At 41.2% G+C, this 144,179-nt stretch overlaps 2 protein-coding genes and 1 pseudogene across 2 annotated transcripts; 2 read left to right on the plus strand and 1 right to left on the minus strand.

Annotated features, from left to right (window-relative positions):
- The first annotated feature begins 15,602 nt into the window (after positions 1-15,602).
- LOC131418208 (pantothenate kinase 2, mitochondrial-like) lies at positions 15,603-32,443 on the plus strand (annotated as a pseudogene).
- Positions 16,561-43,035, plus strand: LOC131418637 (pantothenate kinase 2, mitochondrial). Its single transcript, XM_058563139.1, has 6 exons — positions 16,561-16,616; positions 32,398-32,651; positions 33,730-33,906; positions 36,961-37,084; positions 38,656-38,781; positions 41,948-43,035. The coding sequence occupies exons 3-6, from the start codon at positions 33,803-33,805 to the stop codon at positions 41,996-41,998; spliced, it is 405 nt and encodes a 134-aa protein (XP_058419122.1). The 5' UTR covers positions 16,561-16,616; positions 32,398-32,651; positions 33,730-33,802; the 3' UTR covers positions 41,999-43,035.
- Positions 43,036-45,460: 2,425 nt separating this feature from the next.
- RNF24 (ring finger protein 24) lies at positions 45,461-120,559 on the minus strand. Its single transcript, XM_058563138.1, has 6 exons — positions 120,476-120,559; positions 82,198-82,347; positions 67,625-67,667; positions 65,707-65,748; positions 52,532-52,611; positions 45,461-51,765 (listed from the first exon to the last, which is right to left on the minus strand). Exons 2-6 carry the CDS (start codon positions 82,338-82,340, stop codon positions 51,627-51,629), a joined length of 447 nt encoding a protein of 148 aa, XP_058419121.1. The 5' UTR covers positions 82,341-82,347; positions 120,476-120,559; the 3' UTR covers positions 45,461-51,626.
- Between the last annotated feature and the right edge of the window lie 23,620 nt (positions 120,560-144,179).

A 144,179-nucleotide genomic window follows, 5' to 3' on the forward strand; every position in this document is an offset into this window, starting at 1 on the left:
GTCTGATTGTAGCGAGGCTACTGCAGTGACGTAAACAGAGCTTGCAATCTGGGGGCTTGTTGGGGACCTCTCCCCCTTTCCCTCCTGCCTTCACTCTCAGGGGTTTACTCAGAGAGAAGCTCCTCAGCTCTCAGAGCATGGAGCGGGCTGTCACTTTCTGGGCTGGCTCCGTGGACTCCTTCCTTCCCACCCAGTCCAGGGGTGTCCATCTCCCCTCTGAATTTTCAACTTCCTTATAGTTTAGTCTCTTTAAAACATCTTTTAATTACACAGGTAATACATGAATACGTGCTCGCTATAAAAATTAAAATTCCAGGGGGGCCGGCCCGGTGGCGCAAGCCGTTAAGTGCGCGCGCTCTGCTGCAGCGGCCCGGGGTTCACTTGTTTGGATCCCAGGCACGCACCGATGCACTGCTTGTCAAGCCATGCTGTGGTGGCATCCCATATAAAGTAGAGGAAGATGGGCATGGATGTTAGCCCAGGGCCAGTCTTCCTCAGGAAAAAAAAAAAAAAGGAGGAGGATTGGCAGATGTTAGCTCAGGGCCGATCTTCTCACAAAAAAAATAAATAAATAAAAACAATTTTAAAAAAAGTTAAAATTCCAAACTATACAGAGTTATATAGGCCAGGGTTTCTCAAACTGCAGGATAGTTATAGATTCTCAGGAGATCTTGTTAAAGGCTTGTGCTGACTCACTGAGTCACTGCATTTCTAAGGAGCCCTTTTGAGTTAAGACGGAGCAACAATTGAAAATGCCCATCCCTCCCCTGCAATCCTGTTTTCTTTTTAGGGTTTTGATAGACATTATTCCTTGCTTTTCTCTATGTTCTTCTGTGCCATTTGATAGCCCTGACTTAATCCCATCCTTGGCTTTGTGGCTGGGGACACTCTCTGAGGTCCTGTTCATAGCAATGAGAGCAGGGCCTTCTGGCCTCCAGCCTTCTCTACAGCTCCCTGTGGCGCCCCACAGAGTATTCTTGCCAAGCTTAATAGGTCTTTGTTGAATTGAATTTAGTTCATACAACAATCCAAACAATTTGGTCATTGTTTCAGTTGGTTGAGGACCTTCTGGTTCTGGATTTTTCCCACTATGTGCAGGATGAGCCATCCAAATCACTGATGAAATGGAGAACAGGGCAAAGCCAGAGCCCCACACAATGCTACTCAAGACCATTGGCCAACTGAGCTCGTCATTAATCGATTAATCAGCACTCTACTCTCCCTACAGTCATCTAACAGTTAAGAGTATACACAACACAACCTCCATGGAGGTGTATCTGTTAACTAACGCCACATGAGAAATTATGTCAAAACTTAATAGCTTAAAACAACACATTTAGTATCTTAGTTTCTGTGGATTAAGATTTCAGGCGCAGGTTCACTGGGTCCTCTGGCTCAGGGTCTCTCTCAAGGCTGTAATCAAGGTGTTGGCCAAGGCTGCAGCCATCTCAAGGCTCAATTTGGGGAGGATTCACTTTCAAGCTCACTCACATAGTTGTTGTGGGATTCAGTTCCTCACTGAATTGTTGCTCTAAGGGCCTCACTTCCTTGATGGCTGTTGGGCAGAGGTTGCCCTCAGTTCCTTGCCACATGGACCTCTCTACAGGGCAGCACACAACATGGTTGCTTGTTTCATTAGAGTAAGTAAGAGAAAAGAACTAGAGAGAGAGTGAGAGCAAAACAGAAGTCACAGTCTTTTGTCACTTACGTTGGAAGTGACATCCCATCATTTTTGTAAATTGCACTCAAGGGGCAATTTACTAGGAAGTGGGGGATCATTGGGAGCATCATTTTAGAAATGCTCTACCACAAGAGGTGAATTTGGCTCTGTCCTGCAAAATGACATACGTATTTATTCTTTGAGCCAGCAATCCCATTTCTAGAAATCTAAGCCAAAGACACTTTGGCAAACTAAACAAAGGTGCACGGCTATTCATTGTGGTGCACTTAGTAAATAGCAAAAGGCTGGAAATAAGCCAGGTGTCCATCAACAGGGCACTATTTGACAAACCATGGTATCTCCCCATTGGAGTGCTACGCAGCTGTAAACAGGAATGAGGAATATCCATATACTGCTATGGAGTGAACTCCATGATGTTTTGATAAATGAATAAAAACAAAATGGAAAAATGTATATAGTATATAAAAATTTTTTATTTTAAGAAAGAACACATAGGGGCTGGCCCTGTGGCTTAGTGGTTAAGTGCGCGCGCTCCGCTATTAGCGGCCCGGGTTTGGATCTTGGGCGTGCACCGAAGCACAGCTTGTCTGGCCATGCTGAGGCCACGTCCCACATACAGCAACTAGAAGGATGTGCAACTATGACATACAACTATCTACTGGGGCTTTGGGGAAAAAAAGGAGGAGGACTGTCAATAGATGTTAGCTCAGAGCCGGTCTTCCTCAGCAAAAAGAAGAGGATTGGCATGGATGTTAGCTCAGGGCTCATGTTCCTCACACACACACAAAAGAAGAAAGAACACATAAAGTTTTTATTTAAGAGTTGAGGCTTGGTATCCTGTGACTCTACTGGGAGAGGAAGCTTGGGTCTGGTCCCCTCTGGACTTGGCCCCATGCAGCTTTCCCCTTGGCTGATTTTGCTTTGTGTTCTTTCCCTGTAATAAATCTTAGCCATGAGTACTACTAAACCAAAAAAATTATGACTAAAACAAAAAAAAGAGTTGCGACGGGAATCTCGTCTATTTTCGTGGAAAGGTAAACCAAAAACCAAGTTAAAAAATACCATAGAGAGAGGGAGGGAGGAGGGAACAGAGTGGTGGGTTCAAGGTTAGAACCTAGACTTCTCTGACTATACTTTGTTTTGTAGGTTTGACTTTGGAACCATGTTACTATTTTACATAATTATATAACAAAATTAAATTAAAAAATTATAAATCTCTAAAAATTGAATCAAAATGGAAAAAAAAATGGACACAGTGGGTATCGAGTTGATGGCTGAACTACACAGAGAGGAATTACTTTTCAAATGACTTTAAAGCTCAACAATTTTATTTTTCATCCCTAGTACAATGCATCCTAAGGATGAAAAGAACTGCAAAGAAATCTTAAACAGTATTTAGTAATTTCATTATTGGTAATAATATTGATATTTTTAGTCTGAAACTATTATCTATACATTTAATGATGATTGATATATGAAAAGCAATAAGATATTGAGGTATGAGGAAGCCATTTGGTTTAAAACTAATTTGGCCTGACCTTCTTTTTCCAGAAAGGTCTGACGTGGCCTGTCGAGCATGCATTGTACATCTGCTTTAAACATTTACAATGTCCTGAAGCCAAGAATGATGTCCTTAAAGACAGGGATGTATGCCTCCCCCCATATCATATCTCTAAGATAAGCATTTCTTCCCAGAAACTAAGGATTAATTACTGACCTACTGTGCTCATCCTGTGACCACTGACCTGCTGTGCTAGCAAAACATCTTGTGACTGTAGTAAAAGAGATATTCCTGTCATATTTGATGTATTTTCCTTGTTCCAAGACGATATATAACCACGCTGTACACGCTCCTTCTTTGGAGAGCCTCCTTCCTTGGCATTCTCCTGGGCTATAGTCCTCAAAACTGGCTCATATAATAAACTCACCTCAATTTTGATTTATAGATTGATTATGGATTATTTGTGTCGACAATGATAAAGCAAATAAGTTGTGAATGTTGTTAAGAACTTAGATTTTCAGGGTAAGATAAAAGAAATATAAAACCAAAGAACTTAAGTTAAAATTCTATAACCTAGGGCCGGTCCTGTAGCGTAGTGGTTGGGTTTGGTGCACTCTGCTTTGGTGGCCTGGGTTCGGATCCCTAGTGCAGACCTACACCACTCATCAGCCAATGCTGTGGCGGCAACCCACACACAAAATAGAGGAAGATGGGCACAGATGTTAGCTCAGGGCTAATCTTCCTCAAGCAGAAAAAAGAGGAAGATTGGCAACGGATATTAGCTCAGGGTGAGTCTTCCTCAGCAAAAAAACCTTTATAACCTTAAAAATGAATGGAAAATATTAGTCTAAATTCATATTTTTTTCTTTTTCTTTCTTTCTTTCTTTTTTTTTTTTGTGAGGAAGATCAGCCCTGAGCTAACATCCATACTAATCCTCCTCTTTTTGCTGAGGAAGACTGGCTCTGAGCTAACATCTATTGCCAATCCTCCTCCTTTTTTTCCCCCCCAAAGCCCCAGTAGATAGTTGTATGTCATAGTTGCATATCCTTCTAGTTGCTTTATGTGGGACACGGCCTCAGCATGGCTGGAGAAGCAGTGCCTCGGTGCGCGCCCGGGATCCGAACCCGGGCCGCCAGTAGCGGAGCGCGCGCACCCAACTGCTAAGCCACGGGGCCGGCCCCATATTTTTTTCTTTAAAAATGTATTTTCTAGCTCTACCCACCAAAAGGGCCTACAAATGATGAAAAACCCAGTAGCAATGAGTGCTCCTAGTGTCCAAATTTTAGCTTTTAAATACCATTTCCCACTGAAAGAACAATTACTCCTTGGAGAAATGGCTGATTCCAGATCTGGGCAGGAAATTTACGGAGTTGAGGCTGGAACCTCTCCTCATACGAGAGAACAAAGAAGGTTTTTAAGACTGCTAGAGTCATGTTTAAATTATTAAGCAGTAGATCTGAAAGACTTCCATGTGCCGAATGTGGGATAATTTGAACATCAAAAAGAAGAGTGACTCCAATGGATTGAAATTCATCAAATACGTTTTAAAAATGCATGAGTCCATAATAATACTAAAAAGAAAATAAATCATTAGTTTCCTCTAGAAGATGCTAGGAAACCAATTCATTCTGAAAACTGGTCAACAAAGAAAATCAATCCTGCCTTCTCTATACAAGTTGTACTTCAGGATACCAAAGAGTGATGACGGAAGGTTCTTCTTTATGAGAGAATCCCAGTTAATTAAGTGCAGAAGAGACAATAGAATTAGAATATCACAATTTTATAGCCCCTAATGAAATAATTTATATATCACCATTAGGCAATATCACCAATAGTTGCTAAAACCAGTAAGTAAAAAGCTGATGGAGAACTTTATAATAGATGGACCAGTCTGACGATTCCTGAACCGACTGACCAATCTTAATATCTCAAAAAGAGATAATAATGCAAATAAGTAGTTAATGTTATGAACTAGGATATTCTTGTTCTCCTGATAAGATGAATAGGAAGTAAATAGCACCACCTATGAAGAATTCTTTTAAAGAAAGCAACCTGAGTCTAATCAAGTCTTTAGCTCTATCAGTTTACAACAACTATAGGGTTCAGAAGAACAAGTTAAACTCAAGGGTGCAGTCATCACATCCTGAATGTGGGAAATTCTTCAGGACAAACAACCTGGTTTCTTCAATAAATAAATTGCAAGAAAAAATAAATGGAGGACAAATCTTTGGTTAAAAAAGATTTAAGAGATAAAGCAATCAAATGCAATATGTTGACTTTGTTTGGAAACTAATTTGAGCAAAACTATTGTAAAAAAACATTGATAATCAGGAAAATTTAAACACTGACAAGTAGTTAATGATACTTAGGAAATTACTACTAATTTTTTAAACTGTTATAATGATTCTGTGAGAGTGTTAAAAAAAAGAGTCCTTATCTTTTAGAGGTACGTACTAAAGTATTTATGATGAAGTGATATGTCTGGGATTTACTTCAGAATAATCCACTGAGGCATGGAAGGGGTGGGGGAAAAGATGAAACAAGAAAGACTGTGAATTGAATATTGTTGGAGTTGAGTGACCAGAACATGAGGGTTCATGATACTTGATTTTTGTACATTTTTGAAGTTTTCCATAATAAAAGGTTAAGAAGCCCACATTTTTCTTTTGTGTCCTGAGACTTCCCTAAGTGCCTTGCTGAAACCACAGAGCCATGGCACCCCCATCATTTCTCTGAGCTACCAGCTAGTAACTGCATCAACAAAGGAACAATAGCTGATATTTGTTAAGCACTTACTATGTGCCAGAAACAATGCTAATGGTCCACATAATTATTTAATTTTTCCCCAAAGCCCATTTTTTAAGTTTTATCTTTCTATTAAAACAGACAATGTATATGTTTATATTTTTGTTTTTCAGTTAAAATATTGTGGGAATCACTCCATAATATATGAAGATATTACAAATCCCTTTTGATGACTGCATAGTGTTCCATTGTGTGGACCTGTCATAGTCTATTCAACTGAGGTTTAGCTAGGTTAAGCAGCTTGCCCCAAATCACTCATCTGGTGCAGCCAGGATTAGAAGCAAGGTTTGGTTGACTCCAAGCCTATATTCTAAACTAGTGCTTCCCAAACTTTAATGCGTGTATGCATCACCTGGGTCTCTTGCTAAAAATGCAGATAAAGCAGGTCTGGGGTGGAGCCTGAGATTCTCCATTTCTTATAAACTGCTAATCATGCCAAAGCAAGGCCAGCCTAGAACACTGGATCTCAATCATGACTGCACATTGGAATCACCTGGGGAGTGTTAAGTGCTTCTGATGCCTGGGTCCCACGCCCAGGGATGCCAACTTCATTTGTCTGAGATGTAGCCTGGCTATCTTCCCCCCTCCCCCCAAATCTCCCCAGGTGGTTCCCGGGTGCAGCCTGAGTTGAGAAGTACTGTTCCAGAAGCCTGCTTGTTCTGAAGAATTCTTCCACCATCACTAACCTGCCCCTTATCAAGCTGGCTCCTGGTATCAGGTGACTTCAAATTTAGAGCAGCCTGGTGCCGTGTTACAGCTCGGGCTCCAATTACCTTATCTGGAGTTAGTTCTGCTTTTACATCTGATGGCCCACTGTGTGCCAACCACATGTCTATTGGGCTGGATGAGAGTATATAAAGATGATAAAGCCACGGCTCCTCCTCTCAAGTTGTTTACAACCCAGCTGTTTTTCTCCTTGAGGTTAAGCTCCAGAAACAGTAAGAAGAGAGTGTTGAGGTTTATGGGCCTAAAGCATCACACCCCTTTCTGAGAGACAGGAGTTAGATAGTGATCAAAATACCATCTTTTTAAACTTCTGAAGCTGGTTGGAGAATGTGGTTTTAGGTCTATGGCTGAGTGCTCAAGTCTTGAATTTGACAGTCTTGTCCACCTGTTCACAGTCGTTCTGTATATTTCAGGCCTCCCCCTGATTCCTACGGGGGTGGGCCTCTTACCAGGTGGCAGCTAGCAGACCAGAAAGCACACACCCCACAAGCCCCTGACACCCACAGGGGAGGGAGTTAGGGCCGGGCCAAGCATGCCCAGTTCCTTCTTTCAAATTTACCAATCAGATAGTACATTCCTCCTCCTATGGAGAGGGAAGTATCCATGCCTTGTACCACAGAGGCAGCTGTCTTCTCTGGCCATGCTTTGGGCCATCCCCAGTGCCATACGATAGTTGTGCATGTGACAGGAGCTCAGTGGCTCCATGGATCTGTCAGGTTGATTCGTTAGCTTCCTAGAACCCCAGCTGCTCCAACTTTTGCAGTCTCCAGGAGGGTTAGGTCACTCTGCATACCTCGTCCTTCAGTACTGATTGGTGTTTTGGAAGATATTTTTACAAATTATTAGATTCCTTGGGGTTTATAGTTAAGGCCTCATTCATTTGGAGAACTTTGATTTCAAATTCAAGATATTTCAGGCAGAGGCCAATTTGATTTTTCTTCTATTCAGACAATCAAAAAAATTCATTAAGAGCACTGTGCTAGGCTCTCTGGGCACAGTGACAAACTAGTGATGCAGGGTCTCTGTATCATGGAATTGCAATTAGTGGAGAGAGGGGTGTGAAATGAGAAAATAAACAAGTATACGATGAAAAAGCGTTTTAAGTTTCTTGAAGGGAGCTATGATAAAGAATAAATGAGAGGAAGTTTCTCATAAATACTTACCATATGACCCATTCCTAGGGATGAAATCACGTGTCCACAAATAGATTCGTACACAAATTTAATGGCAGTTCTGTTCACAATAGCCAACAACTAGAAACAACCCCCATGTCCACCAGCTGGTGAATGGATAAACAAAGTAAGGTATTTTCCTATAATGGAGTAACACTCAGCAATAAAAACGCACAAACTACCAATACACCAAAAACATGGATGAATCTCAGAAACATGATGCAGGGGGCTGGCCCCGTGGCATAGCGGTTAAGTGCGTGCGCTCTGCTGTTGGCAGCCTGGGTTCGGATCCTGGGCGTGCACCGACGCACCGCCTGTCAGGCCATGCTGTGGCAGCATCCCACATAAAGTGGAGGAAGATGGGCATGGATGTTAGCTCAGGGCTGATCTTCCTCACACACACACAAAAAAAGAAACACGATGCAGAGAAAAAGAAGCCAGACTCCAAAGAGTATATACTGAATGATTCCATGTATATGAAACACTGGAAAAGGCAAATATAACCTATAGAGGTAGAAATGAGATCAGTGGTTGCCTGGGACCAGGGGTGGGGAATGCTCCAGAAGGGTAACAAGGGAAACTTTGGGGTGATGGAAAAGTTTTTGATTGTGGTGATGGTGGTTACACTTATCAAAACTCATCAAACTGTGTACTTAAATAATGTGTTTTATTATATAAAGTAGATTATACCTCAATAAAGTTGATTAAAAGCAATTGGAGTAGAGGGGAAAGAAATGGGGAATGGGCAGAAGCCACGTGTACTTAGAGAGGGCAGTGTTGAGGGATTCTCTGAGGGAGAGCATTTAAGCTGAGAAGGGCCAGAAGAATGAAGAGTGAAGGTGGGTGGGCTGGGGTGGGGGAAGGAGTTCTTCAGGCAGGAAGAAGGAATAGCAGATACAAAGGCCTTGAGGTAGAGAAGAGTTAAGAAAACTGCTTTTGCTGTGATAATTAATTGGATGAAGAAGATTGGCTGGGGAGATGTCTGGCCTACTTAAAGTAACATAATATCTTTGAAGAATTTGAGTAGCACCCCTCTAACCTGCAAACATTGGTGACTAATAACTAAGCATCCTCATTTATTCATTGGTACAGGTCCCATAACGACCTCTTGATGACACCTCATAAGCCATTCATTTAAGTCACTGTGCAACGGGACTTGAGAGTAATACAAACAGTATTTCATTAAAACAACAAATTTCACTCTTTCATTAATGTAGACTGGTGTTCTCTTTCAGTGAATATGACCGGTGACAGGGATTCTGAAAGGGGAGCACAATAGAGAAAGTTCTGCAGAAGCCTCCATCTGCCAAAATAAGGTAGACAATTTTTCCTTTGTGCATGTTAGTCTCTTTAGTTGCCTGAAATTTGAGGATCCTTGAGAAATGGGCTCTGAGCCCTTATGGTAGGAAAGTTATAATTCAGGATATTGGATCATGGGAGAGGATAGGATAAGTGGCCTTGATGATGAGGGCTTGGCCTCCATCTTTATTGTCTTAAGACTCTGGTTCCAAGTAGCAGAAAACAATGTAAGCTACATTAGGAAAAAAAGAAGGGATGAGGAGACTTAAGAAATGTATTTTAATGTTACAGGAAGGAACCCAAAGACAAGAATGTTTACCCCAGCGAAGAATGGAAACAGGCAGGACTGGGAGGGCTGGAAAAGCACTGTTTTTCTGCTTGGCTCTGTGCATTTGTTCATTCTTGGGTCTTTCTGCAGACCAGCTTTCTCTGTTCCTTTGCCTGCATGGGAGACGTGGCATCTCACTTTGAGAAGTGAGTCCCATTCCAAGGTGGTGGGATTACAAAGTACAAACATGGCTGTTGGGGCCTAATCTACAGATGGGTGGGGGATTTCTTGGAGAAGAGGGAATGGTTGTGAGCTGGGCAGATACCAAACATTGTCTACTACAAAGATGTTAGTATTTAAAGGATCCCAAAGTTGCTATTGCCATTGTAATCATTTGTTAACACATTTTGTGTGTGTGTGTTACTCTGTGAAAGGCACTGTGGGGGAATATGAAGATGCAAACTCATTCTAATAGCTCTCATCTAGTTGGGATTATAAAGCACGTACACCAAGAATTTTAAGACAGGGAAGTATGTGATAAATGCCATTAAGAGTGACATATTATAAAAGATCAGAAAGTTCATAGCTAACTGTGGTAATTAATGAAGACTTTAAGGAGGAGGTATCATTTGGGCTAAGCCGTGCAAGTTGGGTTGGATTTTGATATGCAGAAATGTGGTGGGAAGGAATTTCATGTAGAAACAAAGGATGAGCCAAGGCTTAGAGTTGGATAAGAGTAAAGTCTGTCTGGAGAACTGTGAAATTTATTTTGCTAGAACATGTTATACAAGCATATGGGAAGTAATGAGGAAAAGGGGAAAGATGCCAAAGGGTGGTGCTCCTTCAATGTTAAGTTGTTTGGACTTTGTTCTGTAGGTAAAGAAACCACCAAAATCTTTTAAACAGAGATTATAAACACAACAATGGTTTAGTAAGACTAAGCTGGGAGCAGTGGGCCTGGAGACTAAAGAAGCTAGAGGCAGAACAAACATTTAGGAGGCAATTGAAATAAATTACTGATTAGAGCTTCTTTGTCTAATGTGAAAGCCACTAGACACTTGTGGCTACTGACCACTTAAAAAAAATTTTTTTGTGTGTGTGAGGAAGATTAGCCCTGAGCTAACATCCGATGCTAATCCTCCTGTTTTTTGCTGAGGAAGACTGGCCCTGGGCTAACATCCATGCCCATCTTCCACTACTTTATATGGGATGCTGCCACAGCATGGCTTGATAAGCCGTGTGTCGGTGTGCGCCTGGGATTCAAACCTGTGAACCCTGGGCCGCTGAAGTGGAGCATGTGCACTTAACCGCTATGCCACCGGGCCGGCCCGCCATTGATCACTTTTTTTTTTTTTTTTAAATTTTATTTATTTATTTTTTTCCCCCCAAAGCCCCAGTACATAGTTGTATGTCATAGCTGCACATCCTTCTAGTTGCTGTATGTGGGACGCGGCCTCAGCATGGCCGGAGAAGTGGTGTGTCGGTGCGCGCCCGGGATCTGAACCCGGGCTGCCAGCAGCGGAGCGCGCGCACTTAACCGCTAAGCCATGGGGCCGGCCCCATTGATCACTTTTAATGTGACTTGTGCCATATGTTGAAATAATAATATTTGGGATATATTGGATTAAATAACATATAATATTAAAATAAATTTAACCTGTTTCTTTTTATTTTTTAAAATGTGGCTACTAGAAATTTTAAATTACACACATTGTTTGCATTATATTTCTATTGAACACTGCTGGATTCAAGGAAAGAGGCAAATGAGAAGGAAGAATCAAGCTACTCAGGGCAACAGAAATGGCAGTACCATTAAGAGAACTAAGGAAAGTGGAGCCGTTTAAGAGAAGAGGACAAACTTGTTTTTAGAAAACAGATGTTTTTACGAATAGGTTTATTTGGGAGTGAAAATAATACTAGCCATCAAGCTTTCAAGATGGAAAGAACTAGATCTTCATTGTCTTTAACATAACAGAGATGCAAGTGATTTTTACACCCAGAGATGAATTTCTCAACGTGTGTCTGGGGAAGAAATTCCGTGAAAAAACTGTTCTATCGTCAATTACATTTGGAAGATAGCTACATACTCCAGCCTCCTCTTGGAGATTCATCACGCCCTTCAGCATATTAAAAGCTTTAAGGTGCACTTAACTATACTGCATATTTCCCAAACTTATTTGAGCACAGATTGCTTTTCTAACAACTACTAAAGTGCTAAACTATTACTGGTTATCTAGTAATAGTATCAAAATTAGGGATATTTAGTCAAAGATAAGATAGGACTTGAGCTTGAAAGCTAAGAGAAACTTTCAACCCTTTCAATACTTGGGAAGGGATAGATCTTCATATCTAGGAAACTCTTTGTTCTAAACTCATTATATATATATATATATAATTTTTTTTTTTTTTTTTTTTGGTGAGGAGCGTCAGCTCTGAGCTAACATCCATGCCAGTCCTCCTCTTTTTTTTTTTTTTTTGCCAAGGAACACTGGCCCTGAGCTAACATCCCTGCCCATCTTCTTCCACTTTATGTGGGACACCGCCACAGCATGGCCTGACAAGCGGTGCGTCGGTGTGCGCCTGGGATCCGAACCCAGGCCGCCAGCAGTGGAGTGCGCGCACTTAACCGCTACGCCACGGGGCTGGCCCTAAACTCATTATATTTTGTCTTGAATTTTCTTTTTCTATTCTCCTGAGCCAAGTTGAGCCTTATTTGTGAAAACAGGCAATCCTTGCATATTCATTGTGAGCTCTGGTGAGGCCACCAGAATGCCACATGCTAGTTATACTGTGTGTGTGCACACCACATGTAACACACATCTCTATCCGTCTTCAGTAGTGGACTCTGGGCCAGGGGCTAGGCCTTTGAAGAATGTCTAGGGGCTTAAGAATTTCATGCTCTTCACATCTTCGTCTTTTGGGAGAGACAGTAGGCAGAGTTTTCCCAAATTCCCCATACCCTTATAAGGGTAAGGGTCTCTGGAAGAAAGCCCTTGTGCTTGAAAGGGGCCTGCTCTATACCTTTCATTTCCCTGGCACGAATGGAGCCCAATGAGAGGAGAGAGAACTTGGTCTATATAACCCTCTGCAGCCTGGCACTGTTGTGATCATACTTTTAATTTTTACTCCTCAGTGATGCTCTACTTTGCAGGAAAACTCAATGGAAACTCAGAGAGGGTCTGTCCCTTGCTCTTAGAAAGTAGTAAGAGATGAGGATGTGAATCACTGGGGGCCAGAGGGCAGACTGTGGGCTCCAAGCTGGCCTCCAGTGATTTTCTCACCCCTGGTATTCTCCTCCTTGTATAGTACCAGCCCAACTGAACAGTGCTGATCTGTGTAATAATAGGATATTGCAGAAATGATGGAGTATGACTTTTCAGGCTAGATCTTAAAAGATATTGCAACTTCTGCCTTTTCTCTTGGATCACTAGCTCTGGGAGAAGCCAGGTGCCATGTCACGACGACCCTCAAGCAACCTTATGAAGGAAGCCTGTGTTGTGGGAGCTGAGGGCTCCTGCCAACAGCCAGCACCCACTTGCCAGCCTTGTGAATAAGCCATCTTGGAAGTGGATCCTCCAGCCCACTATGTCCTCAAATGACAGCAACTTCATGAACGACCGTGAGCCAGAACCACCCAGTTAAGTCACTCTCACATTCTTGACCCATAGAACCTGAGATAATGCATACTATTTGTTACTGTTTTAAGCTACTAAGTTTTGGAGTTTTTACCTAGCAATAGGCAACTAATATGGTAGATGTATGTTTTGTATGTTTTGTCACCGAAATAGCTCTAGATTTGCAATTCATTACTTCAGAATTTGGTTAGTTCCTCTGAAGCACTATGCTTACCATGATCCCTGTGCTTCTTATCTGGTGTGCACACCAGAAAATGGGCTTCTCCCCAAGGGTAAATAACTGAGAGAAGTGATAAAGAACTTAATAATATTTTCTCTATAGAATAAACTATTATAACAAACACAGAGAAAGGCAACCTTTTAATTGCTACTTTCATTTCGCTTTTTGAAAAAAAATCTAAGCTTAATCATGGGTTTACTTTGCTCCAAGGCACATCTTCAATTTCTCTTTGTTTTTTTGTGAGGAAGATTAGCCCTGAGCTAACATCTGTTGCCAATCCTCCTCTTTTTGCTGAGGAAGACTGGCCCTGGGCTAACATCCGTGCCCATCTTCCTCCACTTTATATGGGATGCCGCCACAGCATGGCTTGACAAGCGGTGCATAGGTGTGCACCCGGAATCCAAACCCCAGGCCACCATGGTGGAGCGCGTGCACTTAACCGCTCCGGCACCAAGCCGGCCCCTCAATTTCTCTTTTCTAAAAAAAATTAAGTTTTATTTAAATATAATACACATACAGAAGAGTGCGTAAATCAAGTGAACATCTTGATGAACTATTACAAAGTGAACACACCCATGTAACCACCACCCAAAGAAACCAAACATTATCAGCCTTCTAGAAGCCCATCTAGCAGTCTCATCACTACTCTCTCCGCCTTCCCTAAAAGTAACCAGCATCCTGACTTCTAGCATCATTTATTAATGTTAAATTTCATATAAATGGAATCATACAATATGTATTCTTTTGTGTCTGGTTTCTTTTGCTCAATTTACTTGCATTTTTGACTTAGGATTATAAACATCTTGCCTAATTGCCATTAGTATATGTTTCACCTGTTATTTTGGATAAACTTTAATGATAGCCAGACTGTCAACAAGTTCACACTAGAGTGAAGACACATATATGTATTTAAAAGGAGAAAAAGCCTTCCAGTAATTTATTGGAATTTCACTGAATCTGTGCCTTTTGGTTATCAGAAAGTAGTCGAACTTCTCAGGAATCCAGGCTCTGTCATTTTTCAAGCCGTGTGCCTCTGGATTGTTGCCTCACCGTCCAAATGCTTTTGGGAGAAGTAAGTGACATGTAAAGGCACTCTGTACATTGTGAAAGAAAAAAAGATGCTACACAATTTCAGGTGTTGTTTTGATGTTGAGGTTCATTCATCTTGGCAGCCTCAGATGATGATGATTATTGTTTTTTTTTTTGTGAGTAAGATCAGCCCTCAGCTAACATCTGTGCTAATCCTCCTCTTTTTTTGCTTAGGAAGACTGGCTCTGAGCTAACATCTATTGCCAATCCTCCTCCGTTCCCCCCCACCCCCAAAGCCCCAGTAGATAGTTGTATGTCATAGTCGCACATCCTTCTAGTTGCTGTATGCCGCCTCAGCATGGCCAGAGAAGCGGTGCATCGGTGCGCGCCCAGGGTTCCGAACCCCGGCTGCCAGTAGCGGAGCGCGCGCACCTAACCGCTAAGCCACCGGGCCGGCCCTGATTCTTTATTCTTCAGGACGATTGATCAGAGCTCAGAGACTTGGATGAAAAGTCCCTCAGCCAAGGAGGATAATATATATTTTTGGGGAGGAGGAGGCAGAAAGGCAGGCAATGCTGGGCACTGAGATTTAGAAGAGTAGCTATGTGTTCTTGGTTCTTGTAGGATCCATCTGGGGTGGCTTCCCGCAGAAGCTAGAATTTCCAGTTAGGAATCAGGGTTTCCAGAGTATTCCTAGTGAGGGGAGCTAGTTTGGAGTGAGTATGGTAATTCTCTTCAACAAGCAAGAGAGAAGCTCATCATTCTTGTTCGGCTGCTACTAGCAATCGTTACAGAAAAGGTGAAGAAAACAAGGGCTATCACCCAACGGACATTACAGTCTCCCAGGGGAGGCACTTATGAAATAATTAGCGAGCAAGATAAACTCACCGTCCCATTAAACCTCATGGAGTAAGGGAATGCCCTGGGGGTAGAGAGTGGGGCGGGATCATTCCAGGCTTGGGTAACCTCTGGGAGAAGGGATGCTTGGAAGGGCCTTCGGTAGGTGTGAGAGGTCAGTAATCTCAGGGCTAGAGGTGACCATGTTCTCACCCTAAAAAAAAAGAGAATAAGATGACTTAAAAAACCCCCAACAACCCAGGCTCCAAGGCAGCCACAGAATCCCTCTATGTCCCCCAGTGCACCACACAGAAAGGGGGTCCAGACTCTCCTACAAAAGACAACCCTACTTCCCGACTCCCACACCCCCTCCTTCTCCACAGGAGGGTGGCGAAGGATTTATAACCCACCTCTTTCTTCCAGTTGCCATGGAGACCAACCTCAGGCCTTTTATTCCTTCTGGTACCGGGAACATTTCTCCAACGCAGGCAGAATGGAGGGGGCTTAGCCCAAACACGCCAGTGGCAGTGCCAGGGGAGGGGGCGGTGGTCAAAAATAGCGCGGAGGGGCTGGCGGCCTTGACGGCAGCGGAGGAACCAGGCCGTCAAAGGCTAAGGTCACCCGCTGTTCAAGCCCATCCGTCTGCCAAAGACTGGCGGCCAGACGCTGCGAGGGCACTGCTGGCCTGGACGAGGGCGCGAGTTGGGGGAGGACCGGTCGCAGCAGCGGCACGGCACTCGAGGGCGCGCGGCGGCGTCCCAGGAGAGTTCTGGGACTCGGGGGGCCGACCTGTCCATCCGGGCAGGCAGGTGCGGTGGGAGGAGTGGCGCGGGCCCCTCCACCCACGCGTCCATTAGGCGGCACCGCCATCACTCTCTCCTCAGCACCACCGCCTTCTCTTTCTCGGCCGAGCCAGGATCCCCTCCCCCCTCCGCCCCGCCCCGGGGGCCTCTCATTGGACCTAGGCGCGGTCGCTCCATCTCGATTCAGGGAGCTGATTGGGCACGAGGCCTTCGGGCCGCCCCCAGCCTGCTTGGATTGGCTTGCTGCGCGTTGGCGCAACGGAAGAGGCGGCCGGCCGAGGGTGCGCTTCTGCTCCGGCTGGACGGCCGCGGAGGAGGCGACGAGGGGTCCGGCGCTGGGGGCCTGGCTCGGGCGGCAGCGGTGGCTGCTGCGGATGGGAGCCGGACGGCTCGGCGCGCCCATGGAGTACCACGGCAGGGCCGCCGCCACCTCCGACTCGCCGGCCGGGGAGCCGGCGCCCGGGGGGCCCGATGGGCGGCGGCAGGAGCCGCTGCGGCGCCGAGCGAGCAGCGCGTCGGCGCCCGCCGTCGGGGCCTCGGCCTCGGCGGACGGCGTAAGGCGGGAGCGGCCCGGCTCATACGGCGGCGCTACCTCAGTCTCCCGCCAGCGCGTCGAAAGCCTCAAGAAGAAGCGGCCTCGTAAGTGCCCAGCGGGGCGCCCGAGCGGGTCGCCCTGCCCCCTTCCGGCTGGGCCGCCGTTTTTCCCGCGCGCCCGCGCAGGGACAGTGCCCTCGCACGGTGGTCCCAGGTTGGTGCGTGGGCTGACACCCAGCTGGAGGCCTCGGGTCCAAAAGCGGGGGCCCCCCGCCCGGCCCCCTCGCGCAGTGGTCCCCGCTTGCGGGTTGTCGGAGTGGAGGGCCTTTCCCCCGGACCCTTCCTCCCTCTTCTTAGCTCCTTGGGCATTCTTTGCCCGAGAGCCACAGGATTTTATCTTTGAGAGGCCTTCTTTTGACTCATTTCCATCGCCCCTCCTTCCCTCTTCCCAAATCCTTTGAATCCCCAGTGTCTGTTTCCCGTGGGTTTCCAAAGAGCTGCTCTCCAAGACGTTAAATCCATTCTCTCTGCAGATTTCGGGCTTGCTGGAAGATGGTTAACTGCCCCCTGAGTTGCTGCAGGCCTAAAACTGGATTCCGTGTTGTGTGCACTAAGCCTTGGCTGCTTTTCTTCTCGTGAGAATGCGGGTCATCTCTCACCCAGATATCTCCTCTGTTTTCTTTCCATCTATTTGCTGATACTCACGATTCAGAACTGTAGCATTCTGGGCATTAAGGCGTTTTCTTTTGAGGGAACCTCGCCTAGGGAGTTGCATACGCTCTTTCCAGAGATTCGGTTTCCCCATTTTATCATCAGGTTTCTTTTTCTGCGTTGTGTTCTAGTCCAAATAGTTGCTCCCCTTTACAGGTCTTCAGTACATGTCTTCAGTTCACGTCCTCTGTCTAGCAGCCATTGCTGCCGTTGCGAGTGTCGATTCGCGATACTCTAATGGGAGCTTTACAATATCGTGACATTTTACATATGGTTAGACTTTGTTTTCTTGTTGCCAAATTCCTATTTCAGGAAATCAGCTTGTTTTAAATGCAGATCGTGAGAGGGAGAGAGAGTGTGTGAGGTCTTTATTGGATAGTTTTGTATCTTAGCCCAACCACCTAGTTGCTGTAGCCTTACCTTCTGTGATTTGGATGATTAAATATTAAATGTAGCCCTGTTTTGCTATGAAAAGTTTGGGAGTTTTCAATTCTTTTGTTTTTTCCTGTCTTCTTGAAAGAGATTTGGAAAACAGATTATCCGCTCTCCACCTATACCATTTTTAGAACCAGTTATCTGATTTGTGTTTCATTTGAGAAGCATCTGATGTTTAAGCAGTGCAAAACATTTGTTCCTTTGTGGTTTTGTACTCCATTAGAGGTGGATGTAAATTTCAGAGATTCGGCAAATAAGAATTGCAGCCATATAGTCAGCTGTTTGTGGCCATTGGCCACAAAGATTCTAAATAAGTATTGTAGTTTGGGTGTTTGCACCAGACAGGCACTCTTTAAAAATTTTTTTTTTAATTTTTAAATTGTTTTTTTCAGCTAGTCTTTTAAGAGCTTTAATAACTCATTAGCCCTCACAACTCTGAGGTAGGTGGTGGTATTCCATTTTACAGGTGGGAAAATTGGGGCGCAGTTGCCCAGTGTCAAATGGCTAGTGAGCGATGGAATAGAAATGTAAGCTCAGGAGTTCTAGCTTCACAGCCTCTGCTCTTAAGCACTATGCCTTATTGGGTTGTTTATGTTCTATTAGCTATTTCTTCCTTGCTCTAAGACCAAGCATAGTCATTATCTTTTGTGTTCAAGGCTCTCTTGAGGTGAAAATTTCTAGCTAATGAGGAAGTACTTCCAAATTTTGAGCATAAAAATGACCTTGAGAGTTAAAAATGCAGATTCTCTGGGTCCAATTCTCTATTTTTTGAATCGGAATCTGGAGAGGGTTCTAAGCAGCTGCATTTTTAACAAGCTCCTCATATCATTCAGATACAGATGACTCCGAGACCACTCGGAAAAACACTGGTTTAGACTATATGGGAGGTGATAGTGGCATATAAGGTGGTTTTGAAACGTCTTTTAAGGAACTAAGACAAATATTCATGTTGTAGGATTTATTTTTTTTTTGTTTTGGTGTCTGATATTTGTCATGGTCCCCTTCGTTGCTTTCTCTGACTGACTGATAAATCATGAAAAGCCATTTCTCAGGTATTGAGACCTGCTAAAGAAATAAACAAGGTATTGTTCTTCCTTTCATTTGCTTTTCTGTACTATCCAGGGCGCACCTGTTAGATGGAGAGGCAGCATCTTGACTGCTAAACCCTCTAAGAATATACTTTGGTTTTAACTTTGAGAGGATTCAATAAAGACTAAATCTCTTGATACTTACTGTGGGGAGAGTTGGGTATGGGGTGGTGCCACTTTTCTTTTGAGGTTAGAAAACCTTATTCTGACATTATGACACTACTTGTCTAAAGGTAGGAGACTAGTTGTCATTTGAAACTAGAAGGAAATATTCAGTTTATCTTAGGAATTCTTGTGGGCCCTGGTTATAGTCGTCTTCTGCCACATGTTCGCTAGAGCAGTGTGATTCTCAAACCTGTCCCCATGTCAGACTTAATGCATCACGGTCATTAGGGATGAAGCTAGGCATGTGTGTGTCTGAGAAGTTCTTCAAAAGTTTTAGATTAGGTGGAGTATGCCTCATAGGACTAGAGAAATACCAAAGATTGGTTTTTTTTTTAACGTAAATTTTTTTTTTTTTTTGTGAGGAAGATCAGCCCTGAGCTAACATCCATGCTAATCCTCCTCTTTTTGCTGAGGAAGACCAGCTCTGAGCTAACATCTATTGCCAATCCTCCTCCTCTTTTTTTTTTTTTTCCCTTTTTCTCCCCAAAGCCCCAGTAGATAGCTGTATGTCATAGTTGCACATCCTTCTAGTTGTTGTATGTGGGACGCGGCCTCAGCATGGCCAGAGAAGCAGTGTGTCGGTGCGCGCCCGGGATCCAAACCCGGGCCGCCAGGAGCAGAGTGCGCACTTAACCGCTAAGCCACTGGGCCGGCCCCCGAAGATTGGTTTAAATGATGGAAACAAAGATGCTAATGATGGTAACATAGTGCTTACTTCTTTGTGTTAGCCACTATGCCAAATATTTTATAAACATCTCATTTAAGTCTCACAATTACCCTGTGAGGCAGGTGTTTTTTACCCCCAGTTTCCAGATGAGGAAGCAGACTCAGTGAAATTGTCCCTTTGTCCAAGGGCGTATAGTAAGTTTGTAATGGAGCTGTGTTTTGATTCTAGGTGTCTGACTTTAGACCCCGTGTTCTTGACTTTCCCCATTCTACAGTGGGGGAAGGTACGTGCAGTGTAATCCAGAGTACTGGTTCTCACATGGAATCACTTAGAAGCTTAAAAAAAAAACCCTCAGGTCTGCACAGTGGTCTTAGGAACATGCATCTTTTAATTTTTTTTTTGGTGAGGCAGATTGTTCCTGAGCTAATATCTGTTGCCAATCCTCCTCTTTTTGCTTGAGGAAGAGTGGCCCTGAGCTAATGTCTGTGCCAATCTTCCTCTATTTTGTATGTGGGACGCTGCCACAGCATGGGTTGATGAGCGGTGTGTACGTCCACGCCCGGGATCTGAACCTGTGAACCCCGGGCTGCTGAAGCAGAGCACGTGAACTTAGCCTCTATGCCACTGGGCTGGCCCCAGCATCTTTTAACGTTTAAAAATTTTTTGAAGCATAATTACATGCAGTAAAATGTATATTTTTGACAAATGAATACATGCATGTAACAAGAGAACATACATTTTAATCAAGGGCCCCAGATGTGCAGCAGTTGCGCAGGAGATGTGGGAACCCTGGGGTCAGAGTGCTCCATGGCATGTGGAGGACAAGCTGGATCTTTGAAGGTGACTCCCAGGCGTATTGTAGCATGTGAGGGAGATCTTCAGGACAAGCTGATTTTGGACTCATGCCAATCATGGAATACCCTTAACCTCCTTTAGTCTAGAAAATAAATTGTAGCTTGACAGTCCTAACCTAGAAAATGGATTGCTTTTCCTTGGCTTTTTGGGGAGCATCAGTGTTAGCGGAACGGAACTGGTGCTGGGGCCCTGGGAGACTGCTCTGTATCAGATGCAGTGTTTCACGTCTTCCCTTGCGGAATTGGGAAGGGCTGCCCACTAGGAGCTCAGGAAACAAGTTAGATTTCTGTTATACCCCATTCTTGAGAGACAGCATGGGAGAGTATGCTTTTTAACCTATTGTTTTATCAACTTTAAATCTAAATGAAATCAGAGTAAACGTGGCCCCTCTTCTTGTATGTATAACAAATATAAAGCATTAAGCAGGGCCTAAAAATAGTCCAATTATGCAGCTGTGTAAAATGGTACAGTATGTTATTTTATAGGACAATGTATGAATCATGAATTTAGATAATATGATTATTCAGTGTTGGTATCCCTGCCCTCTGTTTATCTGGGGGGACCATAAGCAAGAAGCGATGTATGCTATTAAAAATATTTTGCTTAAACACGTGTTAAAAGGAGAGATAAGGAACAAGATAATAGACTGTAGGCTGTTGGAGAGGACCTTATCAGGCAGTGAAAAGAATAGCTGTTTTGGTTGGTCATTTAAAAGAGCAGCGCGGGGCCAGCCCGGTGGCGCAAGTGGTTAAGTGCGCATGCTCCTGTTAAGTGTGTGCTCCACTGCGGCGGCCTGGGGTTGGCAGGTTCGGATCCTGGGTGCGCACCAACACAGCGCTTGTCAAGCCATGCTGTGGCGGTGTCCCATATAAAGTAGAGGAAGATGGGCATGGATGTTAGCCCAGGGCCAGTCTTTCTCAGTAAAAAAAGAGGAGGATTGGCAGATGTTAGCACAGGGCTGATCTCCTCACACACACAAAAAATAAAAAATAAAAGAGCAGTGATGTTCCTTGGGGTTAAATTTATAACCTAGTGAGCATTTTTCAGGTTCATAACTTGGGGTATCTTTATCTTCAGGCATTGTTCTTTCTCAATTTATGTCAGCAAGACTGAGTAGGATGTAAAAACCGTTTCTAAATACAATATTGTATCACTTAATGACAAGGATACATCCTGAGAAATGGGTTGTTAGGCACTTTCGTCATTGTGTGAACATCATAGGGTGTACTTAGACAAACCTAGATGGGATGGCCTATTACACACCTAGGCTCTATGGTACTAATCTTATGGGACCACCATATATGCGGTCCATTATTGACTGAAACATTATGCGGTGCATGACTGTAATGGCTTAAAATTTGCTTTCTAAAAGTGAAAGCCATCTTGCAGTTATTTAGTAGTCTATTAGGTTTTAGATATGTTTATATTTCCTGAATGTAGAATTTATTATTGAGTTTGCTGCTTTTATAATATATAGTATTTTATAAGTATCTAGTCCCTGAGTTAAAACTATTTTGGGAGTAAGAATAATTATTATTAAGGTATATCTTTTAATGTGAGGCCAAGGATTGCTGCCTAGACCAGCCTAGGGATTTGGGTTTGTAATATCTTAACCACATGTGGTCTGGTAAAGATGTAGTTCATAATGTTGGAAAATTGAGCACACTCTTATAAACCATATATTTCCCATTGGAATGTTTTTCAGTTGTTGAGACCTATTATGAGAAAGACATTGAGCTAAAGATGATTTTACATAAATAATCTGTGAGGGAGAGTTTAACTTCTTTGTAGAAATATGTCCTAAGTCAAGTATAGATTGTCTAGACTGAGTACCTTGGAGGTCTTAATATCAGGTAATATGCTAAGGGCTGCAAACAGACTAAAATACCTGAAAATTAATGGAAGGACTTACTAATTAGAAGTGATAAATAGGTGTTCTTTTGGTGCGATATGAGGAATGTGATGGTATAGCAAAAGTTCCTTTTTCCATGACTTGCCACCAGAAACATACAGTGTTTTGAATAAGAATTGGAAGGCTTATTCCAGTATTCATTGTATTATAGTGTATAGGGAAGTCTCACAGTCAGTGCTAGGAATCTAAGCCCATTTGGATAGGCTAAATGTTAGCCTAAGAGTGGAGAAATAACAGAATTGTATGGCCTGAGACAATTCCCTTAGCCATTATCAGAGAGCATGCATCTGATGTACCTCCCATGCCTCTCATTGCCTCCCAATTCTTGGATACATAAATGCTTGGATCAGTAGTATAGAGAAAAATCCAGAAACCATTAAAGGCTATAACAGGGATATGAACTGAGCTACTCTCTTTGCTTAAGGCTCTTTATTTTTCCTTATATATTGTTGATCCTCTTTATTTACTTAACAAGTATGAATTTTACTAAACTGCTTTTTAATTTTATTTTCTCATTAACCCAAGAATATGTGTTCTATGCTCTTAGGTTTGTATAGATACTTGTTAAAAGATACTTGTTAAAGGATTTAGGAAATCTGGGTTTGAGTCTCACCTCTTCCTTTTCTTGGCTGTGATCGTGGGCTCTTTTGCCCTTCAATTTCTTAATCTGTAAAATGGGATGATTACAGTACTTACCTTATATGGTTATTGTAAACGTTAAATAAGCTCATGCAGTAAAGTGCCTGATATAGTGCTTGGCTGTTAATAGATGGTCATTTAAAACATAATAGCCATATACTAATGTTTCAGTTTTTTAATCTAAGGAAAAGGGAGTAAGGCTTAATTTGCATTAAGCATTACAAAATCATCCATTGGTCTTAGATATGTCCAGATCTTCAGATTCCAGTCCTCTTGATGTGATATGTTTGTTGGTAGACTGCTGTGTCTCTTCTTTGCTATTCACAAGGTTGGCATCATCCTAAAGTTGTTGGTCAAAGAATGGTGCTACTAGTAGGAAAATAGGAATTGAATCTCCTTGCTTTAGTCATATCCAGGACTGTTGCTTTCTTAAGAGTGGAGAAATTTTTAGTTTCTTCTAGATGCCAGGGACAGACTTTTTGTGAATCGTGCCAGGTTAGGTTAGGTGGTCACTGGGAATGGAACTTCTGTTGGTGTAAAAACATCAGGATGGACCCTAGGACTGAGGTGGAACGGTTGCTGGGGAGTCAACCACAGTGTTCTCTTCACAATTGCGTTGACATTGTTAGATTAATTTGGGGAGAACTGACATTTTAATAATATTTAGTTTTCCTTCCTGGAACAGGATACATTTTCCCACTGCCATGTCTTTCAGTACACTATTTTAATAGCAATCATACATATTTAGTATTAGATTTATTTCTAAATATTTTATGGCTTTTGTTATACATGACATTTTTTTCATGTCATTTTCTTGTTGGGTTTTGCTTATTATATAGGAAAAGCTATTGGTATTTGTATGTTCTTGGTCTCCAAATACTTAAAAAATTTTTTTAATAGTTCTGTTGGTTTAATTGATTGTCTTAATTTTTATTTTTTGGACTCTATTGAGATAACCATGATTTTTTTTCTCCTTCAGTTTACTAATATAAGCAAGCTTCATTAATTGGAATTTGTAATGTGAAAACCATCCTTGCATTCCTGAGAAGACTCTCTCTTGGCCATGGTGTGTTACTCTTACTGCACAACTGGATTGTATTGTTTAATAATAATTTAATGTTTTTGTATTTGTGTTGTGAGAGACTTCTAGTTTTGATATCAGGTTAGAATGACTTGGGAATCTTGCTAGATTTTTCTGTGTCCTGGAAGCTCTTAAAGGTTTGCCTGGAAACCATTAGGGCCTAGTGCTTTTTTGTTGTTGTTTGGGTGGTAGCTCTTTGACCCTTTTCAAAAACTTTTCAGTGCTTTTGATTTCTGTGTTTTCTACCTCATTTTGAGCCACTTTTTGCACTCTATTTTTTCTAGCTAATCCTCTGTTTAGTATACATTTTAAACTTATAAAGTTGTATATTGGCTTATTTGTACAGTCTCTGGTTATATGGTTATATATTCTTTCATCTTCTTTGATTTTTTTTTTTTTTTTTGGTCCTTAAAAGCCATATTTTCTCTTTTTCTTGGATACACTTACCAGAAACTCATCTGTTTTAGTGGGTGTTTCAAAGCCTGATTTTATTGATCAGCTCTACTGTGGCTTTGTTCAGAATGATGATGTTTTTCTAATTTCATTTACATTTTGCTTTCATCTTTAATAACTTACTTCTGCTTATTTTGAGTCTGTTTTATTCTTTTTCTAGTATTTCAAATTGTATGAGACATTTCCTTTTATTCAGGCTTTCTTTTTGAATACATTTGGTAAATATTTTAGGCTAGAAGTTTCCATTTGAGTGCCACCTTGTCAGCACTTACATAAGTCAGCTGCTTACATTTAAGCGGTGTATCAGTCTCCAGTGAGGTTTTTTTTTTTTTAATTTTATTTATTTATTTTTTTCTCCCAAAGCCCCAGTAGATAGTTGTATGTCATAGCTGCACATCCTTCTAGTTGCTGTATGTGGGACGCAGCCTCAGCATGGCTGGAGAAGCAGTGCGTCGGTGCGCACCCGGGATCCGAACCCTGGGCTGCCAGCAGCGGAGCGCGCGCACTTAACCACTAAGCCACGGGGCCGGCCCTCCTATTGGTTTTGATGTGTAGTGTTCTTATTGTCATTCATTTAAAAATAAATTTTGTTTTGATTTCCTCTTTAATCTCAGAGTTAATAGAAGTGCGTTTAAAAATTTCCAGGTGGATAGATGTATTTCTTTGTGTCTGTTGGATTAATTTCTAATTTTGAGGTATTGTAGAAAGTAAGTGTGGTTTGCTTTTGTTTGTTGGAATTTGAGGTTCTTGAAGTGAGTGTGGTTAATTTTTGTGAAGGTTTATGGGTATTTGAAAGGAAAGTGTATTTGGTTTTTCGATACAAAGTTATTTGTCTTTAATAGATCCACCTTATTAGCTGTGATATTCAAATCATCCGTATACCTTTATTTTGTGTGTGTGTGTGTGTGTACAAATTTCTGAGACCTGTGTCATTTCAGGCTGATTTGTAGATTTGTCAGTTTTTCCTTGTTTTTAGTATTTTTTTAAGCATGTGGCAGGATCATATAAATTATACTTTTTAATGCATCCAATAATTTCTTTTTGTCCCCTTTTAATGCTTTTTGTTTGTTTGAATTCTGTTTAGTCTGCTAGTATTGTATTTCCTTTCTGTTAACATTTGCTTGATACAGTAGAGTAGCGTTGTCCAGGCATTTATTTTGCTTAACCAAATTCAACTATATAAATGTGGCAAATCAATTAAATAAATGGTGCCAGTGATTCTCCCCACCAATTTGGTTGGTGAATATATATAATTGCAAGTAAGTGTGGGTATGAGAGTTGTGAATCTTATTTCCTTGATAGATCACTGTTTGGAGGGGCACCTCTCATAGTATGAGCATGATAACCCTATTAAATGCAATGCTGGTTTTGAAGCACGAGGTTTGACTTTTGGTGTACTGTGATTCCTAAATGTAAGTCAGCTGCTTACATTTAAGTGGTATATCAGTCTCCAGTGAGGTGCTTGAGACTTGGATATGAGTACTTTTGACTGAATGCCATTTTCCTCTTAAAGCAGGCAACTCTTCCTTATGATGGGACTCCTTTGTGGGTGTTTTACCATTTATTTACCTTCAATCTACTGTATTATCTTGTTTTAGATGTATCTTTTTGTATAAGCATATAGTTGAATTTCCTCTTCAATCTGGAAGAGAAATTTGACCTGTTTGTGATTACTGATATGTTTGCATTCATTCCTGTCATTTTTTGTTTTGTATTCACCATACTTTTTTTCTTCTTTGTTTTTGAACTGATTTTTTTCCCCCTAATTGTTTGAAGGTCATGTGTTCATTTTCTCTTCTTCTGGAGTTACGGGTAAATTTTTAACACATTTAAACCATCACTTCTTTATTCTTGTTTAGGATTAATCAGAATCTGTATCTTCCTTTCCCCAACAAGACAAAGTGCTGCTTGCTTTCACTTCCTCTCCTTTCTCTTCCCACTTTGACTTCCTATGTTGAAATCATGTAAGTATTTTAGTTCCAAATTGCTTATTTTTCTGAAAGTCAGCATATATGGCTTCTTTTACTTATCATTGTTTCTTATAGCTTGTATCTTCTTGGATCCTTTTTAAATTATATTGGAGTGTGTCTACTTATTTCGGAGAAGGTCTTAGAGTAGTAAACGTTAAGCTGTTTCATGTGTGAAAATTTCTTTCTTTTGCATTCCCACTTGAAAGCTGATTTGGCTGAATATGAATTTCAAAATCTTTTTCCTTATAACTTTGAAGCCAGTGCTCCATTGTCTTCTAGCATCTGTGTTGCTGATAAAAAGTCTAATTTTACTTTTATATGATTTATGTATCTTTGTAGGAATTCACTTTTTTTCTTTGAAGTTTTTAGGATTTCCTGAAATTTCTATAGGATGGGTGTGTCTCCCCTTTCTCCACTAATTGATTGTTTAACACTTAGTGGGTCTTTCAACCCAGTGATTCATGTCCTCTGTCCCCCATCTCCCCCAGAAGATTTCTAGAACTCACATAAGATAGAATATGGGACTTTCTGGTTCTATATTCTGTATATCTACTTTTTCTTCATACTCAAGAGGCATTTTGGGAGAATTCTCAGTTTTGTTTTCCATTTTTTTTTTCTGTGCCCATTTTGTTGTTAAATGTATCTGTTGAACTTTATTTTGGAAATCAGTTTTTCTCTTTTTTTCTGTTATAAAAGTGTCTTTATTGAGATATAATTTACATACAATAAACTACATCCTTTTAAAGTATACAATTCCATGCATTTTCACAGATACATACACCCATGAAGCTCCCCCCTCACCCCCAACAATCAAGATTTGAGTTACCACAGAAAGTTTTCTCCTGCCCCTGTACAATCCTTCCCTCCCCCAACCTATGATCTGTGTTCTATCAGATGCAAAATGATTAGCTTGCGTTTTCTAGAGTTTCAAATAAAAGGAATGTTTTGTAGTGTTTTGTGTAGGATTGCTGTTCTCTTGTCAGTGGATGCAGTGTCGGTTTACCTGTCTGTGAGGATGAATTGTAGGGGAGAGATGGCATATATGGCCAGATGTAGGGGCTCCCTATTTCTTCTGGGTAATGGCAGCTAGCTGGGTGCCATCCTGATCCTTGGGCTCAAGTGCCTTGCTCAGTGAAGACTTTGCCTCTGTGGGGGTGGAGGTGGGATGTGGTTCTTAGTAGACGGAAGTGGCTGGCCTGTCTAGTTGCACCAAATGTATTTCCCCACAGGTCACCCATGACTGCAACAGAGCCTGCTCCCGGTTCCCTATGGCAGTCACCCCTATCGACAGCTTGGATAGAGCACCCCTGGGCTCCCTCCACCTTCGTAGCTGCTCCCAGTTTTTATAGCATTCCTCTTTTGAGGGTTCTGGACAGTTACTGCCTTCATCAACCTGGTTTTGCTGATAGTATCACTTCATGTTTCTCAGAATTATTTTAGAAAATAATGTATCAATAAATCTATAGTTATTTTTAGGATTTAAGGTGGGAGGGGATAGCATGTATATCTGTGCAGTCCATCTTGACCCAATCTCCTGAAACCATTTTTTGGGAAGGATTTTTGGGGGATAGATATTTTGAAACATCTGTTCCATTGAAGTCCATTGAAACTTTTTTTAGGACTTCAGGTTTTGAGAGAAATTGACCACTGGAGCTTAGATGTTACATAGGGTTGGGAATTTCTTCTACTCCTAGTTTGAGTACTAAGCCAGAGCTCTGAAAATTCTCAGCATTTCTTTTTTAAGCCAAATAGAAAGGATGAAGATTTTCATTGTCAATTTTTTTTTCAGAGTTGAGGTTCATAGGTAGTCATTTTGTTGTTTTTTAATATTTGGTACTGTAGTTTGGGCTATATAAGAGGGTTGGGTTGGCTCAATATTCTGATATTTTTCTTTTAGAACTTTGTAATTTTTTTTTTTTTTGGTGAGGAAGATTGGCCCTAAGCTAACATCTGTTGCCAGTCCTCTTCTTTATGCTTGAGGAATATTGTCCCTGAGCTAACATCTGTGCCAGTCTTTCTCTAGTCTGTATGTGGGTCGCCACCACAGCATGGCTTGTTGAGTGGTATAGGTCTGTGCCGGGGATCTGAACCTGCAAACCCTGGGCTGCCTAAGCGGAGTGCACCGAACTTAACCACTACACCACCGGGCCAGCCCTGTAATTTTTTTTTTTTAAAGATGTGCTTCCAAATCAGACAATTATATTTCTTCTCCCAGAAACTTTTTTGTTTATATAGTCCTTGGAAACTTCAGGGTATGAAATAAGTTGCTAATCTAGTAAGTGTAAATTTAGTTTTCAGAAAAAAACTGTTTCTGTTTTTTCTTCCCCATTTAGTTTTTCCATGGTTTGGCTTGGATATTGGTGGAACTCTTGTCAAGCTGGTTTATTTTGAACCCAAAGACATCACTGCTGAAGAAGAAGAGGAAGAAGTGGAAAGTCTTAAAAGCATTCGGAAGTACCTGACCTCCAATGTGGCTTATGGGTCCACGGGTATTCGGGACGTGCACCTGGAGCTGAAGGACCTGACTCTGTGTGGACGCAAAGGCAATCTGCACTTTATACGCTTTCCCACCCATGACATGCCTGCTTTTATTCAAATGGGCAGAGATAAAAACTTCTCGAGTCTCCACACTGTCTTTTGTGCCACTGGAGGTGGAGCGTACAAATTTGAGCAGGATTTTCTCACAGTATGCATTTTTTAGCTTATATACAATATATGGTAATCTGATTGTTAAAAATAGTACCAACAGCAAATGGTGGAATCATTTCCATCTCTAATGGAATTTGCATTTTCTTGAGTCAAATTAAGATTAAATATAAATTAGTGATAGTTAGGAGTTAGCTGTTGAGAGATTTGTAGTTTACTTTTTGCCCACTTCAGATGAGTTTATGAGAATCAGAACCACTAAAAGCATAGCATTTTGTTGTTCTTTGAGTATGAAAAAATGGTGAATCTGTGATAAGCAGAGTAAGGAACTACCTATGGGGAACAACATGGTTAAATATATATATTTTTTTAATTTTTATTTATTTTTTTCCCCCAAAGCTCCAGTAGATAGTTGTATGTCATAGTTGCACATCCTTCTAGTTGCTGTATGTGGGACATGGCCTCAGCATGGCCGGAGAAGCGGTGTGTCGGTGCGTGCCCAGAATCCGAACCCCGGGCCGCCAGCAGCTGAGCGCGCACACTTAACTGCTAAGCCATGGGGCCGGCCCAACATCGTTAAATCTTGAACAATGAGATTGAAAAATAATTTTTAAAAGTTAGTGTCATTTATGTCATAAAATTGTTTCTCATTTCGTCTACCACATAATTTCTCTTGTCCTCCTCAGTTGTTTCTTGGCAAGTTTACTAATTAAAAAAAACAGGGAACTCTGGTCCAAAGCAGAGGTTTTTCAGGCCTCAGTTTTAGTTGGAGATGGTTGACAGCAGAGGCTCCTCTCCCCAAGTGCCTTCTGATGTGTTCTGTGCTGCACACTTGTTAACAGTCTCTGGGTCGTGTCTGGACACTAGGAGTGCCAGTGGGCACTTGATTTTGTTTTCATTCAGGGAACACTGCAAGGCCTTGAGGCTAGGTCCTTTGAGGGTGGATGTGGGGATAGGTGTGAGAGTTGACAAGAGAATTTTCTAGGTCTCTCACCTTAGGGTGCAATATAGATTTAAAATATCTTCTGTGACCATGTTTTTAATGCCACCAATGAGCATATTATTCCAAAGATTCTGCCTTTGCCTATGTTAGTCTGCATCTCCCCCTCCATGTGTCATTGTAAGGTTTGTGACATTGTCCTCTTTCTTTGTCCTCAGTCTCTTTTCTTCCATAACTGACCATAATCATAATGTAGAATTGACATGAATTTTTAAACAAGGTTTTATAGTCTATGCTTGGATTTCTCTTGGTCGTTGGTTTTCAGTGGTTTCTTTTCCTATGAGTAAAGGGGAAGGTAGGAGGAGAGAAGGTTCCCCTCTTCTGTGGGAGCCTCGTAGTGGACTCTGGATCATAACTGAGAAGTAAAAGAGAAAACCTCTCTATTTCCAGGACCTTGTATGGATGAGATGCCCTTTGGAACATATTTGAAAACCATTCAGGCTGTTACCAGAGGTTCACTGTTGTGTAGTAATCCAAGGAGAGGGTGCTAAGTGGATTTTGGACCTTAGGAGTTGGTTCTTAGGCTGTTGGGGTTTCTCATTTGTATGCACCAGTGCTGTCCTTGAAAATTGGATGAAACTGAAATGCCTATCAAATGCTGTTTGTGCATTAGGAGTGACTAATATTTAATAAACCCCAGTGAGGTATTTTTAAAAATACTGAGTTCACGCTGTCTTTTTTTTAATGTGAATCAGATTTCCTCATATTATATTGAGTTTGCTTGTTGGTGCAAAGTCTACATTCTGAGTAACTTGAATTAGTGAAATTACCTGTACGTTCAGTCATCTAACTATATCAGCTAGGCTGGGATTCGTTAGGAATAATAGCACAGCAGGACACTTGAGGATAACGTGAATTATGGGAAGGATAAAAGGAGATATTGGTGTGACATACAATGGCAGAAAACTGCTTGGATTCCAATAGGCCACCAGTGTGAAATGATTTGGCTTAGAAGTGAAAATGCTGGCACTTGAGATTCAAGTGTCAGGAAGTCGGTATTGAATTCATCTTGGCAGGGAGGGTATGAGCAGGTGAAATAAGGGCAGTGATGAACACTTCAAGGGCTTGGGTTTGATCAGAGGAGTAACTTAATATTCTTAATTAGAGATTAATTAAGGATTAAGATGAAGTTACCTATTAACTTCTGTCTCTGCTGTGGATCAGAATAAATAGAGTGTAAATGTAATCAAACAGGAATTGAATTAAAGGGGGAGAACTTGCAGGGTTAAATTCGATGTAAACAGAAGTAGGTGCTTTAGGGGGTTGACGCATCTTTACATTTGTCACATATATTGAGTATATATGCTTATAAACATTCAGATGGCCTAGAAGTTTATAGAGTAAAACATGTAAGTTTATATCATCGCTCCAAAGTCACTGCTGTTAAAAGTTTATGTATCTTTTTAGTTTTTCTATGCATGACTGTGTATGACATATACATGCATGACTGTGTATGACATATACATGTGCTTATAAACATGGTTTTAAAAATAGGCAAATTAGATCACATTGCATAAAATGTTTCTCAGCTTCCTTTTTTGACTAAAATATGTCTTGGTGTTCTCCTACTTCAATGCTGAATTGAATGAAGATCCTCTTTGTTCTTAATTACTATACAGTGTTCCATAATGTGAATAATAATTTAATCATTCCTTTATTAATTATTTAAATGGAATTAAGTTGATGATAATGTTTTAAATTTTGATACTGCTAAAATTGCCCCCTTCTTCAGAGGCTGTAACCAGTTTAGATAGTGGAAAATCTTACCTTCTAATGAGACACTTTCAGCCCTTTGGCTTCAGGTATTTAAGAATGAAGTGTGGCCTACTTTGATACTGCTCCATAGCCTTGAAAATGGTCTTCTGGAAGGCAGATGTCAGAGTCCTTGTGGCTCCTGCCATGTGTCACCAGGTGCTTGGATTTCTTGGAGTCTGCTTTTTGACAGGGCTGTGACCTCAGCTGTGCTCCTGCCTCGTGGTCCCTGTGAGCAGACATGGTGTTTTCTGCTTGGGTTTGTGGCACATTTCTCCAGCTGCTGCAGTGGTTTGTAGGTGGAGTGTATTTGGGTCTGTGGGAGCAGGAGTCTGTCTTGTCAGTCCATCCCGGTGTTTGTTGTCCCCAGATCTGTTCTGTAAAGCGTGCACAAAAACACATCGTGAGCACTTCTATGGTTTGTTTAATGTAGAGGGGATGCCTTATTAAATGAAGTTTTTGTTTCTGTTTGGCTTGTTGAAAAGTCTGAATACATTTTTATTTCATTACAGATAGGTGATCTTCAGCTTTGCAAACTTGATGAACTAGATTGCTTAGTAAAAGGAATTCTGTACATTGACTCAGTTGGATTCAATGGACGGTCACAATGCTATTACTTTGAAAACCCTGCTGATTCCGAAAAATGTCAGAAGTTACCATTTGATTTGAAAAATCCATACCCTCTGCTTCTGGTGAACATTGGCTCTGGGGTTAGCATCTTAGCAGTATATTCCAAAGATAATTACAAGCGGGTCACGGGTACCAGGTAGGTCTTTTATATAAACGTCATAGTTTATTCTTGATACCGTAATGGGTTAAAACTGAGTTTTCAGGTATTGTATCTAAGTACACCTTCAAAAACCTGCTAAAATTATGTGGAAGATATAAATTTTTTCTGGGATTATGCAGACAGATGTTTTTTCTCTTTGAAAATTCTGATTTCATGGCCTACTTTTCTTTAATCTCTATTGCTCAAGATTTCATTACCGTAGTTTCATTCATCAGATTCATTGAGTCCATAGTCCCTGCCCTCAGATAGTGTATGGTGTGCATATACCATAAGGTAACCAAAGCTGCTAGGTAGCATCTATAAGGAGAAGGCAAGGCGAGATCCCACCTTTGAAATCGGCCTAGATTTTGTACTACACACACACACAGACACACACACACACAGACACACACACACACGGCAAGGGGATGGTCTAGAAGTCAAGATACTGAGCAACAGAAAAGTGATGGGGGGAGGGTAGTCTGAAGGAAGGAGTAGGTGGCAGATGAGAATGAATATGTTTCAGTTTAAGGATCAGAGATCACTAGGAAAAACATGGACCTGGGGATTGGGATAAACAAGTTTTCTAACAGGTATGAGTTAAAGAATGAGAGAAGTAATTTTAGGGGAGAGAACACATTAATGGAGGAGTACTGGTGGGGTTGGGGGCTGATGAGCCAGGGTGACAAGGTGCTTGGACGAGGCTGACTCTGGGCATGCACTTGGAGAGAGAAAGGGAGGAGATGCCAGCATGGCCCTGAATGTGGTGGGCTGATCTGTCCCTGAGGCTCCTTGTACTCAGCAGATGACCAAACTGCACTGGGACATGGGTGGGGAGGTGGGCCCTGTGTTTTGCCACTTTGCTTGTTGGCTCACGTGAATACGTATCTCTAAGGTGTCTGTTAGGCACCCTGTTTTTATCTTTTCACATACTTGTCCTACTAGTGGCATCTGCATGGTTGGGTTTGGGCTAGAGTGGATTGATACATGAACGTGGTTTTGAGTTCATAAATATTACCTTCCTATTCTTATTTTTAAAAAGTGTTTAATACTATGTTGTTTTTTTTTTAATCAGTCTTGGAGGAGGAACTTTTTTTGGTCTCTGCTGTCTTCTTACTGGCTGTACCACTTTTGAAGAAGCTCTTGAAATGGCGTCTCGTGGAGATAGCACCAAAGTGGATAAACTAGTGCGAGACATTTATGGAGGGGACTATGAGAGGTTTGGACTGCCAGGCTGGGCTGTGGCTTCGAGGTAAGGGGGCATTTGTGTTCTCAGAAACACAGGAATAAAATATAAAATATTGGGTATATCTTTTTCCTTTTAAACAGCTTTAAAGTCACCTGTTTAAAGTGTACAATATAATAGCTTCTAGTATATTTACAGAATCGTGCAGCCATCACCATGATCTACTTTCAAAATGTTTTCATCATCTCAGAAAGAAACTTTCTATTGGTTAGCTGTTATTCCCCATTCCCCCACCCCCAGTCCCTGGTAAACACTAATCTATTTTCTGTCTCTGTAGATTTGCCTATTCTGGACAGTTCACGTAAACGGTATCATACAATATGTGATTTTTGTGACTGGCTTCTTTCACTTAACATAATGTTTTCAAGGTTCATCCATGTTGTAGCATGAATCAGTACTTTGTTTTTTTGTGCGTGTGTGAGAGGAAGATTGGCCCTGAGCTAACATCCATGCCCATCCTCCTCTATTTTTTGTATATGGAATGCCGCCATGGCATGGCCTAATGAGCGGTGCGTTGGTCTGCACCTGGGACTTGAACCTGTGAACCTCGGGCCGCTGAAGCAGAACACGTGAACCTAACCACTACGCCACCGGGCTGGCCCCAGTACTTTGTTCTTTTTTATTGCTGAATAATATTCAGCTGTATGATTTTATTTATTTTTTCCCCCAAAGCCCCAGTAGATAGTTGTATGTCATAGCTGCACTTTCTTCTAGTTGCTGTATGTGGGACGCGGCCTCAGCATGGCTGGAGAAGCAGTGGCTCTGTGCGCGCCCAGGATCCAAACCCGGGCGGCCAGCAGGGGAGTGCGTGCACTTAACCGCTAAGCCACGGGGCCAGCCCTCAGCTGTATGGATATACAACATTTTATTTATTTATCAGTTGGTAAAAATTGTGAACCAAAAATTCAACTTTTTGGTTATTATGAATAATGCTGCTACGAACATTCATGTACAAGTCTTTGTGTGGACATATGTTTTTAATTCTCTTGGGTATATACCTAGGAGTAGAATTGCTGGATCACATGGTAACTCTGTTTTAATCTTTTGAGGAACTACCAGACTGTTTTTCAAAGTGGCTGTACCATTTAACAATCCCACCAATGATATATAAGGGTTTAAATTTCTTCACATCCTTGCCAGTACCTGTTATTATCTGTCTTTTTGATTTTAACTGCCTTAATAGGTGTGCAGTGATCTTATTGTGGTTTTGATTTGCATTTCCCTGATGACTAATGATGTGTTGAACGTCTTTTTGTGTACTTATTGGTTTTTATCTATCTTCTTTGGACAAATGCTGTTCAGGTCTTTTGCTCATTTTTTAGTTGAATTGTCTTTTTATTATTGAGTTGTAGGAATTTTTATATGTTCTGGATACAAGTCCTTTCAGATATATAATTTGCAAATATTTTCTCCTACTCTCTTGGTTGTCTTTTCACTTTCTTGATGGTGTCCTTTGCAGCATAGAAACTTGAAATTTTGATGAAGTCCATCGTATCTATCTTCTCTTGCATCACTTGTGCTTTTGGTGTCACGTAGAAGAAATCACTGTCTAACCTAAGATCATGAAGATTTACTTCTGTATTTTTTTCTAAGAGTTTTATAGTTTTAGCTCTTATATTTAGGTCTATGATCCATTTTGAGTTAATTTTTGTATATGGTGTGAGATAGAGGTCCAAATTCATTCTTTTGCATATGGATATACAGTTGTCCCAGCACCATTTGTTGAATAGACTGTTCTTTCCCCATTGGATTCTCTTGGCCTTTTGTTGAAAATCAATTGATCATAAATGTATGGGTTTACTTTTGTACTCTCAATTCTGTTCCATTGATTTAAATGTTTATCATTATGTCAACCACACTGCCTTGATTACTGTAGCTTTGTACTAAGTTTTGAAATTGGGAAGTGTGAACTTCCAGCTTGTTCTTCTTCAAGATTGTTTTGGCTAGTCTGGGTGCCTTGACTTTCCATGTGAATTTTAGGATAAAGCTTGTCAATATCTGCAAAAAAAGGCAGCTGAGATTTCGGTAGAGATTGTGTTGAATATGGAGATCATCTTGGGGAGTATTGCATCTTAACAGTATTAAGTCTTCTGATTCAAGAGGATGGAATATCTTCCCATTGATTTAGATCTTTGCTTTCTTTCACCAATGTTTGTAGTTTTCAGTGTACAAGTGTTATACTTTTGTTAAATACATCCCTAAGCATTTTATTCTCTTTGATGCTATTGTAAATGGAATTATTTTCTTAATTTCATTTTCAGATTGTTTGGAAAAACAATTGATTTTTGTGTATTGGGGCACGTGGTTTGTTTGTTTGTTTGTTTGTTTTGGTGAGGAAGATTGTCCCTGAGCTAATATCAGGTCACATGGTTTTTAATAATAGAAAAGGCACTCATATGTACATGCTTGTTTACTAACTGTACACACTTTTGTAAATGCTGTAGATTTTATTTTCTGTGTTTACAGCATTTGCTCATTGGTAATCACTTCCTTTTCTGATTGATTGGGTTTGTGTTCTGGTCATGGTTATTAATGTAGCATTTCTGCTGGTCAGGTACTTTGAAATAAATACGATCTTCTAGGGAAATCTGGAACTCTTAAGTAGTCTACTTGAGGACTCAGCTGTTTGCACTTTGCTTTGCTCCTATACAGCAGTTTACCAGATGTGAAAGTGACCATTCAGCTGAGTGGAACAGCTGTGCAGTGGGGATGATGTGCTAATAGAGGTGTCTTCCAGGAACTTGCCCTGGTTACAGAAAGATCAATGGTGCCTTACAGCGGATCTGATGAGATCCTAACTGAATGTTCAAACTATCTGGTATCAAAGCTAGATTTCATTGGAAATCACAGAGGAAACCATTTACTTATCCAGAGCTTGCGAGTTCTCTTTGAAGCTGCATTTCTTTCTCTTTGAGCAGATGCTCTGTTATTTTGTAATACAAAGTTTGAAGATTTGTACAGCGCGGCCCTAAAAGGTCACTTTTATCTTAGTAAAGTAACATTCAAGTTCTCTTGGGCTATATTGCCTTTGGTTAAGCAACCTTTTTTTTTCCATCACAGCTTTGGGAACATGATGAGCAAGGAGAAGCGAGAGGCTGTCAGTAAAGAGGACCTTGCCAGAGCAACTTTGATCACCATCACCAACAACATTGGCTCAATAGCAAGAATGTGTGCCCTTAATGAAGTAAGGGGACATGAATTTCTTGAGTGGCTCTGAGGAAAATACAGAACTTACTAAGTGGGCCCCACCTTATGTACAATGTCTATCTTCTCCAAACAGTGCCTAAATGTAGTCATGTGTGATAGAGTTTTTTTCATTGGCGAAGTTAAAACTCTTCACATGTGGATTAATCTTACTGAAGATAAACACGGCTATTATCTAGAAGTAGAGGAGAAGGTAGAGGAAGGTAGGAAGGTAGCCAGTGTTCCAGATGATGGGACTGTTGGGTGGTGGTGATGGATAGCAATCCTCTAGACTCCACGCTCATCATTGGGCTCTCCAGTCCCTGGGAAGGAATCCAGAGGAAGTCATTGAAGCTGGGAGAAGACTGAGTGGAACGAGGAGTGCCGCCTGCACCCCCTCCACCGCAGCAGAGCTGTGTCTTCGTGCTTTCAGCTTCTTTACAGTGCTGCCTTGTAGCATTCAGGTCAAGCAGCATTGTACAGGGCTATGAAAGAACCAAGAATGGCCTCCCTTGGGCATCCAGTTGGTGCAGCTTTATAGCTTGTCCCCATTTACACATTTTTGTTTAAAATTATTCTTCTAAATAGATGATATAGGCATGTGGCTTAAAAATGAAACCTCAAAAGGTACAAAAGGATTGTCTCATTTTTAATTAAAAGGATACTGTATCAGCATCAGTAATTTAAAAAAAGTCTTCATTTGAATATGTTAACACTACTGTTTTCTTTATTGCATGTTCCCTTTCCTGTGCTTATATATTTTAAGATTTTAGTTGGTGTATGTACCATTTTATGTTTTTACTTAAACACTGAATTTCATGGCTGTATATTTGATTTCTTTTCATATCATAAGTCATTCACATAGAGCTGGGCATTTGGTTGCTTGCCAATGATAGCTCTGTGGTAAAGCATTTTTAAGCGTGAAGCTGTTCCTTGGTTGAATTTTATTCTTGATAAGGACTTAGGAGTGAGATTTCTCATCTAAAGAATATGACTGTGCTTATGAATCTTGACTGGTATTGATTAGTATTGCCAAGATGCTTTGCACAAGGGCTGCGCCAATTTAGATCATGTTTAACAATGACTGAATAGGTCAGTTTTACCACAACTTGACTAATTTTGGGGGTAGAATTTCAGTTAGTTGTTTTGCTAACTTTACTAGGTCTAAAATTTTACTTCTTTGATCACTGGTGAGGTTGAATTTTCTTTTGGTGATATTTCTTGTATAATTTGCCTGTTTCTGTCACTTCCAATTTGGTCTTACTATTTTTTTTACTTATCTGTATAAAACTTATTTAATAGTAGTTATTGTTTGTCATATTTAATACAAATGTTTTTCCTAATCTGTTTTCTTCTGTGACATTTTCTGGCATGCTTTGAAGTGGGTCCAGAGTTGTCTGGGCATCAAATTTACGTAGCCCTGGATCAACTGGATTAAATGTAAATACTTTTTTTTTGATCAGCAGTCAACTTGCTGCTAAAAACTGTGCACATGGTGTTCTGTTTGGGGTAGTTTTTACGAGAGGACAGAAATTAAGATGAAAACTAATTGCCTTTTTTTGATGTGCTCAGAACATTAACCAGGTGATATTTGTTGGAAATTTCTTGAGAATTAATACGATCGCCATGCGGCTTTTGGCATATGCTTTGGATTATTGGTCCAAGGGACAATTGAAAGCACTTTTTTCGGAACATGAGGTAAGCAGATTTCTTGTGATATGTTACATACATAAAAAGGGCATGCAGTTCACACTGTTTGGAACTTGAAGTAGAGGTGAAATGGGCTGCAGTACTTCTTATTTATTTTTGTAATTGTATGGTATAGGATTTAACATTGATTGTAATGTTCAAAAGGTATTTCTTACTTGATTTAATGCAAGGTAGATTTTTGGTTAATTATGAGCTTCAGCAATTTTAAAGAAAAAAGTCTTGATGAACAGTTGTATTTCTGATGCCATATTCTTTTCTGAACCATCCTTTATTTTTCCCATTGTGCTTTGTAAATGCACTTACTCTGGGTTCTGCTTTTTTCACTTTTTGATGTCAGTTTTTATGTATTGATATAGTTCATTTAAGATGTATGTTCTAAAAATAAATAGATCCGTAAAAAACATTCCAGGACTAGAACCACACTATCACAAGAACTTAACACGTAGACAGGCTAGAAATGACAAAATGGAAAAGAATCTTTGAATTGCTCAACCTGATATCCTGTTTTGGAAAGTGCCTTTCTGTTTTTCCAGTTTGGGGAAAGAATAGAACCAGAGTTATGGAAGGGCCTCTCTCTTTCTTCCTTGGTTGTGAGGCAGTTGAACTATTTCAAGTGTTGTTGGATTTTAGATAGTGTTATCATGAACGTTTTTCAGAGTTGTATTTGCATACTTACTTTAACAGTGTTTATATTGACAGAATTGACAGAAATCAAAGTAGGATTCGAAGTACTATAAGTGGAGATTGCTTTTTTCTTTAAAATTGCAGTAAGTTTTTCCTTTTAAGTTGCTTAAGTTCATAGTTAAAACCTGAAGTGCACAAATTCCCTATATCCAAAAGCTTAAAGTTTGTCATCTTTTTTTTTTGACTTCTAATGTTATTAGTAAATCAGCACCAAATTATCAAGTTTCTTATACCTTCTATATACGTCTTGTTTTTTGTGATCTTTGATCTTTTATTTTGCTTTATATTAGAATAAAAAGAAACTTTGTGTAATGTTGTATTTTAGTATAACTTTCTTCCTTCTCCTACCTCTTGTTGAACCTTTTCCTAGGCAGAACATGGAGGTCAATTTCTTAGGCTAACTTTTTTTTTTAACTTCTATCTTCATATCATAACAGTTATAATATGAACCCTTTATGAAATTTTGTTTTTACAGTTTGCTGTTCTTTTTTTTTGGTGAGGAAGATTGGCCCTGAGCTAACATCTGTTGTCACTCTTCCTCTTTTTGCTTGAGGAAGATGTCCCTGAGCTAACATCTGTGCCAGTCTTCCTCTACTTTGTATATGGCTTGGCTTACGAGTGGTGTGTAGGTCTGCACCTGGGATCCAAACTCATGAACCCTGGGCCACCGAAGCAGAGTGCACAAACTTAACCACTATACCACAGGCCCAGCCCCCCATTTTGCCATTCTTATTGCCCGCTGAGTTCATTCTCCTCTCTGGTTAGCATTGCTGGTCCATTTGCCTCTGTTTTCTGTTTGCCTTCAGGCCTCTGACTCTAGCGTTGATTTCTGCATTTGTGGAATTTTGATTATTTTAGGCCAAATCTTGAAACCTTCTCCTGCCCTCACACTGAAGTCAATTTAGCTAATGTTGTGAAAGCTTTGTGTAGATTCTTCTCAAGCCTTTCTTTTTCAAGCCTTTCTCTTTCGTCCTTTACTGTTCTCTGCTAGCACTTTGTAGCTTGTAACAACCTATATCTTGTACCTAATAGTAGGTTCTGGGTCTCCAGTGGAATTCAATATAATGGTTAACTTTATCTCTTCCTTTTTTGTTGTTAAAAAAACATAGAAAACCACATAAAATGTATAGCTATTAAAAAATAACACCCTTAAGTCTGTCCTGGCTGTGACTGGAGATTCCTGAGCGTTGCTGAGTGTTCCTCAGCTGTGTCCCTCTTACAGTTTCTGGCCTCCTCTCATAACACAGATCCTTGTGGCTGCCCTTTTTTTAAAACTAAGAAATAAAGTAAAAGGTCAGGCTTCAGCCTCTCTGTTGTGTGGCCACATGTTTCTTGGAGAAGGTTTTCTTGGGAAATAGACTGGACCTTAGTTATATATTTCAGAGACTTTTAGTGCATTCTTCTGAATCCACAAGCAAGTCTTTTAGGATCTTCCCACATTCTTTTCTTAGTCATTTCTCTCTTTCTTAAAGTACTTAACCATCCAGTCTCATCCTTCAGAGACTGATGGATTCTGTATCACTGTAAGATTCTCCTCAGATTCCTGCTGGTGATCTCTCTCTGCCACTGTGTGTGTTGTCTCATTTTCTTTTATATTTAACCTTTTTTTTTTTTTGGTTTGGTTTTGGGTTATCATGTCTTGGTTCTTGGTTGTATTTGACCTTGACTGCTTACTTAAGGAGATGGTCTGCATTGTCCTCCTTCAGCTGCTGCTTCTCTGTCTCGTGCCTCTGCTGGTGCTGCCCTAACTGCCACCCTGTGCCAGCTCCAGACATCCAGTTACTTCCTGGGTGCGGCTACTCGGCTGCCTGGGGCACCTCAGCCTTGCACATCCTGTATGGAAGCCCCCTCCTTGCTCTCCACATCTCTTGTTCCTATGTCCCTCTTCTCAGGGGTGGTATCACTAGACTTGGGAAAGGGACCTAAACCTTCTTGTGGCCTTCATCCCCTTCCGCAGGTGAATCTTCAATCCATGCCACCCCCTTCTTACTCTCCCTTCCACCCCCACCCCAGTCAGGACCTCATCCTTGTGACCTGCCCACTCCTTCCCTTCTGCTTCGTTGCACTTCATGTCCCATCGTCCCTTTATTCCTTAGTTGTCTGGAAATGCTCCAGGCCTCTGCTGGTTCTCACCTTGTCATTCCCCAGGAGACGGTCCAGGTACCGTCCCTTAGCAGAGGTAACTGAGCTGTTGTGGGCCTCATAGCACGTGTAGCTCCGGCTGCAGGTTTTCGTCTGACAGGCCAGACAAAGTCTTGTTGTCTTATTGTCCCTGCAACCCTTCTCTCCAGTCTGGGAGCTCTTCGGAGCTTCTCTGCTTCCAGGCTGGCTTTGGGCTCAGCAAAATAGGTGCTCAGGAAATGGGTATTAGGAATTAAGGGCAGTGTTGGCTTTAACACTACTAATCATATTTATGGTAATTTAAATAATTCTAAGGAAAATTGCTCTTATTTTTAATTTTTTCTTTCAGGGTTATTTTGGAGCCGTTGGAGCACTCCTTGAGCTGTTGAAGATCCCCTGATCATTACCTGGGGAGGGTTCCTGGAACCTTACACAATGCGATCTGTGGACTTTTGTTTTTTAAGAGACTTATTCAGTTTTATAATTGTGTGCTACCCAAATCAAAGCAAGAAAGGACAAGTGTATTTTTCTAAGTCATCAAGATAAACCCTTAAAGATTCAATCTAAACTAGTAACCAGTAAGGAAAGATGCGTATAAAAAAAGTGACCATGTCCGTGGCAGTGAGGGTTTGCTGTATTTTACTGCTCTTCAGTGTAGCTTTGTTAACCTTGCTGTGTAGTTTTGAAATTCAGCGTCACTCACTGGAGCCGCTTTAGGGGAGCTGTTCTCTGTTCAGCTGACTGTGGTTTTGTGTCCTGCTGAACTTGCTAAATGTAAGGCAAGCTGCTGTGTGTTATAATCTGATGACAGTTTTGTCACTATGGCCTTGGCAATCATCTGTGCATTAACTCTGGTGTGCATTTAGCCTTTGTGTAAACCTTTTGAAAAACATGTTTTATTTCAAGGTTCTGGAAACTTAATTGGGCAGGTTAATTCTGTACCTGTAACTTTGACAATTAAGCAGCTTTTGGAAGGGCAGTTCCAGGTTACTTTACACTGTAAATCCTGGGAAGGTCTGTGGAAAGACAGGACTTCTCCCCTGGGCAGAATTTCCTTGGGTAGTGGGGAGTTTGTTGACCTGATGGAAGTAAGCTGGTACAAAAAGCACAACCTGGAAGACTAAAACCAGACAAAAAGGGCTGCTAGAATGGACATCTTTTCAGGGAGCCACGGAGAATCTGGTTATACTTTCAGGCTAGTAGAAAGTGAGCAATCGAGGTGTCTATTGATTACCTCGTGGGGAGCAGGGCGGGGTTCTCTCGCCTTCCTCTCCCACTTCCAGTCTTCGTACCTCTGAAACTCCCTGGCCTGCTGGCTTAAAAGGCTGCTTGAGGATAGAGACAGGTTTCTAGACGAACTCTTGGTAGAGATGGACTTTGAACCTTTTCTTTCTGCTGTGCAGAATAACTTGAAAAAACTTTCCCCTTGGAGATAGAGCAACGTTTGTGTGTGTCTTTGTGTATTATTTGGTGCCTGCGTTGCTGGTGAAGGCAATCAAGGGTCTGTGTAACGCAGCCTTTGAACTAGAAGGAAACCCCAAGGCTCTTCCAGCCTCTTCGCGCCCCTCGCCTTTAGGCGAGGCAAGGAGACGGGCCTTGGAGGGATGGTTCCAAGGGACGGTTCCAAGGGACGCAAGGGCGCAGGAGGGCGGGGCTGGGTCGCCGAGGGAGGACGGGCTCGGCCGGCGCGATCCTCCCAGGTCGGCTCTGCTCTCTCAGCGCCTGCCGTGCCGGCCGCCCGCGTTGGGGCAGCAGAGGCGCGTGCCGCGGCGGCGGGGGAGGGGAGCCAAAGAGGCCGAGGGCGGCTTCCTGTGGGGGAGGGAGCGGCCGTTTCCCAAGGGCGGCCGTCTGCGCGCACGTGCCTCGGCACCTGTGGGCTGTGGGTTCTGCTGGCCTAGTGCAGGCCGCAGAGCTGAAAGGACGCCGCGGGGATGGGAATTACGGCCCTTGGACGGTGGCCGTTGTTTCTTCCGCTGCCGTCGCCCTTCGTGGCCGTCACGGGCCTCAGCCTGAGCAACCTCCAATCCTGCCGTCTGCCCTGGGCCCCTTCCAGACGCGCGCTTTGTGGCCCCACCTCCCCCCCACGGCCACCAAAGACAGTGCCACCACCCACTCACTGATACCCCAGTCGTGCTCCCCGCTTTCTCTGGAGAAGGCAGAGATGAAGGGAGGGAGCTGGAGCGAGCCTGCTCCCCGTTAACACTGAGGCCCGGCCTCCGAGGCCCCTGTGCTATGGGTCCCGCCTGCTCTCCCTGAACTTAGCTGTGCACACGAGGCTGTGGTAGATGGGTCGTCTTCTGTAGCCTGTTTATCTTCACAACTTAGAGAAGGAAACCAGCCAGAGATCACATAGCTAGAATCAATCAGCTAGGACTGGTCAGAGCCCCTTCCTGCCTTGCATTCGCCTGCCACCTCCGGGGACCCACCTCTTCCCACTTGGTGATCTTGCTTGGCGCTTTGTGCTCAGCCCACACTATCACTCTATGGGAGGGTTCTTGATAGGTCACCAGTGACTCTCGTTACTAGAATGGACATTTCATGTCCTCATCTTCCTCACTTCTAACACAGCAAACCCCTCTTGCTTTTCCTCCTGCTTCCCAGGCCACTTGTCTCGACCAGCTTATTCTCTGAAGACAGTTACATATTGCCAGCCCTTGGGTGCAATCCTGGATCTCCCTCAGCAGTCATCAGCACTTACCTTGACTCTGATTTCTGAGGTAGCATGTGCTGCCCAGCCCTTGCCTCTGAGCTGCAGCCCCAATTGCCAACATTCTGGTCTAAGCCACTGCCCTGTCTCAGCAGTTGTCCTTTCAAGTCTGCCCTCCACGTGGTAGCCCGAGGGTGCCACCACACACTCCCCATCTAGAGGGAGTGGGGGAGAGGTGGCTTGTGGTTATCCATCATCCAGGTGAGAAAGGAATGAGGCCTAAACCAAGATGGGAGCAGTAGATGGCCAGGTGGAGAGGGATGAATGCTTAGAGGGCTGAGTGTTGGGATGTAGAGATTGGATATGGGGGAGGGAGGTCCTATGAGGGCACCTAGGCTTGGTGGGGAGGCTTGGTTTTAGACTTTGTGATTTTGATACCAAATAGGCAGCTGGATATTTGAGTTGGAGATAAAAGACCTGAGAATGATGTACAAATAGGTGGGACTTCAGTGAATACCAAGGTAAAGGGAGAATAACAAGTGATGGGCAGACAAGGAAAAGGCTGCAAAGAGTCGTCGTCAGAGAAGGGACTGGTGGGGGCCTCTTGCTCAGGAGACTGCAGGGAGAGGATCTCTCCAGGCACCTGCATCAAGCAGTTTATGAGGTGGCCCAGATGTGGCTGGCCTTGAAGGGAGCAGTTTCCCCAAATCTATGGGGCAGAAGCTGAACTGCAGAGGTCCTAGTGAGGGGTGGTGAGGAGAAATAGCAGCTGCCATACAATGACTGTTCCAAGAGATGTCTTTTTCTCCTGTCAGAATAGTGGGTATTTCCAGGCCTGGGATATACCTAGAGGGGTAGGCTGTGGGCTGGTTCTGTCACGTCAGCCCCCCCTGAGCACCAGTGTCCACACTGGGGAGATTGTCATCTGTGTCCAGCTGCATCTGCAGAGCTGAGGCCAGGGTGACAGGTGGGGCCTTGGCCTTTCTGCCATCTCCCTCACTGTGGCCTGGTGCTCTACTCTTCAGTGCTGAATTACACCCCACCCGCACCACTAGAAGGGACAGGCCAGAAGCTCCTTCATCACAATCACCTACTGACCAGCTCAGTTTGAGCAGAACCACTCACCTTGACTTGTCAACTCTTGCTACACAGGCTCAAGTGCGGGTGGGTGACCACAGGCCCCTCTGAGTTGAAGGGTACATGCTCAACATGAAGTATTTTCAAAATCTTTTTATTTACATGTTTAAGTCAATTACATGCACGGTTTATTTTTTAAACAAGAGTAATTAGCAAAATGCATTAAAATTTTAAAATAGCAATTAAATATACAAAAATATAGCTTACAAAAAACTGCGAATGTTTAAAAATATTCTGCTGCAGAATTCTTAGTGTACAAACACGTCTATGAAACCTGAGGCTCAGCATTTCATAAACCTTTTTTTGAGGGAGTTATACAATATCTAGTGAATAAACCCCAATGGGCTAAACTACAAGACTAAACTTCCCTCCTTCCTGGCAATGATCTGTCAAGAGACCCAGAAACGACAGTTATCAGGAACACTCTTGGAAGACCAGGCTGTCACCAGGAGGGACTTCCTAACACTGGCCCCACCTGTCCACCAGCTCTAGCAGGGCCTGGGAGGGAAGAGACAGATGGAGGGACAGTGCACAGCTGCCCCAAGACGCAGATCCGCCAGGCTTGCACTGGCACAGGCAGCTGAGAGGAGCTTCATCAAGTACAGACACGTCCCTTGACACTGGTGGGGCCCAGGTTCTAGGTACATGTCCTTAGAGCAGGGAGGGTCTTCTCCCTTACCCTATAGCCAAGGAAGTGGAGCACTGGATTGGTGAACCAAGAGTTCTGATGCTTGGTCTAAAAATGAATAAAACTCTTTGCATCCTGCAACACTTTGGGCTCTAAAGCTGAAATGGAAAAATGACAGATTTACGGAACAAGCCCCTCTTATTTTTCTCCTGATTTTTCCACTCAAATGGAAGCACATTCCATGGCACATGGGATCCTTTGTTAATCTTATCTACTAAAGAACGATGACCCAGCATTTTCCAGTTAACAACTGCAAATTTCACCAGAATTTAGACCTTGTGAGTTTAGACACGTTCGTTCATTTCCTTTACTCAAGAAATTCATAACAGCTAATGTGAAAGACACTAACCCAGGGCCAAGAGATCAAGTGACAGGTGGAGTTTGACAAACAATTCAAGTTTCAGGTCGGGCCCAAGCTGCACTTGCAATCCAGGGGAAACCCTAGGCTTCTGCCCTGGGTGGCTGGACACCAGTGAGGTGCGTGAAGACCCAGAGGCCTGAGTCCATACCCCTCTCCCCAGGGCTGCCTGGAGGAAGTAGCTTTAACTTTCATCTCCTGCAGGGGCAAAAATGAATTTAAGAGAAAAAAATTTTTTCAAGGAAAAGATTACTGGTGGGGTAATTTCTGTCGTCGGATGGAAAAAATGTTGGGCTAGGAGAAAATTCTGTGGGAAGCATTTTCGTTTTAGTGTGTGCATTGAGTGGGGAGGGAAAGGGAGCAGATCCCTGAACTTGAACATGGACATTTTGAGGAGACAGACCACTTACTTGCTTAGCAACATCTGAGACATCTGCCATACAAAATAGAAGGATGCCTCAGCCTTCAGTTGCTGCTGCTTCTCAAACTTCTGCCTCAGAAACATGGGAGCTCACCTAAGAAACCAAGAGAGTTGTAGCCAGACATCACTGCTGAATGCTTGGGCCTCACTTGGAACTGACCAAATTCTGGTGGGGAGGCGGCGGGGGGCGTGCAGCAGCTTTTCCAGGCCCCTGCAAAGGCTGCTGGACCTGGATGAGGCCTGCACTGCTGCTCTCGGCTACAGAGCCTGCTCTTGAATGTCCTGTCACAGATCAGAAAGACAGTCTGGACACTCTGTGCTCTTGTGTTATCTGGGCATCTGTGGTAAGGGTCAGGGAGGGACTGCAGTTTCTGACTTATATAGAAAACTAGAATTCCAATATGCTGCAATCAATAAAAAAATATGCCTTATTCAAAAGGAATGTGATTGCAAAAACACCCCCCAATTCTGGGCACACCTTTTACAGATATTCTGACTTCCTGGATGGCTCTTCCCACATGAATAGGAATGTTCCTTGAATATGCTTGTCTGGTATCACATGAGTAAAAGAGAAAAATTATATATACACACACGTACATACATATACACAACACACGTGTGTGTATTTTCTTGTATGTGCATAAGTGCTCTCTGGAAGCATACAGAAGGAACGAACTTAGAGGGGATATACAAGGGGGGAAAAGCTGAGCTTGCTGGAGGTCAAGGATGCAAGGGAAGACTTGAACCGTTTATGATTTGTGAACCATGTGAAGGGATTACCTATTCAAAAAATTAAGAATATTTAGCACTGAGCAACAATTTGGGGAGCACTGTGGGCAAAGGTAGATGGAGGTGACTAGGGAAGACCAGGAGAGGAAAAGTAAGGGAGCCAGGCGAACCTGGACCCTGGGGAGAGCCCCTGGGCCTCAGGAGGTTCCTGCTGCGGTTCTGTTCTACTGGGACAACAAAGGAGCCCCCTGTGACCTGCATGATGATGTTACCCAGTATCAGCAGTTCCCATGACCCCTGGCCTGCCGCTCACCAGACTCTGGACATGGTGGCTAATCTGCACAAGAGCTGGCAAGGACACAGTTACTATAATCCCTGGGTGGCAGATAAGGAAACAGGCATTGACAGGCTAGCTTGTAGAAAGGCACATGGCTGGTGAGTGGCAAGGGGATGACTCAAATCACCCTGAGCGCTTTTTCTGTCCAGAGCTCTGGGGATACCTCCCAGTGTGTATTTCGTAATTCCCAGAAAGTCTCTCAGAAAAAGAATTACTACAGTCATTCAGAGGAGCTGAGCAGAGCAGAATCAGACCATGGAGATGACAGGCTTTGGAGTGGGGCTGTGGAAGGGGACAGGGCCCAAGGTCTTTCCTCTGATGGATCTGAGGGGCTTGGCACTGGGGAAAAGGATCTTCATTTGTCAAGACTTGTCAAGAGCAGGCTATTTGGCAATAGTGGGAGGTCCCCTGTATCCCTGAGCCCAGACTTCCCCAGGGGCCACCTGCTCCCACCTGGCCATTTCTGTCTTGTCCTGCTCTCTGCCTAGGTGAGCACTGGCTACAAGGACCTTACCTGCCAGGGACAGGCCTAACCAAATCACATGGGCAAAAAAAAGCAGCAGATGACAACTACTAATGTCTTAGGCCTATTCAACCAGTAATCAAGTCAGGCTGGTTTTGTTCCCTGTTTCTAAAGCGAGCTGAAGTCAGCTGTACCCCTGGCAACACTAGATAATGATTCAGCCACCCGTGGAGTCCAGTTGGAGCTAAGTTCTACTCTACTAACTCAGCACACAAGTAACACCTAATCTTTGAGCTGCTTTAGAAACCTTAAGACAAAATTTAAAAAATTGCCACACCACCAGCCAGTGGCCCAAGAGCAGACCAGAGTCCCCATGTGTCTACAGACTAACAAAGGTCACCAACAACTCACGTAGATAGATTGCAGACGGGGAGGCCTCACTGGTCTCACTGAGGCGTGAGTCTGAGCCAAGAGTATTAAGGGATCCTTACCTCACTCTTTAAAAAAAAAGATGGATATTTAACCTTGTCCTTCACACCAAACTGTGATTTTAATCAAAATTAAAGGAAGATGTAAATTAAACCCTGACCATTCGCAGTTATAGTAGTGCAGCACAGGGAGGTCCTGGAGGAGGACCCAGATGTCGGAAGCAAACACATTCAGGTTCTTTGTTGCTAAGAGTCACAGGAACTACTGCCAAGTGACACTGGCCATGCTGCAGTAGGACACCAAGTCAAGAAAGGGGAGATGACCATGATGACAGCAAACACTCACCACTCCAGCATTCAGCCCCACCCTAGCAGAAGAGCTGCATTTTAAAAGCCCCCCACATTCACAAGTGTTGAGGTCATGTTAGTGGTATCTCATGGGGCAAAGCAGACCCACGATGATGGCCCAGTGAGAGTGTACAGCGTTCTCGAGCTTTGTTGTAACGGCTAGGACTATTTGGGCTTTGTGCCTCTGGTCCAGTGCTATGCACCAACCACCTCAATTTGCCTTTAGCTATGACACAGTGAGATGAATTAATTTGCCTCCCTACAAAAACAGGGACTTGGTAAGGCTGTCTCCTTGGTACAGGCGCAGAGGGACAGAAAAAGCTGCAACTGAAAGGCTATAATCCTACAAGAGCTGTGAGCCAAAATAATTTGCAGTATAGAGTACAAGAATTCCTCTGAGGGGAAAAATTCTCTTTCCTATTGGAACCCTATAACAACGAGGTGACATTTGTCCCAAAGCCATGCCATGGGAAATGGTGAATGTTGGCCATTAATGAGGCTAGTCCAGAAGCAAGCCTACTTCTGACGTTGGTCACTGAAAACACTTCACTGTAAACTGGGTGCTCTGCAACATTCAACTATTGTGCTACAAACAGAGAAGGCAGAAACAGAGGGTGAAAGGAGAGTACAAATGGTTCTTTCCATGGTGCCAAGCAGGCTAAGGCTTTCATATAAAAATATTCCACACTTCCCTTGCCCTGTTTAAGAAGCAGTCCAGTTGGCATACCACGAATAGGTCACACATGGGAAACAGCCAATTCTGACCAGCTAGATCTGTAATTTTCCGAACTGGATTCTGCCCAGCACTTTTCTAGGCTAATGGGAATTTTCCTCTTCATCTGACCCCAGCCACCTGAGCCAAGGACAGGTTCCCTCTCCCATTCTAAGACGGTAGAGGCTGGATTCCAGAAAAAATTCCTGGAGACATGCCATGAACAGCAAAGCTTCCTGCATCCTCTCTCCATACCATGCAGACGGTATCTCCAATGAGAAACTGCCCCCACTCATACGTGTGGGATGGAGCAGAGGCAAAGCTGTCAATGAGGAGTCCACCCCAAGATGAAAGGAGGTGGAGAGCAGGGTTTTGGAAAAGAACTTTCCATCTAACCCAATGCTGCTTCATACAGCGAATTTATACAATATTCATGAATCCTAATGAACTCTGAGTCATTTCTGGAAGACTTGGACAGAAAGAGCCAAAGAGCAGCATGCATTTCTCTCCTATAAAGACACCTTCAGTTAGTTATCACAAGTCCGAATACTGAGGCACACACCAATGGGTGAACAGCCCTGCAGGAGCTTCCTGAAACTATTTACAATTTCAAGTGGATCCCTGGCTTCAGAATTACATACAGATCTTATCTGGGATGCTTTAAATTGTTAAAAAGTCAATGACGGCCATTTTCTCTCAAGTAGAAATAGAGATAGGGCAAGAGAGGGAAGAGAACAGAGGGAAGGAATAAGAGGAGAGGGAAGGGGGTCAGCATCCTCCTCTCATCTCAGCAGGCCAGGAGTGGCCATTCTCAGAAAGACGCTCCTCTTCGGAGCTGTCTGAGAGGCTCACAGCAGCTGCCACCAGGGCTGTGGGCCAAGACCAGCAGCTACACTGGAACCACACCATGTATGTGGGGATGTGGGAAGCATCCTGACACCCCCTGGGTCACACAGGGATGGCATGGACTCAGAGGCCCTGCTAGAGCTCCTGATGGGTGACTTGGCTGTGCCCCTCTGGTGAGTAGGAGGGGAAAATAAGAGGAAATGGCTTCTGACCAGGCCTTTCCAAGCGTGCCTAATGTTTTTAGTTTAGAAGATTTGATAAGCAAGTGTTGTGAACTTGAGGGAGAAGGAGTGACGAAGGGCACTGCGGCTTCGTTGTAACCAAAGCCCTTGGGTTCCAAGATGGCCTTATCAAAGGAACATAATGCAAAAAGCCTTGTTGGCACTGCCTCACCAATCACTGGCAACTGGTCGTGCTTTGGCTGAGGTAACCGCTGGTTTCACTTGGCTCAGGGCCGTCAGACGGGTTTGCTGCTGCAAAGGCATGCACGGTCTGCAGAGAAGCTCATCTGTCCACAGGGTGGGGGGTGGCTTTAAAGACTTGCCCTCAGTTCCCTTCTCTCACACTTGTGTTTATCTTCCCTTCTGCTTGATAAAGATTCACCTTGAAATGGAGATAAGTTTCTGGGAGACAGAGTGTAATGGAGTTAGCAAGAGACCCTCATGAAGTTTCCTGAGCCAAGCCCGCAGGCTCATCCACTCCTCTTCTCTTGGCATGGGGTAGTGTCAGCGTGCTTTGGTTGTCACAAGACCCGGAAGTCTGGATTCCCAGTTTAGCTAGCCCAAGAGTTCTTCATGAGGCAAAGGGAGTGGCAGCTAGTGCCCCAGGTAGAGCAGCCAACACAGAGACCACTTGTGTTCCTCCTGGCTCCATGCGGATGTTGGACCCCGCAACAGTTTGATCCTTGTGGTAAGCTATACAATGTTCTCTGCTCCGGGTAGGGGTCCCTGTGGAGGTCCACGGTCCTGCTTACTGTGCAACTGGGCCAGCTGCAGAACTGGCATATTGCACAGTGGACACACTTTCCGAACCTCCAGCCACTTAATAAGGCACCTGCAGGATGAGACACCACAGGAGGGAAGATGTCAGTCCCATGCTCATGGTACCCCCTGCCCATATGCCTCACATGTTGAACACATCTGTTGCCCAGAGCCAGGGGCTAATGTGAACAGCCAGGTCTCAAGGAGCTCCACCACTAGGTGGAGAACGCATTTTTCCCTCTGGAGGAACCAGGGCCTCTAATCTTCCAAAAAGTGATACTAAGAAGCTACAGTCAGCATGCTATACCCTCAGACATCCACAAGTTCTTAAAGAATGAAGTACACTGAGGAGGAGGGGTGGGAAGTAGGAGAAATAAAAATTTCTAGTAGAAACAAAACAAAATTGCAAGAGAAGGGTGAATATTAATATATCTACAGGAAGGGGGAGGAGATGGCCCCACACTACCATTTACATTCAGACTTGATTTTGATTTAAAATAACTAAGGTTTTGATTAAATTAAGTTTTTAGGAATGGAAGCTGTCATTGGAAAAGTTCCAGTGAAATAGCTATTTATAGCCCGGGCTCCAAGGAGGTATGGGCTCGTCTGGCTCTCTGCTCAAGGAAGTACTGCCATGGTGGTCATGTTCCTGACTGCCCTGATCCCTCCTAACGTCATGTGCGCACACACATGCCCGCCCTGTAGGGTGCTGTCAGCTTTCTGCATTATAGACCAATCATGAAGCCATCAAGCTTTTCTGGCACTGGTCCAAGCCCACAAGTAAGTTGGTTGATGTGCCTCAAACTCAGGACCTTAAATAATTCCACACCAATACTCACTTTCTGTGGAAGGCATGCTTACATGGACAAATCCCCAACTCATCTCGAGGCTTGAAGTCTTCTAGACACACTGCACAGAGCTGAAACACAAATTCACAGTTGAGGCAAACTGTCTCCTCTCCATAGGTGACAAAGTAAAGTGCAGGCCCCTGAGGCCCAGCCATTTGAAGGGACTTACAATGTCCCACAACTTGTTAAGTGAAAGAAACAGGCTTGAATAGGGCGAGGTCTTCTGAAGAGTCTCCTGCTCTTCCTCATGTCTTCAAGATGGAGAGCAGACAGAAGACAGAAAGGGAGAGGCAGCTTCCTTTACTTCATTCAGTGTGTCAGAAGAGTCTAACTTAGGTTTATTCTCACTAGATGGGAACATAATGTAATTTTCCTGTGGTGTGCCGAGAGGCTGACTTTCCGCAAGGAATGTTCTGCCTGTTCAGCAGCACAACCCCTGGGGGTACTGCTCACACCCCGGGGCAAGCCCTGGGGCTCTCTTTCCTCCGGTTTTCACAACGTAGAAACCATAAACCACGGCACAGCCGGCAGTAACATGCTTTTTATAGTTCTTGGGGCCCCTCATTTTGGCACTGTCCTTCTGTCAGTGCCTGTCTTTGTCATATAAAAAGTTATTCAAGGGTCACTGAATTTAAACTTATGAAATGTGCCGATGGGGTCAGGACTGCTCTCTGACAGGTAGCTAGGCTCCACTGCTTGTGGAGCCTTCTCCTTCATACCTAGATGCTGGGTTCCAATTACAACTTCTTGGGCACTTAGCAGTGCCTAGGCACACCAAGTATTGTTGTGTTTACCCACTTTACAGATAAGGAAACAGAAGCTCAGAGCAATAACCACGTTGCTGGAGGCCAAGCAGTTGGTGAGTAGCCAGGCCTGGCCGGGGACCCAAGTCTGTTGCACTGATGTGCTGCTGTGCCACTTCTGTCTCTTGCCCAAAGCTTCAACTCCTCCCTGCTTGCTTCCCCGTCTATCTCTAGGGATCCTGGTTCAACCATCACCATTTCTTGCCCACACTGCTGACATGGCTGTCCTGTCACCTGTATCTTAACCTACAACATGTAATCCAGTCTTCTTAGGTTATGTGACAAGGACATGTGGCTCTTGGTGCCCCGGGCCAGTTCTGTGAATGTTGGTCTTCCCACACCCTTCTCTAGGGAGCTCTCCGGGCCTTGGGTATACAGCAGACAGGATCTTCACAGGAGGAGAATGGATAATTGTCTTATCAGATACAGCATTACTCTCCAAGACAGCAGGAGAGTGGGAAGAAGGCACGCCAGACGGCCGGCCCTGGCTCCGACACCCACTAACCGTGTGACCTCTGCCGTCATGATGCCTCTCAAGTTCTGTTCCTTCATCTGTAAAGTGAGGACACTACCTGCCCTGCCTACCTCACAGGACTGTCATCAGCTCAGGTTGGGGGGCAGGGCTGAGGAGGAGTAAGGCAGTCAACCAATACCAGTTGTTTTTATTCATGTTTAAATTTCGAGATGGGAACACAATTTTCAAGCCCATTTTTGTTTTCTGGAAGAAGGTTGCGAATAAGCTGTGAGTAAAGATGAGAAACTAGCAGTTCCAGGCTTGGGGTGATCTTTTGGGCCTCAGCTTCTGTAAAGGGGGAATGATGTTTCCACCTCCTAGACTGTGTGAATGGGCCCTCTGGCCTTAAACACCCAGCTTCTCTCCCAGCATAGCCTTTGAGAGACAGGGTCAGGACTGCTGGCTCTGCCCTCTGGAGACTCAGTGCTGATCCTACCAAATGACAAGAAGTTGGACAAGTCTCTCATTTTTATTTGCTTATTTTTCCAGGATCCAAAATTAGATTTGTAGCCTTTTCAAATGGAGTTATTATTAATGGTTACAATGTGCTATTATGTTCTTATTAAACAAATTCTAAAACCATAGTCACCTGAAAAAAAAGCATAAGATAAATTCTCACATTTTAATTGCTAAAGGTGACCAAAAGCCAAGGGCAATCACAAAGAGAAAAGCCTCAGATCTGACTTCTTGGAAGTTCCCTGAAGGGTCAAACTAATTTTACAACTTTACAGATCATATTTTGCAAATGAGCTTTACTGTCCAGTATTTCAACAACAGATTATTTCTCCAGCGTGACTTCCCATCCCTTTTTTAAAATGGATATAATTCACATACCATAATATTTACCTCTTTAAAGTATAAAATTCAGCAGTTTTTAGTATATTCACAGAGTTGTGCAACCATCACCACTATCTAATTCCAGAACATTTTCATCACCTGCCCTCAAAAGCCCATACCCATAAGCAGTCACTCTCCATTCCACCTTCTCGCCAGTCCCTGGCAACCACTAATCAACTTTCTGTAGATGGATTTGTCTATTCTGGTCATTTCCAGAATGGAATGGAATCATGAAATGGTATCATACAATATGTGGTCTTTTGTGTCTGTCTTCTTTCACTTAGCGTGATGCTTTCAAGGTTCATCCATGTAGCATGAATCAAAACTTCATTCATTTTTTATGGCTAAGTAGTATGCCATTACATAGATATACCATATTTGTTTATCCATTCATCTGTTGATGGCCACTTGGTTGTTTCGACCTTTTGGCTGTTGTGAATAATGTTGCTCTAAACATTGGTGTACAAGTATCTGTTTCAGTTTTCAATTCTTTTGGGTATATACCTAGGATTAGAATTGCTGGGTCATATGGTAACTCTATGCTTAACTTTTTGAGGAACTACTAAACTGTTTTCCAAAGTGGCTGCACCATTTCACATTTCCACCAGCATGTATGAGAGTTTCAATTTCTCCATATTTGATTATTGTCTGTCTTTTTGACTATAGCCCTCCTAGATGGTGTAAAGTGGTATCTTCTTGTGGTTTTGATTTGCATTTTCCTAATGACTAATGATGTTGTGCTTATTTGCCATTTGTATATCTTCTCTGGAGAAATGTCTATTCAAATCCTTTGCCCATTTTTTAGTTGGGTTATTTTTCTTTTTATTATTGAGTTGTAAGAGTTCTTTATATATTCTAAACACAAATCCCTTATCACATAGCCTATTGATTTTGACAAAGGTGCAAAAGCATTTCAATGGAGGAAGGACAGCTTTTTCAACAACTGATGTAGGAGCAAGTGGACATCCATAGGCACCAAAAGCATGATATGACCCCTAAAGCATAAGCAACCAAAGAAAAAAAATTGATAAATTGGACTTCATCAAATTAAAAAAATTTGTTCTAGGGCCGGCCCAGTGGCATAGTGGTTAAGTTCGCATGCTCCGCTTCAGTGGCCCGGGGTTCGCTGGTTCGGATCCCGGGTGCCTACCTACACACTGCTCATCAAGCCATGTTGTGGTAGGCGTCCCACATACAAAGTGGAGGAGGATTGGCACAGATGTTGGCTCAGGGACAATCTTCCTCAAGCAAAAAGTGGAAGATTGGCAACATATGTTAGCTTAGGGCCAATCTTTCTCATCGTCCTCCCCACCCCCCAAAAAATTTTGTTCTGCAAAAGACTGTTAGGATGAAAGGACTGGGATAAAATATTTGCAGATCTTTTTATTTTGTAGGTGTTTTCTTACAGAGCTGTAAGAGTTCTTCATAAATTCTGGATACTAGACTCTTATCAGAGACAAGATTTGCAAATATTTTTCCCTGTGGGTTGTCTTTTTACTTTCTTGATAATATTCTTTGAAGCACAAAAGTTTTTAACTTTGATGAAGTTCAATTTATCTATTTTTTTCTTTGATTGCTTGTGCTTTAGTTGTTGTATCTAAGAAACCACCATCTAAACCAAAGCCATAAAGATTTATATCTAGGTTTACTTCTAAGAGTTTTGCAATTTTAGTTGTTACATTTAGGTCTTTGATCCATTTTTGAGTTAATTTTTGTATATGGTGTGAAGCAGGGCTCCAACTTCATTCTTTTGCATGTGGGTATCTAGTTATCCCAGCACCATTTGTTGAACAGACTATTCTTTTCCCACTGATTTGTCTTGGCACTCTTGTTGAAAATCAATTGACCATAAATGTATTGATTTATTTCTGAACTCTCAATTCTATTCCATTGATCTGTATGTCTATCCACCTGCCAGTATCACACTGTCTTAAATACTGTGGCTTTGTGGTAAGTTCTGAAATTGGGAGGTGTGAATCCCCCAACTCTGTTCTTTTTTTTCAAGATGGTTTTTGGCTTTTCTGGGTTCCTTGCATTTCCATGTGAATTTTAGGATCTGCTTGTCAATTTCTTTAAAAAAAAAAAAGGCAGCTGTGATTTTGATAGAGATTGTGTTGATTCTGTAAATATTTTGGGGAATATTGACATTTTAACAATACTAAGTATTTCAAACCATGAACATGGGATGTCTTTCCATTTATTTAGGTCTTTAGTATCTTTCAATGATGTTTTGTAGTTTTCAGGATACAAGTTTGAGCTTCTTTTGTCAAATTTATTCCTAGGCACCTTATTCTTTTTGATGCTATTGTAAATGGAATTGTTTTCTTAATTTCATTTTTGGATTGTTCATTGCCAGTACACAGAAATACAGCTACCTTTTTTTTTGTGTGTGTGTGAGAAAGATCAGCCCTGGGCTAACATCCATGCCAATCCTCCTCATTTTGCTGAGGAAGACTGGCCCTGAGCTAACATCTATTGCCAATCCTCCTCCTTTTTTTCCCTTTTTCTCCCCAAGGCCCCAGTAGATAGTTGTATGTCATAGTTGCACATCCTTCTAGTTGCTGTATGTGGGACGCAGCCTCAGCATGGCCAGACAAGCGGTGCATCGGTGCGCGCCCGGGATCCGAACCCGGGCCGCCAGTAGCGGAGCGCGTGCACTGAACTGCTAAGCCACAGGGCCAGCCCTTACAGCTGACTTTTGTATACTCATCTTGTATCCTGGAAATTTGTTGAACTCATGTATTAGTTCTCATGATTTCTGGTGGATTCTTTAGGGTTTTCTGTATTTACAAAATCATGTCATCTGCAAATATAGTTTTACTTTTTCCTTTCCAATCTAGATGCCTTTTATTATTTTTTCTTGTCTAACTGCTCTGGCTAGACCCTCAAGTACAATGTTGAATAAAAGTGGTAAGAGCGGGCATCCTTGTCTTGTGTCTGATCTTAGGGGGAACACCTTTCAGTCTTTCACCATTAAGTATGATGTTAGCTGTGCGTTTTTCATGGATGCCCAAGTTGTTGTCAAATTGAGGAAGTTCCCTTCTATTCCTAGTCTGTTGAGTGTTTTTATCAGGAAAGAATGTTGAATTTTGTCAAATGCTTTTTCTGCATCTATTGAGGTATTCATGTGTTCCCCTTCCCCTTTATTCTATTAATAGAGTGTATTACATTGACTGAGTTTCCTTTGTTGAACGAACCTTACATTCCTGGGATAAATTCCATTAGCATATGGAATATATTCCTTTTTAGAAACTGCTGGATTTGGTTTGCTCATATTTTGTTGAGGATTTTTACACCTATATTCATAAGGGATATTGGTCTGGAGTTTTCTTTTTTTGTGATGTCTTTGCCTGCTCTTGATATTAGGGTAATACTGGCCTCACAGAATGAGACAGGAAGTGCTCCCCATCATTCTTCACTCTTTGAAGTCAAAGAATAGATCCTATGATAACCTCAGCCCTGCCAGAAGCTGGGCTAGGAACATATATTTACTGACTGGTCAGTCTATAGATACTTGAGTTTGCCTATTTTACATGTTAAAAGTCAGAAAGGTCCTTGGAAGGTATTATGTTAAGTGAAGTGAGCCAGAAAGAGAAAGACAAACACTGTATGATCTCACTCATATGTGGAATATAAACCAACACATGGACAGAGAAAACTGTATTGTGGTTACCAGGGGCAATGGGGGTGGGGGGTGGGCACAAGGGGTGAAGGGAGTCATATATACAGTAACAAATTAAAAAAAAAAGTCAGAAAGGTCCTTAATTGATGGCAACTGCAGAGAGCAGCAGGCAGCTGGGTCAAGTCACTCCAAAGTAATTTTTTGCAGCTTGGGGAACAGCAGAAGCTTCAAGTCTGTGGGAGTAGTAGGGGCATCATAATGTGATGGCTCTAGACTCAAACAGATAGGGTCACATTCTTTCTCCACACTCAGAAGCTGGATGACATGTCCATTCTACTCAACTTTTTTTTTTGTGAGGAAGATCAGCCCTGTGCTAACATCTGCCAATCCTCCTCTTTTTTTTTTTTTTTTTTTTTTTGCTGAGGAAGACTGGCCCTGGGCTAACATCTGTGCCCATCTTCCTCCACTTTATATGGGATGCTGCTACAGCATGGCTTGCCAAGCGGTGCATCAGTGCACCAGCGAACCAGCGAAACCTGGGCCGCCGCAGCGGAGCGTGCGCACTTAACTGCTTGCGCCACCAGGCCAGCCCCTCTACTCAACTTTCTTAAACCTCAATTTCTATAAATGCAAAATAAAGAATAACACTTACCTTATCTAAATTTTTTGAAGTTTGAGTTCCCTTGCTCCTAAGATAGTTATATGAAGAAATAGACATTTTGGTAATCTTGCCACCTTGTATAGGTGATTCCATATACTTTACACTGAGATTATACCCATAAATAAAATAAGCTCAAGGGAAAAACATGGCTTTACAGTGACTACAATATGTATACTGGAAAGAGGCCTAATTTTCTAGTATTGACAGAGTGCATGATCTCTAAAATGTCCAAGAAGGAAGGATTTGATAATTTCCAAGTAGTTGACACAGTCTATAAAATTACCTCAAATGCAAACTAGGGAATGGAGAGTCATGTAGGGAAGACAATGTCACACAATGAAAATGACCCACAGCTCAGGTGATTTAGCCAAAATGGTTTTCTTTTAAATAGACAATCATTCTATGATGGTGGTGGTGGGCACTCATTATTATGCCTTTCCTTGAGTGGTTATGAGGATATCATATCTTCTGTAAAGGCAGTATTTCTAGTTCAGAAGTGTCATTTAAAGTTGGAGTCTTTGAGAGCTATGAAAACAATCTAAGGATGGGAGTGCTACTCAGGGAAGATCCAACTTTTTTGTTCCAAAGAAGTACAGTGGGCCATGAACACATGGCCCTCATGTGTTTGTGTGCTCAGTCCATTACAATACTGCCTCACTGGCTTGTGACCTTCTCTCGCATGGGACCAGTACTCTTTGAGGGAAGGGAGGGACTATACTCTGCCCACTCAAGCTCTAGGGCCCTGTATACTGTCAGCTCACTACACAATTTTTTTTTAAACTATTTTAACAATTTAAACCTGGGACAAATCTCAATTGGGTTCCAAATATTTGTATACTAATTTAAAAATTAAATCAAGGAATGTGATTTATAATAAGACTGATCAATAATCCTAGAAAGACTGAGTGAGTTTAAATCTACTCCTCTGTAAGAAAGGGATGTGGCAAAACTTGCACCACCAGAGATACCTCCTCACTGGAGCAAAGGGAAGGGCATGAACCTGTGGGGAGGTGAGGAGAAGAAGGAAAAGATATTCTTAACGCCACTTTACACAGGGTGGCAACTCTGATGGGGTTACCTTTCTGCAGTCTCTTCCTGTGGAAAGCAGGGCAGAGCAGGGCCACAGCATGTCTTCCACATGACTCCTCATCCACTCCCTGCTTCACTCAGGAAAACTGACCTTAAGATGGCTCTTCCTGGTCCTTGTGCAGCTAGGATCCCAGCTGCTGCTGAGACACAGAGGGGAGCAGGTTCTCCTTTCTTTTCTTTATGTACAGTCATTACCACACAAGAAAGAGGGAATGGACTGAAATTTGTTCAAATTCAGAAGCTATGTGAATGGCTGTACCACTGTACTGTGGTTGTGGGCTCAGGGTTCTATAAGGCTATGGTGTTCTGATTGGCCCATATGGCCACAGCAGGTGGATGAGGCCTTCTCTGGTGGGGTGGCAGGATAGAAAGAGTGCAATGTAGGAAAAAAATTTGAGGAAATAATGGCTGAAAACTTCCCAAGCTTGGTGAAAGACAAACCTACATATTTATGAAGCTTAGTAAACCCCAAAAAGGATAAATCCAAAGAAATCCATGCCCAGCTGTATCATAATCAAACTGTTGAAAACTAAAGACAAAGACAAAAATCTTGAAAGCAGCCAGAGAAAAATGACATGTTACTGATAGGGGATCAATGATTCAAATGACTGTGAATAGCTCATAAGAAAACATGGAGGCCAGAAGGAAGTGGCACAACATTTTTAAAGTGCTGAAAGAAAAGAACTGTCAACCCAGAGTTCTATATCCAACAAAAATATCCCTCAGGAATGAAGTGAAATAAAGACATTCTCAGATGAAAGCAAACTAACAGAATTCATAGATAGCAGATCTGCTCTAAAAGAATTGCTAAAAGAAGTTCGTCAGAAGGAAGGAAAATGACATATAAGAAGGAAACTTGGAACACTGCGAAAGAAGGGCAACAGAAATGGTAAATATCTGGATAAATATAACAGACTATTCTTCCTTTCTTAAATTCTTTATATTTGATAGTTAAAAGTAAAAAATATAACATTGTCTGATGGGATTTTCAATGTATACAGATATAATATGAAAGCTACAGCATAAAAGGGGGAAAGGTAAAGGGATCTATATGGCAGTAAGGTTTCTATATTCCAATCAAAGTGCTAAAAAATTGATTCTATGTATTTATTTTCTAATCCCTATGCAACCACTAAAAAATTATACAAAAATAAAGTCAAAATCACAATAGATAAAATGGAATAAAAATGTTCAAATAACCCAAAAGAAGGCAGGAAAAGGGAAACTGAAGAATGAAAAAGAGAGGGAAAAGCAGAAGACAACAAAATGGTAGACCTAATTCCAAACATATCAATAATTGCCATTGAATGCAAATGGTCTAAACACACGAGTTAAAAGACAGATTGGCAGAGTGGATTTTAAAAAATGACCCAACTATATGCTGTTTATAAGAAAACTTATTTCAAATATAATTATATAGGTAGACTGAAAACAAAAGGATGGAAAAAGACATACCATGAAAACAATAATCAAAAGAAAGATAGAGTGGCTATTTTAATATCAAAGATTTCAAAGCAAAGAAAATTACCAGGGAAGAAGAGGGATATTACATCTTGATAAAAGGGTCAATTTACCAAAAAGACATAAAAATCCTAAATGGGTATGCACTTAACAACAGAGCTTCAAATAAATAAATAAACAGAAAGACATAACGTGTTTATAGATTAGAAGACTCAACATGTTCAAGATGCCAATTTTCCCCTGACTTATAGATTAATGCAATACTAACCAAAATCCCAGCAGGATTTTTTCTTTTTTTAATAATATAGACAAGCAGATGCTACAATTTACATAGAAGAGCAAAGGAACTAGACTAGCTAAAAACTGTTTTGGAAAAGGAGAACAAAGTTGGAGGAATCATACTACCTGAGTTTAAAACTTGTTGTAAAGCTACAACATCAAGACTGTGGTATTGGTGAAGGAATAGGCACATAAATCAATGGAACAGAATAAAAAATCCAGATACAGACTCACAAAAATATGGCCATTGGATTCTTGACAAAGGTGCAAAAGAAATTTAACAGAGAAAGCAACTACTCACCATAACCAGAGCCAGGATACTGTGATGAACAAATCAGACCAAATGCAAACGGTGAGGAGATAACAGACTAATGCGAAGACTCTCAGGCTTCTCTTGAAAAAACCCTGATCTGGCAACAACTGGCCTATATTCCCCCCATAGCAACAATTAGCTAGAGCTGAGTGCTGGCAACTCTTTCAGACAGGACCTGCATGCCCCAGTGTGTCACAGCTTCCACAGCACCTTTTTGTTTCTTTTGAAACCAAGACTCCTTTAGATGCCATGTATTATCCCACTTGCATGACTGTTCTGTTGTTTCTCTTGGAGATCTGCTTCTCTATATCTATGTGTCTATTAAAAGATGGAGGAAGACGGGCCAGCCTGGTGGCGCGTAGTGGTTAAGTTCGCGCACCTCACTTAGGCGGCCTGGGGTTCGCAGGCTCAGATTCCGAGCACGGACCTATGCACCACTTATCAAGCCATGCTGTGGCAGGCGTCCTACATATAAAGTAGAGGAAGATAGGGGTGGATGTTAGCCCAGGGCCAATCTTCCTCAGCAAAAAGAGGATTGGCAACAGATGTTAGCTCAGGGCTAATCTTCCTCACAAAAAAAAAAAAAAGAAGAAGAAGAAGATGGAGGAAGAAAAGATAAACAGGGAAGGCTATAGGTTTTAAGAGAGAGTATTTTTCTTTAGAGAAGGACAATATATTCTCATGTTCTGAATATGTATATATCACCTTCTTAGCTTCACTTATTGTAAGTGTTGCTTGACACTCCAACTGGTAGAAAAAAAACTAAACAAAAAATCATATAAATAGTCACAGCTGTAGAGCCAACTATCTAAGAAGCTGGGGTGGGGGTGGGGTGGGGAGGAGGTGGTGTCCGGGCAGCTGAGTCTGCAAGGTCCCAGGAAGGCTGCCTTAGGGGAGCAAAAGCCAAGAAGAAGCTGTGCAATCATGCAATACTGGACCCCTCAAGAGCCTCTCAGTGTACGCTCCTGATAACACACAGCACCCTTCTGCATACTCTAGCGTGACTTTCTTGTTTACAGTCTCCTCTACTAGACTATTAACTTCTTAAGAGCAAAAATTAGTATTTTATGCCTCTTTGTGTCCCCATGGTTTATTTAGCACAGTTTGACATGTTTTATGTATTCAATAATTTTAAACATAATATATTATTTTCCTTCTTTAAAATTAAGAACATTACATATAAAACTAACATCCCTTTTGACCAACTTCCTCTTATCTTTTTCCTCTTCTCTCCTCTTCTGTGTGATCATTATGCATCCTTCTCAAATCCAGTAAAACACTTTACAGTAGGCATATAAATCCATGAACAATGTGGTGGTTATTTTAGTTTACATATGTGATATAAATATTTTTATCATTTTGTAGCTTGCTTTTTTCAAGGTCCTGTTAGAGATCTGTCCAGGCTGATCTATCTACAGAGAGAGCTCGTTCCTTAATTTTGTCTGCTGTATAGTACCTCATTGTATGAATCACTGTATCAGGTTTCCTTTCTTCTCTCCCTCCCTCCCTCCTTGGTGGATGATCTGCCAGTGAATCATGTTTTATTTATTGAGGGACATTTACTTTGTCTCTGATTTTTTACTATTATAATTATTCAATAATAACAGCATCCATATTGAAATTCCATGTGCTTACACAGGACCAAGCTACATATCACTGTAATTATAGGTACAGTATAATTAGGCTACAGTAATGCACACACAAAAAAGTTTGACAAATCGTTTCATCACCAAGAAATGCAATCAGAAAGGACCAAATGCATTGCAAAAAATACCTGATGGCCTCTAGAAGCAAGCTGTAGAGCAAGGTTAGGTTTTCCTAGCTATAGCTTCAAACAACAGGGGGAGGGAGGATCAGTAGCTTGGTCAGACTCAGCAAAACTGGAATTGGTGGGTGCAGCTGGGATACTAACTCTGATACATAACAATGCAACACAATGCACTAATTCAGGATAAAAATTCTAAACTAATGGGTCAAACCAATAAGGAAGACTTCTGTTCCTGACAAACCTGGTTATTCAATATTGCTAATGTATGTCAGAATTTAATCTTTTTATTTACAGTCATTAAAGAGACCCCAAATAGAAAAGAGATTACCCTCTATTATGTCATGTTAATTTTGGCCATGTGCCAAAATTAACTTTTGGGAAAATTTAAAAATCAAACAGTAGGGCCGGCCCCATGGCTTAGCGGTTGAGTGCGCGCGCTCCGCTGCTGGCGGCCCGGGTTCGGATCCCAGGCGTGCACCGACGCACCGCTTCTCCCACCATGCTGAGGCCGCGTCCCACATACAGCAACTAGAGGGATGTGCAGCTATGACATACAACTATCTACTGGGGCTTTGGGGGGAAAAAATAAATAAATAAATAAAATCTTTAAAAATCAAACAGTAATCAATGCTTGAGTTTAATCCAAGGTTAGGTCTAAAATGTTGTAACATATGAACTCTGATTAAAAAATATGTAGAAAGAGCAAAGGAGCAGTAGACGATTTCAGTGTTTAACAATAATACAAAACATTATTTTTATTATTATTCAAATAATTTCACAAATTAACTCTCTTTGAAGTGACTGACAATGTAGCTTCACCACAGTTAGATTATATAAAACACAGATATTAAAATGTGCAGCTTTCCAAGTCCTTGCTTTAAACACCAATTCAAAAACTCAGACAGGGAGGAAGAGAAAGGGCCCTAAAATTAAAAATAAAAATTCTGAATATTTGTAGTCAGAGGCAACATAAGGAATGAAAGGAAAAAGAACTCTTACAGACTGGTGTCTTAAGGATACACACAGACTTTTGTATTTAAGTTACGAAGCATAATAACATAGTGACACCTGTGAACCAACCATGCACCCTCATCACTAGACAATCCTGAGGATTCCTCTCTCTCCCTCCCTATATGTTCTTCCCTGTTCCATTCCTCTGCCTCACCTCCCCAAACCCCCATCCTCATGAAGTAATCACTGTCTTTTTTGTGCAATTGGTAAGAAGGGGCTGCCGGGAACATTTTTAAGTGTGAAATTAGTGCAAATTCATCTTGAGTAGAAAAACTAATTTATATCTGTCTCCTACACATATAGCATGGACAGCAAGCAGCATCTCTGCTATGAAATCTTACATTGGCACCATCCCTATTAAAAATACGAGTTATGGGGGCCAGCTCGGTGGCGCAAGCGGTTAAGTGCGCGTGCTCCGCTGTGGCGGCCCGGGTTCGCCGGTTAGGATCCCGGGCGCGCACCGACGCACTGCTTGCCAGGCCATGCTGTGGCAGCGTCCCATATAAAGTGGAGGAAGATGGGCACAGATGTTAGCCCAGGGCCAGTCTTCCTTGGCAAAAAAAGAGGAGGATTGACAGATGTTAGCACAGGGCTGATCTCCTCAAAAAAAAAAAAAAAAGAGTTATGTTACTCTCTTAAAGTCTTCATACAATTGATTTTTATGTGACCTCACTCTCAAATATTCTATTAAGCTGATCAAAATGAGCCTAATTTTTTTCACCTTCTGAAAAGAAAGATGTTGAAGCATACCACAGCATACCACTTATTAGAAAATAGCTCAAGATTAAAATACTTACAGGCAACTTACCTCATGTAAATTCAGTTCTTTTACTTTCTCTTTTAATATAACCTGTAAGATAAAAAAGTATGTTCTTACGCCCATCTAAATCTGTAATTTAAAAAATTTCTCATTATACTCACAAATATTTTTCTTTTGTGTATATAGCTCATTCCCCTCCTAGGCAATATTGGAGAGAATCTCTTTTACAGTTTGAGACAGAACATTTTAGCAACATTCTTTTAACTTGAGCAATGATGCAATATTCTTCTGAAAAGCAATTTTAAAATCTCTTTGAGAATAGATTAACTTTTGGGAAAAGACGTTAACACTTGCCCATCTAGACTAAGGGCTAATATAGGGGGAAAATAAATGAGGTCGATTGTCTTATGATTCAGTAAAACACAGCACTGGCTGATGGGACTGACTGATTAGTAATTCATAAAAGATTAGAAAGTAAGGTAAATCTTAATTTTGGAAGTTTTGCTTATTATTATACATCACTATGCTCAGAAACTTTAGCTCTACGCAGAATTATGTAAATGAGCTTAAAATTCATCCAACTGCTGTCCCTAACCTGACTTTGTGGTGACTAAATATCAGTTAAAAGGAATGCCAAGTGATAATAGGGCAGATTACTATTTAAAAAGAAAATTTCTGAGAATAAACTTATTAGAATTATATTTCATCATAAAGTGAAAAAACAGGCAAGTGAAATTTGGGGAAAATCTCTAAATTTTGAGTATCTTACATTCCTGAACCAAACATGGTTTTGAGGGCAAATCTCATTTTCAGAAATCACAACCAGAAGCTACCATCCAGCTATGCAGGGACATACTAAATTTATAATTCAGTATATCTTAAAGTCCATTTTTACTGTCTTGTGACTATTAGTTCTATCAGTTGATTTCACCTTTTAAAATGACCGCCAAGGCCAATTTTACTTTCTAACTAGCTTACATACAAATATCTTGTAGGTTGTTAGGATTATGATAGAATTGAGACAAAAAGATTCATTCATTTAGAAAACTAAAACATTCTACTCCATGTGTGAATCCCACATGAGACCCATGAGGAAGAGCGCAGGGTTACCTACGGACATCAGTGTGGACACCTAAGGAACTCACCAATGAGCTCAGATTTCAAAGAGACATGGACAAAAAGATATGAAATCCTAAAATGGTGACATGATTCTGTAACATCAGTGTCAGCAAGGTTAAAGACCCAAATAAGCTGAAGTTTGCCAAAAAAAAAAAAAAAAAAAACAAATTGCTAAGGACAACAAAAATAATTTCATTCTTAGAGCCAAAAAGAAAATTAAGGAACACCTAGGCCCACTGTTTGGTGTCAGTGATAAAATGTTAATGGATGGCACATGGAAGAAAAAACAAATTTTACTTGACCTTCAAGAAAAGCTAAGTTTATTACCTTAAAGAACAAATCAGTAAAGGGATAGTACAAAGGGTTAGAGGTCAACAGCGATGATCCAAGTATCTGGACTTCTAGTGATGTGACAAGAACTAACATTTAACGTACAAGGGGGAGGAGATGAGATCACTCTAACAGAGCTGGTCATCTCTGAGAAACTGGTGTGTCTGCTAATGGAGAAGGAGAAAAAAACTGCATTTAATGGAATTTCTGAACTCCAAGTAGGATAACAGTAATTTAAAGATTATAAGCTACACCATTTCTCCTTAGCAAAATGTTGGCTAAAGTTCTCTGTTAAATTATATTATTATATTATCTGAACTTTCTATAACTTCAAATAATACTTAAGAAAGAAAAGAAGAATATTTGAAGTTGATCTATTTTGTACTGCAAACTGGCAAGTGAAATGCTAAAATGAACATAAGTAAATCTAGTCTCAGTTTAAAATATAAGTAGAAATCTGAGTTCTCATTTTTTGGTAAAAAACACAATCAAAGCCAATCTGAAGCAAATTTCTCACCTGTTTGTAGGCATAAAATTCTTTGTGTGCTTGATGTCTTAGCCTAAAAGAAAGAAATGAGCAATGCGACATTGAGATGACTAATATGACAATCTGGGGAAAAAAAACTGATTTGGGGTATTAAGTTATATAATTTATGGTTTAAAATCAATCTTTATCCTAGAATACACCCAAATAATACATCTGTTACCATGCTATGAGAAAGTGACAAGTGAACCATAAAATGTCATCCAAATGTAAGTTCAAGTGAAATCTCATTAAAACAAAATCTCAAACCAACATATATATATATATTTTTTTGCTGAGGAAGACCGGCTCTGAGCTAACATCTATTGCCAATCTTCCTCCTTTTTTTTTGCCCCCAAAGCCCCAGTAGATAGCTGTATGTCATAGTTGCACATCCTTCTAGTTGCTGTATGTGGGATGCGGCCTCAGCATGGCCGGAGAAGCGGTGCGTCGGTGCACGCCCGGGATCTGAACCTGGGCCCCCAGTAGCAGAACGTGCGCACTTAACCGCTAAGCCATGGGGCCGGCCCTCAAACCAACAAATATTTTAATGAAGCCTCAATTCTTTTTATACTCATAGTCCACTTATTTCAATATTTAATATATCACATTTTTTATTAAAAATTTTAAGTATAACAGATTTAATGTACAAAAACCTTAATACAGCTAAATATTAAATACACACACACACACACCAGTGTAACTATCACCCAGATCAAGATATAGAACATTTCCAGCCCCCCCGGAAATGACTCCTCTTAATCAATACCCACTCCTAGAGGTACCCATTATCCTGATTTCTATCATTGTAGATTAACTATGCTTGTTTTTGAACTTCACATAAATGGATCATTTGGTATATACTCTTTTGTATTGGCTTCTCCCAGTCAACAATTACTTGTGAAACTCATTCATGTTGTTGCAGTAATTCCGTCTTTTTGACTGACATACAGTGTTCCACCCATATGAATATTAAACAATTTATTTATCCATCTACTGTTTTTTTTTTTTGTGAGGGAGATCAGCCCTGAGCTAACATCCGTGCTAATCCTCCTCTTTTTGCTGAGGAAGACCGGCTCTGAGCTAACATCTATTGCCAATCCTCCTCCTTTTTTTCCCCCCCCAAAGTCCCAGTAGATAGTTGTATGTCATAGTTGCATATCCTTCTAGTTGCTGTATGTGGGACACGGCCTCAGCATGGCCGGAGAAGCGGTGCGTCGGTGCGCGCCCGGGATCCGAACCTGGGCCGCCAGTAGCGGAGCGTGAGCACTTAACTGCTAAGCCACAGGGCCAGCCCAATCCACCTACTGTTGATGAATGTTTAGATTACTTCCTGTTTTGGGCTATTATGAGTAAAGCTGCTACACAAATTCTTCTACATGTCTTTTAGGGGACATATAGACTCATTCCTGTTGAGTATATACCTAGGAGAATTGTTGGTCCAAAGTGCTTGTACTGATTTCTACTCATATAGGTAATGCAGGAGAGTTCTAGTTTTACACCTCTTTGCCACTGCTTGGTAGCGTCAGCTTAAGAAATTTTAGCTGATCTAGTGGGTGTTCAGTGGTATCTCATTTCAGTTTTAATTTGCATTTCCCAAATGATGTTTAAGAACCCTCTGTTATGCTTATTGCCCATTTGGATATCTTCTTTTATGAAATGCCTGTTCAGGTCTTTTCCTATTATGGTTGAGTTCACACACTCTGCTTTGGCAGCCCAGGGTTCGCGGGTTCAGATCCCAGGCGTGGACCTACACACGGCTTATCAAGCCATGCTGTGGCAGGTGTCCCACATGTAAAGCAGAGGAAGATGGGCAAGGACGGTGGCCCAGGGCCAATCTTCCTCAGCAAAAAGAGGAGGATTGGCAACAGATATTAGCTCAGGGGCTAATCTTCCTTACAAAAAAAAAAAATTAAAATATTAGTTGTCTACCTTTTTCTTATTGATTTGTAGGAGTTTTTTATATATTTTAGATGCAAGCTGTCTGTTAGGTCTATGTACTGCAATTATCTTCTCCTACTCTATGGCTTGCTTTTTCATTCTCTTAGTGGTTATCTTTAGATGAACAGAAGCTTTTAATTTCAATTAAATCCAATTTATCAACTTTTTCCAATAATGTCAGTTCTTTTTGTGTCCAGTTAAAGAAATCTTTGCCTACCCCTAGATCATGAAGATATTCTCTTGTGTGTATCACGAAAACAATTTATTTTACCTATCACATTTGGGTTTATGATCCATCTGAAATTAGTCTTTATGCATGATGTGAGGTAGGGGTCAAGATTCTTTTTATCCACATGGAGATTTTCAATTGACTCATTTATTGAAAAGACCTTCCTTTTTCCACTGCATTGCAGTGGCACATCTGTTGTAAGTCAGACCCAATATGTGGGTCTGTTTTATAGAGTTTGTATTCTGTTCCACTGGTCTATCTGCCTATTCTTGTATACTGGGTTTAATAGTGTTCCCTCAAAAATTCATGTCCAATTGGAACCTCAGAATGTAACCTTATTTGGAAATAGAGTCTTTGCAGATTATTAATTAGTTAAAATGAGGTCATATTGGGATTAGAATGGATCCTAAATCCAGTATGACTGGTGTCCTTAGAAGAAGAGGAAAGGACATACAGAGACACAGGGAAGAAGGCCAGGTGAAGACAGAGACAGAGACAGAGACTGAAGCAATGCAGCTACAAGCCAAAGAACATCAAGGATTGCCGGTAACCACCAGGAGCTAGAAGAGGCAAGGAAGGATATTCCCCTAGAGACTTCAGAAGAGCATGGCTCTGCTTGACACCTTGATTTTGAACTTCTAGTCTCCAGAAATGTGAGATTAAATTTCTGTTGTTTTCAGTCACCCAGTTTGTGGTTACAACAGCCCTGGGAAACTAATGTTCCTTGTATCAACACCATGCCAGTTTTTTTAAGAAAACCTTTATTTTGAAATAATTTCAGACTTACAGAGAAGTTGCAAAAAAAATAGCAGAGTTCACATATACCTTTCTCTCAGCATTTCCATTGTTCACATCTTATACAACCAGAGTACAATGATCAAAACCAGGAAATTAACACTGATATGATACTGATATTAATATTGATATATTAACTACACAACAGACTTTATTCGAATTTAACCAGTTTTTTCACTAACGTCCTTTTCTCATTCTATGATCCAATCCAAAATCCCACCTTGCATCTAGTAATGTCTCCTTAGTCTCCTTAGTATGTGACAGTTCCTTATTTTTCCTTTGTCTTTCAAGATTTTGACAAATTAACCATGATCACTTGGTTATGGCAGTGTTTACTGGGTCTCTCCCCTGTAACGTTACGATTTTCCCCTTTGTAACTGATCAATATCTTGGGGGAGAGATGTTGAAACTATGCAAAATTCTATTTTTTCTCAAGCTTTTGCCCATTGATTTTAGCACCCATTTTGCTTGTAACAATTACTGGAGTGTTTGCCTGGTGGTGGTTCTGTAGTTTCCTAATCCCTTGTACATATATTAATTGGAATTCTTCTGTAAGGAAGAGATGTCCCTTCTTCCTCATTTATTTATATTCGTATGGACTCATGGATATTTGCTTTAGTCTATGGGTTATAATATGATCATTATTTATTTTGTCACTCAAATTGATTTACGTTTGGCCTTTAGGAGCTCTACCAGGTTGACTCCTGTGTCCTTTCAACATGCTTTTATCCTTTTCCATGGATTTCCTTGCTTACTGGCAGCGAAAGGTGTTCCAGGCTCACCTTGTATTTTCCATGCCCCAGTTGCGCAATTAACCACTTCTTCCAAAGAACCTTGGTTCCTTTTATTGGAGAATAGTATTTAGAAACCCAGATCTGGGTGCTAGGTGAATAGCACTCTGCTTTAAGTACTGGAGCTTTGTAACAAGTCTTGGGGTCTAGTAACATAAGTCCTCAAGCTTTGCTCTTAACTACTGTCTTGGCTATTCTTGGTCCTCTGCATTTTCATATAAATTTCATGAGCTTGTCAATTTCCACAAAAAAATCTGCTGGGATTTTGACTGAGATTGTATGGAATTTTAGGTCAATTGGGATAGAACTGACATCTTTGCAAGACTCAGGTTCCAACCTATGAACATAGTATATTGCTCTATTAGATCTTCCTTAATTTCTCTCTACACGTTCATAGGTAGAACACTTATAAATCTTTCATTAGCTTTATTCCTAGTTACTTGGTAATTTTTGGTCTACTATAAATGGTATGTTTTTTCATTTTCTAATTCTTGTTGCTACTATATAGAAAAAAATTTTATATACTGATCCTCCATCTAGTGACTTGCTAAGTTCACTTATTAATTCTATATAGTTTATCTGTAGAATCTTTTGGGTTTTTTAATACAATCATTTTGTCAGCAAATAATGACAGTTTAAACTCTGCCTTCATAACTTTACATATTTTTCCTCTTTATTCTTTATATCACTTTTCTTTCCTTCCTTTTTTTCTGCACTGGCTAGGACCTCCAGGACAATGTTAAATAAAAGTGGTGACAGTGAATGTCCCTATTGATATGTCACTATTAAGTACGATGTTTTCTCTAGATTTTTTGTAGATACCCTTGATTCAAATAAACAAAGTTCCCTTGTATCCTAGTTTTTGATTTTTAAAAAATCATGAATAGGCATTTTTATCAAACGCTTTTTTCCCTTTTCTGTTAATGTGGTATATAGTATTGATTTTCAAATGTTAAAACAACCTTCATTCTTGAAATAAACCCCACTTGGTTATGATGTACTACCCTTTTTGCACATTCCTGAATTTGATTTACTAATATTTTGTTCATAAGAGAGATTAGTTTATAATTTACTTTCTTGTAATGTCCCTGTCAGGCTTTGGAATCAAAATTATGCTGGCCTCATTACATGAATTGAGAAGTATTTCTTCTACTTCTACTCTCTGGAAGAGTCATATAAGAGTGATATTTTTTTCCTTAAATGTTTGGAGGAATTCACTGGTGAAGTTACCTGGCTTGCAGTTTCTTTGTGGGAACACTTTAATAACACATTCAATTTCTTATTAGATCTATAATTATTAATATTTTCTATTTTTTATTGAGTCAGTTTTTAATAATTTTTTTATTATTCCTGTATTTGTATTCACATAACATACAATTAACCATCTTAAAGTGTATAACTCAGTGGTATTTAGTTGTGCAATATTGTGCAACCACCAGTTCTCTCTAGTTTCAAAACTTTTTCATCACTCTCTAAAAAACATCTGGTACTCATTAAGTAGTCACTCCCCATTGCCCTCTTCCCTCATCCCTCTGGTAACGTCTAATCTGCTGTCTCTATGGATTTGCCTATTATGGATATATTATATAAAAGAAATCATACAATATGTGACCTTTTGTGTCTGGCTTTTCATTTAGCATAATAGTTTTGAGGCTCATTGTACTTGTAGCATGTATCAGTACTTCACACTCCTTTTTATGGCTGAATAATATTCCATTTTATGTATATGCCACAATTTGTTTATCCATTCATCTGTTGATGGACTTTTGGATGGTTTACACCTTTTAGCCATTATGAATAATGCTGCTGTAAACATTCCTGTACAAGTTTCTGTGTGGATATATCTCTTCATTTGTCTCGGGTACATATCTAGTAGTGAAATTTGGAGGTCATATGGTAATTCTATGTTTAACTTTTTGAGGAACCACTGAACCCTTTTCCACAGCAGCTACACCATTATACATTCCCACTAGCAATGTATGAGGGTTCCTCTTTCTCCACATCCTTGCCAACACTTGAAATTTTTCGTATTTTTGATTACAGCATCCTAGTAGGTGTGAAGTGGTATCTCATTGTGGTTTTCTGTTTTTTTTTTTGTGAGGAAGATTAGCTCTGAGCTAACATCTGTTGCCAATCCTCCTCTTTTTGCTGAAGAAGACTGGCCCTGGGCCAACATCCATGCCATTTTTCTCTACTTTATATGTGGGATGCGTGCCACAGCATGGCTTGATAAGCGGTGCATAGGTAAGTGCCCGAGATCCAAACCCACAAACCCTGGGCCGCCGAAGCGGAGCGCACAAACTCAACTACCATGCCACCGGGCTGGCCCCTCATTGTGGTTTTAATTTGCATTTCCTTAATGACCAATGATATTGAACATCTTTTCATGTACTTGTTGGCCATTTGTATATCTTCTTTGGAGAAATGGCTATTTAAGTCCTTTGCCTATTTTTAAATTCAGCTCTCTTGTTGTTGAGTTGTAAGAGTTTTTTAAAATATATTCTGGATATTAAACACTTATCAGATATATGATTTGCAAATATTTCTCATTCTGTAGGTTGTCTTCACTTTCTCAATAATGTTCTTTGATGCACAAATGTTTTTAATTTTTATAAGTCCAATTTACCTATTTTTTCTTTTGTTGCTTGTGCTTTTGGTGTCAAATCTAAGAATCCATTGCCAATTTGAGGTCATTAAGATTTATCCCTGTTTTCTTCCAAGAGTTTTATAGTTTTAGCTCTTATATTTAGGTTATTGATCTATTTTTGAGTTAATTTTTATATAGGATATGAGGTAGGGGTTCAACTTCATTCTTTTGCATCTATTATTCAGTTGTCCCACCATTTGTTGAAGAAACTATCCTTTCCCCATTGAATGGTCTTGGCACTCTTGTTGAAAATAGGCCAGCCCCATGGCTTAGTGGTTAAGTGCGCGCACTCCGCTGCTGGCGGCCCGGGTTCAGATCCCGGGTGCGCACCGACACACCACTTCTCCGGCCATACTGAGGCTGTGTCCCACATACAGCAACTAGAAGGATGTGCAACTATGACATACAACTGTCTAGTGGGGCTTTGGGGGAAAAATAAATAAATAAAATTATAAAAAAAAAAAATCAATTGGCCATAGATCTTTGGGTTCATTTCTTGACTCTCAATTCTATTTCACTGGTTTATATGTCTATTCTTATGCCAATACCACAATGTTTTGATTACCATAGCTTTGCAGTAAGTTTTGAAATTGGGAAGTGTGAGTCTTCCTGTTTTTTCTTTTTCAATATTGTTTTGGCTATTCAGGGCCCCTTGCAGTTCCAAATGAACTGACGATCAGTTTTTCCATTTCTGCATAAAAGGCTATTGGAATTTTGATAGGGATTGCATTGAATCTGTAGACTGCTTTGAGGAGTACTGACATCTTAATAATTTGAAGTCTTCCAATCCATGAACATAGGATGTCTTTCCATTTATTTAATTTCTTTCCACAAAATTTTGTAGTTTTTGGTATATAAGGCTTTCATCTCCTTGGTTAAATTTATTCCTAGGAATTTTATTCTTTTGGGTGCTATTGAAAATGGAATTGTTTCCTTTTCAGATTGTTCCTTGCTGGTGTATAGAAATATAACTGATTTTTTTTTTTTTTTTTTTTTTTTTTTTGTGAGGAGATCAGCCCTGAGCTAACATCCGCCAATCCTCCTCTTTTTTTTTTTTTGCTGAGGAAGATGGCCCTGGGCTAACATCGGTGCCCATCTTCCTCCACTTTATATGGGACTCCGCCACAGCATGGCTTACCAAGCAGTGCGTCGGTGCGCGCCCGGGATCCGAACCAGCGAACCCCGGGCCGCCGCAGTGGAGTGCGCGCACTTAACCGCTTGCGCCACCGGGCCGGCCGAAATATAACTGATTTTTGTGTGTTGATTTCGTACCCTGAAAGTTTGCTTAATTTATTAGTTCTAGTAGATTTTTTTTTGTGGATTCTATGGGATTGTCTATACAGTCATGTGTCACTTAATGATGGGGACATGTTCTAAGAAATGCATTGTTAGGCAATTTTGTCATTATGTGAACATCATAGAGGGTACTTACATAAACCTAGATGGTATAGCCTACTACAAACCTAGGCTATATGCTACTAATCTTATGGGACCACCATTGTATGTGTGGTCTGTCATTGACTGAAATGTCATTATATGTTACATGACTGTATATAAAATCATGTCATCTTCAAAAAGAGATAGTTTTACTTCTTTCTTTCCAGTTGGATGCCTTCTATTTCCTTTTCTTGCCTAAATGCTCTGGCTAGAACTTCTAGTACAATGTTTAATAGCAGTGGTGAAAACAGGCATCTTTGTCTTGTTCCTGATCTTAGGGGGAAAGCTTTCAGTCATTCACTGTTGAGTATGATGTTAGTTGTCATTTTTCATAAATGCCATTTCTATTATCAGTTTTTTGTTTTGGGGTATTTTTTTTTTGTGAGGGAGATTAGCCGTGAGCTAACATCCGTGCCCATCTTCCTCTACTTTATATGTGGGACGCTTGCCACAGCATGGCTTGATAAGCCACGTGCAGGTCCATGCCTGGGATCCAAACCTGCAAATCCTGGGCTGCCAAAGCAGAGCCTGCGAACTCAACCACCATGCCACTGGGCCGGCCCCAACTCTAGTATCAGTTTTGATGCATTATATTTTTTCTAGGAAAATGTATAATTCAACTGAAAGTGCAAATTTTTTGGCATAAAGTTGTTCATAATATCCTTTGTGATCTTTTAATGTCTGTAGGATTTGTAGTAATGTCCCCTTTTTCATTTCTGATAGCAGTAGTTTATGTTTTCTCTCCTCTTTTTCCTGATCAGTCTTTCTAGAGAGTCATCAATTTTGTTAATCTTTCCAAAGAATTAGCTTTTGGTTTCAATGATTCTATTATACATTTGTTTTCTATTTTATTGACGGCTGTGCTTAGCCTTTCAGTTTTCTTCCTTCTCTTTCTTTTGAGTTTAACTGGCTTTTTTTTTTCTTTTAGCTCCATGAAACGAAAACTTATATCACTGGTTTTCAAGTCTTTCTTGTCTAATATATGATTTTAAAACTATAAATTTCTCTTAATTAGGTCAAATTTATTAATCATATAACTAGTTCAAATCATCTATATCCTGTTTTTTTGTCTGCTTGTTTTACCAAGAGAAGTGTACAGTTATGTAAAGGAATAAAATGAACTCCATTAGGAGTTCATTAAAATGAGCCTTGATTTGTAAATTTATTTTGCTTATTTGACTCTTTCAGTTGGAGCTGCGTATTTTCCCAGAGCATTGTTACTTCTAGCCACAGCATGGGTCAATTTGTGCTCACTTTTTCCTTCAATCCGTGGCTCAAATATTCAGCCCTTCTAGGAAGTCCTAGTTTAATTAACTTCACCCTTCTGATTACTCCCTTACTCTAAGTCTCACTAATTACCTAATATTTTAGATTGCACTATTTTGCATTTGCTATGCACTTAACACAAATATCTTTTTGCTATTCCTCCCACGAAACATACTAGTAATACAGATTGTGACTTATTTGGTGAAAGGAGATAAGACTGAGGAATAACATTTTTTATTTCCTTTTTCTTAAGTAGCTTGTTATCCATTATTTAAAACAAAAGTAGGTACTGTCTTCATTAAAAAATCCCAGGTTCAAGGGCTGGCCCGGTGGTGTAGCGGTTAAGTTTCGGCGTTCCGCTTCGGCGGCCTGGGGTTCGCAGGTTCGGATCCCTGGCAAGGACTGACGCACCACTTGTCAAGCCATGCTGTGGCGGCGTCCCATATAAAGTAGAGGAAGATGGGCACAGATGTTAGCCCCAGGCCAATATTCCTCAGCAAAAAGAGGAGGATTGGCAACGGACATTAGCTCAGGGCTAATCTTCCTCACACAAAATAAATAAATAAATAAATAAAATCCCAGGTTCAAAATAAAAAAAACAGTTTTAGATAGCCTCAATATACAAATCTGTCTTTTGAGAGTGATTATGAAATTCTTAAATAGTTATTTTGGAATGAAGCCTGATAAATACAATTTATTATTACTTTTCAAGTGGTTAAGAGCACATAACTTGGGGGTCAGACACAACTGGGTTGAGGCCCAGCTCTAACCAACTTTTATCTGTGTGTCTGTAGGAAAATTATTTAACATCTGTAAAATAAAGATAATAAAATTACCTAGATTAACTGCAATGCACAGCACAGGATCTGACATAGTAAGTCTAATAGTAAGCCTAATAAATATTTATTCCTAAAAAAGTATGTAAGGGGACATGATTAACAAGGCTGAACAGTGCTGGAGAAAATGATAAAACCATGTAGCTTATGGCCACTACAAATCTGTGTTCTCCATTCTCAGCCAGACCCTCCACATTGCTCTCTAATTCTACCTATTCATGCTCAGTATCCCAAGCTTCCATGTAGTAGTCGCTTCAAACCCAGCCACTCTCTTCAAGCTTTATTCTACCACCTCCTTCCCCAGCATTTTCAACTACTTTACAGAGAAAGAAAGGTTGTCAGGTACGCAGCTCTCTCGATCCCAGCCCCATATACCTGTATGTATATTGTGCTCCACAGTTACCTTCATCTCTGTCTTAATAAGGTTATTCTCTTGCTTAGGATTAATACTACTATAACTTTTAGATGTGTTTCTTCTCACTTCCATGATTCATTCATTCTCACAAATCCACAACTAGTTCATTCTCCTTAATATTAATAAAAATATTATAATACAGTATTAAAATATGCCCAAATCTCTATCTTGGGGAAAAAAAAAAAACCAAACACCAAAATACTTCCTTGATTCTATAGCAACTGCTCACTCCCCCAATCTTTTCTCAGCCAAGATTCTTCAAAGAGGAGGTTATATTCCTTGTATTCATTTCACCTGCTGGTCAGGCTTTGCCCCATTACAGCCTGCCTTTCATTACCCCGTACCCACATTACTGAAACTTTTCTAACAAAGATTATAGATGCACACCTAACTGTCAAGCGTAATGGGAACTTTTCAATTCTTCTCTTACTGGACCTCCCTGGAAGCAGCTGACAAAACTAACTCAATCCACTGAAACTCTAACTTGTGGGGCACCTCTCTCATGATTTTCCTGCTATCCCCTCCTAGTCTTATTATTTATTTTTTTTGTGAGGAGGATCGGCCCTGAGCTAACATCTGCCAATCCTCCTCTTTTTGCTGAGGAAGACTGGCCCTGGGCTAACATCCATGCCCATCTTCCTCCACTTTATATGGGATGCCACCACACCATGGCTTGACAAGTGGTGCGTGCCCTGGATCCGAACCGGCGAACCCCAGAGCGTGCGCACTTAACCACTTGTGCCACCGGGCTGGCCCCCTCTCCTAGTCTTTTTTATGGGCTCCTCTTAAATATCAATGTTTCCCTAGGATTCTTCCTGGACCCATTTTATTTCACAACACACATTCTCTCTAGGAGACACTCTGGCTTCAGCTTCCACCTCTTATTACATGACCTCCTATTTCCAGATGAGACTTCTCATAAGCTTTAGACCTATATATCCAACTGTGTACTAAACATCTTGCTTGTTATTCTGTCCTCCCATGTCTGAAACAGAATCTATCATCCTTCCACCCCAAACATGACCATCCATTTTCTATTTCTGTGAAGGGACTGCTGCTCTCCACCCAGCTGCCTAAACCAGAAGTCGAGGAAAGAATCTAAGCTCATCCTTTTCTTGTCCTTAATGTCCAGTCACCAAATTCTGTTCATTTTCACTTCCCAAATATTTCTCACAACTATCCATATCACCCTCTCTAGCTCTACTGTTATTATCTTGGTTCAAGACCGTATAATTTCTATTAAGTAACTCAAAATTTTCCCTCTACTTTTAGTTTTTAATTTTATCACAATTATATATGCATATATTGCAAAGTCATATATAGTTCTACAGGGTTAGTAACAAAAAAATCAGCAGTCCTCTGCCCTCTTCTCCAGAGATAACCATTTTTTCCCCTTTAGCTCACTATTTTAATATTTATTTCCATGTATCTAAATACCTTTCTTGTGTTGCTACTTCTTGATTTTTCAGTTTTATGCATATCTGGTGACTTCCTACTAGGGACACCATTCTTTCATTTACCCAACAAACATTGATTGAGTGCCAATACTGTGCCAGGCACTGTTCTGTGTACTTGGAATACAGCAAACAGAACAAACAAATATCTATCTGCAGAGAGAGATGAATAACACACACAAATTAGAATATTATATGATTCGTTATAAAATAGGATCACTCTTCGCAAGGTAAGATGTCCTTCTTTTGTGCTCCAGTAGTGATCTATTCATAGCCCTATCACAGGCAGCAGATTCTATACTACAGTGTTGTGTAAGATTGTGGTTGGTGGTGGGTATCTCATTTAGACTTAAGTTGTATCCCTCCTGTGTTTCTGACGAGTCTGGCTGTGACTGGAGAAATCTTTCTGCCTGAGAACAGAAGAGCCCCTAGGAAAGTGCTGGAAAGCTTAAGTTATGTTCAAAAATGGGCTTGGGTGGGCCGGCCCTGTGGCTTAGCGGTACGTGCTCCGCTACTGGCAGCCTGGGTTCGGATCCCGGGCGCACACCAACGCACCACTTCTCCGGCCATACTGAGGCCGCGTCCCACATACAGCAACTAGAAGGATGTGCAACTACGACATACAACTATCTACTGGGGCTTTGGGGAAAAAAAGGAGGAGGATTGGCAATAGATGTTAGCTCAGAGCCGGTCTTCCTCAGCGAAAAGAGGAGGATTAGCATGGATGTTAGCTCAGGGCTGATCTTCCTCACAAAAAGAACAACAACAACAACAACAAAAATGGGCTTGGGTAATTTTAGAGGAGCTGAATCCATGAATCTCCAGATTAACTGCAAATGACTCGTTACATCCAAACTTAACATTTTAAAGGTTAAAAGTAACAAACTAGGATTATCAGAAAGGGAAAGCTCCTTAAGTCATGATTAAATTTTCCAAAATGGTACTGACGACTTGTAAATGAAGTTTAGAAATGTTTGAACATGACTGGCTTCTCTGATTAAACAAGATAATTTTATTTTAGCGTAGCAGATCCCACTTATTTGCTTTGTTAGCTTAATGATAAAAAACAATAAAAAGGATCCTGAAAGGATAAAATGAAATACAACAATAATGCATGAAAACAATTTCTATCATTTTTTTCTTTGTCTTTACTTATTTCTTGATTATTAAAAGGAATACAATGACGTAAACGGTGTTTCACAACCTATTTCTCAACAAGTCTACCCAGAATTACAATTGGTATATTAGTGTTTTTCTTAAAACAAAAAAGTTAAAGGCTTAATTAATTCTTTGACATAGTAATAAAAACTGTACTATGAGCTATACATTTAGAATATTTTATATATGATAACTCTTCCTTAATGAACCTTTCCTTTTTTTACATTTTGTTGTATTTTTGTATGATTTTTGTCTTCTTTTAAAAAATAATTTGGTCTCAAATATTAAATTCACAAATTTCTGAGTTAAATCACTATTTGTAGAGGAATTATCAAAAAATTTAGTAGGTCTGAAAAAAATATATTTTAATGCCGTGAGGTCTTGTTTGTGGTATGGCTAATGCCTACTTTTAAAAAAAATGATAAATGTTAACGTAAGTATTAAGCAAACTATTATTAACGAAATGTTTAAAAAAAAAAGGAAATTTCTGGAAATAGATTTTTAAAAAGTTTTCCCCAAATGCTATAATTATATTAGCTAAGTACTTAATTTATTTCTCTGAGCAAGACCTAAAAATCACATATCTAGGAGATATAAGGAGCGATTACATTTTGTGAGAACTTCAGAAAAGATTCCCTTTCTACAAAGAATGAAAGTCACTTGTCAGAAAATCAGAAACTACACACTAAATTCATTAGAATTTGACCATCAGCAAGTGAATGCCCCAAAACACTGGTGGCAACAATGAATTATTGCTGAAAGATATCTGATGGTGGTACTTATCTTAACCATAATCATACATTGTGCAAACACTAAAAATTGTTAGATGTATAGTTGTTTAATAAAATTCAATTTTCTACTCTTTTACTCCATAAAGCTCTTTGAACAATACACTATAAAAATTTTTATAGTCTCAGTTTTGGCTTTGAAAATTAGGCCCTATTTAAAAACTTAAAAAGAGAAAAATGCCTGCTTAAACAATTATAAGTCAGTCTATCGTGAATCTTTACTAGCCAAATCCATTACTCCTTCAAATGAGGTGTTAGCCTTCCTCACTTGTCTGTGCATGTGCTGTAGAGCTTATGGAAGATTTAGTGTTTTATACAGATAATCAATCACCTGAATACCTGACCAGTTTGACAAGAAATGGGGCTTAAAATCTTTGTGACAGACCGTGAGAACCAGTGTTTAAAGGCTTGGATCTTGTCTTGGACATTGTTTTCTGATCCCTAATGACTTTAGCTAACAAATGATGCAACACACCCTGCTGAAAAGTAATCTTGAAATCTCTGTGAAAGTAGATTAAATCTTGGGGACAGACAATGACATAAGTGTACCTGGACCAGGTACTAATATGTTGGAAAAATAAATGAAGACAATTTTCCCCTATACAGTAAAATACTCATCAGCAGAAAGGACTGAAGACTGTATAATGGTGTTTTACTGATAACTCATAAACGCTTAAAATGTTAAGCCACCTTAATTTTGGAAAATTTGCTAATTCTCATACTTATGAATTTTTAACCTAAGGGCAGAAAGTTGATTTATTATTGATTGTTTAACATATTCTGAAATAAAATAGAATGAAAATTGATTACCTAATCAAGTAGCAACAGAAGAGTAAACTAAGAATGAAGACAAATATAGCAGTGCCAAAAACCACAATATATATGTTGAGAGGCAGATTCTGGAATCCAATATTAGGCATCCTGAAGTTGTAATGTGGGAAATCCGAGCTCATGGATGAACTATGGGGGAAGAAAAGAACGGAAAAAAATTAGGTTATAAAGACTAAGAACCAAGGTAACACTATCTTTGTACATGTATAGAGGCAAAAATTTTCTCAAGGTTTGACCACATTTGAAACAAATATGATAGACAAAGAGTTAATACTCTTGCCATTCATTCATTTATCATGCCACAAATATTTATTGAGTACTTACTATGTGCCTGGCAGTATTGCAGAAACTTGAGATCCTACCTAAAAAGCTATATAAGTTGCATTCATTCACAAAAAGGTATTTCACTAAAATGCCAGTAATCAATAAACATATGAAAAAGTTCAACCTCAAAGAAGCGCAAAAAAAAAGGGACAAGTCTTAAGATTTTAAAAACACTTTAACCTTTAAAGTAGCAATATGTATAATGGTAAAGTATTGGAAATAACTTAGATATCTCACAAGAAAGTAATGATTAAATAATTATGTACAGTCATATGTTATATAACACTATGAGGTCAGGAAAATCTGTTTTCAATAATCTCTAATGCCAAGGGAAATATAAAGATATGTGGGAAAAATTAAGCAGGATACAAATTGTATATAAAATATGATCCCAATTTGTAAAAGACTGAAAAAAAGGTGGGTATATATATACATATATGTATGTGTGTACATATAGGTTATGCGTGTGTGTGTCTCAGAAAAAAGCCTGAAAGCCAACATATCAAAATGTTAATAGTGGCTTGTGGTTTACTAGTCATTTTGATTTTCTTTTTTTTAAGCCTCTTTCTTAAGTCAGGCCCTGTTGTAAGCATTTTACTGCCTTTGTTTTATTAAATCCTCACATAAAACTTCTATAGGTAGGTACCATAATATCTCCCCACTTTACAGTTAAGGAAACCACAGCTTAGAGAGTTTTGGTCACATAGCCGTGACTGACCAAGTATGTACGGTAGCCAAGGCCTCTCCAACTCTGAAGCCAGTGCCCTCAGCCTATATGCTCTACCGTCTTTCTCATGCATTACTTTTATAATCAGAAAACAGCAAATATTGTTTAAACATTCAAAAAGGGGCTACTTCTGTTTATTTGTTTGGTAATACTCATCACTACACAGTTCAAATTTCATGAACAGAGGCTACCCCCTCCTTTAGGTGATGAGCTATAGTGATAAAGTGGCTCATCACACTTTCTGGCTGGAACTTTCCTTGTCATTTTGATTCATTACAAAATAAAGAGCAACTGTCAGGCCTGATATCAAGACCATATAATGATAACTGAATTATAACAATGATTACTGTCAAAATCAAAACTAAACAAAAACCTACCAAACTTCTACTTTTATTTATACAAAGTAAATTAAAAATGTGTTTACAGATCTTTAGTGTCCTTGTTGGTTCCCAGAAGAGTATACAGTCATGCATTGCTTAATAATAGGGATATATTCTGAGAAATGCATTGCTGGGAGGTTTCGTTGTTGTGTGAACATCACAGAGTTTACTTACACAAACCTAGATGGTCTACCACATAACCTAGGCTCTATGGTATAGTCTATTGGTCCTAGGCTACAAACCCATACAGGATGTTACTGTACTGAATATTGTGGGCAATTGTAACACAATGGTAATTATTTGTGTATCTAAACATATCTAAACACAGAAAAGGTACAGTAAAAATATGGTATAAAAGATAAAAAATGGTACACCTGTATAGGGCACTTATCATGAATGGAGCCTGGAGGACAGAAGTTGCTCTGGGTGAGTGAGTGAGTGAATGTGAAGGTCTAGGACATTACTGTAGACTTTATAAATACTGTATGCTTAGGCTACACTAAATTTATAAAAAAAAATTTTCTTTCTTCAATAATAAATTAACCTTAGCTTACTATAACTTTATGAACTTTTTAATTTTTTAAAACTTTTTGACATTTTTGTAATAACACTTATCTTGTAAAAACACAAACATATTGTACAGCTATACAAAAATATTTTTTCGGGGGCCGGCCTGGTGGCGCAAGCGGTTGAGTACCTGCGCTCCGCTGCGGCAGCCCGGGGTTCGCCAGTTCGGATTCTGGGCACGCACCCACGCACCGCTTGTCAAGCCATGCTGTGGTGGCGTCCCATATAAAGTGGAGGAAGATGGGCACGGATGTTAGCCCAGGGCCAGTCTTTCCCAGCAAAAAGAGGAGGATTGGCAGATGTTAGCTCAGGGCCGGTCTTCCTCACAAAAACAAAAACAAAATTTTTTTTTTCGCATACGTCTTTATTCTATAAGCTTTCTCCTATTTTTAAATTTTTTTATTTTTTTACTTTTTAAACTTTTTTGTTAAAACAAAAACATACACACATTAGCCTAGGCCTACACAGGGTCAAGATCATCAACATCACTATCTTCTAACTCCACGTCTTGTCCCACTGGAAGACCTTCAGGGGCAATAACACACATAGAGCTGTCATCTCCTACGATAACAATGCCTTCTTCTGGAATACCTCCTGAAGGACCTGCCTGAGGCTCTCCTTGAGGAGGTGTTACTCTTTTCAGAAATATGTCCATGGTGGTTTGTTTGGTTTGTTTCTTTTTTTCATCACAGATTTGCTTGTAAGCAGATAATGCACCATGAACATTCCTCTCTATTAATGAAAACCTTTCATTGTTGGGGCCCATGTTTTCAAATGTTTTAAGGAGCTTGTGGAGGTCTGCAAAAGCTTCTGCTAAACTCTTCACTGTGAATTTTCTGGGGGGTTCTTCTTTTTCTTCTGCAGTTTCCTTTTCTCTTGCTTGTTCCTCAGCCATGCATTCCTGTTCCAGTTCCAACTCCTCATTAGTCAACTCTTCAGGAACCACCTCTAGGAGCTCCTCAGTGTCATCCTCATCCACACCCCAGTTAAAAATGTTTGCCTTCTCAACTACAGCCTTGTTGATTTTTGCAACCTCCTCATCTTAGTAAATCCTTTGAAGTCATGGATGAACCTCATGAGTGTCTTCTTCCAGATGCCATTCATACGCTCCTTCGTGACATCACCCCAAGCCCAAGCAGGTTCTTGATGCAGTCATAGATGTTGTAATCCTTACAGGATTGCATCAGTGTCTTCCTCAGTTGCAGCAATAGCCTGGGCAAAGATCTTCCTCAGGTAGTAGGCCTTAAAAGCTGCTATAAGTCCTTGACCCATTGGTTGGATCAAAGAGGTGGTGTTTGGAGGGAGAAACACCACTTTGATATTGGGATGAAACAATAGGTTTGTTTACACCAGCATTACCACAAACATATGAATAATGCATTGCACTATGATGTCACGACAGCTACAACATCACTTGGCAATAGGAATTTTTTAGCTCCATTACAATCTTATGGGACTACTGTTACATATGTGGTCCATTGTTGAGTGAAACGTTATGTGGAGTGTGACTGTATTTACATTGTAGACACCACTGAAATGTTGACTGGCTGTATCTGAAAACTAAGTCTTATTATTACTTTAATTTCTAGCTTCTAATAACTTATACCAGGAAGTCAACAGCTGCAAAGAACAACTTCATCTCATGGAAACTCCTCTCTGAGAACTTGCAAATATAAATATTGGGTAATATTTAGTTTTGAACTTTCAGCCATTTTCTGCAAGTACTTTTACTCAAATATATAATTTCCTTTTTCCTACACTCAGATCTTCTTGGAAGGGAGGGAAGGAGTTAAGGAATACTTTACTAAATACATCCAGCACATATATTGTAGAGCTATAAGAAAATTACTGTACGAAACTTAACTCTTAACTTCCACATTGCTGATAGGGCCTCACTTGATGACCCTGTTACAGTCAAGACTTAGATGACTGTCCTTCAATCCCTTAGAAATATCCCTCACCAGACAAATTGGGCTTTGTAAAATAACTCTCACCTTAGGAAATAAGAGATTAAATATCCATGCTGGGATGGCTAACAGAGAGGAAACAGGCAGACAGACAGAAAGTGATGTGGTAGAAAAAGGGACAGGTTTGCAGTCACCAACTCTGGATGTTGTTCCCAGGATGTCACTGGCTAGATGTCAGTACTTGCCCCATCTATACCTCAATTTTCTTTTTTTTGGAGTTAATTTTCTTCACTCAGCATAATTCTCTGGAGATTCTTCCAGGTTGTTGCATGTATCAGTAGTTTGTTCCTTTTTATTGCTGAGTAGTATTCCATGGTAATGTATGTACCACAGTTTGTTTAACCATTCATCTGCTGAAGGATATCTGGGTTGTTTCTAGTTTTGGGATATTACACAAAAAGCTGCTATGAATATTTGGGTACAGGTTTTTGTGTGAACCTGAGTTTTCATTCCTCTGTGATAAATGCCCAGGAGAACTTTGTTGATTTTTAAACTACATATATTTTAGTGATTTTCTTAGTGGTCACTCTAGAGATTACAATATGTATTTTATCACAATATATTTCAGAGTAATACTAATTTAACTCAAGTAAAATGCAGAAACTTTGCTCGAATATAGTTACACTCCTCCCCCAGTCTTTGTGATATTATTTTCATATATGTTGTAAACCCAATGATACGCATCACAATTTTTGCTTTATACAATTTTATGACTTTTAAAGATGATAAAAAAAGGAGAAATATATATAGAGTCTTTTATGTTCACCTACGTATTTACTCTTTCCAATACTCTTCATTTCTGCCTGTGGATTCAAGTTACCATCTGGTATTATTTCTTTCATCTGATATAACTCCATTCCCTCCCTTTCTTTTTGTGCTATTATTATTATATAGATTACATTTTTCTATGTCATAAGCACAATGGTACATTTTAATAATTATTGTTTTATGCAATTGTCTTCTATTTTTTGAAATAATTAAAAGCAACAACAACAAGAGATGTTGACTGTGGTATGATAGCTCACTTTTCTTGATCATATCACTTTTCTTCTTTACACCAAAACCTGTGTTCCAGCAAGTCTTCCAGTGTCATACAATCCAAAACTGAAGTCTTAAGGTCCAACTAGCTCCTCACAACTTGATTGTGTTGTTTATAATTTTTTTCTCTAAGTTGTTCATTAAAAAAGAAAGCTTTTGGGGCCGGCCCAGCGGCGCAAGTGGTTGAGTGCGCGCGCCCCGCTGCGGTGGCCCGGGATTCGCCAGTTCGGATCCCGGGCGCGCACCTACACGCCGCTTGGCAAGCCATGCTGTGGTGGTGTCTCATATAAAGTAGAGGAAGATGGGCATGGATGTTAGCCCAGGGCCAGTCTTCCCCAGCAAAAGAAGAGGGGGATTGGCAGATGTTGGCTCAGGGCCGATCTTCCTCACAAAAAAATAAAAAACAAAAGAAAGCTTTTGGCAAATTAGAAGTAACTCACTTCATTGTTCTTTACTGAATATCTTTATGGCCTCTTGAAACATTATTTTCTAAATGATCTTTGAGCAGGTATATGAGAAGAAATTTTTAAAATTTCAAAAATATGTCATTGAGCAACAGAAAAACCTAAGTTTTCACATCAAAAGGATGTGCTGGGTGCCAGAGAGAATTATTAGGGGAAAAAAAAAAAAGACCTACATTTAGACATATATTGGTAATATTTCTGAATTCTAGGATTAAAAAACTAACAAATTTCCAGAAAGAAAAGCCAAGTTGCTACAATGAAAAGCATACCAAACTGTTATCAGATATCGTAGGCCACAGATAATAGAGTGGGCTTGGTTTTACGGAGTCAGAGAACCTGGGGTTTAATCATGGATTTAGCAGTGACTTTGCCCATACTACTTACCTTGTCTATGTCTTAGTTTCCACATCTAATAAGGTAGAATAATAGCAGTAATTACTTCATAGGGTTTCATAGGAATTAAATGACTCAATACATGAAAAGCACTTAGAACAGTACCTGTGCACATAATGTATACTTGAGAAATGTTAGTTATCATCATCATTCAGTAAAACACTGAATAATGCAAGACAACAGAGGTCACTGTCTATACCTCCATCAAAAGACAGTCAGGTAGACTTCTGATTGCAGAAATATGGAGCAGACATACATTTCCCTATTTCTCCATCTAAATACCACTAAAAACTAGACCTTAGATATAAAACAATGAGAAGTCCATGAGAAAACTCTGAAAGGTGGTGAGAAGAAGGCACACTAGCTAAGAACCTTAGGACCCAAGGAACAACATGGTGGTGAGTTCCCTGGGACTTCTTTTTGTCTCATATATCCCAGACTCGGAGCTGGAGAAGTTGGCAAACCAGAAATGAGAACAGGTGAAGACAAAAAAAATCCCGTTCTCTCTGGCCACAGGACCACAACAAAAGGGGCAGCCTAGTAAGACAGACAGCTTTGACAGTAACTGCTCTACTCCAGCCAAACATTCCAGAAAAAACTGTGGCCCACCCCTACATGTGCCAGCAAAGCCTGAATGGAGAGCCTAGATTTCCACCCTTGCCAGGATATAACAAAGTGCCCCAAGCTGCCCTGCCAGGGTAGTGTCAGAAAAGGCCAAGCAGGAAGCTGAAAGGTAGTAATGAGGCCCACCTCTGCAACGTCAGTGGAGACCACATATGGAGCCTGGACTTCCACCTCTCTCCAGCAGTAATAAGGTGACTGTACTGCTCCCCACTGGGGTGGTGACAGAGGAGGTCTAGCGGAGAATAAGCATTTTACCATTACCCAGTGGCAACGAGCACTCCTACCCCTCCCTGCCCAGCAATAACAAGGAGCTCACCCACTCCTCTGTGTCAACAGAGGCTGAAGGGGGAACCTGCACTTCTAGCCTCACCTGGCAGTAAGGAGGCGATGCTCTATCTTTTTTGCTGCCAGAGCAGCATCAGAGGAAGCCAGATAACACAAAAGGTTTAAATAAAATCCAGACTCTTATAACAGAATTCACACAAAATGTCCAGTTTTCAGTTGAAAATCACTCATTATACCAGGAACCAGGAAGATCACAAATTGAATGGGAAAAAAAAAATCAACAAATGCTGAAACTGAGAAGACAGAAATGTTAGAATTATCTGACAAATATTTTAAAGCAGCTATCATAAAAATATTTCAACAAGCAATTATGAAGATTCTTGAAACAAATGAAAATAAGGAAAGTCCCAGCAAATTAATAGAAGACATAAAGAAGAACAAATGGAAATTTTAGAAGTGAAAAATACAATAGTTGAAATAAAAAATTCAGTGGACAGGCTCAACAGCAGAATGGGGGGTGGAAAGAGGAAAGTGTCAGTGAACTAAAACACAGACTAATAGAAACTACCCAATCTGAACAACAGAGAGAAAACAGACTGAAAAAAAAAATGAACAGAGCCTTAGAGATGTGGACTATACCAAAAAATTTAACATCTATGTAATTGAATTCCCAGAAGAAGAGAAAGAGGGCAGGGCTGAAAAAGTACTCAAATGAATAAAAACTTTCTAAATTTTGCAAAAGACATAAATGTACAAATTCAAGAAGCTGAGCAAACAGAATAAGCCCAAAGAAATCTACACCAAGACACATCCTAGTCAAACTTCTTAAAACTAAAGACGAAGAAAAAAAATCTTGAAAGCAACCAGAGACAAATTTATGCTACCTTTAGGGGAAAAACAATTTGAAAGAGAGCAGATTTCTCATCAGAAATGACAATGGCTATATTAACATCAGACAAAAGAGAAATAGACAAGTTCACAATTATACTTGAAGACTTCAATAGCCTCTCTCAACAACTGATAGAACAACTAGATAGAAAATCAGCAGGATAAAGAAAAACTCAACAACACATTAACCAATAGGTTCTAACCAAAATTTATAGAACACTCTCCTAATAACATCAGAATACATTCTTTCAAGTGCCCACGGCACATATACTAAGACAGACCATATCCTAGACCATAAAACGAACCTTAACAAACTTTTAAAAATTAAAGTTGTATAGAATATATTCCCACACATAATGGAATCAAACTAGAAATCAATAACAGAAAGGTAACAGGAAAATCTCCAAATACTTGAAAACTAATCAACACACTTCTAAATAATCCATGAATCAAAAAGAGGTCTCAAGGGAAATTAAAAGAAAATACAGTAAATTGACTGAAAATATAAATACAACATATCAGGCCGGTCCCGTGGCTTAGTGGTTAAGTGCATGCACTCCGCTGCTGGCGGCCTGGGTTCGGATCCTGGGTGCGCACCGACGCACCGCTTCTCCGGCCATGCTGAGGCCGTGTCCCACATACAGCAACTAGAAGGCTGTGCAACTATGACATACAACTATCTACTGGGGCTTTGGGGGAAAAAATAAAATAAATTAAAAATAAATAAATAAATACAACATATCAACATTTTTGGGGCACAGATAAAGCAGTGCCCAGAGGGAAATTCATAGCACTAAATGCATACATTAGAAAAGGAGAATCTCAAATCAATTATCTAAGCTCCTACATCAAGAATCTAGCAGAAGTGTAAAATAAACCCAAGTTAAGCAGAAAAAAGGAAATAATAAAGAGAAGAAATCAATGACATTGAAAAACAGGAAAACAATACAGAAAATCAACGAAACAAAAGCTAACTTTGTTCTTTGAAAAGATCAATAAAATTGACAAACCTCTAGCAAGAATGATAAGAAGAGAGAGAGAGAGGACACAAATTACCAATATCAAGAATTAAACAAGAGGGTTTTGAAGTCAAGATGGCGGTATAAGCAGATTCTGAACTCACCTCCTCCCATGGACACAGCCAATTTACAACTACTCGTGGAAAAATTACCCCTGAGACAGAACTGAAAGCTGGATAAGAGGAACTCCTGCAACAAAGGACAATCCTAATCGAGGTGGAAGAGGCAGAAACTCCCTTCTGGAGAGAAAAAACGCCGCCTTCACAAGCCGCCAGCTTCACAGCCGCCTGGGAGCAGCCCAAAGGTGGAATCTAAAAAAGCTAAACTCAAAGAAACAGAGAGTAGAATGGTGGTTGCCAGGGGCTAAGGGTGGGGGAAATGGGATATTGGTCAAAGGGTACAAACTTTCAGGTATAAGATGAGTAGGTTCTGAGGATCTAATGTACAGCATAATGACTATAATTAACAATACTGTTATTATAATACTTGAAAGTTAAGAAAGTTGATCTTAAAAGTTATCACCTAACACGCAAGCTAATTATGTGAAGGGATGGAGGTGTTAACTAATCTTATTGTGGTAATCATTTTGCAATACATACATGTATCAAATCATCATGCAGTACACCTTAAACTTACATATATGTCAATAATATCTCAATAAAACTGGAAAATAAATAAAAGATAATATAGTATTTCATGGCACAGAGTATCATTGTAAAAAAAAAACAAAAAAAACAATTAAACAAGATATCACTACAGATCCTCCAGACATCAAGAGGATAAATAAGGATATACACACATAAATTTAGCAAATAAATAAAATAGACCAATTCCTCAGAAAACACAAACTACCACAACTCTCCCAATATATAGTAGTCCCTCCTTATCCACAGAGGATACAATCCAAGACCCCTGGGGGATGCCTAAAAACAGGGATAGTATCGAACCCTATATATACTATGTTTTTTTCTATACACATATATTTGAGGTGTGACAGCAAAACTAGCATGAATTTCTTTCTCCTCCTTCGCAATTTTATGGATAGAAGATTCGGTCTTACCATAGATCTTAGCAACCTCAACATACAATTTTTTTTCTTTCCTTAAGTGGAAAACTTTCACCTTTCCACTTAAAGGAAGCATTTTACAGCTTCTCTTCGGCATATCTGAATTGCCAGCATCACTACTCTTGTACTCTAGGGCCATTATTAAGTAAAATAAGGGTTACTTGACCACAAGCACTGCGATACCAAGACAGTCGATCTGATAACTGAGGTGGCTACGAAGTGACTAACAGGTAGGCAGCGTACACAGCGTGGATAAGCTGGACAAAGGGATGATTCATATCTCGAGTGGGATGGAGCAGGACAGTGCGAGATTTCATCATGCTATTCAGAACTGCATGCAATTTAAAACTTATGAATTGTTTATTTCTGGAATTTTCCATTTAATATCTTTGTATCTGGTTGACTGCAGGTAAGTGAAACCACAGAAAGCGAAATCATGGTTAATGGGGGACTCCTGTATTACCCTGATAGCCAAACCAGTTAAGGACGGTGTCTCATGAATATTGACACAAAAATTCTTAACAAAATATTAGCAAGTAGAATTCAGCAATTTACAAAAGGAATTTTACACCATGACCAAGTGAGGTTTAGTCTAGGGATGCAAAGCTGGTTTAATATTCAAAAAGTCAATTTAATCCACCATCTTAAATGGCTAAAGAAAAAAAATCACATCACCATATCAACTGATGCAAAATAAAACCCGTTCATTATAAAAACTCCCAGAAATATAAGAATAGAAGGGAACTTGATAAATGTCCTCAACTTGATAAAAAGCATCTACAAAAAAATAAACAAACAAATTAAACAACAAATATGTGTGTTAAAATGTAGCGAGCCACAAATGGGATGTAGAACTTTCATCACTAGGAGGCAGGAAACCGAAGCAAAGAAAACTGGATCATTTCAGTAAAATCTAGGAAGGAAAAAAGGGAGAGGGGAGGATAGTCATAAGAAAGCAAACGAAAGAAAAATAAAACAAAATGGTAGGAACAACATCTAAAGTTAATTATGAGAAAAATGAATGGCTTAAATTCCCCTATTAAAAAAGACTCTAAACTACATAATAACAATAATCAGTTATATATGCTGTTTATGAGAAAATATTTAAAACAACTCTAAGAAATTTTGGGGCTAGCTCCATGGCCTAGTGGTTAAGTTAGGCATGCTCTGCTTTGGTGGCCCGGGTTTGGTTCCCTGGCGTGGACCTACACCACTCGTTGGCAGCCATGTTGTGGTGGCAACCCACAAACAAAATAGAGGAAGACTGGCACAGATGTTAGCTCAGGGTGAATCTTCCTCAAGCAACAAGAGGAAGATTGCAATGGATGTTACTTAGCTCACAGTGAATCTTACTCAGTAAAAAAAAAAAGATTCTAAGAAATGTTGTTTTTTTTTTTTGTGAGGAAGATCAGCCCTGAGCTAACATCTATGCCAGTCCTCCTCTTTTTCCTGAGGAAGACTGGCCCTGAGCTAACATCCGTGCCCATCTTCCTCCACTTTATGTGGGACGCTGCCACAGCATGGCCTGACAAGCACTGCGTCAGTGCACCCAGGATCTGAACCTGGGCTGCCAGCAGCAGAGTGCGCGCACTTAACCGCTACGCCATGGGGCCAGCCCCTGTAAGAAATTTTTAAATGAGGGTGACAATAAGAAAATGAGCAAAAATATAGCAGGCAAGTATTATCAAAGAGAAAGTAGGAGTGCCAATCTCAAAAAAAGTAGAAATGAAGGCAAGACAAAAAAAGTTATATAGAACAATGACGTTTCATAGTGATTAAAAAAATTATAGATATATATAACCAAATAAGACATAACAGATATGAACATTTACTTAACATAACATCAAAATACAGAAGCAAAGTTTATTAGAAACACAGTAAGAATCTGGTAAAGACATAATCATGGTGGGAGCCTAACACACCTCTCTTAGAATTTAACAGATCAGTAGTTGAAAAAAAAAAGAGAGAGCATATAAATAATACCATTTAACAAATAAACATATGTTTAGAACTTTGTATCTTACAGAGAAAATACATTGTTTTCAAATGAATCTGGAACATCTACATTTAGATAAACTGATTGTTTATTATGTCATAAAGAACATTCAAAAGAATAGAAATAGGCCACGTTCTGTGACCATAATGCAATAAAATTAACTCAACGGTAAGATGATAAAAGAAAACGAACTACTTGGAAATTCAAAAAATAATCTTTGAAATGACTTGGGTCCAGAAGGTAGCCAAAACAAACCATAGACCATTTAGAAATTAATCACATTGGGGGGGGAAAGCCTTGTACTGAAAGAAAAATTCACAATCTTCAATGCTTGTATTATCAACGTAAAAAGAATTATGAAAATAAATGAACAAAAGAATTCACTTTAGAAGCTAGGAAAAGAATGAAGCAAACAAAACAAATCAGAAGAAGGAATTAATAAAAGTCAAACAAAAATAGATGAACTAAAACAAACAAAAAAATTCAGAAAGGAACTGATACCAACCAACCAACCAACAAAATACTAAGAATGAGAAAGAGATAAAAACTATTGATAAGCGGAAGTTAAAACAAAAAAATCTATAACAGAATGACTTACACCTAGATTAAATGTATGATTTTACAGGAATATAAACAACAAAAACTGGCTCAAGAAGAAATCCTAAAAATATGGAATTCCGTCTTCACAAAAAGGCCTCAGACCCCGATGGCAATGGAGATGGAACTCCATCTAAACTTGTACAGATAGGGCCAGCCCAGTGGCCCAAGCGGTTAAGTGTGCGCGCTCCGCTGTGGTGGCCTGGGGTTCGCCGGTTCGGATCCCAGGCACGCACCGACGCACTGCTTGGCAAGCCATGCTGTAGCGGCGTCCCATATAAAGTGGAGGAAGATGGGCATGGATGTTAGCCCAGGGCCAGGCTTCTTCAGGAAAAAAAGAGGAGTATTGGTGCATGTAAGCACAGGGCTGATCTCCTCACACACACACAAAAATAAATAAACTTGCACAGATAATTCCTCTGCTATATAAACTGATCCAGAGTATAGACAAAAAAAAAAAAAAGATGGAAAGCGTCCCAACTCATTTAAAAGCTAAGCAGTCCTGAAACCAAAACCAAAACTACACAGCAGAGTTCACAAATTCAAGGCCTATGGGCTGAATTTGGCCTTGTGAATATGTGTTGTTGGGCCTATACAAAGCTTTAAAAATTGAGATAGTTTAAATTTGAGAGATTTAACATAAAACTTGCAATTTCCAGCTTTATACAGAAAAAGATCAGAAGATTTGATAACTCTGAGCTTCATTTTTGCATGGAAACAATTATTTGGAGCTGAGTGGCCTTGTGGCCTCCAAGCTGCCATGTTGTTGCACAATTGGGAGGAAAGGAGGGGACACTTTTACAGACTAGTGTGAGTGCACCCCTGGGCCTAGGTCAGCATGCTCTCATTTGTCACAATTTCTACCACCCCCTATCACTCCCAAGCTCTGAACCAAGTATCAGTGGTCACTTATTGTTGTGCTTATGCTGTTATTTTTCTCAAAGAAGATAAATATTTCTACCTCTATCAAAAAAAATCAAAATAAAAGAAAATGAGGATTGCATGATTTTGTTTTCTACCCAGCATACTCAGATGATTCAATTTCCTACCTAGCTGTGTTGGCACTGAGTTTGTGCCCCTGCTTTCCCCACACCAGATTACAGAAATACTTATACTCTTAATATTTACATGGTTTTGCATCTTAAATTTAAATGTTTAATCCATCTTGAATCTCTGACATGGAAAAAAAGACCTAAAACTGTTTTTGCAAATGGTTAGTCACTTCTTCCAACAGCATTTATAAAATTCTTTCTCAACTGTCTTAACATTTCACCTTTTTCACAGAGTCACTTTTTACATATGCCTAAGTCTGTTTCTGGATTTTGTAGTCTGTTCCCTTTTTTCTGTCAATGATGTACTACATCAGCACTCAAAGTTTTGTTTTAATATAACTTTAGCATATCAACAATTCATACATAATAAGGAATAATTTCCATCATTATTCTTCCTTTTTAATATTTTCAAGGCTATTCTGACACAATCTTTTTTCAGATAAACAAGTTAAAAAAATCCTGCTGGGAAGGTGACTGAAAGTATATTAAATTTATAGCTTATTTTAGGGAGAATGAGTCTTTATATCCAGGCACATGATATGTCTCATTTATTCTAGTCTTATTTTATGCCTCTCAGTAGATTTATATAGCTTTATTCATACAGGTTTTATAATTTTCTTTAGTTTATTCCCTGTTATTATATATATTTTTGTTGCTATTATGAATGGGATCTTTTTTTTCGTTATATTTTCTAAGCTCGTTATTCTTGGCATAGAAAAAAACTAGCGCTTTTTGTATATTTATTTTGGAGCCTAACCTGGAAAAAATTTTTAGGGCAGGTGCAACTAACTGCCTGCATAAAAATAAATCTTAATAAAGCACCCATAGAAAACTCAGCTCTGAGCAGTGAGCACTCCAAGAAAAACTAGCTGTAAAATATACACCAACACAACTAAACATAGTGACTTTCTATATGGGCTTTTTATTTATACATCATCTAAAATAATTATAAAAAATACATATCACCAAATATAACTTTTGTCCTTTTTGGACCAGTTGATCTCTAGCTCATCTTTGTGACAACAAAATAGCAAACTGGCAAGTTGTCTCTCAAGACCCTGTCCAAATAGGATTGTGCCCAAATACTGTCCGTGCTTTAGGAGATAACAATCTTTTTGTTTCCTAACATAACCAAAGGTGGTCTCAAGAACAAATTATAAATATGAGAAAACCAGGATACATCCCTGTTTTATTCAGTTAGAGTACAGGAACCAATTACAGAAGAGATCATACTCTCAGACCTGTGACCGAGGTTCAGCTGCTGAGCCACATTGTGGCCTCACTGACTGGCCAGTACCTGGCCCTCCTGCAATAACTGAGCCCAAGAGCACTAGATGGCAGGTTCTATGTCTGTATTAACAGTCAGAGGTAGATGTGGAGCCTCTGCAGCTAGGCCCATAGCTGACTGCTCTGCACCATGCCAGAGGCCAATAAAATTGCAAACACATCTATTACCAGTTGGATTTGTAGATTTCACCACTATAAAGAATACAGGAATCTGCTTGAATATGCATAAACTATCCCCGGAAGGATATCCAAGAAATTGATAACACAGCTGCTTTTGGTGAGAGGATGAGAAACCTAGGGAGGACAGAGTCTTTTCATTATACGTACATATCCTTTTGTATCTTTTGAATTTAAAGTAAAAAGTCAGTGATGTATTTGACCAATAGTTGTCTACATCTGCACCTAAAACCTGGTAGAGACAACGGTATTAAACGATTTAAAGGCAGGTATTAGTAGAAGTCTGTCTGTAAAGAAGCATAGACTATATGTATAGAATTAAGCACACATTTCCTGCTGTATCCAGAGTGCACCAGTCAGTGTCAAACACTTAGATCCCCCATAAAGCATCCATTTGCCAGGGAAGAATACTTCAAGTTTAGCAGAAAAACACTTCTTTAGCAGAAAAACACACTTACATTCCTTTCTTCTAACTCTAAATCCACCGAAGTTATACACTGATTTTAATTGTTTTCCCCACGTGACTTACCTACGAGAAAGAATTCAAAAATTTTACTCATGCCTAGTCAACGTTCATCTGAAAATTCTATTTCTCATAACCAATCTATACATTGGCAATCTTGTGAGCTGTGGTTAGCAAGATTTTCCTAGGGCCTGGTTATCCCTGAGAAAGGTAAGGTTGTATTTCTGTATGTGTAGAGACCCAGACCTCCAAATGCAGCACCTTGGGTGGAGATCTTGCACTGAGATGTTCTGTGCCTGAGTACCTAAGCTGCCACTCCTGCATAATACTTCACTTCCTTCAAAGTGCTCCAGTCTCTACCACTGACATTTCAGAAGTTTCCTCTGCATTCCCAGTCTTTTATAATCTTCTCTGGTACTTAGCTATTGAGAATTCTTTCAAGATATCAGGGTTCAAAAATCTTATCTTCAAAAGGCAGACAGCTAGGCAAGATAAGTGGCGGTATTCTGTAAACATTCCTCTAAATGCACCTTCTCTCTATTGTTTGAGTTGCAAAGTCTGAGGTCATTCTTATCTTTTATTCTCCAGAGGACAGTTCTTCCTTTTTTCCAGTTTTAAGAAACTACTTAAGAAGGTATGTGTGTATACTGTCTTTAAGCGCCAAATCTGGAAAATAAGTACTCCACAAACTCTCAATCTGTAGGCAAAGGTCTATTTTTCTCTACAATAACTTCTTCAATTTTTCCTTTACTAAGGCTTCCTCCTATTTGCACCCCACCCCTGCCCCATTATTGAGAGGAGAGTTGCAGGAGCAAAAACTAGGTCTACAGCGTTTGTCATAACCTATTTGTCTATTCCATCTATTTTAATCTGGATATTTCCATTTAGCCTCAATTTTACTGACTACCTCGTTATTTTGATGCCATTTTTTTCCTTAAGGGATGTTGTAAATTTCTTTACACTTTTTATCACCGTGCTTGAGGGTTGCTGCTTTTAATTCTAACCAGTTCCTTTTAATACTCTGTGTCTTTTACCCTTTTCAGCCCTATTATTCACAATTCCATTCTTTCTGCAGTTTGTTTTTTTTCCATTTCTTCTACCGCTACTGTTTTCCCTGGCTTTGTACATAGCTTTCCCCTTGGTTGGTGTTGCCAAAGTTCTAAAATGAAGCCTGAGGTGCTATCTGAGGTGTTTTGTTTAACATAATTGAAGTTTGCTTTCTTAAACATTTTTTATTTCAGATGTTTGTTATTTTGGTGGGTCTATTTTTACTGTGTCACATCCCCAGTAATTATTCTGTGTTGGCTCCATAAACACTTTTCCTCCATCTTTGTGTAATAATAAAGTCTCTGTTTTCAATTTAAATCATTCCATCATATCTTTATGAGACTTCACCTTGACGATGGTGAGGATTCAAATTTGATGTCGCACATTCCCCTCTGACCTCTATCCCAGGCACAAGCATACATGCACTAGAAGTTCACAAATAATCTGCTTATAGTATTTAACTACTGACTTCTATTTAATTCACAGTCTTGTGATTAAGGACAGAACTCTTAAGAGTCTGGGCTGTAGGAAAAAGAGCACAGAGTAATGCTGAGATAGAAGAAGGATGAAATGAAAGACAAGTTGTGAGAGAGGAAAACACTCTCAGGTTGAACTTCACATCATAATTACACAAAGGCAGGGAAAAGAAATAAGGAGCAATGAGCAGTTCTCATCCTCAACATGAAATAAACCCTAGGTGTAATACAATACCTGCTTAATTTTAGAAAAAAGCAGATATTTCCCCCCAACAAAACAACATGTTTCTTCTCACAACAAAGGAAATCAAAACGCAATAGGACAGCAATGCCTATGTCACTCAAAACCATACTCTAATTACCTGCGGATGTTTAATTTTCAACATCTCTCAAGTTTGTTGAAGGGGCCAGTGAGCCTCTTTCTCTAGAGCCAGATCTTATTCTACATTAATGGCTCATCACCTTCTGGTTCTTGTACAGATGGGCATAATAGACACTTGCAGAGCACAAAACAAATATAATTCTTAAAAATTTGGTAAGTGCTTCCAGTTGCTGGAGTAAACTGTACTTACTGTTGCTGTAATGTTAATCTACTTATTTACCGGGATTAATATAAAGAAGGATTATGAAAAGAAAAATCTATAGTACAAAATTTTTTGAAAAATTTTTTGATTGGGTAATAAGCTATGTTACTTGAGAAATGGTTATATCTTTTCTGTCTCTTCAAGAAACCAACTTGATTGTAAAGAAGAAATTAAAATTATCCTTATTTGCAGATGATAGTAAAATAAAAAAGAATCCCATTAAAAGAACAACAAAAAAGAATACTTATTAATAAATGTATACAATTTACACTAGGAAAATATGAAAGATACAAAAGATGTGAATAACTGAAAAGATATATCTGTCTCTTGGTTGTAAAAACTCAATATTATAAAGATGCCAGTTTTCTTTAAATCAATAAATTTAATGCAGACACAATAAAAAAATACTGACAGATTTTGGCTTTTTCTGGAGGGGGAAAGGTGGTTAGAGAAGCTAATTCTAGTTCAACAGAAAAAATAAAAATGAGAGAATAGCCAGAAATTTTCCAAAAAAGAAAAACCTGTGTTACTACCACATGAACTGACAGACAGATTAACAGGATATGGTTAATAGAGATAGGGTAGTTAGTTACAGCGACTTTTTGCCAAATGTTTTTAGCTTTCCATCTTCTGGGTACACGTAAAACTATACTTCTTGGACCCATAATAGTGGATGGAGCCATATGATGAATACTTGTCAGCGAGTTGTAAAGGGAACTGATGTACGTCACTTCTAGGCTGAACATTTTATTAATGGTGTGAGATTCTCCAGGGCCCTCTTTCTCTTAGCCAGGACAATCGGCAATATTCAAGATGGTGGCATCCTTGTTTGCCTAAGTTTTTGAGTGAGGAGATACGGAGCAGAAGCCCCAGCCAACACTTGATGGACATGTACCAAAAGGAAAGAAATTCCTTATTGTTATAAGTAACTAAGATTTTGAGACACTTACTATGGCATAACCTAGCCTATCCTGGCAGATACGAGAAAGTTGAAGAGCAGCCCAAATTCACATAGAAATCTAACATATGAAGTTGATGTTACCCATTAGTGGCAGAAAGCACTCTCACACATTATTACTAAAGTTGTCAACTAGTAAAACTGTCAGCCTCCATGAGAGCAACTTAGCAAAATTATATATGGACTTAGTCATTGACGCAGCAATTCCACATTTAGGAATTTATCTTTCTAATGTGCTTGCGTATGTACTCAAAGACGTATACGTACCAGGGTCTTCTTTGTAGCCTTACCTGTAATAGCAAAAGGTTGGAAGCAACCTAAACATGTAACTGGTTAAATTCTAGTATATCACCATAATCTAATATTTTTCAGTTAAAAAAATGTTGTAGATCTATATATGTGCTGATGCGGCACAGTTTCCAAGATAACACTGCTAAGTAAACAAAATAAAAACAAGGTACAGAACAGCTTATGTGGCATGATACCATTAACGTAAAAAGAATTAAGAGAGAAGCTAGCTTTGTATATGCCTAGAAAGTCTCTGGAAGGATACATAACAAACGGGTACCAGTGATTGCCTCTGATAGGGCTGGGAGGAGACTGACTTTTCATATAATATTTGTTTATAATACCTTTGGTATTTTGTAGTATGCGCACATATTACTTATTCAAGAAAATAAGATAAAAATTTAATTGTAAATGGAAATAGAAAAAAGGTTCCCTGTGTTCTTTGCAAAGATTTGTAAGAATTTTTCAAATTTGATTCTTATTTAAAAGACTTGGTTGAAAACCCTGGCCTTTTTTGGATAGATTTGGTGAGGAAAATTTTCTACAAGGTTTATTAGATGTTTCATAAATATCCCGTCTTAAATCAACATTTGCTTAGATAAGGTAATTATCTAATGATGACTTTAATCCCTCCTTTACAATTATATATAAATTGCTTCTTCCCTGAGTTGTTTAATATCTCTAGAACCATGTTAATAATGGACATTCTTGTCTTATTCCTAATGTAATGGGATTGCTATTTCATCAGTAAATAGGATGTGTATTGCTTGACACACACACACACACACGCATTTATCACATTAAGGAAATTTCCATCTAGTCCTAATAAACTACTTTTTACTGAATTGGAAAATGCATTCCTTGAGGATGACTGAGATTTTATTCATTCATTTCACCAACTCAGTAACAATTACTCTTTTTAATACTTCTCTTGATTCAAAGGTAAGCACTTTAGGACTACTGATGAGCAGCTCTGACTTTACTAGAAGATCTTCTATTTCTTTGACCCCTTTTGGTCTTGGCTTTAGATTGGGATTTTTGAAAAAGAACCTGATTGATCTACGTGAGACTGCTTTAGTGAAGCAGCAAAATCAACAGACAGTGGACACAGCAGGAAGAATAAAGATCTGGTTGAAGCCACACAGCAGTCCTTCACCAGGCACTGAATCAGAGCATTTAACCATCTGAAATACGGACTGAAATCAATTTTACATCTCTCAGATGTAAAATTAAAAAAATAAAATTTTGGGGGCCAGCCCAGTGGCGCAAGCGGTTAAGTCCGCTGCGGCGGCCCAGGGTTCGACCGTTCGGATCCCGGGCGCGCACCGATGCACCGCTTGTCAAGCCACACTGCGGCGGCGTCCCATATAAAGTGGAGGAAGATGGGCACAGATGTTAGCCCAGGGCCAATCTTCCTCAGCAAAAAGAGGAGGATTGGTAGATGTTAGCTCAGGGCCGGTCTTCCTCACAAAAAAACAAACAAAAAAATAAAAAAATTTTGTCACAGTTGGCAGCACTACTTAAATATTTTGACTGAGCTTCCTGTTTTCAATTAGTTATAGAATAATCTACTTTTGGAAGCAAACTACAAGGCTATAAATCTTATATAATTGGTAGATTGGACATTGTATCTTTCTAGGGTCTTTCTTGAAAATAGCTCCACAGATTCCATTGATGGCTTTGGCTTTAAATTTCAGGAAAACTAACAAATATGGGGCTTTCATATGTGAAATTCTCTTCCTAGTGTCATGGCTTCCAAAGCAAAAGGGCCAGACATTGGCTTAAGTAAGTAAAAAACATGTGCATGTAAAATCTCTATATTAAATTGATGATAATGCTCAGCTTACTGCTTTGCGTTTATTTGTAATATTGGCTAAAGTTTGAACTGTTAATGATAAAAGATTCAAAATATCATAAACACAATTATCAATACATCACTTAGGGATTTTGATTGCACTCAATGCAGCAATACAATTAATCCAGGAAAAAATCACTTCAGAAGAGCCAGCCTAACATAATCCCTGAAACTGGGGAATCTTTTTTTTTTCAAACAATTCTTTAGGATATTAGTCAAAATGAACATTTTGCATAGTGTTTTAGAGTTTATGACTAGCATTCACATACAAAAATCTCATTTAATCCTTATAATCACTGTGGGATGAGTATTATACTCCTCCATATTCAGATGAAAAAATTGAAAAGTCAAGTCAGGGCCGGCCCCGTGGCTTAGCAGTTAAGTGCGCGCACGCTCCGCTGCTGGCGGCCCGGGTTCAGATCCCGGACGCGCACCAACGCACTGCTTCTCTGGCCATGCTGAGGCCGCGTCCCACATACAGCCACTAGAAGGATGTGCAGCTCTGACATACAACTATCTACTGGGGTTTTGGGGGAAAAAAATAAATAAATAAAATTAAAAAAAAAAAAAAAAAACAAAAGGAAAAGTCAAGTCAGTTGCCCAAACAGAAACTGCTAGTGAGTGATAGAAGAGGGACTGAAACCCACATCTGAATTCAAATTCCTCACTCTTCCCATGAGATTCTGCTGCCTTCCACGGACCTTAGTAAGCTTGCAGCAGACTGGCAGAGTTTGAATGGACGAACGCACAAATGAAACAATTTCCGTGACTGGTTCCTGTGGGCAGTGAGTATGCGGATGCATCCCGGGTCATCTTCATTGTCTTACAGAGCCTCAAGAAAGGCCAACATCATAATTCCCAAACAATTTGGAACAGAGTGTATATATTTATTTAAACTTTTAACTTTGAAATAATTTTAAATTTACAGAGAAGTTGCATGAGTTCCCACATACTCTTCACATAGCTTCTCCTAATGTTAAAAATCTTACACAACCATATTACAATGACTGGAAACCAACACTGGTATAATACTATTAACCAAACCGTAGATTTTATTCAAATTTCACAAGTTTTTCCATTATGTTTTTTTCCTTTCTAGGATCCAACCCAAGATCCCACATCACATTTACTTATGTCTCTTTAGTCTTCTCCAATCTGTGACAAAGAACTACATCTTTTAAATTAAAATTAATCAAGGTTTATTTTATTCTGAAAATGTCATGGCATTTCTAGAAACAGCTTTGAATATCGAAAACCTGCCTTGGGAATTGCTGGGTCTATGCGATAACCAAGAAAACATCCTGAAATAAAGAGCCAGAATGGCCCTAAAGACAGAAAAAAGAGCCACTTTTTAAATAAAGAGAAAAGTTGGCTGTGATAATCTGAACAGGTCAGTTGTATTTAGGGCACCTGTCCATAGAAAATAAACCAACAATAAGTTATAATTCCCTGGAAATGCACAGGGTATCAGACAGAAATCAATACAAATCTGTTTAACGGTGCTGTCATGAAAGATTAACTTGTTTTTAAATTAAAGGACTTGAGTTTGTTCAGTTTACAGACAGGGTAACTTAATAACTAAATTTAAGTATACAAAAGGTTATTAGAAGGCACTAAATTTCCTCTGCATATGAACTCCCTTTTCTAAATTGTAGCATAAAAATTGCTGAGCTGTAGGTGACTCTAATTCAAACTCTGAACACTTGGGAAGGTGCAATCTCTAGACCCTGTTCAAGTCACTGTGGAAGAAGTGGCAAGAGGGTCCTCTATAAACCTCAATAGGTTATCTCCTATTCTTGAGAGTTCTGGGTTGAGCACATTAATTCCAGGACTTTACTGGTGAATTCTCAATTACCAGAAAGCATACTGGTTTTGCAGAATTCCTACAGGAGCTTAGAATCCCTGAAGAGGAAAGATTAGAAGGCATAAGTTACATGTATTAAAACTGAAACAAGGAAGTTCAGTAAACCACAAGCACTTCTAAAGTGGTAAAACAAGACCAAGCTAACAAATGAAAAATTGAAGATTCTGTTGTTGTACAGCCTTAAAAATGAGAGAAAACAATGTCTCTGTGGTTTAGAAATGCATCAGCCAGGAAACGAGGGTAAATCAGAGGGCTCCACGAAAGATGCCAGGCATTAACTGCAGACTGGAGCTTAGCCACTCCCGCCACCAGGACTGTAAGCAAGTCTCAATTTCCTCATGTGTAAAATGAGGATAGTTACATCTATTTCTGGGGGGTGTGCCTGATAGTGAATGCTTATCATCATCAAGGTCTCTTTTGGTTCTTTGGTGCAAGGTTGACACTAGGGTTGGTGTCTGAATTTTCCTGAGTCAGGGATAATTTGGGCCTGGGCCACATCTCCCTGGGCCACTCTGGTTCAGATACAAATCTCTGAGCCTGGGCCGCAAGTAGATTCCTTTCTGAAGTGACTCAGAGCAGGGAATTTTGGCAAACAGGCATTAGTTTAGCTACATTTCTTCAACAACAATTTCCAGATGGCTAACCTGTGTAAATCAAAAGCCTATCAGTTTTTGGATCTTAATTTTGTAGAAGAATAATTATAAAACCATAAAACAGCATCTAAGATGCTTATGACTAACTCAGCAAACCTCAAATAGTTATGAATCCAGCAAAGTGTGCAGGTTGCCTGGTAGATTGATACTGGGGATAATTACCTTAAATTTCTATGTATTATAGTCCTAAGCATGGCCTCAAAGTCCCTCCTTTGTCTACTGAGATCACTTTGTTCTTTTAAGAAAGATATGGGAAGAGTTCATCCTTAAGATGATTTTAGGCAGACAATGGACAGCTGAGACAATGGCACAGATGAAATGTTATTTCAATATTCTGGTGGGTGAGTCTGGTTCTGCTAGTTTTATGTCTTCAAAAATTCTGAAAAGGTCACAATCATTCCAGAACAGTGAATAATTCTCCTCTAACTAGGTTTTTAAGAGTCAAGACTTGCCATATCATCAGCCCTGGAAGCTCTATCCTGTATAAAAACATTTGACAAGACCACTACTTATCTTCATCATGCAAAGCACTATTATTTTGATTTTATAGATGAATATTTTAAAGATCATACAAGTTTGTGATTTTTCTTCCCCCTTCAAGATCAGAAATGAGAGATGGGTGGCTCAGGTCAGATGAAGCCTTACAAGGTCTACGTTCTCAGTAAGGTCACTGTACATCTAGGACTGGGTCTATTCTCTGCTTGATCAGTTTTCCCAGGGGCTACTAGGCTCAGTGGGAAAAATTCACACTCACTAAACTCACAAGAGACTGGCTCATAAATCATAAAATCAACTCATGAATTCAAACCAGGAAATATATCTGGCAGTTCTCTCATGGAAGATCCCATGCACTAACCCAATTACAGAAAAGAGAATGACATATTCTTAAGAGATGTTTCCATTACAATGTCAGCTCTTCTCCTCTAAAAGGACATTTCCATATAGAGAACCAATATCAGCTACTAGAAACACAGAACCCTCCTTCTTTAGAGTAAGAGATATAATGGCAAATGCCTCTTGGTTTCCCCTTTGGTTTATCATTAACCAGATTGTAGCAGAGACTCCTCACCCCCCAATATCTTTTCTCCCTTTCTTCCACTGTAATTAGAATTTTTAGCTGGGCACATGGCCACACCTCCTAGCTTTCCTTGCAGCTGTGCATGGCCACATGTCTCAGTTCTGGCCAATGCCATGGATGCACGTGGAAGTGTCCAGGAATTATGCTTAACAGAGCACCAAAGGTGCCTTCTACCTTCTGCTTTACCCCTTTCTCCATCCTGCTCCCTATAATGTGTATTCCACCATCCTCCTCAATAGGGATATGGTTTACACACAAGAAGGGAGTAGAGTGCTAAGAGGGAAAAGGGGATAATTGGTAAAAGGTCCATGATGCCATGAAACTCCATACCAGACCTGTGCCAACTTTTACACGAGTGAGCAATTTTAATCTTGTTTTAAATGACCTGTTGTTTCGGGTTTTCTGTCACTAACAGCTGAACCTATCTATCTAATATACAGATGTTCTAGGTGAGTACTATCTTAAATTATTTTGTATTAACAGAGCATTTGGAGTATCAGACCATAGATCCTAATTCTAGTTCAGAAAAACATGATCTTTGCTAAGACTACACATATGTTAGCCTTTTGTCATGACATCACATTACATAACTAATTAGAACACAGGAAACCCCACATTACAAGGCAATCTTCTTGATGTGATGTAGCAAGCAGTCTGGGACCATCAGTAATACATTTACCAATTACCTTCACAGGACCATAGAGTTAAAGACCCTCAGCACTAATTAGATATCAGTCTAGTTGCCCCACTTTACAGAGGAAGAACTTGAGACACAGAGAGGCTGGGTTTTTCAAAGTCAAAAGGTGGGCTTTATTATTTTTTTTTAACTACATCCACAAATTTGGAGGGAATAAGCTCTGAGGATTGTTTCTATGTATCCTGTTTGCAACAACTCATTTATACTAATATACAATCATTGGTTATCCCCAAATAAAATATCTAGCATTTAGCTCATCAAGCTCACATAAAAATAAAAAATGTAGCATTTGACCACAGACATTAGCATGTAACATGTAGCATGTAACCACAGGCATTATATAATATGTCTGAGTTATGCAGAACACTTAGCAGGAAAATTAGTTCTAAGAGGAAAATGGTAAATAAAATGACACTGGTGCAACAGTTTTAGTTACAATAGTCCCAGAAAGTTACACCTCACTATTATCCATATTGAAAGATATCCCAACAATAATGACATTATTCATGTACACAAGTTCAGCTAAAAAGAATTATGGGACATGCATCTTTTCCACATTCTATACTGGAATACCATTCTTTGGTTTGCAGCTATAGTAACTGTCTATAGGGCTTTTCTCATCATTTGTGACTGACAACCAGTCATGGGACACCAGGTAATTTCTTTATTAAAAAAAAATGTCACTTCATCTCTTCTTCCTACAGCCTACGTCAGTGTGCCCCTAAGAATCTTAATATAACAAAAAGAGAACATGGATAGACTTTGAAAATATTATGTTAGCTAAAAGAAGCCAGTCACAAAGGACCACATATTGTATGATTCCATTTATGTGAAAGGCTCAAAATAAGCAAATCTATAGAGACAGAAAGAGTAGATTAGTGATGACTTAGGGCAGGGAGGGGGGCAGCAGGATTGGGGAGTGATGGCTAGGAGAGCAGGGTTTCTTTTCGGGATAAAGATAATGAAAATGTTCTAAAATTGATTGTGATAATGGATGCACAACTCTGTCAATACACCAAACGCCATTGCATCGTATACTTTAAATGAGTAAACTATATGGGATACAAATTATTCTCAATAAAGCTATTTAAAATAAAAGGAAAAAGAGAACTGACTTAAGACAACAATCAGAAATGATATATCCAGAATCTTGTAAAAAGTTAAGAAAGTTTGTAGTGCAGTTAAGTAGACACAATTTTCTACACTATCTGACCACCACTGGAATGGAACCTCTAACCAGCCACAGCTTGGCAGCCAGGCTAAGCTGGCAGCATAACTGGTCTCATATTTATGAAAAGGAGAGAAGTGAGATGTAGGAAAGATTGTTTGTTCTTGTGTTCACTCTTTCCATTGTTCCATCCCTCGCCTAACAACGACAATCATTATGAGGGCACTTTATCAAAGGAGATAAACTATGCTCATAATAACTCTGAAGTTATCCAATTATAATAAATTCAATAACTCTGAAGCATTCCTTTATAATTACTTCCATTTGAAGCTAAGAGAGGTAGTGATTCACCAAGGCCACACAGTTAACAAATAGTAAGGCCAGAACTTAAATCCCACATGCTTTTCACTACATCATCCTACTTCTTTTTTGCCTTTATGAAAATAAACTTGTAACTTACTGTGCAAAAATATATGCTTGAGTTTTTAAGAGCTGGAAGTTAGTCTGAATAAAATCTAAATACAGGCTCCACTGATTTCATTGCATTTGTGGTTAGTTATCTTAGCCTGAAGAAAGTGTTGAAATTCCTCATGAGGAGCCAGTTTTCTTCAGCTTTATAGGAACTTTTAAGTTAGATCATATGTAAAATGTCAGATGAAGAATATTAAAATCACAACCTCAGACCTAATAAATTCAGACGTGAACTATATCTTAACTTCATTAAATGTAGTAGAGTTATTCAACAAGAGTTTCTTACCACAAGATGTGGGATTTCTATAAATTCAGACTGAACAATATCTGGCACTTAAAAGATACTCAATAAATATTTATTGCCATGAATAAAGGTAAGATGGTAAATCCAAGCAGCATACTGGATGAAATAATTGAAATATTCCTAAAAAAGACAAAAACCACCGTTGTTTCTGGCAGAGGATAGAAAGGAGAATGTACAAGCTTTGTGGCTTCCAAAGAGCAGAGCGTCAACCCCACTAATCCCTGTACTCCACCACTTTCTAGTCCACACAGTACTTAACAAACAAGGAAACAGGACAAAGGCTGCACGATGGAGCCAAGCCCAGGGGCTTCTGGTTGCATCAAAAGAGAGCAAGGAGGCAATACAGTTGAAACACAATTCCTAGAGGGCCTGTTGAAAAAAAGAAGTACTTTCTACCTTCATCCAAATAGTGAAATCAACCCTACTCCTCAGCACCTAGCGTAATGACTTGCACAGAGTAGATGTTTTACAAGCAGCTGTTTAATTTAACAGGTAGGAAAACGTAATTTTCAGCACTAAAACCATTTTAGAGTCCTGATGAGGAATAATTGGCTTTTATGCTTAGCTCAACTGATTAAAAATAAGTATACTGATCTTATCTATGGTATTTTGAGGCATCCTTTTATAACGGCGTTCTTTATCTTTCAGAAAAGATCTACAGTATTATTATTTTTAAATAAATAGCATAAGCATAGCAAGAGTTTGCCTAAGGAGAAATCACACTAGCACATACTTTTAATGGCTTTCTCAAATAATACAATTAGAGGCTGTCTAGAGATGGTCACTAAGCTAAGAACAGTGACCTGTTTAATTTTCATTTGATATCAAGTCTACTTTCCCCAGAAGACATGAGTTCAGAAGATGAATAAAAACAAACTGGCTTAAGGTAAGATGGAGCAGGACACATAAGTAAAGCTTTATTCAGCATGAATTCATTTGGTAATTTTACAGAATAGAAATATGAAGATGTAAAGTTAAACTAGAGGTACTATGAGAAACAATGATCAAAGGACTCTCTCCTATAAAGTACAATGTAAATAAAAAGACTGATATTCAATAAAGAATTCTCCCTGCCTTTAAAGATATTAAGCATTAATTCCATAATACATAACCTTGATTTCTTTAGTTTACACACAATTTCATGAAAATGCTGACAATATTTTAGGGACACACAAACACACATACACACACACACACACACACACACACACAGCCCAGTCTATGAAGGATGAATGGATTAGACATTCAGGGGCTGGGCCAAATTGACTCCGGAAATCCCCCAATTTTTTAATCCTAATCTAGTGCTCTTTTCTCTCCACTCTTTGATTCTAGTCTACAAAAGGCTTTCATATATCTCCATCTTTAACTTTCAGAGCAATTGGAGTACACATCTCAACTGTAAAAGAAAAGCAATCATTCACATTTTGCTGCAGTACTCAGAATTTCATTGTAACACTCATTAAAACAAAAGATTAACTCAATTCCTTTTATTCTGATTCAAACTCATTATTTTTTATCAAGGACACAATAGTATAAAATTACTTAGCAGTCTCTCACAAAATGTATTTCAGGATAACCCCAAACAGCCCTAGTTGATGAGGTAAAGGTCTTCTTTACAGAATTCCTGCTAATAAATATAGAAGAGATGACAGAATAAGAAAATCACCATTTTGCCACAATGGATGAAATAAATGATAGTGACACGACCATTAGTGGGGTCTTTCAGCATCACTAGAAGTGACGTAGCTAGACACAACAGGCCTCTGGATATGATGCAATATTAAACATCTCCTAAGCATTCTTGCTAAAAAATTTAAATCTGATTTTAATTGAGCCTCCAGAGCTAACTTCTATCTGAAGGATATGCAGGGAACAGAGCAACGAACTAACACTAAAATGAAGCAAACGGACAAATCCTAAATGAGAGAAATTCCACAGGACAACTGACCTGTTTCCTGCAACTAGTTCATGACATAAAAAAAAGGTGGGGAGAGAGGGAGGGAGGAAGAACTGCCCTAGATCAAAACAGACATGAGAGACAAAATGACCAAATGTGATCCACAGACTTTGAATCCCAGTGTGAACAAATCATCCCTAAAAAAGATATTCTTGAGGCAACTGGGCGAACCTGAATGGGGTCTAGCTATTAGATGATACCAAGGAGTAACTGTTAATTTTATTAGGTGTGAGAATGGCATTTTGGTTCTATAAGACAACATCCTTATTTTTCAGAGATGCACACAGAAGTGTATCAGAGTATACATACAGAAATGCCTGTGATTTGCTTTAAAATACCTCAACAAAAAAACATGAAAGAAAAAAGGATAAATGAAACAAATGTGGCAAAATCTTTATAATAGTTGAATCTGAGTTTTGGGCATATGGGGGTATATTATACTATCTCTCTACTTTTGAGTGTATTTACAGTTTTTTATAATAAAAAAATTAAAAAGAAAAACCTCACTTCAGAGAAGCCTGAAGAAAACCACAGGTAAATCTATTAAGTAACATTAATCTCAGGTGGAAAATAAACGGATCAATGAAAATAATTAACATGGCAGTTGATTACTTAGAAACTGAATGAGTTATACAGAAAATATCCATTTTCTACTGTATCATATGGTCAGAATTGGAGGGGGACACAGACACAGAATGTCTGTGTCCCCCTCCAATTCATGTATCAAAATCTAATCCTCAGCGCAATGGTATCTGAAGGTGATTAGGTCATGAGGGTGGAGCCCTCATGAATGGATTAGTGCCTTTATAAAAGAGGCCCCAGATAGCTCTCTCACCTCTTCCACCATGTGAGGACACAGCAAAAAGTACTGTCTATGTACCAGGAAGTGGGCCCTCACCAGACACCGAATCTGCTGTTGCCTTATCTTGGACTTCCCAGCTTCCAGAACTGGGAGAAATTTCTGTTGTTTATAAGACACCCAGGCTATGGTATTTTGTTACAGCAGCCTGAATGACTAAGACAGTCAGACAGCTATGTAATAAATTGTTTTACTCCTGAAGTAGGTTATTCTACTGAAAACCCACAGTAGAGAACAAGCAGTTTTACAGAATACATTAAAAAAAATTTAGGAATGCAGCTGTCCATTTCCTCCCCTCAGAACTGTGTCATGTGTTTATATAATTCTGGAGTTCCAAATGCATGGTGGTAGTGAACTGAAATAGAGAAAACCGAGACACAGAAAACATAAGTCATAGCTGCATTTTGAACTGAATACTGTGAGTTTTTCTTTTTGTGTAATCATTTGATTACTTTTCTAAGAACCCAGGACCCACTCACATCCCACCTGAAATAGTATTTTCCCTTTTAGTATGCAACATTCACAATATATTCCACAGACAGTACTGACTAAGGTTCCTTGGAGCTCCACATTCAAATCATCTTCCAAGTAGTTCAAAGTAAACCAAACAGAAAATCAATAAGCTTCCAGAAACATCTTCAAAGCTTAAAACAACATTTCAGGGGCTGGCCCCGTGGCTTAGCGGTTAAAGTGCGCGTGCTCCGCTGCTGGCGGCCCGGGTTCGGATCCCGGGCGCGCACTGACGCACTGCTTCTCCAGCCATGCTGAGGCTGTGTCCCACATACAGCAACTAGAAGGATGTGCAGCTATGACATACAACTATCTACTGGGGCTTTGGGGGAAAAATAAATTAATTAATTAAAAAATTTATTAAAAAAAAAAACAACATTTCATTTCTAATAGAGCAGTGGTTCTTAACATTTTTTTTAGGGTTATGGACCCCCTCTGAAAATCCTCCTATAGAAAAAAAAAAAAACTACATATTTTTTTCAAAGGGTTTTATTGTAGCTGTGAAGGCCCTGGTTAGAAACTCTTGTAATACAGTGTTCTCATGCACAAGCAACACTAAACAAAGTACAAATTCATCAACTCAACACTAAGGGCCTCTCATGAATTGGCTTGGACCTTTCAGCCTCATTCTTCACTATTTCTCTAAGTACCACACTTTAGTCAAATGCATTAGTTATGGTTCCCTGAAGATGCCTCCCTATCTTTGTTCTTGTGACTTCTGCTACCTGTACACTCCAGGCTATCCTGACCATCTGGAAAGTCTATCTATCCTTCATGATCTGTCACAAACAATATAACCTCCATGAAACCCTGGTTCCCTAAACCTTCCTCTGAACTTCAGTTTCTGTCCTTCTATACTTCTAATACCTTTCCCCATTTTGTATCATGGTCTATTGAATACTTGTCTAATCTGGGATTTTGTGTGACACAGCAGCTGAAAATTATCACCAAAGAAGTTCCTACCCCATTTAGTTGGTTGAATGGTGGCCCCCCAAAAGATTATGTCCATGTGATTATGTGACCTTATTTGGAAAAAGGGTCTTTGCAGATGTAACTAAGTTAAGGATATGGAGAGGAGATCATTTTGGATTATCCAGGTGGACCCTAAATCCAATGACAGTGTCTTCATAAGATAGAGAAAGAGGAGAAGGCCATGTGAAGACACAAGCAGAAACTGGAGTTAAGTAGCCACAAGCGAAAGAATGTGTGGAGCCACCAAAAGCTAGAAGAAGCAAGGAAGGATTCTCTCCTAGAGTCTTTGGAAGGGAGTGCAGCAGCCCTGTTGACACTTTGATTTCAGACTTCTGGCCTCCAGAGAGAATAAATTTCTGTTGTTTTAAGCCACCAATTTTGTTAATTAGTTACGGCAACCCTAGGAAACTATACAGCCCCTCTGCCCCATTCTAATTCTACCAAGTCATTTTTATTTACTGCAGTAGTTCTGCAATGGCTAATTCAAGAGCATCATCAGAAGAGATAAAAAGTGTAGATGCTTCCCAAATCTCTCCAGCTATTATTCTGCAAAGGTCACCGAATTTCCTTTATCAACAGTCTTCCAAAAGTGCCAGTGCAGGATAGCATCTGAATAGTAAAGAGCTGTATTCCTGTGAAAGTTGACAACGTCAATTGTGACGTGGTGGGTTGGAGGATGAAGGCCTGGGTTCTAAACCTGGTCCTTGACCTTGCGAACCTAAAGAAGCTACTTTGACCTTTTATTATCCATAAAAAACCCTTTGGGGTTGTTGTAAGGAGCAAATAAGCAATGCATGTAAAGCTACTGGCATAAAATGTTTTTAGAATAGGTTAGCTAATGTGAAACATGATTTTCTGGGTACGATATTGCCGCTGGCTATTTGATATACTGTTCTACGAATTAAAAGAAACCTTTCTCACTACGAAAAAAATTCTTTCTGGCCTCTTTTTCAGGCACAATCAGTAAGTAAAGATTTTAATTATACCCAGGCATGATATTTCCAACATATTTCCAAAGAGGTTTCGCAATTTCTTTTGTGCTAAAGGAAAAGAATGAAAGTCTACACCTTTGATTTCCCTTCCCACCCATTTCCCATAAACTACATTAGCTCATACTTTGGTGTTTCATTATCTGCTAAACTTTTTCTTTCAGTCCAAGATGAAGAGCCTATTGGATATGGCACCTAGATTCTATTTCAAGTTTATATCACAATTTTTCACACTCAGAGTTGACAGAAGAATAAAGAGATACAGGTAGTTCGTAATTTTTTGATATGCCTAGATAAACTTAAGAAACATAGGTAATGTAGCATCATTCAATCTCTAAATTTGAAAAAAAAAATTTTTTTAAGGTACCATAAAGCATACTGATAGACTGTGGTAAAGTATTAATTTTGAGAATTCAATAAACAATCATCAAATGAAATGAATGCTCACTATACCTGCAGTGCCATATTGCACTTCTTTGTTCTCAATTAAATTATTATGACATTAAGTCTACTAAAGAAAGAACTGTATCTGATATAAACACCTGTCTAGTTAGGAAAACATACATAATAGACAAAATATACAGATTTTAAGACAATACACATAATTAACCTTCTAGAGAAGGCTAAGGTTTATACAGAGGCAAGCTTTATGACAAGATGAAAACTTTTACTAACCCAAGTAACAAAACTTTATTTTTTTATTTTTATTGATCTTTTTTGGTGAGGAAGATTAGCCCTGAGCTAACATCTGTTGCCAATTCTCCTCTTTTTGCTGAGGAAGATTGGCCCTGGGCTAACATCCGTGCCTATCTTCCTCTGCTTTATACGTGGGACACCTGCCACAGCATGGCTTGATAAGTGATGCCTAGGTATGCACCCAGGATCAGAACCTTTGAACCCTGGGCCGCCGAAGCGGAGCGTAGGAACTTAACTACTATGCTACTGGGCTGGCCCCCAAATGACAAAACTTTAGAAGAAGATGACAACAAAGAGAACAGGCAAACTTCACTTTAAGCAAAGTCAATAAATGAAAACCGGTACTTTCAAAGCAGATAAACTGGAAGTTACTTACAATATAAAAACATTCACTATAGTTACTTTAGTAGTAAGCAACTCTAATACACCTAACAGCATTGAAAACATAAAAATTCAAGTTGCATTACACTTTTCCAGAGAAAATTCACCACTTAATGTGAGGTTCACTTGTAATGCTATCTAAAAAGTGGCTTCCTTGCCACTCAGGTTTGCTTCAACTCCCTGGAGCACCGTCGGGGTACAGAGCAACTCTCTGGTGTTAGACTGTCCCCAGGGCAGATGGAGGGCCCAGGCTGGCTTTCTCAGGAATGGCCAACCAAAAGCAAGGCCACTGGCCAGCTACTTCAGGGCCAGCTGGCATGTAACAAAGTGTCTGGTTCCTACCTCCAGAGCAGACAAGGCTCAGCCAGCTGGCTTTCAATGGACTGCACTAGTTGGAGTGCTCACGATTCTTTTCACACCATCTGGCATTCTTTTTGAACCCTAAATTTACCCAACACTACACTCTGATGTCTGAAATGCTCAGATAATTGAAGGAGTCCCCACTGCCTACCTAGATAACAAAAGAAAGAAGCAGAGTAACTGCTAAGTCAATTACTTCGAGAAACAATTTTTAAAATTAAAAATTGCTTTCAATTTTAGCTTGTGTATTATCTACCTTAAAATCTAAGCTATTTCCATAATTATTAAGCAAACTTTCAAAACAAAAATCAAGACAAACAATAAGAGAATGGGCTAAAACAGACAATTTGTCATGCAGAAAAGCTGTAAGAATCCTCCTTAAGGCTGGCAGGACACGACTCTCCCTACTCTGAACTTCTACAGAGCGTGTCTTTACCCATCATGTGGCTCTTAGAGTGGACTTTGTACTGCTACATATACTTATCTTTCCAGCTAGCTAGTAAATGAAAAAAACTATCTTATAGCTACTTAAAAAAAAAATTTATTGATGATATATTGGGTGTTTTAAAAGTTTCATTTCCAGAAACAAGAAAAGTTAATGCAGAATAACATGAAGAAGGAACCTCACCTCTGGGCAAGCCAAATAAAGAACAGGACTTGGCTTGCAGTAAAATCTTATCAATTGGGGCCGGCCTGGCGGTGCAAGTGGTTAAGTGCGCGGGCTCCGCTGCAGCGGCCCAGGGTTCGCTGGTTCGGATCCTGAGCGTGCACCGACACACCGCTTGTTAAGCCATGCTGTGGCGGCGTCCCATATAAAGTAGAGGAAGATGGGCACGGATGTTAGCCCAGGGCCAGTCTTCCTCAGTAAAAAAGAGGAGGATTGGCATCGGATCTTAGCTCAGGGCTGGTTTTCCTCACACACACAAAAAAATCTTATCAAGTGATCAAAATGATTTATCAAATGACCAAACTGCTGGTAAGTGCTATAGGGTGCTCATCTGTCAACTGTAGATGATTTTACCAATCTATCACATGTGGTAATCTGGAGAATAGAGAAGCAAGAGATCAGAAAAACACATAAAACTAAATAAAAATATTACAGTGACCAAGTCAAACCAAATATTAGAAACTGAACAAGGCTATACAAATAATAACTATAATTATAATCATTTTTCATTGTGTTTGCCCCCATGCCACGTACTGAGTTTAGCATCTTACTTGTTTTCTCTTTTGACCCACACAACAAACATATGAGGTGGGTACTGTTCTTATTATTATCTTGCAGATGAGGAACCAGAGAGGTTAGGAAACCTGCCCAAGCTCACATGGCAAAAAGTGAAACAGCTAAAATTCAACTCTAAGCAGTCTGACTCCAGAATCCAGGTGTAAGACTTTCAGTGTTAAATTATACTTACAAAAAAATGTAATGTAATGAAGGGGAAAATTCAATCGTTAATATGGTCTTCATAATTTTTCCAACTCTAAGTGTAGGAAAAAGTGGTGAATAATTTAAAAAAAATGAAAATTGATTTTTTGCTAGAAATTTTTAAAAAGCAAGAGCTATTCTACCAGGTTAAAATGTCAGTTGTGCTTTTTTTGCCTATATATTGAGTAGGTACTTGGGCCAGTTGCTGTCCTAGGGGACACAGCAGTAAACAGAACAGATGGGGCCCTTGCTTTCCTGGAGCTGACCTTCCAGTCTGCGTAAGATACAAAAAAACCAGTCAAAAACTGAATTTCAGAGAGTGATACATATTACAGAGGAGGTAGGGAGGAAATGTAGACCTCTCTTTTGAGACATTTAACCATAAAGATAAACAGAAGGGGATGGATGGGAGGTCAGAGGAAAGTTGTTTGTTGTAATTTTTTATTCTGTTTTTAAAGATGGGCAATATCAGAGCATGTGTGTATGTTGACATGCATAGTGACCTGGAGAGTTGCAGACAATGCAAGAGAGAGGGCACAAATGCAGGAGTCAAGCCTTGAATGGGTAAATACCAGAAGGAACTGCTAAGAGTTGAAAGTGGTTAAACCATATGAAATTGCTGATTTCTGACTACTCCCCAAACTACAAAATGGCAATTTCATATAGTTTAAGCTAATAAATTATAATAACATTACTTTATTACTGATTTTAGAATAAACTGCCATGGGAAACAGAAAACAATTATTGATAGAAAATGCTCAATAAAAAAAAATTTCTACTTTTTGTTATCAGACATTGTTGGGAGGATAATGTATCCCAGCTTTGGGTAACAAAGTGTCACCATACATGCTATTACCATCACTAACATAACAGTAGTAGTATTTCTAATGAATATAAAGAATATATCTACTACTAAAACAGCATTTAACATAATTTAATCTATCTTGATGATATAGAAATTACTTTGGAATTTTTATTCAATCATCATACTACAGAAATGCTAAACTATGGGTTGGTAAAGATTTTTATTAACAGCTGAATAACAAGGCCCGGATGTTTTTAGTTTCCTTTGTTGATTCAAACAATAGCTAAGTCACTCTTGCAAAATTAAAGTTCCACAATATTGCAGTACTATGCAAGCCTATTTCAGTGATAATTCCGGTTATACTACTTTGTTTATTTAAGACTTCCCCTTATGGCTCGTTTTAAGGGGGTTCCTAAAAAAACATCTTATGCAGGCAGTTTATAAGTTATTGGGGTTGCTTCAATATTAGTGACACTACTTAATGAAGTTAATGAAGTCCTTGTCTTTAAGTTAACTTATTTTGAGTTAAATTCATTGATATTAAAAATTTATTTAAATCCTACATCATAAAACCAAAATTTCTCCAACTTGAAAAATCAACTTTTACTAATTTTAACTTTTACCAAAAAAATTTTGACCATGCTAACATTAGGTAAGAATTTTACTAAGAATAAAGGATCTCGATCCAACCAATAGAAAATTTCCCCTTCACATTAAAAGCAAGTGTTTTTAACAGAGGGAATTTACATAAATAGATGCTGTGGAAGACTGCTTAGTTTAGATTTCATATTTCACTGAAAACTACCAGGAACTAAAATACACATGATTAAAAAATAATCTTAAAGAGAATCTTAAAACTGAACAAATTCAATTAGTATTCTTATCATCCAATAAGCTCCTCTTAATTTTTTTACCACCATTATTTTGAATCAAAAGATCATAATAAAAATATATTTTGGAGGTGTGCTTCTTATAACCAAGTTTAACTAATTTCCCATCACTGCAAAATCATAAGGGTAAAAAAGAAACTGAAAATGCAGCCAACAATCTTCTAAAATTATAAAATCTGGTTTTAAAAAGAGAAAAAGGTCCAAACAAAATAGCAAGGAATAGCTGGTGCTATTACAATTGCCTCTTTTTGATTCATCTACATCAACTCTAACTCTTCATAACTTTACCAAGACAACAAAGTCAGGCAGTCAGTCCGACCAACCGAACCAGCCAAGTCTGTGGGAACCTGCAGAGCTTCCTTCTCTCTCTGAGGATGAGGACAATGATAAAAGGTGTTCTGTTTTCCAGTAGTCCTGTAAGAGGAGCCATTGAGCTGGGCTGCACCACCAGACGACAGAACACAGGAAAATTCAGATCAAAGCAAGGGCGCCTGCCAGGTAATATGCAATAAAACCCTTTGCCAAAGCATTAAGAAAGAAAAAAGCAAGGAGGTGGAGAGAGCCTGCTGGACCACCTTCCTATTAACACAGGGAGGCAGGAAGGAACAAAATCTGCCTGTACTGAGGAGCTGAGAAAACAGTGTGCACCATATATTGGAGTATTTCTATAGCCATGTATATGAGCAAACAGACATATCATTAACTAAACTCAGAAAGCAGTGTCCTATATGTACTAGATTATTCCCATAAACACATATATAAGTACTATATTGCCATTAACTAAACCCAAAAAGCAAAGTATTCTAAATATACAGATATGAGAATATTCATTTTCAATTAACAAAACCGCTGGTTTTCCAGTAAGAAGCAAAAAAAAAAAAAAACCACCACTGTTTGAAAGAGCATCAGAGACAGAATTGGGTGAAGGTCTGATGAAGTAACACGTCTTTTTTCCTCTTAACCTTTTTAACGATCTGCGATTCTCTGTTTTCATAGGACACACACACTGCTAGGTCTCCGGAAACAAAGAAGGGTCCTTAATTCTCCGGCCTGTGGAGGCACACACGCCTCCCACCCACAGATACGAGGCCGCCACCTGACTTTCATTAATGAGTAAGCCATGGCGAGAGGTCTCGCCCCAGACCATAGCCATGCACGCAGTGACAATCGGGCACGAGACAAACGCCACAAAGAAAGGGGAGGAGCAGATGGAGACCAGGAAAACACTGCCACGCCGCGCCCCCCAAGGCGCGTTCCCATCGCCAACACGGAGGCAGCCGGCCTCGCCATCCTCGTCCTCGCCTCCCTGCTCATCCCAGCCGCCTCCCACGCCCGGGGACCCGACGCGGACCAGGGGCTAGCGGGGCGTGCGGGGCGCCGCGAACCTTCCCTCTGCGACCTCCCCGTGACAGCCTCGCGCCGCCCTTTGTGCGGGACTCACCCTCCGGCCGAGGGCGGACCCTCCTCGGCGATCCGCCCGGCCTGGGACCGCTGTCCCACGCCTCCCTGGCCCCCGCCGGAGCGCCCGGAGTGTGCGTGGGGGAGGCTGGCGCGGCCCGCGGTCTCTTCATCCCGACCCCGGACACGCCCGCTCCCCTCAGCCCCAGCCAGGGGGCGACGGCCCTCGGAGCCCCCACCCTCGCTCGCTCACTTACTCGGGAGTGCCGGCGGCGGCGGCGGCAGCGGCAGCGGGCGTGCGGGACCGTCAGCACCGGGCGCGGGGCGGCGAGCGTCCGTCGGGACTTACCGCGGCTGAAGCGGTGACGGCGGACTCAGCGCTGCGGCCCCCGGCGAGGGGCGGGCCCGGCGGGGGAGGGGCAGGCGCCGCGCCTCTCATTCATGCAGCGGGGGCGGGGTGAGGGACCCGGATGCCCGGGCAGCCCCCGCCCACTTCGCTGAGGGCGCCGCGGCTTCAGAGTCTGCAGTACGCAGGCGCGGTGCTGCTAGGACGGGCGTGTTAACGTTCGGCCGGCCGGGGCTGTCCCACAGACCAAGCTGCCGGAGAAAGACCCTCTCCCTCATCTGTTTAGTATTTTTGTGTGTCCTATCAGCATTTTTAAAAGTGAAAGCTTGGGGCCGGCCTCGTGGCGTGGTGGTTAAGTTCGGAGATGGTACACACCGCCCGCTTCCTCCATCTGTCTCTCCTGTAGCAGGTCCTCTCAGCTGAGTGCTGCAACCGCAAGAATGAATGAGACCCAGAATCTGCCCAGATAGTGGAAGAAGTGTGTGCAAGAAACAGTGCATTGTTTTATTTATTTACATCGACCTAGTTCTCTCAGCTCCCATTCCACAGGGCAGGCAAGAAATTGACCTTGATTTTGGGGGGGTGGGAGGAGGGCTCAGCCCTTCCTGCGATACCAAAGCTTAGGATCTATCTAATGCAGCTGCAAGGATCTGGGGAGGTCTGTCCTTTTTGGGTTGTTAACCTAAAAATAAGGACCCAAAATGAGAGGCAGAGAGGTGTTTATTTTGGGATCAAAGAATTCAGGGAGTACAGATTCAGGTAGAAACCCAAATACTGTCCCACTAGGGAATGAAGGTCAGAGGCTTTTAAAGGCAGAGAAGGGAGGTTTGCATTACAAAGAATGTTAATTGAGGTTGGCGGCAGAAAGCTAATTTGGGCTAAACTTAATTGATTGCTAAGGCTAGCTGGAGGGAGGCAAAAATCCCTCACTGTGACTAGTTGCAGCGTTCTCAGAATGTTTGTGTCTTGACTCAGTTCAACAGTTTATGTTCTGCCCGATGAGGATGACATTCATAAGACCAATTTCCTTAATGGCCTCCTGGCTCAATTTTAAAGGCCTTAGACATAAGCAACTGCATTTTATTGCACATTTCACAGGGTCTTCGGTAGGCAGTGTATTCTGCTGAGACACCCTCCTGTTCCCAGCCCCTTGGCTCTGCCACTCCTGGGCCACAGAAATCTGGGGATGCTGGGATTTTGCAGCGGGTCTCGCAACCATCCCATTTGAGGCTCCTCAGCTGAGTGTGTGGGCCCTGCAGCTCAGGGCTTACAGAAATGATTGCTCCCCTGTCCGTCAGTCCCCATGTCTTCCTCTGAGGTTCCCCTTCCTTCTCCTACCCTCCAGGCCCCCTCACATAAAACATAAACAGCTCAGTGGCTTAACTTTGGGAAGCAAAAGTCATCAGGGAAAGTGCCTGCAGGCAAGTTCCTTCTCCTTTGGCAAACCATAAATCTCCAAAGCCAGGAGGAACGAAAGCAGAAACATCAGTGAACATCTCAAGATGCTATCTAATGGTCACAGTCCCCCAAGGTGAGAGATGGGTGGAGACATGGGCTAGGTTGAGTGTGGCAAAAGGAAGGGTGCGGGAGACCAATTCTTCCTCCAGAGGTGCCTGTCAACACCTATCCCCCTGTCACTCAAGCCAGGAACCTGGGGGTCCTTTTCCCTCTCTCTTCCCTCCTCGCTCAATCGCAGGGGTTGCCAGGAGAACCTTCTTAACTCCAGTTTGCTGATACCTCTCACTCTGTCTAAATCAGGCCTACTCTTCTCTCTGCGGGGCCATTGCTGAAGTCTCAATCCCTTCTCGTGCAAATCAATTCTCATGATCTGCAGATCTGCCTATGTTACTGCCATGTTCTCTTTCTCTGCCCTATGTGGTGCTTTGACCCTTATTTTCCAGTCATTTCCAGAGCAGCACCATCATGTTTCACTCTCAGTCCCTTTGTTTCTGCTATTCCCTCTACTAGGAAAGCAACACTTATCAGCAATACTCAAAAGTCACTTTTTTTTTTTTTTGTGAGGAAGATCAGCCCTGAGCTAACATCCATGCCAATCCTCCTCTTTTTGCTGAGGAATACCGGCTCTGAGCTAACATCTATTGCCAATCCTCCTCCTTTTTACCCCCAAAGCCCCAGTAGATAGTTGTATGTTATAGTTGCACATCCTTCTAGTAGCTGTATGTGGGACGCGGCCTCAGCATGGCGGAGAAGCGGTGCGTCAGTGCGCGCCCGGGATCCGAACCCGGGTCGCCAGTAGCAGAGCACACGCACTTAACGGCTAAGCCATGGGGCTGGCCCCAAAGGTCACTTTTTTTTTTTAATGAAGTCTTCCTTCCTGCCCCCACCTTGTTGAGAGACTTTCTTTTGGAATCCCCACCTGTGCCCTGTACCTGCTTCCCTCCAAGCACCAGGCACACTTAGGGTTCCTACTCATTTGCGTGTTTTCCTCGCTGACCAGAACACAAGCCCTTCAACAGTTGGAACAACGTCTCCTCGAGACCTGGCAGGTGCCTGGTGCACAGTGGGCATGCAGTGGTTGTTGAGGAGGTGATATTCCCTGGTGGGGCAGGGAGGCTCCACAAGGGAGAGAAAAGCTGAGCTCCCTTTTCCTTCTCCTCCCTTCTTGTGACTTACTTCCCCTGCCCTATGTTTGGAAACCTGTTTTATTTGTTTGTTTGGAAAGCTTGGCTGGAAATTTGCTAGTCCAAACAGGCTGTAGGGCAAAGGGTGGAGTGGCTTCAGCTCCTTGTCCTTTGTCCTTGAGAAAATTAGGAGAGTGAGAGAGAGAGAATGTAAGGATGTGTGGAGTAGGGGCCGTGTTCAGTTGTTATTTCAGGGAGATGCATCAAATTTTGTTGAGGCATCAGCTAGCCCAGTTGCCCTTTGGGGTCAGGGAGAAAGTTCTCCCCTTGGGACTGGCCAGCTGGAACCTGGCCTCACAGTTGCAACGACACGCATGGCAGGATCCTGCCCTTCTGTCCCCAGTCGTGGATTGTTACTTGTTCCCCTTGGGGGAGAAGTCAGAGTTTCTGGTCTCCTGGTGTCTCCAGCTGGGGATTCACCTGCAGATCAGCGATCCTATCTGCCTAGTGATATAGACCGTTCTACTTTCCACTCATCACTCCTAACCACCCCCCCTTCTCTAGGCAAAAGGCATACGGGGTGTGGGTGCACTAAAGGAGGTCTGGGCAGTTTAGGTGGGTACCCCAAAACAGCAGGCATCTGGAACTTTAAGTAGTGGCTTTCTCAGCTAACATGTTCCGTTATTCCACATGATGGGGGGAGGAGAGGGAAAAGACTTCACTGTTTAAGGCTTCTGAGGATGTCCCTCTTTCTGCCTTCCCTCCCCCCAGTCCTTCTCATCTTCTTCTTACATTCTACTTTCTTTAAAGCATTTTCCTCATCCCCAACCCATTTCTCAGAAAAGTCTACCCCTACCCATATGGTCAGAAGTCCTTTAAGACTCCTCTATCTTCTGGAAAAGAAATTATGTCTAATTTTAAATCAAATGTCTGTGACTAATTTTGGAACAGCAACTTTCTGGATGGTAGCTTGGATCTGGATGGTAGCTTAGTCATCTTGGATCTGGTGTTCAGTACAAGTTTGTTGAATGACTGCCTAACTGATAAAAGCAAAAATCAGTCTTTCAAAAAGAAGCTAGAAATCCAAGGTTGTCCACAGCCCAGCCCCTCTGCCCAACCTCCCCACCTGGTGGGGCCTATCCATCTGTTGGGTGGTTGGAACTATCCCAGAAAAACATCCCTCGTATTGGCCAATCACTTGGCTGCTTAATTATCTAGAGCTCTGAATCACCTCTTCAAGGAGTCCCACCATTTCTTTGAGAGCCTAAGGTGTGTGCTCCTGTGTTCCCTGAGCCCCTTCATCAGAGAATTCCAGAATCTTCTGCTGGTCTCCTCCTGCTAGAACTCTCCCGATGGTCCTCCCCTCCTCACAGCCCATGTGGACCTCTAGCTGGGGTGTGACCCTGCCCATAGAGGGACAGAATTGCTTCTCAATGCAGGATGTGTGTGCATGACTGTGAAACAGCACAAGTGGGGAGGAAGTGTAGGTTCCTATGTGCACGGTAGCTTTGGGTCAGGCTGTGTGTCTACTCTTGAAGGTGGGAGCTGGGGGTTCTGTTTCCCCAGCCACCAGCAATCCACATTGCGTTTCTGGCACATATAGGCCCAATCACCCAAACAGAACTCAGAGCTCCTGAAAATATAAATGTGCTCAGGATCCCATGTGGGAGCTTCCTAGCTGAGAGCAGCCACAGATGGAGGAAGTGGAAGCACAATTTCCCAGGAGGGGTACAGCCTGTTCAGACTCCCTTCTGGATTGGAGAACACCTGTTTATTGTGGATTCTCCCAAGAGCAGAGCCTGAGACAAGGGCTGGGATGCAGGTAATTTACTGGAGAGGTGATCCCAGGAAACAGGAATGAAGAAATGGGGAAAGCAAGATATGGAAGGGAGAAGGGAGAGAAGCTAACATTAAGGTGTGTCGGTGAGCTAGTAACTGCCATGGGCAACTGGGGCTCCATCCTGCTGGGAACCCACTGAGAAACGTGGAACAGCCTCAACACTGTTCTCCCAAGTGATGAGGAGGCTGGAGTATTTATCCACTGACCTCCATCCCTTTCTGGCTTATAGATGACCATCAGAGAACTTTCAAGTTATGTCTGTGCAGCAAAGAGAGCTGCCTAGCTCTACTCCTCTTGCCTTTACCACTACGACCACCACTAGAACGCCCCCATCACAGCAATTCCTGCCCTTCCGGAGTTCTCCCACCCGGTTGTGTCACTGCCTTTTCTCTTTGCTGGGTTCTTAAGTCTGAGCTTGAAAGAGGAAATGAAGCAGGTTGATATCTTTGCCCACAACCCATTCTAGGAAAAAGGAACTATGGTGGTTTACTTCTTCACCCATTTCAATCTATCCAATCTACCCAAAGAGCTTTCAGCCACTTTTGTCTGGTCCCAAAGCAAGGGCCAGGAAAGACAGAGAGGGCAAGGAAGCAGGCAGGCTTTCTGGAATGACTTCTGGCATCACAGAGTCATACAAGCAGAGCTAGAAGGGTAAACTCTCTCATTAGAAAGATAAGACTCAGTATCTTTTGCTTCTCCTGCTACTGCAGCACCTCCTCTAGGCAGGCTTCCCTGGTTTATCTTGGCTTTCTACCCTTCCAACCCACTTGATCATAATTGGCACTTAGCCCTCTATACCTTCAGAGGCAGGAGAAAGCCATGACTGGGAAAGAAGCTTGAACTCTGTAGGGGAGAGTATCCTCTACGAGGAGATACAGCTTCTATCACAGGCCTCTGGCTGCCTTTCCTGGAGTTCTCACGGGCCTGTCTGTCATCTACAGGGACTCACAGGAGGGGAATGCTGGGAGGAAATGTCTTCTTAATACCACCAGAGGTTTTTTTTCCCCCCAGGTCAAGATGGTCTCCTTTTGCTCTCACATCTTCTTTTTCTCCCTCCTAAAACCCACTAAAACTACTAAGGAAGTGTTTTCCAAAATGACACAAGCTCATGAGGGCAGAGAGAACAGAAGAAGAGACATTAGCAAAAAGAATTTTAGAAGCTGGAAAACAGATGGATGAGTGGTAATTGACTTAGCAGCCCTAAGAAAGCTGAAACCCAGGGAAAGCTAAGAACAGCCCCACTTTCATGGCAAAATCCTAAAAAAAAAAAAGGAATTGGCAGTCTTAGATCCCTCTGGAATGAAGCAAGCCAAAATCAGGAGAACTGGGTGAAAGGTGATTGGGAAGCAGTTAAAGTCCTAGTTCTCCTCTCCCACCCTCCATGCTGCAGGGCCCCTCTCCCAGCAGGCAGAGGGCTGGAGATTTAGTCTCTAGAGAGGGTAAAACAGAGGGTCTCTGCTCTGTAGGCACCAGGCACAGCTGAGGACAAAGGTTTCATGCGAAGAACAGGGGCATTAAGTGAATATTTACTTAAGGCAGGCTGAGATCATCTGCTTTCTTTTCTGCTCACTTCCCAAATCACTGGCAGCCACTCTCCACCTCTCTTCTCTGGGAATTCTGACCAGCCAAAAAGGAAAGAACTAAGAATGCTGGCATTGGGTTTCCAATAAATGATCACCCATGTCTCCCAACAGTGAGTCTGTGAGTTGACAAGCCCGAATCCTGCACTCAGGGCTTTCAATAAGTTTTTCAGACCTTTAATCTTAGTTAAGAACAGACAGCCAAAGGTCATGTCTTGGGTTCCCTAGAAACAGAAGCTGAGATGGGGATTCAAGTGCACGTGATTTATTGAGAGTGGGCTCTCAGGAGAAGCCTCCCCCACTCCCCACATCTCACCTTTTCCAGAAGCAGTAGGGGAAGGAGCTGAGCAAGGATGTGGTCTTGGCTGGAGTCTAGCCTCAGTCTGATCCCATAGGGAGCCCGGGAGTGTGAACTGCACCACAAAAGTTGATCTCGACTTGAAGCAAGAGGGCTGGTTTGTACCCACATGTTAATCAATCATTGGCTGTGGGCTGCCGGAGAGGAGACTGTAACCTCCCACGCAAGACAGCTCCTGGCTGAGGTCAATTCTCTAGAGAAAGAAGGCAGCCATTAACAGCTGATCCATTAACAACAACATTCACAGCAGCTGAGGGTGTGGGCAGGACACCAATAACATTTGCTACAGAACACCAGATATCTGAGGAAACTGCTAACATGGAAGATAAAGAACAAATAATAATAAAAACAAAGCAAAGCAAAAAACAAAAAAACAAAGCAAAGCAAACAAGTAAACTAACAATCAAAATAAATGGAAAAAAGCAACTTGGAAGAAACCAAGACTTATTCTCAAGTATAAGAGAGGATATTACACACATGAAACAAGAATAAGATGCTATTTTAAAAGACAGGAAACAAAAATAAGCTTTTACAACAAATGAATATGATAGAAGAAATGAAAAACTCATTAGATGATTTGGCAAATAAAGTCTGAGTTATCTCCCAGAAAATAGATCCAAAAGACAAAACAATGAAAAATAGGAAAGAAAAGAGGAATGTAGGAGGAATAGTCCAGAAGGTTTAACATCTGAATAACAGGCATTCCAGAAAGAGAGGGGAGGAAATCATTAATGAGATGATTCAAGAAAAATTTCTCAAACTGAAAAAACAGATTTCCATGTTGAAAGGGCCCACCATATGCCTAGTTCAGTGGGTAAAAATAGGCCCAATCAAGCCACATACTTGTGAAATTTCAGAACCCTGGAGACAAAGAGAAGATTCTACAAGCCTGAATAAAAAAAAAAAAAAAAAAGAATCATATGCCAGGTCTCAAGAATCTGAATGGCTTCAGATTTCTCTTCACTGGAACTGTTCCAGCAACACTGGAAGGTAGAATACTGGAGTAATATCTTCAAAATTCTAAAAGAAAATTGTTTCCAATCCAGAATTCTATACCCAGCCAAACTATCAATCAAGAAACAAAAAGAATAAAGACAATTTCAGATTTGCACAATCTCATGTTTCCTTTTCTAGAAAGTAACTGAAGGATGTACTCTACCAAACTGAGGGCGTAAACCAAAGAGAAAGACACAGGATACAGGAAGCAGGAGATCCAACACAGAGGGGAGGTATGGGGAATCCCCATGAGGCTGATATAGGGTAAACATAGGAGGACTGGAGCAGAGAGACTCAAGACACAGATATGTTAAGGACAGTCATTACCAAGATGACCACTGCCATTGTACCATCTTTTTTTTTTTTTTTTGAGGAAGATCAGCCCTGAGCTAACATCCGATGCCAATCCTCCTCTTTTTTTTTTTTTTTGCTGAGGAAGGTTGGCCCTGAGCTAACATCCGTGCCCATCTTCCTCCACTTTACATGGGATGCCACCACAGCATGGCTTGATAAGCGATGTGTCGGTGCACGCCCAGGATCTGAACCTGTGAACCCCGGGCAGCTGAAGTGAAGCGCATGCACTTAACTCCTTGTGACACCGGGCCGGCCCCTGTAGCATCTTTATAACTGGTTTTTGTTAGAGGCACAGACTTTTGAGATAAATTGGCTGAAAGACAGAGATTCCACTTATTGTTGGAAAGAGCACTACTCTAATACCACTGAGGCTTGGCATCCAGTCCTGGATTTGTCTTGAAGTAGCTATGGGACCTGGGCAAATCTCTTTCCCTCTCTGGACCTTAGGATCATCTTCTGTAGATGTGAAGGATGGACTAAGTGAATTCCATGTGTCTTTAAGGCTGTCTTTTCTAGAATGTTATATAAGTGGAATCATGCAGTATGAAGACTTTGGGGTCTGCCTTCTTTCATTTTAGCACAAAGCATTTGGTTTGACACACTGATCAGCAATTACCACTGATCTTATCTTCAGTTCTCCTCCAAAGCAGATTCTGAGACAAGAATTCAAGTGCAAGTAGTTGATGTGGGAGGTGACCCTAGGAAGCACTTGTTAGGGGAATGAAGAAGTGAGATGGGGAAGGGAAGGAAGCCAATACAGGGTGTGTTGTCAAGTGAGATACCACTGTGGGCAACAAGCTCCATCCTCTTGGGACTCTAGGATCCAGTGCAGAACACATACCTCAGAGCTAACTGGCTCAAAGGGTGAAGAAACTGGGATATTTATCCACCAACTCCATGTTCATCATTGGTTGAGGGTTGCTTCTGGGGGCCTTAACTCTCCAACACTTCTGGCTTGCCCAGTAGATGGACTGAGCATGTTCCTGTGGCCAGAAAAAAAAACCCTCAGGCAGCAAGTTACAGGTGTTCACAGTAAGCAGCTTTTGGTGTGCAAAGGTGAGTGCTAAAGGAAATGTGTGGGGTGCTGACAGCATCAGCTACACCCTGCCCCTCCAATGAGAGAGTGAAACCTTCATATACCACAAAACAGCAGCAGAGAGGAGACTTGGGAGCTTCTGGGGTGGGGCCTGAGAAGACCGCCAGGACAATGAACCCAGGGTTCCATTGCAAGAATTCTAAGAGTGGAGACTTTTTGCCTTGAGAGTAGGAGGGGGCCTCTGAGAGGTAAGACTACCCTACCTGAAGACTGATGGGACCACCTGAAAACAGGGCTATGTCCCCACTGTTAAATCCCATCCATGCCACCTAGACCCTCCTCCATTAGAGTCAATCCCCTGATGTGAACAGTAGAGATTTTCTCTAGATAGTTGGTAAAATAGGCTTGTATTACTTACTTGGAACTCTTAGCTCTCTTCTTTTAGCAAATTATTGGTGTGATGGATGTGCATCTCGGCAGAAAAACGCAAATGTGCAAGAAATATATTTTAATTTTCACAACCTAAATTGAACTCAATTTCTGTTGTGAGCTTCATTCTGTGTTGATGTTACCTTAATCTTAGTCAGTTGTTGCCCAAGTTTCTGGGAGGCTCTCAGAAACCCAAAGCATTGGCAGATGGCTTCTGGTCTGCATCATCACTGTGCACATCAGCATCATATGAGATGTGCTCTTTCGACCTTGTCTTTGATGGTCAGTTCACACAAGTCCTTGCTGGCCCAACTGTTATCCTTGATTGCATGATTCCTTGGGGGCTGGCTGTCTCTCAGCCAACTCCTGTGTGCCTCTTGATTCACAGGTTATTCTAAGGTTCCATGATGGGCTAAGGGGACTTGGTGGATTATCCAGGACTCTCAGATTTTCAGGGCTATTCACAGATGTATGCAACTCATCCTATCACTTCTACACTTTGCTGGCTCTTGGGAGCCCTGACAGGGCTGGCTCAACCTGCCATATGCACACAGCCGTCTCTACTGGGAGGTCTTACTGCTGCCCTGAGCTCTACCCAGGGTTCTTTCTGCACTTGGGTTTCCCACGCTGATATGGGTTTCATCTGAAGAAAGAAGGCAAAATGTAGAGCTCCTTTTCTCAGGCATCTACCGTTACGTAACTCTCCTCATCACCCACTTTGGGGATTTATTCTAGAGTAGATGTGGGTGAGTGAGTGCTTGCTCTCAAATCAAATGCATTCTCTCAAACATGTATATTGTCTACACATACATTCCTTTAGGTTTCTTTCTAGTGGACTTTCCTTAAAATTAACTTTTTATTTTGAGATAATTATAGATTCACATGAAGTTGTTAAGTAACAATACAGAAAGATCTTTGTATCCTTCACCCAGTTTCTCAACATCTTGCAGAGCTATAGCACAATATCAGAGCCAGGAAATTGACATTGATAGAATGTTCCAATCTTACTCAGTTTTCTCCAGTTTTACAGGCACGTGTGTGTATTTAGTTTTACGCAATTTATCACAAATGTAGATTCATGTAATCACCACCATAGTTGAGATACAGAACCGTTTGATCACAGGGATCTCTTGTGCTGCCTTTTCATAATCACACCCACATCCCTCCTACCCTAATCCCTGCCCATGCCATCCCTAACTCCTGGCAACTACTAATAGATTCTCCGTCTGTATACTTTTGTCATTTCCAGAAGGTTATATAAATGAAATCATACAGTATGTAATCTTTGGGGATTGGCTTTATTTACAGAGCAAAATTCCCTGGAGATTCATCCAAGTTGTTGCATGTATCAATAGTTCCTTCCGTTTTATTGCTGAGTAGTATTCCATGGTATGGATGTTCCACATTTTATTTAACCATTCACTTGTTGAAGGACATCTGGATTGTTTCCAATTGTCACTATTATAAATAGTCGAAACAATACAATAATGATGAACATTTGTGTACAGGGTTTTGTATAAACAAAATTTCTCTGAGATAAGTGCCCAGGAGTGCAATTGCTGAGTCATATGGAAGTTGCATGTTTAGTTTTATAAGAAACTGCCAAGTTGTTTTCCAGAGTGGTTGTACCATTTAATATTCCCACCAGCAGTGTAGGAGTGATCAAAATTCTCTGCATTCTTAGCAACATTTGATGTTGTCACAACTTTTGATTTTAGCCTTTCTGGTAGGTGTGTAGTGACAGCTCATTGTGGTTTTACTTTGCATTTCCCTAAAGGCCAATAATGTTGAACAATTTTTTCATGTGCTTGTTTGCCATCTGTATATCCTCTTTGGTGAAATGCTTGGTCAGATCTTTCGCCCATTTTCTAATTGGATTACTTGTGGGGTTTTTGTTTGTTTGTTTTGTTTTTTTACTGTTGAGTCTTGAGAGTTCTTCATGTATTCTAGATACTAGTCTTTTGTTGGATATGTGGTTTGAAAATATTTTCTCCCAGTCTGTGGCTTTTCTTTTTATCCTCTTAAAGGATCTTTCACAGAGCAAAAGTTTTTATTTTGATGAAGTCCAATTTATCAAATTTTCCTTTTAGGGATTGTGCTTTTGTGTCAAGTTTAAGAAGTCTTTACCTAGCTGTAGATCCTGAAGATTTTCTCCTACCACAGTGTCCATGGTCAAGGGTCCAGAATAAAGGGGCTGTGAGTTGGCAACACTGGCCCAGGGAAAGCCAGCACTGTGAGCTGGGGAAGGTGGCAAAAGGCGCTATGATATAAAATGGAGGAATAGACAGAGGAAGACGTATTTCAGTGGTTATATAAATATATATATATATAAAATATATATACTATATATAAATAATAATATATAAAAACTATGTATATATAGTATGTGTGTGTATGTGTGTATGTATGTGTGTGTATGTGCTTGTGTGTGTGTGTGTGTCTGGGAGGAGGGAAGTGGAGGAAGTGAGATAAGCACAACAGTGGCTGGGGCCTGGAAGGAACAAGAGGAACAGTAGAAGACAGGTAGGGTGGGTCTACTTCTGAGGAAGTGGCCTGGTCTGAGGTGGTACTGCAAAGAGGCAGGCTTGAGGGTGGAGCGCGTGGATTTTACAGAGAAGTTTTAAAGGCCACCAAGAATGTGCTCATGAGGTAAAAACAGAGGAAGGGAGTGTGGCCTAGAGCTCTAGGCCAACAAGAGGGTGGGCGGAGCCTTGCCATGGTGTCCAGGACTGCAGAGAAGGAGGAAAAGGCAGGACTCGGAGACCAGGGAGGGGAAAAAGAAAGAGAAACTAGCTTTGGTATGGGAAATGGGGCCGTGGTTTCATATTTGGAAGTGCCTGTGTGTGATGAGTGTAAGTGTAGGGTTTGGTAACAGGTTAGGGATGAATTAGAAATTTGCAACTTCTATAAAGCATTTTGTCCCCTATTAAAAATCCTCTGTGCATATCAAATGAGATTCATCCATGAATTCACATAATAAACACTGAGTTGCTACCAACTACTGGGCAATGTTCTTTGCACTGGAGATACAAACAGTGAACAAATGACATGAGTGAATGGACTCAGGGAGTCAAGTGTGATGGAAAGGGAAAGACAAAGGTATGAAGGAGGAGGGAGTGAGTGAGCGGATGACAGAGGCAAAATAGGCTTTTCTCTGCAGGGGATGATGTGGGGTTTTCAGTACCCTTGTCACGTGCTGGAGGAGGCTTGCCCAGCTCCCACCCTCCAGCCACCTGGCCTGGGAAGCAGCTTTGAAGCACATATTCCCCACTTTCCTCCTGCTTGGGGCCCTTCCCTCTTTTCTTCCTTCCTCCTCTTCCTCTCCCGTGGTCTTCCTTCACCCTGGAGCTTGGGAGGACCAAGGCTGGAGGAGACAGTGATTGTGACTTTCTTCTCTTGCTTCCATCTTTTCTTCCTACCCTTTGGACCCAATTCAAAAAACAAAGACGAATAGAGGCCTACTCTGGGCCTGGAATCATGCTCGAGATACAAGATGGGAGACTCCTGTGGCCAAAGGCACTTCTCCAGCAAGGGGCCATCTGGGAGCCATTAGTAGCCAACAGGCATAGCAGCTGGGCCAGGGGAGAACCAGCTGGTAAAGGGGATCTATGTGAGGCATCAACAGCATCCGCAATAGCAAGGATGTGGAATAGCAGATAATCTCACCCCTTGCTCGAGGAAGTGCAAATTGGTATAAGACTTTGAAGAGCAATTTGGTAATATCTTATAGAGTGGAAGACACATATGCCCTATGACCCAGCAATTCCACTTCCAGCCATATACCCTAGAGAAATGTTTGCACGTGCACAAGGAGATGAGTACAAGAATGTTTGTTGTGGCATAGTTTGAAATAGCAAAATTTAGAAATAAATGAAATGTCCATCTCATAAGAAGTTGGATACATTCCTATAATGTAGCAGGTAAAGTGAACAAGAGTTACAAGTATCATCAGAGTGAAAAAAGTATGCTACAGAATAATATGTGTAATGTTGGTATTTATATAAAGTTTAAAAACATGCAAAATAATATGATGTAGTATTTACACATGTGTGTATACATATGTGCATATATGTGTGTGTATATATAAGCTCGGGAATGCTAATACTCAATGTGAGAGTCAATACAGAGTAGAGAGACTTGCAGCAAGATTGCTTGGATTTGCATCCTAGTTCCATTCCTTACTAGTTATGTAATCTTGGAAAAGTTAATTAACCTCTGCAGGCCTTACATTTCTTACGTGTACAATGGGAAATGACAATTGTATTAGTCAGTAATTGCTGCACTAATGCTGTGTAATAAACAACCCCTAAGCCCAGTGCCTTACAAACATAAATATTTATTTTTCATTCATAAGTCTATGGGTTGACTGCGGCTCTGCTGGGCTTGATTCAACCCATAGACTTATGCTGGGCCAATTGCGGCTTGGATTCAGGTCTGCTCCATGTGTCTCCACCAGCAACTATCCAGGGTGTGTTCTTTTCATGGCAAAGGTCACAAGCATAAGAGAGGCAAGTGGAAGCACATGATGCCTTGTTAAGTCTTGGGCTCAGAACTGGCGCATTGTTTCCACCCACGTTCCACTGGCCAGAGCAAGTCACAAGGCTGAAATCAGTGGTGTGGGGGAAGCACACTCCGCTCACAAAGAACCAGAGCAAAGACACGAGGAGAAGAAAGAGCTGTGAGTAAATAATAGCACAGTAGTGCCTGCTTCCTGGGGTTGTTTGGAGAATTATATAAGTCAACATATGTAAAGGGGTTAGGGCAGGGCCTGACACATAGTAGGTGCTATATTCTTATTAATTAAGAGAATAATCAACTCTGGGAGAAAAGGGGGATTTAACTCTGTTAAATTTCTTTTCTTTTCTTTTTTTAAAGATCATAAACAAAAAGAAAAAGAGGGAAAATATTTATTTTCAGGAGATGGCTTTTGAGATGAGTAGGAATTGGCTAGTTCCAGAGGGTGATGTTGGGGAGGGACAGACATTCCCAGGGGGTGGAGAATTGTGGGAGAGAGTCTTACAGAGACAGGGAAAGAGGACGGCTGCAGACTGGACCTCAGGGAGCACCGGCATTTAGGCAACAGGTGGAAGATGAAAGATTCGATTGTAGACGCCAGGAGGCAGGGACTCTGTGGTCTTGCTCAACTCAGTGTCCCCAGCATCATGCCAGCATGTGATAAATGCTCCTGAGGTGCATGGGGAAGGAAAGAAGAAGCAGTGAAGGAGACAGAGATCAGAAAGAATCAAAGAAAAATGAGGAGCCCTCACCCTGAAGGCCGGAGGAGGAGGTTGTTAAAGGGGCATGGACAGCTGCCACGTGAACTGGTCCGCACTGGCCTGGGTCCCATTCTGCGTCCAGCCTTGCTGTCTGGGTCTGACGTTCCAGGACAGAGGGGACAGACTATTATTTCATTTGGTGGGTTTTGCCTCAGCCCTAGCTTCTGAGCAGTAGGAGCTGAAAGGCCCCGTCCCCTCCTGTCCCTCTGTCCATCTCTTTATTCCACCACCCCCTTCGCTCCCTTTTCCCCTTTGCTTCACCAGAGTCCCTCATCAAGTCTCCTCTCCAGCCTCCCTCCTCCCCAGGTCCCCACTGCAAGGAGGAACATGCAGAGGCCCAGATGGGAAAGAGGCCTGGGGCAGCCTAGGCTCTCTGGGACCTGGAGCAGAGCCGGAGCTGGGGGGTGGGGGTGGGAGGGATGGAGCCCCTCTTTTTTGCTCACTGCTTTGGCTTGAAAAGCTCTCCTGAGCCTTCATGAAGGGCGTGCAGCCAAAAGCCCAATGAGAAGGTAGACTCATTTCCTTATAAGTTATGTGATTATGAGGGTGGGAGTTTCACGTGTGGCTTTTTGCATAATCAGGTTATGGGGTAGTTAGCCCATTAGAGGGCTCATAAAGTCTCCAGCTGCTCTGACTCACAGCATGAGACACCTGTGAGGTTAGCCAGAGGGATGGAGCTCTTAGGAGGAACCTGTTCAGCGGCCTGCCTACACGGTGTCAGGTGGAGATACATTTCGGGCCCCAAGCGTCACAAAAACCTGGGCTTTAGCATCAGTCTGAGTTCCAGTCTTGGCCCCACCACTTGCTGGCTGTGTGACCTTGGGCAAGTAACTAACCCTCCCTGAGCCTTTGTTTTCATGCTAGGGCAATGGTTTTGAGGTGGAGGATTGGCTTGGGGAAGTGCAGCTGGCTGCCCCGACTGATCCCCGAGGAGGGCAGTGTGTGGGTGTGGCCTTAATCTCTGGAACCTAATCCTTGGCTTTCCCTCAGAAATGTAGTGGTTGGCACTTTGACAAACTGTTGGGCAATATCTACTAAACTCACTGCGATAGTTTCCTAGGACACCCATAACGAAGTGCCACAAACGAGGTGGCTTAAAACAACAGAAATTTATTCTCTGACAGTTTTGGAAGCTAGAAGTCTGAAATCAAGGTCACCAGGGCCATGCTCTCCGCAAGGCTCTAGGGTGTGTCCTCCTGTGGGGTTCACCATTGCCCCCATCAAATGTGCTAACTTTTCTGTGGAGGCCGGGGGCAGGGCACAAGAACGCATTTGTCAGTCCTGATGACATATGGGAGACTTGGGAGCCCTCAATGCAGGAAGAAAGGAGGGAACATTATGGAGCCTAAGCTAATTGGGAAGGATATTTGGGGGTCCTTACATCCTCTCCTGTCCCCTTGAGATGGCCCTGGGTCCTCAGCATCCTGGTGAGATCACCAGGAGTGGGCAGGAGTAGTGGTCTCTGGCAAGTGCTGCCCCTTCTGGATCTCTTGCTCTCTGTCCCAGGGGCTTACCTCTCTGCCATGTCCCCACCACCTTAGGCAGGGCTGGTGGGGACTGGTGGGAGGTGCCTGGGGAGCGGGGTGCCTGCCTGAAGGGGCTGCTTGGGGAGCTGACTCAGTGGATGCCAGGCAGGCTGGAGAGTGGGGCTCTGTCTTGGTTCCCAAGAATTCAGCCTCGGAACAAGTGGGGATTTAGAGTGTCGTGAACTTGGTGCATAGGGACATGCCTCTGGGGCAATGCCATTGAGCCCACCTCCTCCTCTCCTTTCTGTCTGTGTTAGTCATGGTTCTCCAGAGAAATAGAACCAATAGGATATGTGTGTGTGTGAGAGAAAGGGAGGGAGAAAAAGATATTTATTTTAAGGAATTGGCTCACATAATTATGGAGGCTGGTAAATTCAAAATCTGCAGAGTGGGCCACCAAGCTGGAGACCCAGGGAAGATCTGATGTTGCAGTTCAAGTCCAAAGGCTATCTGCTGGCATAAATTCCTCTTACTCCAAGGAGCGTCAATCTTTTGTTCTCTTCAGGCCTTCACCTGACAGGATGAGGCCCATCCACATTATGGAGGGCAGTCTGCTTTACTCAAAGCCCACTGATTTGAATGTTAATCTCACTCAAAAGCACCCTCACAGAAATTATCCAGAATAATGTCTGACCAACTATCTGGGTACCCCATGGCCTAGCTAAAGTGACACACAAAATTAAGCTCTTTACTAAAATGACTTCAACCAGCAATAGGAATGGGAGCTCCCAGTCCATGAGGACTTACCTTGTGTTGGGGGCTTTTTGCGTACTTCCCAACACACCTGTATGGTAAGCATTATGTTTATTTCACAGAGGGGTCAACTGAATCTTGCTCAGTGTGATAGCCGATGTTGGTGCCCAACCTGGATCTCTTTTCCCAGCCAGTGACCCCTCCCCTAGGGGCTCCAGTGCTGTAGCTAAAAGCTTGCATCTGAGACTGGAGGATCCTTCTCTGGAGGATTGCCCATGCTGATGCCCTTGTCCAGAACCTCCTGGGAACTTACATCTCCCCTCTCCCTTCCCCCACTTCCTATTCTCTAGGGTGGACAATGACTGATTGACACATGGGGACAAAAGCCTGCCCTGCTTAACTCAAGGGGGGACAACTCTGGACCATTCACTCACTCAGAGCTCATGGGAGTAGGCTGAGGGTAGACTCTGCTCAGACCCCACCCTTGCTGAGCATCTTCCCTGCCCTGTCCTGCTTCCCTCCTTTCCCTTCTCCTGAGATCATTTCCTCAGTAAATCATGTGCTCACGGATCCTCATCTCGGGCTCTTATTCTAGAAAAAGGGATCTAAGACACCTGTTGATGAGGAATTTAAAGCCAGATCTAGCTGACTTCAAAGTTGGCCCCCTGAACCCCTGTGTTCGTAGCTGAGAGTGGTGAGCTGGCAGGCATGAACACATCCTTGGGGTAGGATGGTCTTGGCTGAGGAGAGAGGAGAGCCCCAGACTTTAGGAAGGTCTTGGTGGCTTTGTCACTCCTTCCCTCACTTGCTCGCCCCTTGCTGCTGTCTCATTCCACAAAACACAGCAGCAGCAACAAACTATCCAGTTAGGTACCTCCTTAGGGGCAGGGAGGGGCAAGCTGACAGCTATGCTTGTGGATGTGGAGACTGTGGGTCTGTGAGTCCCATGCCCAAGGCTCCTCGGAGCAGAGAGTTGCAACTTTCAGGAGCAGGAGGCCAGATGTGCTGCAACAAGAATGTACTCGAAGTCATGAGCTGCTCCTTGGGAGAGAGTATGAGCTAAAATGCGGCAGGGAGGCCACCTGGTGAGCAGGCTCCAGGCCTAGGCTGTGGTCTGAGGCCCCCATTTGCAGCCCCCTGCCTATGGGAGGCTGAGTCACCACCCTGGGAAGGCTTCTGCTGGATTTTTCCATAACTTGGAGGTCTGGAAATGTCCCAGCCACACCTGGTCCAGTTAGAATTTCGCCTCTGGCTTTCCCAGGAGGCCCCCAGCCCTCTCTGCGAGACAGCTGCTCAAGGACAGCAAATAAGTGAGAGCTAGCACTCCCAGGTGGGGATGAGAGAGTCTGGACCTGAGACATGGAGCCAGAGCCTGGCAGAGGAATTGCTAGGGGTGGCTGTGGGTTGGGGGAAGGGCTCTTTACTGGCACCCAAAGAGCCTTCTACTCCATCTGGCTGGAGATGACAACAAAGTGGTATCAGTAGGCAGAGAGTTTCTTATCATAACAGAAAGAAGAGTGCTGGGCTGTTCTCTTTGGTTAAAGGCCTTTACTACTGTCTTCTCTATGAAAGGATATGGGCGGTGGGGGGGGGGGGGAGTTGGTGTCAGGTAGACCTGATCATAAAACTCTGTCCTATCCTTATAAATTCTGTGATGCATGGAAAAATCATTTAATATTTCAGAGCCTCAGTTTCCTCATCCAGAAGATGGGCAGCCATGCTTAGCATACAGGCTTGCTGTCTGGGATGCGGCCAGTCAGATGAAGGAAGTAGCTCAGCAAGAGGCAGAAATAGCCTTGGTGGACTAGGAATGTGAAAGAAAAATTTAGCCAACTTCAACAGGAATGGGCTAATTTACTTCTAGAGCCAGGGTGGTGGACATAAGGCCACCCCCACCCATTCTAGTGCTCAAGGCAGACATCACTAATTATATCTGCGTATTCTAACCCTGGATAAAGCCTCCAGGTAGCTTCTATTAATTGATCAGAGGTGGCACTTGAGATGAAATCTATGTGTTATCCCTGCCCTTAGGTCAACACAGCCTTGACAGCAGCATGGAGGAGTCCCTGAGTATGTGAAGAGGGAATTAAAGGAAAGAAAATTTACCTTTTAGGCATCTTCGAGCTTGAATGTCTGGGGATGGAGAAGGTTTCTGATTGAGCAGCCCAAAGGTTCTGTCAATTTTCAGGCAGCTTGAGCTATTGACCTGAGGTCAGGCTTGGTGTGACCTTCCAGGTGACCACTAGCTTGGCAGGGCTGGCCTCACCAACCATGAATTCTTAGGCTGCTTCCCCCTAGGAGCAGACCCTGAGACAAGGATTCAAGTGCATAGCTTCTTTGTGAAGGGATCCCAGGGCCTCCAGTAGGAGACTCAGGAAGTTGACAGGAAAGAAAAGGAAGTCAATGTAAAGTGCATTTCAAAGTAGGTTATCACTGTGGGTGGCTGGAGCTTAATCCTGCTGAGGAAGTCTGAGACAGTGCAGAACACACATCTGAGTTATGACATGTGAGGGGTGAGGGAGCTAGGGTATTTATACACTAACTCCCATCAGTCATTAGTTGAGGGCTACTGGGGTAGGATGCTAACTCCCTGGTTACAGACGGTCAGAATGGGGTCAAGTGGCCAGAGAAAGCTCTCAGGCAAAAAATCACAGGCACTGGCAGGTGGGAGTGGTAAAAGCCCAAAGCAGTATCTGCTATTCATGCGGTCCTCAAATCCTCAGGAGCTTAAGTGGGTCTGGTCACTGAAAATCAGAGCAGCCTAACTTTTCCCAATGTGGGGTTCTCTTTAAAATGCCAGTAGCCTCACTGTGTCCCATTCTGTCCCATCCCTAAGGGCATAGAATGTATAGTCTCTGTTCTGGACTAAATGACCAGAACTCTAATGATTAAAATGGTAAACATTTATTTCACACTTAGTATAGATCAGGTGCTCTGGTAATTGCTTTATAAGCATGATCTCATTTAATTTTCATAGCAACCCTGTGAAAAAGGTGCTATTATTATTTCCAAAGTTCAGAGAGGTTAAGTAGTTCGCCCAAGGTTACACAGACAGTGTTGTGGACTGAATGTTTGTGTCCCTCCAAAATTCACATGTTGAAACCCTAATCCCCTATGTGAAGGTGTTATGAGGTGGAGTCTTTGGAAGGTGATTAGGTCATGAGGGTGGAGTCCTCGTGAATGGGATTAGTGTCCTTATAAGAAGAGAAACAAGAGAAATTGCTTTCTCTCTCTGCTGTCCACTATGTGAGGATACAACAAGAAGATGGCCATCTGCAAATGAGAAAGGGGGCTCTCACCAGACACTGAATCTGCCAGCACCTTGATCTTGGACGTCCAAGCCTCTAGAACTGTGAGAAATAAATGTTTGTTGTTTAAGCCGCCCTGTCTATGGTAATTTGTCATAGCAGCCCGAACTGACTAAGACAGACCATGCCCAGGCATGTCTGTTGTCACTGCCTTCTCTCACAACCATGGCAGACATTGCTAATTCATCACCGAACTCTTTCAGACAAGGCCTTGTAAACCCTCTCAAGAGAGTGAGTGTTCTGGTTAGCCCCTGTAACATAAAAGGCATAATCTCAGAATAATCTCTAGAAGCACTTAGCATGAGACCTGGCACACAATAAGTGTGCAATAAATGGAAGCTGTTAGTCCCATTATCGTTGCTGCTTAGAGATGAAACCCGGTGGCCAAACCTGCCCTGACCCTGAGAGAAATAGGCTTTGTCAGATTCATTCCTCTGCAGCAGCTATAAAGAGCAGGGAGTAGAGGGAAAGGGCCGTGAGAAGCTAGAAGTTGGGGTAATTTGGGAGGGGGTGGTTTGGAGCCTAGGATTGTTCCAGGAAGGAGGCCCGAGTGATGTGAGTCAGGAGTATTCGTGGGAGATTCATGCCCAGGAGAAAGCAGCAAGAGAGGAGAGAGCGTGAGAGGTGCTAAAATTTCCCCTGTTCCTCATCCTCTGCTAGTGGGTCCTTGTCACCAGAAAGGGCGTGTCTAGCCTCACACTTCTTCTCCTCATTTGACCTTCCTACTTTCCCTTCCCTTCTGGTACCCACTCAGAATCAGAGACGAGGACTCACCTCCAGGGCACCCAATGGCTTATTCCCATGTTTCTCTCTGGTTTAGATGCCAGTGAGAGAGGGGATCTTGTGGAAAAAAGGGCCAGAGGCTATCCTCAAAGCAGCCCCTGAGTGGTTGAGGAATTTGCTTGAAAATCTGGGGTTTGGCAGATTCTATGCCAGGATCACCATTGCTCTATGTAGCAGAGTGATTGCAAAAAAGGCCCCAATTCTCCATCTCTCCCTGAATCCACACCCTTTACAATGTGATCTCATAGCTCCTCCCATTGAGAGGTGGACTCTGTTTCTCCACCCCTTGAATCTGGTCTGGACCTGTGACTTGCTCTGGCCAATGGAAGGGGGGAAGCCTAGGCCTCAAACGGCCTTGCCTACATCTTCTTGCTCTCTTGAATGCTACCATGACCATGTGAACAAGCTCAGACTAGTCTACTAGAGGATAAGAGACCACATGGAGCAGAGACAAGCTTCCTACCTGAGCCTGTCTTACACCAGCCACTAGCTGGTACTCAAGTATGTCAGAGAACACAGCCAAGATCAGCAAAGACACCTACTGACCCATAGCTGACCGTAGATGCAAGAGTGATCACAGACAACACAAGGAGAACTGCCCAGATGATGTGTAGACTCATGAACAATAATGTGTTAATGTTTTTAAGCCACTGAGTTTTGGGGGGGATTTGTTACACTGTAGGAGCTAACTGATACACCCAAAACCCAGGCGTTGCTCAATATGGCGCAACACATTATAGCAGCGTCCAGCCTAACCAAGGCTTCTGCAGAAGCTCCCTCATGGCCACAGCCAGCTCTTGCTTTGGCTTTGTCCCTGTCAGTGGGACTGCCCCAGCACTCTCCCATCTTTATCCTGCGTTTCTTTTTTTTTTTTTAATTTTTTATTTACTTTTTTCCCCAAAGCCCCAGTAGATAGTTGTATGTCATAGTTGCACATCCTTCTAGTTGCTGTATATAGGATGCGGCCTCAACATGACCGGAGAAGCTGTGCACTGGTGTGCGCCTGGGATCTGAACCTGGGCTGCCAGTAGCAGAGCGCACGCACTTCACCGCTAAACCAAGGGGCCGGCCCTCCTGCGTTTCTTTTTGAGGAGGCTAATCTGTGTGTACATGTGGTTTGTGTGTGTGCACACGTGTGCATGCACCTGTGAGCTCTAAGGCGCATTTCACATCTTGGGTTCAGTCTCCTCCTCTTGCTGAGGACTGCCTGAGGCCCAGGCTCTGCTTTGTTCTTAGGAGACGTTCCCTACGCAGGGTCCTGGGCCCCTTATTCCTTGAAAACTGCTCCTGCTTAAGGCTCAGCCTAGGTTGTGGAGATGCAGCTCTATGGGGTTCAGGTCAACCCCGAAAACTTCCCCGCCTTGCTCTTAAGTCCAGTAAGACTGGTGCACCACAGCCCTCACCTACAGAGCTGAAACTAAAATCCCTGGCTTGGCCGGCTTGCCCTGTAGCTGCCCTCAGCGGCTCTCTCACCCTTCCAGGGGCTCTCCCTGCCCTATGGCTTTCCCCTCATGAACTGGGCTAGCCATGGAACAAGCTCCCTCTGGCTGTCTGATCACAGGTGTGGCAGGATTTGATGAACCAAAGTGACTTATGACACCACCCAGATCTCTCTGACACTCAGCCCTGGGCTCCTTGCACACACCATTTACCAGCCGGGGCATTTGGTCTCAAACCTCAGAAATGGCCCTGAGTGGCCTGAGCAGAGGAGGAATTTATTAGAAGATTACAGGGTGACTCACAGGATTGATCAGAAGGACTGACCATGAGAGGAATGTGGCTGGGCGCTGCTGCTGCTTGGCACCACTGTCTGTGACTGTGGCCATGTTCTGAACTGTTCTGCTTTCTGTGGCCTCACCCCAGACTCAGAGCTCTGGAAAATATTCCTGAGAGCTGAGCTTGGTTCTGAGCCTGCACCCTCGTCACCAGAGAAAGCAAGTCCACAATCCTGGGTTCCTCTGAATGTAAGGAGGGGTTTCAGATGTTGGGCGGTGAAAAGAAAGGAGATAAGTACCTCCACACCACTCCATCCTTTTAGGATCTGTTATAAGGAGCTGAATGCTCCAAATAGAGCCCAATTCCAACAGTCATTTTCTTTTCATTGTGCTTTTTTAAAAAAATTGAAGTTTAATTTACACACAGTAAAATCCATACATCTTAAGGATTCAGCTCAATGAATTTTTTTTAACTCGTTTCTATACTTGCGTAACCACCACCCAGATGAAAATATAGAACATTTCCATCACGCCAGAAAGGTCTTTGTGCCCCTCCTGGTCAATCCCATCCGCCTCCCCAGAGGAAATGATTTTGGCTTAGGTTTTCCTGTTCTTGAACTTCAGATAAAAAGAATAATACAGTTTATATTCTTTTGTGTAAGATTTCTCGTGCTTAGCATAATGCATTTGAGATTCATCCAGGTTGTTGTACATATTTGTCTTCTCCATAGTACTCCATTGTATGGAAAGGCCATAATTTGCTTATCCATTCTCTTGTTGATGGACATTTGAGTTGTCTCTAGTTGTTGGTTCTTATGAATAAAACTATGAGCATTTATGTACAAGTCTTTCTGTGGTCAAGCCTCATTTTCCCCCAGGAAGTGGGTTTTTGATTTGCTGTCCTGCCCCACTGGAAAACTTCTGTGCCAAGTTAGCCACAGACCTCAGCGAGAAAGACAGACAAGTTGAGTTTCCCTTATGAAGCCACAATTCATATCCAAGATGGATCTTCTCATCTATCTCTCTAAACCTGCTCCTTCTGCAGTCTCCCCATCTCACTGTGCGGACTAGTTGCTCAGGCCAGAAACCTTGACTCCTCTCTTTGCTCACATCCTTCATACAAGCCATCGGCAACCCCA

Source organism: Diceros bicornis, chromosome 19, assembly GCF_020826845.1.
Source record: "Diceros bicornis minor isolate mBicDic1 chromosome 19, mDicBic1.mat.cur, whole genome shotgun sequence".
Taxonomy (NCBI): Eukaryota; Metazoa; Chordata; class Mammalia; order Perissodactyla; family Rhinocerotidae; genus Diceros; species Diceros bicornis.

Coding starts and splice junctions, on each gene's coding strand:
- LOC131418637 (XM_058563139.1), top strand. CDS start 33,803: ATGGCGTCTCGTGGAGATAGCACCAAAGTGGATAAACTAGTGCGAGAC. Junction 33,907..36,960: donor GGCTGGGCTGTGGCTTCGAG/GTAAGGGGGCAT, acceptor TTTCCATCACAG/CTTTGGGAACATGATGAGCA. Junction 37,085..38,655: donor GAATGTGTGCCCTTAATGAA/GTAAGGGGACAT, acceptor TGATGTGCTCAG/AACATTAACCAGGTGATATT.
- RNF24 (XM_058563138.1), bottom strand. CDS start 82,340: ATGAGCTCGGATTTCCCACATTACAACTTCAGGATGCCTAATATTGGA. Junction 67,668..82,197: donor TTCTGTTGCTACTTGATTAG/GTAATCAATTTT, acceptor TCTTTCTTTTAG/GCTAAGACATCAAGCACACA. Junction 65,749..67,624: donor AATTTTATGCCTACAAACAG/GTGAGAAATTTG, acceptor TTTATCTTACAG/GTTATATTAAAAGAGAAAGT.